At 38.8% G+C, this 143,745-nt stretch overlaps 11 protein-coding genes and 1 long non-coding RNA gene across 21 annotated transcripts in view; 5 read left to right on the top strand and 7 right to left on the bottom strand.

Moving 5' to 3' along the window:
- The first annotated feature begins 14,612 nt into the window (after positions 1–14,612).
- Positions 14,613–29,050, top strand: LOC117413903 (protein FAM110A-like). Of its 2 annotated transcripts, none has more exons than XM_059000256.1 (2): positions 14,613–14,905; positions 26,877–29,050. In XM_059000256.1, the coding sequence occupies exon 2, from the start codon at positions 27,586–27,588 to the stop codon at positions 28,738–28,740; it is 1,155 nt and encodes a 384-aa protein (XP_058856239.1). In that variant the 5' UTR covers positions 14,613–14,905; positions 26,877–27,585; the 3' UTR covers positions 28,741–29,050. The 2 variants fall into 2 exon arrangements, with proteins under 2 accessions (XP_058856239.1, XP_058856240.1); XM_059000257.1 differs by lacking the exon at positions 14,613–14,905 and adding an exon at positions 14,939–15,078.
- Positions 29,051–43,043: 13,993 nt separating this feature from the next.
- Positions 43,044–49,879, bottom strand: LOC117413806 (uncharacterized protein C1orf232-like). 2 transcript variants are annotated; one of them, XM_059000406.1, is made up of 5 exons: positions 49,381–49,879; positions 47,927–48,161; positions 46,799–46,894; positions 45,704–45,810; positions 43,044–45,388 (listed from the first exon to the last, which is right to left on the bottom strand). In XM_059000406.1, exons 2-5 carry the CDS (start codon positions 48,008–48,010, stop codon positions 45,097–45,099), a joined length of 579 nt encoding a protein of 192 aa, XP_058856389.1. In that variant the 5' UTR covers positions 48,011–48,161; positions 49,381–49,879; the 3' UTR covers positions 43,044–45,096. The 2 variants fall into 2 exon arrangements, with proteins under 2 accessions (XP_058856389.1, XP_033879031.3); XM_034023140.3 differs by lacking the exon at positions 49,381–49,879 and having other exon boundaries at positions 47,927–49,017.
- Positions 49,880–57,654: 7,775 nt separating this feature from the next.
- LOC117413195 (uncharacterized) lies at positions 57,655–70,135 on the bottom strand. 2 transcript variants are annotated; one of them, XR_009308865.1, is made up of 4 exons: positions 70,121–70,135; positions 69,719–69,808; positions 64,224–64,369; positions 57,655–60,461 (listed from the first exon to the last, which is right to left on the bottom strand). It is a non-coding gene; the product is annotated as an uncharacterized LOC117413195 (long non-coding RNA). The 2 variants fall into 2 exon arrangements; XR_009308866.1 differs by lacking the exons at positions 69,719–69,808; positions 70,121–70,135 and adding an exon at positions 66,148–66,286.
- Positions 70,136–76,308: 6,173 nt separating this feature from the next.
- On the bottom strand, positions 76,309–82,400 carry LOC117964019 (non-histone chromosomal protein HMG-17-like). Its single transcript, XM_034906181.2, has 6 exons — positions 82,244–82,400; positions 80,365–80,391; positions 80,056–80,085; positions 79,749–79,799; positions 79,227–79,307; positions 76,309–76,641 (listed from the first exon to the last, which is right to left on the bottom strand). The coding sequence occupies exons 1-6, from the start codon at positions 82,256–82,258 to the stop codon at positions 76,606–76,608; spliced, it is 240 nt and encodes a 79-aa protein (XP_034762072.1). The 5' UTR covers positions 82,259–82,400; the 3' UTR covers positions 76,309–76,605.
- LOC131701538 (uncharacterized) lies at positions 76,648–79,220 on the bottom strand. Its single transcript, XM_059000134.1, has 2 exons — positions 78,714–79,220; positions 76,648–78,542 (listed from the first exon to the last, which is right to left on the bottom strand). Exons 1-2 carry the CDS (start codon positions 78,919–78,921, stop codon positions 78,106–78,108), a joined length of 645 nt encoding a protein of 214 aa, XP_058856117.1. The 5' UTR covers positions 78,922–79,220; the 3' UTR covers positions 76,648–78,105.
- A 1,100-nt stretch (positions 82,401–83,500) lies between the features above and the next one.
- Positions 83,501–90,100, bottom strand: LOC117413949 (dehydrodolichyl diphosphate synthase complex subunit DHDDS-like). Of its 4 annotated transcripts, none has more exons than XM_059000242.1 (9): positions 89,986–90,025; positions 89,257–89,339; positions 88,305–88,421; positions 87,453–87,595; positions 86,877–86,993; positions 86,600–86,701; positions 85,955–86,069; positions 85,622–85,729; positions 84,002–85,182 (listed from the first exon to the last, which is right to left on the bottom strand). In XM_059000242.1, the coding sequence occupies exons 2-9, from the start codon at positions 89,317–89,319 to the stop codon at positions 84,931–84,933; spliced, it is 1,017 nt and encodes a 338-aa protein (XP_058856225.1). In that variant the 5' UTR covers positions 89,320–89,339; positions 89,986–90,025; the 3' UTR covers positions 84,002–84,930. The 4 variants fall into 4 exon arrangements, with proteins under 4 accessions (XP_034762571.2, XP_058856225.1, XP_058856224.1 ...); XM_059000241.1 differs by having other exon boundaries at positions 89,937–89,986; XM_059000240.1 differs by having other exon boundaries at positions 84,003–85,182; positions 89,995–90,100.
- An 8,569-nt stretch (positions 90,101–98,669) lies between these two features.
- LOC117413660 (uromodulin-like) lies at positions 98,670–104,853 on the top strand. The gene is made up of 10 exons (XM_059000490.1): positions 98,670–98,733; positions 100,127–100,879; positions 100,966–101,076; positions 101,188–101,399; positions 101,733–101,890; positions 102,555–102,800; positions 103,620–103,779; positions 104,268–104,340; positions 104,511–104,549; positions 104,786–104,853. Exons 1-10 carry the CDS (start codon positions 98,670–98,672, stop codon positions 104,851–104,853), a joined length of 1,884 nt encoding a protein of 627 aa, XP_058856473.1.
- A 6,255-nt stretch (positions 104,854–111,108) lies between these two features.
- LOC117413723 (claudin-4-like) lies at positions 111,109–113,439 on the top strand. The gene has a single exon (XM_034023013.3). The coding sequence runs from the start codon at positions 111,748–111,750 to the stop codon at positions 112,483–112,485; it is 738 nt and encodes a 245-aa protein (XP_033878904.3). The 5' UTR covers positions 111,109–111,747; the 3' UTR covers positions 112,486–113,439.
- Positions 113,440–114,714: 1,275 nt separating this feature from the next.
- On the top strand, positions 114,715–121,059 carry LOC131696771 (claudin-23-like). The gene is made up of 2 exons (XM_059000347.1): positions 114,715–114,886; positions 120,418–121,059. The coding sequence occupies exon 2, from the start codon at positions 120,445–120,447 to the stop codon at positions 121,042–121,044; it is 600 nt and encodes a 199-aa protein (XP_058856330.1). The 5' UTR covers positions 114,715–114,886; positions 120,418–120,444; the 3' UTR covers positions 121,045–121,059.
- On the top strand, positions 117,711–118,626 carry LOC117413661 (claudin-23-like). The gene has a single exon (XM_034022896.3). It carries the CDS (start codon positions 117,859–117,861, stop codon positions 118,456–118,458), a length of 600 nt encoding a protein of 199 aa, XP_033878787.2. The 5' UTR covers positions 117,711–117,858; the 3' UTR covers positions 118,459–118,626.
- An 845-nt stretch (positions 121,060–121,904) lies between the features above and the next one.
- Positions 121,905–129,192, bottom strand: LOC117413662 (cation channel sperm-associated protein 4-like). 2 transcript variants are annotated; one of them, XM_059000345.1, is made up of 10 exons: positions 128,795–129,192; positions 126,796–127,550; positions 126,568–126,669; positions 125,878–125,975; positions 125,153–125,282; positions 124,719–124,852; positions 124,125–124,299; positions 123,718–123,929; positions 122,973–123,135; positions 121,905–122,197 (listed from the first exon to the last, which is right to left on the bottom strand). In XM_059000345.1, exons 3-10 carry the CDS (start codon positions 126,634–126,636, stop codon positions 122,102–122,104), a joined length of 1,077 nt encoding a protein of 358 aa, XP_058856328.1. In that variant the 5' UTR covers positions 126,637–126,669; positions 126,796–127,550; positions 128,795–129,192; the 3' UTR covers positions 121,905–122,101. The 2 variants fall into 2 exon arrangements, with proteins under 2 accessions (XP_058856328.1, XP_058856329.1); XM_059000346.1 differs by lacking the exon at positions 125,878–125,975 and having other exon boundaries at positions 121,907–122,197; positions 126,796–129,189.
- A 492-nt stretch (positions 129,193–129,684) lies between these two features.
- Positions 129,685–143,745, bottom strand: part of LOC117413781 (connector enhancer of kinase suppressor of ras 2-like) — a 28,828-nt gene continuing 14,767 nt past the window's right edge. The window contains exons 10-22 of one of the 3 annotated variants that reach the window (XM_059000155.1): positions 143,656–143,732; positions 139,265–139,434; positions 138,912–139,090; positions 137,907–137,937; positions 137,095–137,270; positions 136,309–136,382; positions 135,589–135,660; positions 134,577–134,650; positions 132,958–133,031; positions 132,497–132,605; positions 131,912–132,090; positions 131,133–131,522; positions 129,685–130,787 (exon numbers count right to left, since the gene is read on the bottom strand). In XM_059000155.1, the coding sequence (XP_058856138.1) occupies positions 130,755–130,787; positions 131,133–131,522; positions 131,912–132,090; positions 132,497–132,605; positions 132,958–133,031; positions 134,577–134,650; positions 135,589–135,660; positions 136,309–136,382; positions 137,095–137,270; positions 137,907–137,937; positions 138,912–139,090; positions 139,265–139,434; positions 143,656–143,732 (1,638 nt within the window). In that variant the 3' untranslated portion in view covers positions 129,685–130,754. Of the gene's footprint in view, positions 131,523–131,911; positions 132,091–132,496; positions 132,606–132,957; positions 133,032–134,576; positions 134,651–135,588; positions 135,661–136,308; positions 136,383–137,094; positions 137,271–137,906; positions 137,938–138,911; positions 139,091–139,264; positions 139,435–143,655; positions 143,733–143,745 lie in introns of all 3 variants that reach the window. The other 2 variants (XM_059000154.1, XM_059000153.1) reach the window with 2 other exon arrangements.

The raw sequence follows: 143,745 nt of genomic DNA on the forward strand, positions 1-143,745 counted from the left end.
AAATGATTCATATTATATTTAGAGACTCCCTATACTCTGTGTATGCTGTGCACAGGATGACATCTATACACAGATTCTGTATGTGACATGGGCATGGATATGTTTGTCATTTTTATGGTCATTTTTACAGTGTACAATAGACCCTGAAAGTCAAACATTTACCACAGTAAAATGCTCTATAATGTAGAGTTCCCCATTCTTTCCCCATGTTTAAACAATCCCTAGTGAGCTTTACAATGATTTCATCATTCTTACCATGCTTCTCAGCTTCACACTGCCTGCCTGTGCATTACTAATGTATACTTTCACATCTACACATTACTGTTAGCTTTTACCAGGGGGCATGGTAGACTGTAGCCCCAATACCATTTTGTTGCCTTTTAAAGTTAGACATTTTAAGACACACAGCAAAATACAGGTCCATTAACTACAGTGTACTGTTATGTTATGTAATAAGTCATGTACAATAAAATGATTTTACTGCTTATACTACCGTATGGAGTTCCATCCTCACAGTCACAGAATTGTGTGCTAAGTGCATACACATTAGTAAAGGGTAACTACAGTGTAACTATGTGTAATTAATGTACCTGTATTTTGAAGTGCATTGGTATGTCTATCGTTTCAAACATAGGGTCTAATGTTTCCAAAATCAGGTGATTGCTTTACTTATGAGGAAGAACAATTTTGTTATGGGCAGCAGTGTGGAGTAGTGGTTAGGGCTCTGGACTCTTGACCGGCAGGTTGGGGGTTCAATCCCCAGTGGGGGACACTGCTGTTGTACCCTTGAGCAAGGTACTTTACCTAGATTGCTCCAGTAGAAAACCAACTGTATAAATGGGGAATTGTATGTAAAAATATTGTGTTATCTGTATAATGTGATATCTTGTAACAATTGTAAGTCGCCCTGGATAAGGGCGTCTGCTAAGAAATAAATAATAATAATAATAATAATTTTGAGTCGTCCTGATTTAATATATTGAGCAGATTTGAGTTACTAAGTAAATATATATCTTACTTGTGTGTGTTACTCCAAACTATCCTTATTCATAAGTAATTCTCTTTTCAAACTTCAGATAATCAGGCCCTTAGGGGCTCCTCAGACTGTGCTCCCCCTTCCTTTCTCATCCTTAAAGCTGTAGTCTCCCGTGACAATGCGCTTCAGTTTTACACTAAAATATAATTCCATGGTGTTTGGTTTACTACATTCTTCCACTGACCTTCTTCGGCACACTTCACTGTATCTGAAAACAGCCCCTGCTGTTTATTTACATTCCTCGAAGGCAGTTTTACTTGGAACGCAAGATTCTCCCATATCTGTGGCAATCTGCTTGTCTGCTTATAACAGTGGGAGGTTACATGTGACGCCTTCAAGCTCATACATAAAAAGAGAATCTTGTTGTCCCCCCAAATGTTTTTGTTTTGTTTTAACATTTTACAAGCAACCTTTACACTGACATGTCCATCATGGTTTTTTAAAGATTAACTAGTGTGAATTCTTAGAGGGCTATTCAATTCATCTAAATATGATCACTGTTTAAATATTAATCGGGCATTTTACTTACTTTCTAAGACATAAATACCCACACAAACTGCTATAGACACTGGTTTTCACAAAGTTTTATGGTGTAAACATAAACATGGTAGTATTTAACAGTGGCTCAAGTAGGACTAAAATAAAAATAAAAACTGTTATGTTGTGATCTCAATATAAATCATCCTGGGATCATGACATAACAATGTTGAGATCCTGAGATGTAATTTATCATGTAATCTCAACATAACATGTTTTCTCTGTCCTCAATAAGCCACAGCGGTATTCAGACCCACCGCTGTTTAGATCCATTGAATAGACCCCCCCTAGCGTCCAGAGATACTGTTTAAATGTGAATGAAAAATAAAATAAGGTAGTGGATCCTCACGATTGTGTTATCTCCATACAGGTGTAAGGCTTGTGTTTTAATTGTCGATACACAATAAGTGGATTCAGTATGCTTTATAGGGAGAGTACATGGCATCTGGACTCGGGAGGTGTACAGAGCAAAAGGGGATAGTGCAGCTGTTTAGTCTTGCTTACAGTCTCACTCCCGTTTCTCTCTTTCTCACTTCCTGTATTCCCTACATAGTCAACCACAATCAATATGCAGGAACCCTAACTGTCAAAATGCAAGAGTGCATTAATTCAAACCTGTGATTTAAAGGTGTAGACGCACTTTTCAACATTTCAAACATAGTGTAAACAGTACAAATTACATGGGACGTTTGTTGGGGAGGGCGGGGGGGGGGGGGGGGGGGGGGGGGGGTTGGGGGGTGCTTGTTGCTCCAAGGCCACATTCAAAGTTTTCTTTTAGATTCCCCCAAACCAACTTAAATCACACTATAGAAATTGCAAGACCAGGGATAAAGTACATATTTTATTTTTCTATGCTTTTTTTGCTGGAAAATAAGTAAATCAAGGAGCTTGCTTAAAAGGTGCCTTCATAAACATTTAATAACTACAGTCCCTTCACAAAGAGCCAAATATGGCCATTTGTCATGTGATCTGCAGATCCTTCGACAACAGAAAGGGATTTCCAGTCAGTCAGTGTTTGTTACATAAAAGATCTGTGGCTGGCTGGTACCGCTCTAGTCTGAAGAAATGCCAACCTTTTACTTCATTCTGGCACGGATCCCACAGCTGCCCTGCTTCAACAGACTTGACTTCAAATATTCCTTTCCAACCACGTCTGGGCTGGGAGTGTGAGAAGAACTAACTGCTCACGTTTGACTGTAAGGTGCGAAATACCGACTCCAGGATTTTTCGCCCCTTTCTTTTTACATACCACTTAAGATTCCCGTGAAGTCAAACAAGCCCTGCTAATGCCTAATATCCTTTCCTCTGTGGTCCAGCTGAACCCTGTGGCCAAAAGCCTCTTCTCAGTTCTCATTGCTGACTTGTGGAAGGATTTTTGTAGAAGCTATTAATTATTTCACTATTATGCCACTATTTTTCTTTCCTCTACAAGATAATTACAGGGTAAAAAAAAAACATGTTTTGGAGTTAATGGGGGAAATTAAGGCCTATCATTTAGAGTTCAAAAGAGGTTTTTTTGTAGTTTAAAAGATTTATTTCTGTGGTACGGGAGGTTTAACTTAAACTCGGTCCTTGAGGATTTTGAAATGCATTTGTGTCAATGGTAATGCCAAATAAATCAACTTTTGCTGTGAATACAATGTTTCTCAGTGTTTCTCACAATAGCTAAACAATATAGTCATCACTCTATGTTAGAAACCTGGTGTCCTGGTCGGTTACTGCAGTTGCCTTTTCACCACAAATTAGTTTGCCAGGCTCAGCTTTGCCCTCAGGGCTTGCAGTCCAAAAAGAACTGCCAGTAGTTTATTTGGTGGTCTCTGGATGGCAAACATACAAACGTCTTGTTGTGCTTTATGCAAAGCAGCCAGACATGCTACACACATGGTTGAAGCAAGAGACAGACGTGACTTTGAAAGCTTGTATATTTTCAATGATATGTTGGTTCAGTAAAAGATTCTTCATATCTTGATCTATACGTGTGACACAACAGTAACTTTGGAATGGAAATGATTTTCCACACATTAATAAAGGACACGCTGAGATGAATGTTATCGATTCTTTTTTAACCTTGCAAAAAGCAGAAACTGCAGCACTGGGAAAAACAACTTAGTGGAAATGTGAACGCAATATTGATCGAGTTAGAGGCAAGAGAGTATAAAACATTTTAGCTGGGGAGAAATACTTTCAACTCTGGCTTTCCCCTTCCAGCTGACAGTGCTTATAGCGTTTTAGCCGACCGCTGAGTGACAAGATGAGGAGAACACTAGATTTAGATTTTAAAATGATTTATCCTGCCATGCTGATATCCACTATCAATCTAATCAGAGTTAATCCTCTGTGAGCACCAAACTGCAAACACTGACCCTGGATTTATGAACATCCAAAGCAGTGTTTCATCAGGCTGTTATGAAGAATTAGAGGCATCAGCACAGTCCAACACAAACCCAGCATTGAAGAATGCAGTCTCCCACACGGGCTGACTTATATTACTGGAACCCGTGGTTGAAAGGGAAGGACACAATGTGACATCATTTTAGTACTAAAATAACCTCCTGATTGGTCCATCCCTGGCAGTTTCAATATAAGGTTGTGCTTTTATTAGATTGGTATCACAGTTTTGAGACATTTTAAATCATGTGAGCGTGCTAGGTTTGATAGGGAAGGTGAACCTCAGTAATTTATATGTACAGAGCCTTATTTATAAGACAATTAAGCAACATTAATGTTACAAAATGCTTGTGAATTAGAGTTTATGATAATTTCCCTGGCTGCAGTCAGGTCTGGTCCTGCCCATCACCATGGAATGTCTCTGCAATTCATTTCCATTGTGACCCAAGGCAGACTGTAACCCATGACTGGTGGATTAGCCCACTGCACCCCTAAGCCATCCAAGATGTTTCTTGCTTTATAAAATTAGCATGCTTTTTGTCTGTTCACAAAAACGAGGGCTTACCACTTTCCACTTTAATGGTGGGACCATTACGTCAAATTAAGAGGCTTGCGCGAATGGGTGTGAAAGAAATGCAATCTGAAAATGAGTCCTAATGAGATGGTTTGAGCTTCCCTTCCTTTCACACTCACACGTGCTTAGCAGAAATGACTATTGTTTTATTGATGTTGTTTAATTACCAGGGCATAAGCCTCTAGTTCTAGTGATGAGGTCCTAAATGCCCAAGTAAGGAAAGACATTTCATTTAAAATTATAAATCACACATCAGAAAACAACCAATCACAGTGAAGTATTTGCCGAAATTCCATGACATCTTATCTTGTGTACAGATGTCACCCCGTGCGTAGAACACCGCACCTAATTCCAATGTTCCAATGCTTCGCACAGTTTGAGCAGCTCAGCGTCGCTGTGTTCAATTGAAAAAGAGTGCATGCAAATGCAGTTTAGCAGGTCGGCAGGTTGATTACCTCATCAGCTGGATCATGAATGTGAGAAACAGCATCAGCTGTACGTCAGCCAGGTGCGAAGTACCTTTTCACTGGCCTGGCAGTTTCACTATTTCCATGCTAATGCAAGGCATTGTCCTCCTACACATGTCCGCCAGACTTATGGAAATGCAGAAAGGTGGGTTTAGTGCCTCTGGTTACATTCCAACACATGTCTGGCTTTAAGTGGGAGATAAACTAATTGTCTTCACATTTCGTGCCAAGGTGTGAAAGTCCTATGCATCGCTATGTTTAGGAGAGAGTGTGTGTCTTAATGACATGTTTACCTAAAGCATGGGGATGATAAAATTGCCACTTTGTCACGGATCCCTAGTGAAGTTACAGAATTTTCTGTAACCGTTCACAGCAAGGATCTTGGGAATGCCATCTCCTCCTTCCCGACAGGCAGCTGTCTTTTAGGAACTCTAGGCAGAGCTTTCCCACTCCTTCCAAGGAGGGAGAACTAACTGGAAGGGAAAATAAGCAGGTGTTTCTCTTGGGGGTGTATGTATGGCAGTTTGGACAACATAACGCAAAAACATGTGGGCTTTCACTTAGAAGAGCCACAGTGGAGTTTCATATATAGCTATGTGTGTGTGTGTGTGTGTGTGTGTGTATATATAACTGATTTAAAAGCTATGTTTAATTGTCTAACACATCCCTTATAAAAGTTTACCACAGTCTATCTGCACTGTATTTTTGCAGTTTTACCATGTTTCTCCCATAGTTTATACCATAGTTTACAATGGTTTGCCATGTTTATTAATATGCTTTATCATACTTCGCTATTCTTTACAATTCTTACCTATGTTTTACCATGATTACACTGTACTTTATTACACTTTGCTATGCTTTTGCTATGGGAAACCTTTATAAGAGCTAGCTACCATTATTAATAATGGATCTTTTAAAACCTTTTTGTGAGATTGTCCCTGAACAGCATCATGACAATGTGGCTGCAGAAAGGGAAGGGAATAAGAGCTTAAATACGGCCAAAGCGTGATAGACACAGCCTAAGAGTTAACATGACAGGATAAGGCTTCTTTATTAGTTCCTGTGGTCTCATTTATGAGACAATGAAGTATGGCATGTTTAGAAAAATAGACAGGATTCACAGCGAAGCGGCTTGCTTTGTGTTGAGAATTTGATCTTAAACAAATGGTTCTGCCTCATAGAAGACAATACCACTCCTACTTCCTGTCTAAAGGTATGCAAGGTATCTCCTCCACCTGTTATTATTTCAATATTAATATTTAGGATATTACAGGGCAGAAAGGATTTGCTGTGATGCAACAGCTTGTGAAGATTACCCTCCCTTACCTGAGACCTGTTTTAAAAAATATATCAAGCTATATATATATATATATATATATATATATATATATATATATATATATATATATATATATATACTGTATATATATATATATATATATATATATATATATATATATATATATATATATATATATATATATATATGCAAGGCACTTATTTTAGGTTGTACATTTTTCACCCATAAAAATCTTAAGTTCAAATCTCAGGCCAGAGACATGCAATACCTCTGTCCAAGTCTTTATATAGAGAGCATTAATCACTGGTTAAAGTGCAGGACTGCATTGCTGACTATAGAATTCCAGTCTCCTGGTGTCACCGTCCCATTGAGTCGATCCAAGCAGGAACGGAGGCTGACCTGTGGCTGTAGATAACAGAGCAGCCTCCTCTCTCACACAAAGGGCTCCACTCGGTCTCTTTCTGCATTGCTCCTGAAAAGAACAGGTGGGCAACGACAGGTTCAACAATGAGACTAGCGTCTCCTGCATTGTAGCAGCTGCTATGTCATAAATGAGTATCCAGACCGTGTAGCCCGGAGCCCCTGACCGGCTTAGGATCAGTGACTCCCACACCTGTCACCTTTTAAAACAAAACTTGAGCAGGTTCCCTCTCTGCTACTCCCCCCCCCCCCCCCCCACACACACACACCTTATATCCTAACCTAGCATCCATTGTTCCTACTTACTTCACTGGATTTCAAGTCTGCGATTCCTGTCTGCAACAGACTGACTCAATTCTGTACTTTAAAAAACCACTGTGCTTAAAAAAACGTTTGACAAGAAATCATTTCAATAAATGTGTCAATAACCTACATGTTTTACATAAACATATTATGCTTTTTACATGGAAGGAATGTCCTGAATATTGAGTATTCCGGATATTAGTGGAATATTAGTGATGTGAAGGTTTGATTGTGTGTCTCCCAGGACCCCCTTGTAAACAGGATGCTTCAGCTGAAGGGGCTTGATCCTGGTGAAATAAGTTTGAATAAATAAATGAAAGAGGCAGTAGCTCTAATATTATATTACCTGCTCTCAAGGCATGTACTTGCAGACTATACCCTTTTCTTTGATGTCTGCAGTTTCTATATTTGTACAGGTTTGTTCCATCAAAATGTTGTTCAGTTTCCCAACTCCAGATTCGTTGGCACTGTTTACCTAGAAAGCTGAAAGGTATCGTCTGTCAGATGAAAGAAGGAGAGTTTTTTTTTTTTTTTTTTTTAGTACTCACGAAGACCTTGAAATCCTCTGGTGTGACGATGTATGCGCGCACAGCTGCTTGTCTGTAGAACCCCATTGTCTGATACAAACAGAAACTCACCGCGTTTAAGATATGCACTGGTGTGTTCAGTGGTTGCAGTCATTCCCAAGGCACTTAAAATCACAATGGAACAGGTTCCAATATGAAACAAATACACAGTAGAATCTCACAACAAAATACTACAGCACAGTATACTCTCGCTAATCAAAACCAGTCGGAACCAGACCCAGTTTGGATTTGTGATTTGTTTGGAGTGCTGATAGCAATCTGTACCCTACTAAAAAAAAGTATGATAAACGTTTGGTGAAGACTGATGCAAGATCATGTGTTGCAGACAGACGGATGGATCCGATCAGGGCATTAGGGTCGCCATTTATAATGCACACCCTAAAAATACACCCAGTATACTGCTGTAGAGACGCTTTTCATACAATCAATGCTGGTGCTGCTATTAGTATTCATTATGAGCATGGTTCAGATTATATGTCTGTTCAAACTAGTCTACTGGATATATTTTATGCCACTGCTATAAAAGATACTGTATATTCACATAAATAATAAGTGAATCTTTCCATAGGCAAAACAGCTTCTGAAAGGAAGGAGGAAGGATGCCCAATTTGTGGGAAGCGCCAGCCAACTGTACTACCCTGTCTCCAGGATTTTCCTGTTTAAATATTTGTTTAAATAAAATACACAATGCCTTGTGTACTCAGTGACAATCTGCTGTGAATTTCAAGTGAAATTCATACACACTGTGCAGTGCACTAATTATGAATGCCTGTATAATGTGCTATTTTTGCAGTCATTTAATTATCATTTCTGGATACATTGTGGATATATATAACCAGATTAATTTAACAGTTTGCCACATTTTTCATGTTCTGATCTTTAGAGCTCTTACTATAGGTATTTATAAAAACACAAATTCAAGTTAATATACATATTTGCTCTCTTGAATGCATTTTGAATGTCAAACTAATCCTTTTGACATCCATTTGGAATGTAGTTGGAATGCAAAAATGAAACTAATCTTCAATAAAGGCTAGCTGTTAAAGTCTCATTCCAAGTGCATGTTAGCCTGCCATGTCTGTTTTAAATCACATCTCTCTATGCAAAACCAAAAGCGTCCATTCCCAGAACTAAGTGGCAATATTCATTTTAACAACTGTTATCTTGAAACTCCAAACAATGGAAACCCTGATAACACAGTTTACACATCCATGGCACTGGAGATTTACTGAAATCAACCAATTACCCACTAGTGGAAGGTAAAAAGCTGTCTTTCTCACAGGATACTTCAAACAAAACAGGACTGGGTAATGCAAAAGCGAGTGCTGGGAAATATGGCAACTGTTTGGAAGTGGAAGTGCAGGATGATCATATGAAATGCCTTGAAAATGTTGCCCATGATTTCCTACTAAATGATGCAACTCATGTTAAATTGATTTAAACGTCATACATTCAATGCTCTGTTCTTGTGTATTGGTGTCACGGTAAGAGCAAATATGTTATGGTTTGTTAATCAGGACTCTTCAGTTTTTGATATGAATGGACAGTTCTTACTACTTAACACAGTGATCAATCTCACCTCGTCCAAGGAATAAGAAACATCTGGGATTTGTTTGATCAACCCATCTGAGATAAGCCACAGTTGTATTTTTAAAAGAATTTTCCTGCACTAATAAATTTAGTCTATCTGGGATAGATAGACAGCCTGATTCACCCAGGACTGCATCAACCACCTGACTGTGAATCCCCAGTGCTGTGACTTATCCTGACAGGGGCATATGCTGGTCAAACCAACCCCTGAGACTGGCATCCAAGAGCTGGAATCGACTGCTAAAGAAACTTGAAATCATTTGAATAGCTTTTGCATGCATTCTGTATTTAATGTGCAATAAATGTTATATAAATAATAACAGATAAAACTGTGATAACCTATCAATTTCCCAAGGCAACCTGCATACATTATTCATTACTTATTTAATAAATATATCAACATGTGTAGAAGCCTAGAAGACAAGACATGACCTTTAAATAATATAAAGGCCTCAAGGCTTCAAGACCTCCTGATCGTCCTGTCAAACACATCGCCTGCAGCAGACCTTTGTTGGGATGACCCTGTCACTAAGGTCAGGAAAGAGAGATGAAACACACAACCTTCAAATGGGTACACAGGGAATAGCCCAATCTTTCACAACCAAGAGACGGCTATGCATTCATGAACATCCCGACTCCTGGAGTATGTACACATAAGCTTAACGTCACTACGGGGTCAAACTTCTACCTAAGCTTCTATTAAAAACTTGTGACCAAACTTGTACCTATGGCTGTTATTACTGTACAAGAGCTAGGGTCTTGGGTTTCCAAAATCTGTTTTGAAGCTGCTTCCTCTAAGAATGCATAAATGTTCTTAAATTAAAGTTGTGTGCTGCTTTCTTTTTGAAGTTTTTAAAGACTTCAACAAATCAAAGCCATAATCCATCCATCAAGCTAAACAAGCTTTTAATAAAAACCGATGCCCCCCCCCCCCCCCCAGCAATTATTACAGGGGAACATATTCTGGTACAAGGGTTTCACATCGTGTCACAAAACTCAAAATTATTTCATTAACCTCCCAAAACCACTGTGGAAAGTTCTCACCATTGTTTCCCCTAAGACTGTGGGGGTGATTGTGAAACGCTATACATCTTTGCCCCAGAACAGCTTATCCCCCAAAGCCACAGTTAATTCATAAAATGCATCAAGAAGTGGCCTGTAAATCATTTTTAGCCTGGTTAATAGACACCACATGGCCCACAAACAAGCCAACAAAGAAGTAAAGTGTGCTAAGGGCTTGTCATGACCTTACAAAGCCTTGGCTAATAGGTGCAATGGTCCAGAGAGGACTTCATATCTACCCTGGTTTTGTAGTAGGTGCCCCGGGTGAACATTGTGTTGAACTGGCTCTGCACAGTATAATGCATTCACAACACTCTCACAGAAGGACAGGGGAGAACTGCTGGCTGCGTTAGCTATCACATGACAGCTTTTCTTTTTTTACACACACACATTACATTGTGTGTGACTGCTTTCCATAGGTTTAATACCACACTTCTATGATTTAATAAGCTAGTGTTGTCTCCAAAATGCATGACACCTAAAACAAAAATTAAAATAAACAAGACACAACATTTAGTTTAGAACATCAATGAAACAAACAGCAAAAATTTAGAAAACGCTATTGTGAAATGCTTGCTCAAAATTGTGTTCCCATTGGGGAGGGGGAATGGATGTCAATGGGTTAACCAGACTTTCTTCAAATTGTTTTTTGAATAAGCTTTCACTTCGCTCTAAAACACTTTGCTGGACTTTCTTTTGCTACACTTTTTGTATCATGCCAGTTTTATAAGTGACTCTTCTCCAAAAAAACAAACGGCAACTAAAATACATGTCCTTGGCTTTCACTCGAGATATAAACATCTAAATATTTAATGACAGGAGAAAGTGTGTTTTGGGCTGAATTTCCCTTCTTGTTGTCAGAGAATCCCCAGGTTACCACAGGAAGAAGCTATTCTGAGCTCCTTCTACAAGGCTTTGTCCATTAGCAGCCACCATTAAATGTTCTGCATTGGGTCTGGATGCCATTATGTCTCTACCAGGCACACTGCAGATGGAGGAATGTTATCAACAAGGCAAAGGTCAGCTACAAAAAAAAAACCTGTGAACGTCAGAGACTTCCTGAATATTTCAAACATTCGCTATAGATGGGGGTCTAGCTAGGTGTATATAACAAGAAATATATATATATATATATATATTTCCCTAAATAAAAATCTGCTTTACAGCCACTGGGGTCTATTCAATTGCTCTAAACTATGGCGGTTCTAAACAGTGCCACTGAGATCATTTGAGAACCAAGGACATGAAAATCAAACCATTTAACAGTGAGTCTGTTTAAAGTATGTGTTGTGTCTTATTTAGTGGTCTTTAAGTCTGCCAATGTTTAGATTAAAAAGACTCGTCTAATATTTTCCCCATCATATAACATAAACATACAACATTAGACATTACATACAGTCGGTGTTTTTGTATTGACTTTCCTTTTATTTATTACATCATTTGCATTATACATTTTATGCCGCCACTGAATAACACTTAACTAAACGCACAAATAATCCCTGCATAAATCACAATTAAACAGCATTCATACTGCAGGCATAATATCTTTATCCTCACAATTTTCTTTACATATTTTATTCTTATGGATCACAATCCCAATGAAAGTGAAATACGGAGGATTCAATACAGCTAACAGGGCTAATAGCGTGTGGCTCCTTGGAAATCATGAGACTGTGTTATGTACAGTATCTTGTTCCCCTGTTTTGTTCGTGATCTTTCTCTGTGTGACTGGATTAAGATTGTGTATCGTTAGCAATGGCTGAACAGCTGATTAACATATCAAGATGTGTCACATGCTTGAGTTACAAACTTACATGCCAAAAAAATTAAAAAAGTATGTCAGTTAATATTCCAGTTCGAGACCCGAGACAAAAGGGTCAAGCCATCTTGTGTTACCATGATGAAGCAGACAGGTGTGTCACAATCCGGTCATCAGTTCCTGGTGACTTTAAAAAAATTTTAAGCCACCCCTGTCAACTCAATAGAGCTCCCAGAATCATGTCTAACCTCCAAGTACACGTGGTACACTGGAGTGTAACCATTAACATGTCCCCCTGCAACACTCTGCCCCTAGTGGTAGTAAGAAAGTGTTGCAGGAGACATGTTAATGGTTACACTCTGGAGTACCAGCTGTACTTATTATATGTATGGACAACGAATAGGATGTGATGACTGAAACAGAAAATAATACAATGTGTATCTACTAGCTATCTACCAATACAAAGAACACTGAAGACATTGAAAAAGACTTCTCGACTAAACTTTTGTCAAAGTAAGTTTCTTTTGGTATAACTTTTATGTGCTACCTGTATGTTTTAGAGATATTAATAAAAGAATGGGAAGAAACATGTTTCTTTGTTTTAGACTTTGGACTCATTTTCAAGTTCTACTACGAAAATATTATACCTGGCGTTCTGTTCATTTAATATCCAGCAAACATCTGCAGCCGGAAGGCGTTGGACTTTCACTCCCTCTGGACCTGGAACTTGGTTCTCAGAGTTATGAAGTGGAAAATAGGAAACAGGTGTACACTGTGGTTGCACGGTTATGGCAATGTTATCGCAACCTTTTGCACGGAAAAAAACAGCTGTGTCATTCTTGGAGGGTAGGATAGGTTATCAACTTAATTACACACCTTACAAGTGGCCAAAGCAGGATTAATCACATGTGGAAATATATATTATGTTACATGCATGTATTATGCATACATGCTAAGTTTTCTTATGTTTATGTTCTTATGTTAAAGATACAAACCAGTTTCAATGATAACACACTTCATTAATCCATCAAAACTGCCTGAGAAAACATTCTTTAAGCAAATCATGAGTCAAGGCTTGGTGAATAGCACGCACTTTGACCTTAGAGAATGTTTACAACCACATGTTTCTTTAAAAGGAACCACTATCTCACATCAGCCACATGTGCCAGGTCTGTATGGGAGGTGATGGTTTGCGATTTAAGAAGCCTGCCAAAGCAGTTTGATGTGTATATATATATACATATAGGCACTTGACCTGCACATCTTTGACCCTGATTCCCAGTTCTCAGTTGTCACAGATCACTTTACGCAGCTGGGCTCTAAAACCACATGCACGTGTTTTGGGAGAGCAGTACTGTATAGTTGATCACGGTGTCTGCATTCACATTATCTCAGAGGTTATATCTTTCACAATATCCTGCAGTCAGTCAGACTTGAATTACATAAAGCCCAGGTGGGAAACCAATATTGCATATCTCGTAATTACATATATTCAGTGCCATGTTCACTGCTCCATGTATCATTGTGTAGGGTTCATTTCTCATATATTTTCTTCACATTGAAAAGACTCTAAAGGAACATCAGTATAGAGCAAACCTCACCATTAGGGTCCCTGTGGAATCCCTTTTGAACAGGCTCTGCAGTTCCCATCCAGCTTTTACTGAAACAGCTATAAATATCATTTATTCAACAAGGAGGAGAGGGTTGTGTTATGACTGGTGTACCATCTGAGTTATTAATAAAGCATACAAAATGAAATGACTTCATATTTAAGTTTTGATATGTGATAAGTTTTTTTTATGAGGAGGCTGTGTGGTCCAGTGGTTAAAGAAACGGGCTTGTAACCAGGCGGTTCCCGGTTCAAATCCCAGCTCAGCCACTGACTCATTGTGTGACCCTGAGCAAGTCACTTAACCTCCTTGTGCTCCGTCTTTCGGGTGAGACGTTGTTGTAAGTGACTCTGCAGCTGATGCATAGTTCACACACCTTAGTCTCCTATCTTGTAAAGCGCTTTGTGATGGTGGTCCACTGTGAAAGGTGCTATATAAATATTATTATTATGACACTCATAAAACGAATGGCATAAAACGAATGGGCAACTCAGTCAGTTACTGAAGTCCAAAGGACAAACCATTTATTACGGTGATGGTAACATTTTTAAAATAAGTGTCTCCATGATTATTTCATGTGTATTATGGGAAATGTTATGACGTCATGAAAAGTATGTCATGAACTTATGCTTGTGACTTTTGAATTCCATAGGAATTTCATTTGAAATCAGTAGGAAATCATGTGTTAGCTTTCATTGGAATTACAGACACTTATTTTAAAGTGTTACTCGTGTTGATTAATGCGTCATAAAGCAGTATAAACAAGCGGCTCCATTGTACATTACAGAAACAAACCAACTAAAAAAAAGAAATGTCAAAAGTAGGACGTATTGCAAAGAAGACCGTAGCGATAAATGTGATATGCGAACCTCCATTACTGTAAGCAGAAGGTGCAGGTCGGCGGGCAAAGGTATCAACTTACATACCTGCCCACCCCCCTTAACTGTGCACCCCAGTGGGTCGTTCCTGCGTGCTTCTGCCGCTCCTCCTACGATAATGGGCATGGTTTAAACGCAGTTAGAAGAGGAGGAGACGCGGTAGCAAGCAGAGGGAGGTTGATGAGCGAAAGTACTCACCCATTGCGCGCAGTACAGTATATTGATTGATACGAGGCGGGCAGCGGCAGGCTTACAAACATCCCTGTCACCAACCCTGAGTAAGAGGGACTAGATAAGTGTCTGGCTGAGCCGAGGCAAGACGCACTCATTAAACTGGAAGAACGGAACTGGTGAGACACACGAGCGTACATGTGGAATTGGAATAGAAGCAGAGGTGAGTTGTCCGGAGCTCATCTTGCTTTCATTTGATTAGAATCAAAGCCGTGTTACTACAGTGCGTGCTTGTGTCTTTGGAAGTGAATGTGCTGCTGCAGTGTTAGTTGTAACTAGATAGATGTAATCCACTGAAGCACTGTGCAAGCGTAGCAAGGAACAAAGTCCAAACAGGTAAGTGTTTGAGTACTAATTATGTTTAATGTGTTTTTTGTTGTGACACTGTCAGTGAAACTTCAGAAAGAAGTTCGGTTAAAAGTTAGCTCAATGTTTCTGCGTTTTCTGTATGATAATCAAGCTGTGAGTAATTCTATCTGTACAAGTATTGATCTTTGAAGGATACATTTTATTATCAAATATGCAATAGTTTCACTGTTTTATCGAAATGCCCCTTGATGATCCGTTTCCAGATTTTGGGATTATCAATGTTGTTAGATTCGTGGTTTTGAATCTATTTCAGAGGATCATAAAGGTTAAACATTTGCACTTTTGTTAACCCATTAAGTACCAAATACAGAACACAAGCTGCATTTATGTAATTTGATGCATTACATTTAGATTTGACTTTTGGGTAGGTTATCATAACATAATAAAAGAAAAACTTTAAAAACAGGTTTAAAATGCTCCAAAAGGTACAAGCTTTCTGTTGCGGGTATGGTGCTCGTTTTCTCAAATTTCCTTGTTTTAAAAAAAATCGGGCTATACTGTGCTATTATATATCTGTCCTATTTACAATATCTGCATTATTTTATATATATATATATATATATATATATATATATATATATATATATATAGAACCTACAAATATATATATAGATGTTTGTAGGTTCTTCGATTTCATATAACGGAAAGGTTAGATCCTATTTTTAAACCAGAGAGGGTTTTTTTTTATATAATTATTTATGTTATGCCTATAAATTATTCTTGCTTATATCTTAATATGTTTTAGAAGCAATAGCGTGAGAACTCTGCCCATGTGACTTACAGTCACCTGAGCAGAAGCTGTCCTGTAAAAACTTCGCTGAGAGAACTGATTAATACATATCTGAAAATGCTAAATAAAGCTATTTGTTTAAAATGTGTATAAAATGTCGTCTGTTCTGTGGGTTAACATACTGTAACTACTGTATCCCGTACCAACTTCTGCACTTGGGTTATTGGGTATGCGCTTACTATACAGCTGTAATATTGTATGTCCTTGTAAAAACAATTGTGCTGGTAAACTGGCAGTGTATCTATCAGTAGGATTTCATTATGTTTCGTATGAAGTGCAGATTATTATACTTTTTTTAGTCCGGGCTACAGTTCACATCACGGTCAGAACTATAATTAATCTTATAACATGTGAACCAATTCGATCCACTGTCTTGTTGGTAGGGGTCGATTGCTATTATGGCGAATTCCACAGTGTCACTAGTCATGCTTCAGTTACACTTTGGGTAGGGGGTAGGGGTGTTTCCCCTCTAGGTCTAGATTGTGATTGTTGGGGTTGATCCGATCAGACCCACTTGTCACATGTAGGATTTAATGCTTTCCCTTGTGTCATGCGACGTTATCCTCAGAAATATTAGTAAACATGGGTAGCCTTTATGTAAATGACAATCTCCACATCCTTGTAGCGCTACCCGCTAAAGTTTAAGTATTTACTTGGTAATCATTATATGACTTTCAAAAACGTTTGCTGAGTTTTTGTCTTTTAAATCATTTTATAGGGAAAATGTTTAACCTTTAATGTTCAGCTTTGTAATTCATTAAACGTCTTGAAGATTATGATCTGTTGGATCAACACTAGTATTTCTCAGCTCTTGGAGTGGGATGCAAATGTTTCCTGTCTTAACAAAGCTGCAAGCACTGCATTTGAAAATGACATGCTCTTCTTGTCGGTATACTCATGGTCCTTTCAATAGATTTCCTGTCTATTCAGTTGTATACGGCAATCCTTTAAAATATAAATAGCATTTTAAAAAGCTGCCCCACTGAATAACATGTCAGTTATTTATAATTAAAGCACCCAATGGCAGAAAATAGTAATACTATAAGAAACTTAAAATAAAACTTCTAGTCGGGCAAAAAATTAAACATACTGGTGCTAGAGTTTAATATGAATATATGAGGTAGCGCCATAGTGCCAAATTTGCACCCTTGTTTTAGTATTACTACAGAGTGTCAGTTCATACAGTTGGATAAAAAGAAGTAAAGATTTTAAATAATGACGAGGTAGTTTATAAAATTGCTGAAATAAAATCTTACAATGTGCATACAAATGAAAGCTTTTGAATCCCACTTGGCCTCAGCCACTAAACCAGTCAGTTTATACTGATTATCTCTGTGGATTGTCTGCACGCAGTGAGACGTCTTTATACAGTATCTTCTTTTCCAAAACCCCTCCCCTTTCGAGCTGTAATCCTGTTTTTAAGATGAGCCCAGCCAGCACTAAATCAGAAGGAGTCCAGCTGCAGACTGTGTGTTTAACCAGCACTCAGCAAGCCTGCTCTTCAGGACTCAGTGAGTTTGTAGGACGAAATGGATGAAGGTTCATCTTCACTCCAGATTTCCCTCCCATGGGGCACCCCGTCTTCATTATGGAGGGGAGATTATGCTGGTCCACTATGAATGAAACCAGACATTTTTTCAGCTGTCGTTCAGAGAATGGAGCCCTGCCCAACAATCCCTACTTGACCTGCAAACAGACCTCGCATACACTGGGGCTGGTGCGCTAGTTCACTGCCTACGTTCTTAGCTATGCTGTGCAGAAACATGTCAGGGCAACCCTAAAGGCAGGAGGTCAGACTCAGACTGTTCCAGTGCAGCTCAGGAAAGCTTGCTTCAGGCTATCACAACAGCCAGGAGGCCTTCCTAATTTCAAGTGATGACAGTCATTTTCACAACAAAGGGGAATGACAAAGCAATGGTTGTCTAAAATCTACCTACTAAACTGCTAATAACAGAGGTAGTGATCAGACAGATCTCAATCAGCGCTTGAAAATCATCACTCAATGAAGGATTTTCATAATGAGATGCCGATAGATATTATTTATTAACACTAAGCCGAGCAATACAATAAACTAATGTACTATACCAGTAACATCCTTTAATTGTTTGACTAACGTCGTTTCATTGACCCCTGATTAGCTTGGACTGTCCGATTAGCACTAATCTTGGACTGTGTGTATGTGTGTGCGTGTGTATACAGTGCAGTGTATAAAATATATGTAAGTGTGTGTATCTATATATGTATGTAAATGTATAGATATTTATATCTGTAAAACAAAACTTACAGTAGTGTGGAGTTTTAGCCACACTTATGAGCAACTTTTTTTAATATAGAAACTTCCTGCATTATTATTTTTTATAACTATGCCATTTTATGAATGCAACCCTCAGAGTAGTTAAACCTTCTTTAACTTCAGTGCACTATCGGCTTGCCCTCCCGTTGCAGAGAATAGCTCTGGCTTACAAATTATAGAGGAAACGTCTGCGTTGAAATAGCCAACCCACAACACAGTGCTGAAGGTCCTTCTTTTTGTAGCGACAGCTGTTTCAGAAACATTGAAAAGAATGACTGTGGGTTTCCGGATTTAAAAAAAAAAAACCCCGCTGTAGGTGTGTGTGAGCTGAGAAATATATCAGAACTCTGCCTGGTACACAAAACATTATCACAGGTCATACTTCCTGTTCCAAATGGCTTGCCAGGACAGGAGTGTTTATTTAAAATTAAATTTAAAGCTGCAGTGTGCCCCAATCCTGTTCATCGTCCCAATCAAACAGGACGGCAGTGTGTCTAAACTCTACTTTATCACAAACCACCCAGACTAATGACTTCCCAGGGTTCCTGTTGAACACTCCCTAAAGGTAGCTTCATCCCTTCCTGCCACTTTCCCCACAATTAGATTTGAATTATAATGGCGTTAGCTTTATAGCAGATTTGAAAAGAACCAAATAACAAACTATGATATCTGTTTAATGCTAACACTACAGCTGTGGCCAAAAGTTTTACATCACTTAGCATTTTAGGATTGAGACTGTTTTTAAAACTATATGAACATAAATTCGATCTTTTACTTAACATCGTGTATTCAAAGAAACTACAAAATGGTATTGCAAAAGTCTATCGGAAGCCATAATAGTAGTACAGTATTTCATGTTAGATTGTTTGTCAGTTTTTCGTTAAGTATATGGTAAACTACAAAGCGGTATGTTATTCAATATGTTAACATAACATTATTCAACAGGTTTCATTTGACTTTATGACTTTATTAAAATGTGTTAATTCTAGGGGGTGATAGCTGGACATAAAATGCCTAAACCCATCAGTTATCACGGCCGGTTTTTTGTCAGTTAAACACTTTTCTGAAGATAATGTTTCCGGTTTATGTATTGAAACTGTCTGTACAGGTTGTTTATTTCATTGTATTAAATATATGAGAAAAAACTGCATAACAGAAATTGGGTAGGTGCTTCAAATGATAGGCGGGTTACAGCAAAGCAACATATTTCTATTTGCGGCATCTTTAATAAAATAACCTCCACTGGCTTGTTCGGCTAATTAGAAATATGCAACCGATTTCGCACAGTGAGTGCCCTACTTATTTGCCTGTGGCTCACTTTTCAATCAATGTGTTCCAGTCAGCATGATCCATTATGACATTCCCCCTGCAGGCATTCTAACAGTCTAACATGCACTTCCCCAGCATGCTGATTGACTGAGAGACCCGCTGGTGACAGTGATCAAGCTGCCTGATTAATTCACAGCCAGTAATAGCTGTCGTATCAAGACACAAATTGTAAAATTAGGATGGCACGGCCGGTGATTTTGACAGCCGATTGACACTAACGGAGGCAGAACCACATTATTTCAAATCGCAGACGTCTTTAACTTTGATGCACTACCTGTTGCTTTCTGTATTTTAAGACGCAGATCTATTCTATCTAGATCATTGCTACCATTGTCCCGTTATGCTAAAATTGATACAGTGCTGGTTACTATAAAATGTGCACTTTGAATGATGTATAATAAGATAAGCTTATTGTTAATGATCGACTATTTTGATATATGGCAAGTTTTAATGTGATAATTAATATTAATATAGAAAGATGAAGAAATATTCTAGTATACACACTAGAATGAGAAATACCCTAAATAATACATTTTTAGTAAAGCTACTCTCATATAATGAAAGTCATTTTAGGGTTTGTATGTGTTACCCTAGAAAAAAAAGGCATTATGTTTTCATTCCAGTGAATTGGACTTCCTGAATACCGCTTTACCAATCCTGCTGCATTGAACTGCTTTGTGATCAGAAGGCAGCTTTCTGCTGTTGCCTGAAACACCAGAGAGAGTGTATTACTTGGCTGCATAGTTTGCTCTCTTGTAAATTCTGACACTCCGCTCTGTTTGGGGTCAGTGAGCTGTGAGCTGTGAGTTGTCAGTGTCCTAACAAGAGAGGAGCTGCTCTTGTTTGCCTCTTGGGGTTCCATTCCAGGCACCCTGCTGAGGGTACCATGCGTCCACACAGACAGGGTTACTGTGTGGCTGGTTACTGATTCTACTGGCTGACAACAAAGTCATTGTGTATCGCTTAAGTGTAGCGGTGCAAAGATATCACCACAGAACACATTGTAGGTCTACCAGCATACAGCGCAACAAACTACAGTATTGGGATAGGTTTTCTGAGCTTTTAATCCATGACGTTATTTAATGCATCAAACAGGCTTTAAGTAAACATTTGTTTAAAAATGTATTGAATACCTCATGTGAACAATGATAATAGGTACAGTGAACCCGGTAAAAGGCAGAGATTGTAAAACATTAGGTCCACTTTAAGGAGGCAGCCGATTTTAACTTCTGCCACAGCAAATTGCAGGGTATTGTTTCAGGTGTGTATCCCTCTTGCATCATGTGACAGGCTGTGCTCTTGGTAAATAAACTTGGGAGAGCTAGATTCACTTGCATTTGATACTATGCAAAGTTTGCGCCCTTATTGAAAAAGGAAAAGCACAATGTTACTGATAAGTCAGCCCAATTAAATTGCGTGACCAAATGGCTAAACTCCAAAATCTCAATATACAGTATATATATATATATATATATATATATATATATATATATATATATATATATATATATATATATATATATATATATATATATATATATATGTATATGTATATATATGTATATATATATATATATATATGTATATATATAACATATGGTTCAATGGTCTAAGCCCCTAATTAAGCAAAGAGAAATGGTGTAGCAGAGCTCCGTGTGGCTGCTTCAGTTTGCTTGTGTTATTCGCTGCTGTCTTTATCTAGTGACCTTAAACTGACCTGCAATGGGTTGGGCAGATTTCCTTATACTGACTTTTGTAAAAGATATCATTTAAGGTTGCACGCAATCAGAAAGTAACGTGTGCTTCTCCGACCTCCCACGCATTTTTCACGTTCGAAATATATTTAGATGTGTTTGCCTTCTAAACGTCTCCCTTCGCATACTGGCTTTTTGAGGTTCGTTTATTTTTCCTTGTTAAACTCATTAATTTACAATGACAAAAGGGGGGTATTCTAGTGTTAAGTGGTCTCCTTATTTTCTGTCTCTGTAAATTCTCTCCTTTGACCTGGTTCTGCCCTTCCTATTGTAATACGTGAACATGGCCTATACATCACCAGACTAATAGTAGTCAAGTCTGAATGGGCAGAGTGTCTCCTGTTGAATGGATAGCTCCTCAGTAAACCAATGAATAGTAAGGTTTTGTTTTTGTTGGCGGCGATGGCTATAGGTATTTAAGCACAGGAGGGAATGACTGTAGTTCATGGAATGGTTTGTCAGCTAATGGATACGGTTTCACACATTGTTTATGTTTATTTCTGTCACCTTTTCTAGTGCTGTGCAAGGGTGGTGTGACCATTTATACAAACTGCAATAAACTAAACTGTACTGGTACACTTACTCACAAAGAAGCACAATATAGGGACCAACTTGTGCAAAGAAAATGTGCAACTAAATCCTTTGTTTGCTAAGACAGTGCTCTCAGTTTTAATAAGCCATGCAGGATGATCTTAACTAAACTGTTCAAATAACAACACAGCAAACGCATTAGATAGAGGTGAGATCATGAGGTTTCAGGCTTCAGGTAAGATCTAAGAGGATGGCACGTCCATCACAAAGCCACGTGGAAGAGAGTGTAGAATTTAGCACCTGATCAGGTAGCCCTCTAGGCAGAGCGTTTGGAGAGCGTTAAAATGCTGTTGTTGTTTTAAATGATAACTGAAACTTTATAATATGTCGGTATACTCAAATAGACTTGTTTGAGGTTGTGGACAATATCCCTGGCTTATATTCTTATTTTGAGATTTAACCTTCTAGTTTCAAATCTGCTTTGAATTGTTTGGTGTGTCCTACACACTGGGCTCAAATAATTGGGCGCCCTGCAGTTGCAGTCTGTAATTAACCTGGAGCACCAGATGTTTCGGAGTGTTTTACTGTGTACCTCCGGTGAAAAAAGAAAAGGACTGAAAACAAACAGCAGACACCTTTGATCACAAACGGGGCATCCATATTCCTTGAAGGCTGGCCAAAGTGCTGTTGGAAAAGCAACAAAACAAGTGTTTCCGCCTTTAAGCAATATCAAAGGGTGCTTATTTACTATAAGAAATCTCAAAGGTGAGCCACGTTGATTGATAAATATGTGTTTTACAGCTATGGTCAAAGCATCACCTAGAATTTTAGGATTGAGACATAATTTTAATATGTGTGTGTGTGTGTGTGTGTGTGTGTGTGTGTGTGTGTGTGTGTGAGTGAACATAATTTTGGTTTTGTATTCAACATCATGTAGGCAAAGAAACTACAAAATAATCTAGCAAAAGTCTACTGGAAGCCATAATAGTAGTACAGTATTTTGTGTTAGATTTCGAAAATGTCACATTTTTCAGTTTTTGTCAGTTTTTCATGTAGAAAACTACAAAGCGGTATATAACTCAATATGTTAACGTAACATTATTCAGCAGGTTTCATTCGACTTTATGAAGCAAAATTAGTTCATTCTCTAGGGTGATGCCAAACTTTTGGCCTCAGCTGTATATTCATAAGATGAACAAGGAGCCATATTTATTTAGATTTCATTTCGTCCTTGATAATGGATTAAGTTTGTTGCTTATTGCACACATTTCCATTTTCTTAGGCTTTCCCCCCCACTGGTTCTTTTTAACTTTATTTTAAAAAAGGAGCCATTTGTTGGTAGTGACACTGCAAGACAGAAACCATCTGGTTCCATTATTACAGCCTGCTCACACTGAGAGTGCCTAGCTAAGCACCCTGAGTGCAAAGCCGGCTTCAAATGAAAGACTGGGAGATGACAGGGGGTCCTGGGGTAATTGCTACTTGAAAAAGATCTCACTGTGGTTTAGTTGGGAAGGATTTGGTCCACGTTTTATTGTAGTAATAAAATGTGGTGAGTAAGCCTCTGCTAATTCCCCTCATTAGAGTCAATGGGCGCTATTGTTTGTTAAACGCATGCAACATTTCCTAGTGTTTTAATGAAGAGGGCCCCAGTGTGAAGGAAGAGTCCGCATTTCATTCCTAGATGAAGATTTCGGACTTGTATATGTTTTAAACAGCACAGTACTGTTACCTTGCTTGTTAATGCTTGTTACCTTGCAATGGCTGTAGTTGCAGGATCTTGGCTGTGGGTTGAAATGAAATTGGACATTGTGGCGGCCATCCTAGTGTTTTAAATATTTTCAACTCTGATTATCTTAAAGGTTTTTTTTCGATGGGGTGTTAGAGGTTTCCAATACAGATAAACTTAACATGCAGTGGCCAAACGGATAATGTAGTTTCGGGTCTGGTTTCACAAAACCTGATTAGCACCAATCTTGGACTACCTAACCTTGCTTTTGGTAAGGTGGCCCAAAAGTATTGTCAATCGGGGTCTGTGAAACCAGCCATTTGTGTTGCCTCCAGTTTATTTGCACAGCTCATTCATAAGGTTGAGCTCAGGACAAGATAGAACGTAATCTGCATATCACGTTATTATTATTATTATTATTATTATTTATTTATCTCTTAGCAGACGCCCTTATCCAGGGTGACTTACAATTGTTATAAGATATCACATTATTTTTACATATAATTACCCATTTATACAGTTTTTTTTTTTTTACTGGAGCAATCTAGGTAAAGTACCTTTCTCAAGGATACAGCAGCAGTGTCCCCCACCTGGGATTGAATCCACAACCCTCCGGTCAAGAGTCCAGAGCGCTAACCACTAATCCACACTGCTGCCATGTACACTTAATTATTTAGTATGGACTGCCAAAATGTATGTATCGCTACTGTAATGTGCATGTACCTTTTTTATGAGCGTTTCATCAGAGATTAATTATGAAAGTTGTACCAAAGCCGGTACAGATCGCTAATCGGCTGTGAAATGTACATTGTTATGATCTACTGTATAGATACCGGTATGTTCACTCTGAGTAGTTATTGTTAACTAGCTGTTGAAAGATCTATGCAGGTTGGAAGGAAGTGTTTCCATTGGAGCACAGAGATCAAAGACAATCCGTTTTCACAGTGTGTGTGTATATGCAGGCACATGGTGGTACCACAATCACAAAATATAAACTGTTTCAGTGACCGAGAAAACTGTCAGCAGCTATTAGCAATGGTAACAGCTTGTGAGGGTTAGAAACAAGGTTTTCTTTAAACAGTTCTGGTTTGTGCACACCCTGTAGTTCCTGAATCCACTGAGACCCTTTTCGTAGACCGCAATGTGTAAAAACTAAACTCTGCACACACCCGTAAATATTGTGTATATAATACAGTCTGGACAACTAGAAAAGATGTGGGTAATATACACTGTATTGAAAGAGAATGAGCGGGAGGGAAAGGAGGTTTGATGCTACAGTTTTATTTTGTAATATGAGGACATATCTACTTGCATGTTGTTTTGTGTACAAGCCTACTTTATTTTATATTGCCCTAATTAACATCGAAAGCCACTGCTTCTGTCTGAAAGTCAAACAGACCAAACTAATGTAAGTGCGCAGCATGAAGTGAATCCTCCAGGATGTTGGCCTTACAGGGCTTATAGAGCCTGGGTGATTATTTCCAGATGGCCCCAGTTCCGTTGCGCCTCTGTCTGGGTTCATGTGTCTGAAGCACCTGCTGACAATCTCGTTCCTGGCATGCAAATATTTCCCAGCATTCCCCCAGGACAGCTGTTTGGTTAGGACCGCTTCATGCCTCTGATCGTTAAAAGGTAGAAATGTGGATGGCTGATAAAGCTGGAGTTTTAGAGCAATGCTTTTAAGTTTACGGGGCAGTTATTGTCTAGCTATGATGGTGCAATGCTTTTTCCACTGTCTGACGCAGTTTCCCGGACACAGTAAATCTTTGACATTGTAGGGGGCGTTGGGCAGGATAGTTTCCTTTTATCAGATCCTGTGTTCAACCTTTTCCCATAACTCCATGCACAATTTGCATCCTGTTTGGACATTGGATTTAAATATATTCAGTGCATGATTGAATTCATACATACCCAGATTTTAATAAGCTTTAATAATCCCCAGTTTTGGCTTGCTATGAATGTCCAATTATGCAGTTAAACAGCTAATTGTGCAGTACTGTATATTACAAAGCATACATATTTACAGGGATGGAAACAAGACTCCTGTTGAATAGCAGTTTCACCTATTCCAGGTTTTAACATTAGCCACAGTGTGTAGGTAACAAGAGCAGGTATGTCTTATTAAACTCATTGTAAAACCAGGAATGGATCAACGGCTATGTAGTGGGAGTCTTATTTCAGTTCAGTTTAAGTTAAACAAAAGCACATGTTATAGTTTGAAACGGATGATAAGTGGGTATATTTATTCACAATCTGGCTCCCAAATACTCTGTAATGACCCATAAATATATTTCAATAAAGTATTTCTTCTTCAACCCACTTTTTTCTGATGAAAGGACCTGTGCTGTCTTGCATACTGGGCCAGTAAAAATCCTTAGAAATAAATAGATCAATTGTTTTCTCTTCTGACCTTTATCAGTATGAAGCTGGTTGGTGTCTTCACTGAGTTTGAATGAAAGCACACCTGTGCCCTTAGGTCTATCCTGACCCCGGCTGCGCGCACACATTTTTCTAGGCATGCTGCGAGCGCGGGTCTGGGCTGAGGGAGCTGGCTTGCACTGCACTGATAATCTGCTGCACAACTGTGCAGACAAAAACCCCTTTTATCTGTAAGACTATCCTATATTGTAGCGTGTTGACACATTGACACATAGTTGATTCAGGCTTAACTTTTCCAGCTATAAATATGCTTGCTGTTTTCATGCCATTATGAATAAAAACCTACAATACCAGCCCTCAACATATTTCTTACTGAAAAACTTAAATGTTTTTGTGAGTGCCCTGCCCAGTGCCAACAGTACAAACCTACAGTGCATACCAAAGGGGTGAAGAACTAGAAAGTCATATGAGACTCCAAGGATGAAGCGAAATATTCCCAAGCTTTTTACAGAAATCGTCAACTTCGTATTTTGGCTAGTACTCTTATAAGCAGTCGCTAAAGAACAGTACTGTATAAATCACTTATAAACCAAGGATATCTTATTTAATAAAGAGCCACACATTTATCCTGTGTTAGATGACATCTAAAGCTGAGAGGAATTGAACAGCACTTGTATTTAAAGCAGGGATCCAGTAGTATAACCTAAAACATGCCTGCATGCACACAGATTTTTAAATAGTATTGATATCCTTAATTGTAATTCAGGAGTTTCTTTTATGGCGTTGACAATATAAAAGGTTTTGGACTGGTGTCTAACCTGGGTACCTGCCAAGTTTGAAGAGCCATTGTTTTCTGCAAGTGGCCTCTGTGTGAGCTCCTTGTCTCATATGCCACTGCTTTCAGAGTCTGTCAGAGGCTTCCTTTGTACTAACTATGGTATCTGTTTGGGTTATTTACAGGAGGATGACTGAGGCAGCGTCACGCATGGACAAGACTCCTCTTTGGAAAAGCGTTCTTTCCAGGACAGGCCTGTGAAGCCTGTTTTGTCTGTCACTTTTCCAGTGGAGAAAATTATAAATCAATTGCCAACAAAGTTTGACAACAAATACTCCAGAGACCACAGTCTGGACTGAAGAAAATACATATCCACCGAACATTGTACTCTGAAGAGCTTTCTGCTATTTCTGTCATTGTTTGTGTTGTTTTTCTGTGGGAAGCAGGCTGCTAATTTAGGAACAATCTTGGAAGAAAGAAAAAAGGACTGCAATTATCGGAGTGCCTCTATAACTACTGAATATAGATATCAATTTGTTTAGCAGCTCAAGAGCCCAACAAAGAAACTAGTTTTAGAAAACCCACTGTGATATTGTGGCTGTGTGAATTGCTACTCTTCTAATGCCGCATTTCCTAGATTTTGACTCTGGGGACACTTAGGGCTGTGCTCTTAGAGAGAGAGAGAGAAACAAGGGAAAAAAAGGAAAGCCTGACTTGCAGAGTGAAAAGGACCTTTCTTTTAGACAGTCATAGCATAACCCTGGGACAGATTTTAGACTGATGGTTCTTTAATACAGGACACACAGACTGCAAACTTTGCCTGTCTCTTACTTTGTCGCTGGATTGGACCTAGACCATCCTTTGCTTTGATGTCTTTACCTAGAGCGGCTGAAAATGAAGCCACTCACGCCAATTGGTTCCCCGTCTCCACTGCGGCTTCTGAACAAGGGCCCCGAGTACCTGCGCAGGCAGATGGACAGCGGCAGCAGGGGGCGTTCGGTGAGCGCCGTGGAGCAACTGGAGGCTGACAAGGCCAAGTACGTGAAAAGCCAGCAGGTGATCAACACCAAGCAGGAGCCAGTGCTTGTGCCTTGTGCTACTCCCCCACCGCAGCCGAGAAGACCCTTCACAGTGCCACATGCCACAACCCCTCTGCAGCCCAGGAAGTTCAGCGCTCCCTGTGCCAGTCCCTCATCCCTGCCCAGGAGATCCTTTATCCTCTGTGATGACGATGTCTTCAAAGACCTGGATGCCAAGAAGGAGAACCGCAGCTTGTTGGTGCACAAGAATATCAGGAACATCCAGGTCACCCCTTCGGTCCAAAGCCCCCCGGTTCTACGTAGAGGCACTGGCAAGAGAATGCTGAGGCCAGACTCCCTGATCATCTACAGGCAGAAACGGGAGTGCAATACCTCCAGCAGGGATACCAAAGGGAACAGCTTTGTCAAGCGCTTGTTTCAGGGCTCCATGAGGGAGAAGCACACCCCTGAGAAGCTCATCATCAGCGAAGAGAAGTCCCCCTCGAAAGAGGAGGATTCTCGGATGTCTTGGGCCAACGAAAAGGAGAGCCCCAAGAGTGACCAAAGTGAAAGGGAACTCTTTGTAGCCCCTAGCACCCCGCAGACCTCGGAGAAGAGAGACAAAGAGACAACCGACACTGGCGATGAGTCCACCAACCCAGCCACTTTAAGGAAAACAGGGCTTCAGCGATCCAAGTCGGAGTTGTGGTTGCGGTACTCGTTGGACTTGTCTGAGAAAGAGCATTTCTTCAGCTACTGCGGGCTGGACCTGGAGATAGTGGACAGAATAGGGCTGGAGAACTTCTACACGGCCAGCTCGGATACCGTGTCTCTGCTGCTGCGGAGCGCCAGCATGGGCGGCTCGGAACCCAGCGAGTTCTCCCGCCGTAGCGGGGAGGGGCTGTTTGAGGAGGAAGTAACCGAGCAGAGCCCTACCGGAGTATCTGTGATCGAGCGGAACGCCCGGGTTATCAAGTGGCTTTATGGGTGCAGGAACGCCAAAGACACTCCCAAAGAATCCACAGTGTAACAGGACGGCAAGCTGGGACTTTGAAAATGCTGTTATACTTTGAAACTAATATTTTAGATTCCTTGACAAAACATGACGACCATGTGCTGGTATATTTTATTTATTTTTAATGTGTACCGATGCGCAATTTCTTCATCTCATCTAAGCCTTACGGAAAAAGAAAGTGTAAATAATGTATTTATGTTTTGTTGATTGAAACGTAGACATCAGAATGCCCAGCAATTTAATCTCCAAATTTGAAATGTTCATAATTTGAAAGCAGGCTGTAACTGATGGAAACAACAAAATAAAATCCAAACTATTTTAATAACCACTATAAATGTCTCCTGATTATTAAATGTCATTTTGTTCATGATGACACATTAATAAGATATTTTTTATGGACAGTTTCATCACTTATTCTTTAGTCTTTTTTGTGTGTGTATTTGCCTTCCAGGCAGTAGCATTTCCAGTAAGATTTTTAAAGTTTGTTGTCTCAAAGCCTCCCCTTCATATTAATTCCTTAACAGAGTTTGGTTTTAGATTCAATATTTGCAACAACAAAAAAGGACCATCATAAACCTCACACCCAAATCACGCATACATTTTTGTTGCTGCATTATTGTTTAGTCTCCTTAAACGAGGCTTACTCTTGACAGTGTTCAGCAGTATTTTGAGCATGTTGACAGTAGTGCTATTAAATTGTAAATATTTCTTTTTCTAAATCTAAAGGTTTAATTTTTTAAAAGAAGATATGTGTACATATATATATACTGTATATCTCTGTCATAAAGTTTGTTTTTAAAAATACATGTGTGAATTTAATGTTGTATTATTACAGTATCTCAAAGTTCTAATAAAACCATTCAACATTTTGCTTTGGTTTCTGCTTGACACTTGACTACATTGTTTAGGGGTCTTTAATTGATGAGCCACTTATATCTATTACTAGGTATTTTACAACAGTTGAACCATAGCTGGGAGAATATCTTAGTTGAAATGCAAACCTATGTTGTTTAAACCACAGTGGGCTAAATTCTCAAAACAAGTCTCAATGTATCCATCAAATGTTTTCTATTGTCATTTGCATCATTCATCAACACCCACTGTTATTCTCATTAAGTCCCCATTCAAGCTGTGATGTCCTGCCTTGGTTTGTAAAACAAGGTTTACATGTGTTTCTCTTGTTTTCCTGAACCGGGTTCACAAACAACACCTGGAAGCAACAGCGCAGGGTTTCTGGTTGCTAAGGTAACATGTACAGTAGTTGACCCAGTACGACCGTGGGTGGGCAAAAAGAGGACTAGAAAGCCGTCGCCCAAAAACGGGTGCAAAATGTTCTTGTACGTGTGGATAGTTGTGTCTACCTCATTCCACAGCATTTCTTTATGATTCAGTGTATAACCATTCCTTATACTGATGGCAGTTCATCCCAGAACACCAGTTGTGGTTTTAGGGCTGTATGGGAATACAGTATTGCAAGGGTGCTGCACAGTTTTACAGTAGTTCATTATTATCACAGGATTATAACTGCCACGTCCAAGAATGAGTCCTGCTTCAATATCCAGGTCCTGGAATGGGACAGATAGCTACGAGATTGAAGTAACATGCTGGACAGGACGACAAGCAGATAATCCTCACCTTTAAGATAAGGAATACAAACATAAAACAGATCCAAAAGTGTTCAGTTTGTTTAAAGCCTCATCCACACCCAGGCTAGGTGGCACAGTTATGTTGTATATCTATAGAACAACTTACCACATTTTTTTTAGGACATTCATTTACACAAGTTACTGACAGTATCGGAATCTGGAGGTATAAGGAAATGTCTTCATCTGTCTTTAAGTACAGTACATATGTACTGAATTTCACACATTTTTACATACACTTGTGATGTCACTCTTATTTTTTTACAGATTCTTGCTCATTTTAAGTTAAATTTTCCTACGTCTCCATTGTTTTTTAATGTGAGCGCCCTCCTTAAACAATGCAATTTAAAATATGTATCACATCACCTAACGCTAAACAGCATAATAAAGACTAAAGTAGTTTAAAGATGGTACTCACATTTAAAAACGGATGCAGAGCAAATTAAAATATGCAAAATTGCACACATAGTATTGGATTTCAAAAAAATAAAAGAATACTGCAATAAACAAGTTCACTTCTGTATAGAGAATTTCCGTATAGTGTTATAAAATCCATTGTCTTGCCCCCCCCCCCCCCCCCCAATGTAGAAATTTTCTTTACCTACAAGCATTGGATGACTTGAGGTTAATGACATCTCTTTGCATTTTTATTATTCTCTGATAATGGACTCCAAGCCATCTATTAAATGTGTTTGTTTGTAAAATACATCTGTATTGTCGTGCCACCTTCGAACCGTTCAAATGAGAGACAAATAACAGATGTTCAGGGCTGGTTGACATTCTGGAGAATGTTGACTCACAGACAGCTGTAAATTAGCGTGATATGATTCTGTCAGGTGAATTACAGAGTCAGAAATGGGAGGTGGGGGGGAGAGGGGGGGGTAAAGAGAGAGTAGCAAGAGAAAAACACTTTAACAAGATATGTGTGCTGTGCGGTCCAGACTGAGAACCCCACCGTCGCTCCCTTATAATACAAACCAGGTAGCTTATCAATGTTCGCAATGCCCATGACAAAACAAAAAATGAATCCATAAGGCATTATGGAGAAAGTTCAAAACTATTGGAAAGACATTTACAATACAATTATAAAGGCTGCTACTTACACAGTCATGTTTTTTTTGGATGTCACATTTAACCATAAATACTGTGGGGCAGTTACTTGACAGAAGGCTTATGACTGCAGTTACTGTAAGTACACTATCCTCGAGCATGTATTAGGTTGTGGATTCCAAGCACTGTGGAGATATGAGCTTCTGTTCAAACGTTGCTTGAAACAACATCCTAGGCTTCAAAATATAATGGAACTTGTCCCAAGAACCAGATTCAAGGCTTAACACTAACAAAATTCCACATATATTGTTGCTCATTTCGATTACATGTATTCCATTATTGGAAGAACGTAGGTACTGTAGACTAGCAATTTACAATCTTGCTTTAGCTATTACACTACAATGTATACACACAATATTTATTATCAAACACAATACCTAAAGGAACAAGTCTTAATGAATCACCGGTGTTGGGTTTCCATCGCTCCATAAAACTCAATACGCTTCATTTGAGACCTGGAGTCAGTGCGGTTTATACTGAAACAACAAACAACAGAGAGCCTGGTGATCCGGGGTTCCAATTCCAGCTCATGACATCATTCTGTGACCTTGGGGGCAAGTAACTTAACATGCTTGGGCCTTCCCCCTGCCGTGAACTTGCAAAGAAGCTAATTACACTGGAGCAGGGAAATGCTTTGAAAATACGTCCTGTTGTCTCTTAGTTTGGCTGTGTAATAACAGACCAAGTTTTATAAGATGGGAATTTTTTGCCTACGAGTGATGACCAAAAATGATTTATTTTGGTATGGCAGCAGTTTCACCTATCATAGGGTATATTTGCAGAAATGAACTTGCCTGTTGCCACATTGTGTCTTCATATTGATCATTGTTTAATGTTAGTGCCATCTTTTATAGTACCCCTATTAAAGTTGACCGTAATAAGAGCATAGCAAAGTGTAATAAAGCATAGTGAAAGCATGGTAAGGCATAGGTAGGCATTGTAAAGCCCAGCAAGGTATGGCAAATATAAAATATGATATTGTTTAAAAATTACACTTATAGGCCCTTGTCCTTGCTACTACTACTCCTGGGAAGACTGAGATGGTGCTGGCGGATCTCAGTACCAGTGTCCTTAGATATGTATTTAATTTGCCACCATCTATATCGACCCATTGGTCTCGGTTACAAAGTGGGAAAAGAAGAGAACGGAAGAAAAAAAAGAAAGGGAAAGTCAAGAAAGAGAAATGGAAGCAAGCCTGTTGCTGGCTTTATGGGTGTGTTGTGCTTTTGTTTCTCACTCATTCTCCTCCCCTCCCATGGGAACAGTAACTCTACACCCAGAGGTTCGGATTGATATCCCATCATAACAAGAAACAGCTTGACGCTCCGGCAGATCTAATGGCCAGATTGACCATAGATCTGTGGGAGCTGAATTTCCGAGTGGCCTTTCGCACAGAGGGGTAGCGGGTGAGTGCCTGAGACACTTATCTTCGGGATCCTGGCTTCTGATTAATCTCTCCCTTTAATGTGGACGGGTTCTCTCGGAGGAACAGTGGGAGTCAGATTCAGGTTATCACAAGGAGAGTTCCCGTAGTCAGGTTATTTCCTTTTATCTTCTTTGACGACGTGGTCCACTTTATACATTCTTCAACCTTAGACTGGATTGGAAACGATGTAGAAACTTTTAGAAGAAGCAACTCCCACAGAAGTGGCTCTTGGCTTAACATGTTCATCGTTTAAACAAAGGGGCGTGGATATTTCATTCTTCTGTTCCATACAGTCCCTGTCTGAATCCGATACTCCCCCATTTAATGAAAGAAAATCATGCAATGGTCAGCTCAATTTGAATTGATAATTTTGTGTATTTGTTTTTTCGCAGCTGTGTGTGAAAAGATCTGTGCGCCGAAAAAAAAAAAAATGACATCTTCAGGAAAATCGACACTCAAAAAAAAAAGGCATGTGATATATTAACAGTTATTGCATAAGCCATTTTTCAGCGTAATGCAATGGAATGCTTTATCATGTATCAAGCAACACCATTGACACATTGTTAAAACAGATGTTTTCCATATAAACTTGATCATTTAAACCCCAACAGTTTCTCAGGGGATTACTTCAGATATAGACCCTTTGATCTTAATAAGGGAATGAGCTGAGTGTGTCATTAACAAGCTGAAAGGCATACACACACACAGGTGTCATTTAATCATAACTCTACAGTAAATCCCATTGACAGTTGGGGCAAAATGAAACCACAGACATTTTTCAAATGTTATCAAACTAATTGGGTTCCTTTTCCTATACTGTTTCGTCATGTGAATGGCACTGAAAGCACGAAAAGCAATTAAAAGTTTAAGGCTGTGAAAATTGTACATCTGGTGTGATTAGCAAACCCAAACACGACCTTCAAATTGTTCACAGGATTCCTACGCATGTTGAGGGCTGTTTCCAAACACACAGCATGACCCAAAGACATGCACAACCCCGACCTGATTCACAAACATTTGCTTTCTGCTCAAGCCCTTTCAATTTAAAGAACAGAGAGCTCATGAAACAATCTTACCTGATGTGCATTCCCATCCCTTTGTGATCTGACAGTTACCTACATAAAAGATGCACACATTATGGGTAATGTGTATTTGATTTATAATGCTATTGTTTTCATACCGATAAGTGAACAAAAAGATTGCAGAATGCCTTTTGCACGTTTTCAAATGCTGTTCATCTCTGGCATGAAGGAAGACTGGAGTGATTGATAAATATTTGTAAATTATTTCTGAAGACTACTTGAGAGTAATGACGAGGCTACGATGGAGTATACATTCTACGGCTAAACCACACCAGTGACCAGATACTCTGGGCATGTGAGTGAGTGAGTGAGACCACCAGGCCAGCCAAAAGGATTTGGGTTATTTCTCACTGCAATTGTTTTGAGAAAAAAACTCCAATTCCCATGGTGCATCCCACTGGGATGCTGGACCACAAATCTCATAAACGTGTGACAGCCTGCACTGCAGTTCATCTCTGTTAAGAAACCACACACTCAAGCTTCCCTTGGCCTGGGCAGCGTCTGTGTGACATGTCTTCAGACAGACACTGTTCCCAACTGTCTCTAATTCCTGTATATTTGCATAGTAGTTACTTAGTAAATACATGTGTACTTCCACATAATTGCAATGCTATTATACATAGTTACAATGTGTAAATCTTGTTGCACGATATAATCCTATCCCAAGCCCTAACCCTAACCCTAATCCCTAACCCTAACTATTTTCTCATACAATTGTGTACTTACATATCTGGTGCAAAAAGATGTATACATGAAGTACATTGTAACTATACATAATATAATTGTAAAGTGTAAGTACACATGTATGTACATAGTAATGTAAAGTGTTACCCTTTAGTCCTTGCACTGCACAGCCTTGCACATCAATACTGTAGCTCCCTGGAAATCACTTCCAGCTATTTCTGTGAGACACATCTTGGCTATCAGGCTGTCTGGAATCATTTCGGCAAAGGTTATCTGCCTGGCTTAAGCCTGCTTGTTATGACCCAGCATTCCCAGCGCAATCACGAGTACTAATTGGTTGATGCAGTGGAGTTTCTCAGCTGTCACTGGTTTCTAGTGTTTTGATAAATATATAACACTCCCAGAGTCTGACTGCCAGATTTATATCCCAGCTCCATAAATAGACTGCTGAGTTTATTGCACAGGCACCTTATATAACTAAGAGTGGAGAGGCAGTTAATATGAATGTGAATTATGTATGTGTCAGTCTGTTTCCGGGGTTAATTCAAGATCTGTAGCTAAGTGTATGATCATTTAATACAATTTCAGATAAAACAGGGAAATGACATGACAGTGAAAGTATAAGCGAGGTGCACACCCAGGTATTATAACCATTGATGCGTTTAATGTTTTATGAATGCAGACTATAGCATCTCTAGCTAAATACTGCTTAAATGTGTGTTATTTGTTTTAAACCCAACAAGTCATACTGTCCCCTATAACTTCAATGAGATTGCATACAATATCCACACGTTTTCTTACTGCAGCCAGTGAATCCTCATTAAACACCCCCCTCTCAATACACTGACTCTAATCCCTGGTGATGAGGGATGCTGTGGAATTCTTAATAAGATTTCTCCTTGCTGCCTATAAACAGACTGTAATATTGCTCATTATTAACGACTAATGACAAGTTGTTGAGTTAAGCTTTTCAGTCACTCTAAAAAGGTAGAGATGTGTTTCAATGACATATTAGACAGTACTGGGATACTTGTTGAAGGATAATGTCTAATAATCAATGGCAGGAAGTGTATAATAAAGCTGTTTAATTCCATTGAGCAGTTTGGTTATTTGGCTAGCCCTATTAGTGCAATAGGTACAGAACTCCAAGTATTCCCTATGGATCCCTCAGAACTTTCGTACTGCCAGCTCCAGGTCGATTACTGACATAGTGCAGGTTGGTTACTTTGTGGACTTTTTAATTCCATAATAATAAATGTATGTATGTATAATATACAGTATATATATATATATATATTGTAAAAGGACTGCACTCACTTGGGTTCGTTGCCCCTTTAAAAATACGACCCAGGACACTCAAATGGATTTTTTCAGCGCGGTTGCGCTATTATTTTAATAAACACAAAAAATAAACAAAATACAAACAAACACCTAACTCCCACCGGAGCGCTAACTAAACAGGTTTTTCCCTCAATACCTTGCAGGACGGCTAAGCCGTTTACCTGCTAGTAAAAACCACAACCATACAGGTTTAACACCGCACTTACGAGTGCTCGGAAGCAGAGCACCTTCCTTCTGCCTCCTTCTACTCAGCAGCCCTGAGCAGACTGCTTGCTCTCCTTTTAAACCCCGCACCTGGACCTAATTTCCAATAGCGCCCAGGTGCGGATGATAATTAATAATAAAACAATTAAACAATTAAACAAAACAATAAGACAATTAACAAAACTGATTAACTGAAAAAGCAGAAACAATCAAACAAAAAGGTGCATTTCTTTCGCAGGGAGGTTTTAACCCCCTCCCTGCTGTCTCTCACAACCCTCTATCTCACTATATATATATATATATATATATATGCATGGTTGTTTTGCATAGACCATTTGTGTTATTTTTTTAATATGACAGGATGTGTGTTTGTAGGGGGTTGTCTCGCATCATTGCAACTTTGAGCTGAGCAGAACTAACTCCTCAACAGCTGTGGAAACAGTAACTGGATACATACTGAGGGATAAATGGCCGCTAGTGATAGCAGAGTCCCAGCCCCAACCCCCACACCTCCCCCCTCCCTGCCTCTCTTCCTAATACACCTCTTGGTTACAGGTCCCCTGCTGCTCCCACTTCATCATGTGCCCCCTCCAGGAAAACGGGGGACCGGGGATCAAAACCTGGCATCCGATTGGCTTATCTTCCCAGTACAATCAGGCCCTTTTGTGTGCTATTGATGCTCCTTTTATCTTCTCTCCTACACTGCACCAAGCTTGACACTCCAAAGTAAGTGCTTGTTCATCATGATGAATTAGGGTTAAAGTCTTGGTTTGATATAAATGCATTCACTTCCATCTGAATTCAATTTAAATTCAATTGGAAAGACATTAGTGTCTGTAATTCAAATTAAATGACATGTCATCAAGCATGTGGTTTACTGTTAAATTAAAATAGAGTAAACAATACTTATCCCTAACTCTAACATGAATTAATAACTAATAGGCTTTATTTTATATCACCAATACAAGTGAGTATTGAATCAATATTAGGAAATATGTTAGTTCATAATTAATTACATATTAATTATTGACAATTACTTGCATTATAAGGTGTAGCTGCCATTATGTGTTGGTTCATAGGCAGACCTAAAGGCCTGAAACTTTTTATAAAGTGTATATAATTCTTTACTACTGTGACTTTTCAGAAATTCATTCCTTTTGTTTGTGGATCTCCCCATTCCCTCTCTGAATCAACCCCATCACCTTTAACTTGAAGCACGCAGTCATAAATGAACTATGCAAAAGTCTGATATAATGTTCCAGCTATGCTGAAGACATTCAACAACATTTTTTGTCTAACCTTTTGCCAATGTTGAAACTATTCTAGAATACCCACATGTCTTTACTACAGGAGAATTTCCTTCCTGTGTTTCTCTCATGCACAACAAAAGCTTTTGAACACAAATTTTTTGTCAGCTGTTAAGCAAGGCGGCAAAACACAGGCATTTATTTTCTATGCATTAATGGTGAGTGGAGTGGGGATCTTTCCCAGCCTTTAAAGAGGTGTACAGCGTTGAAAGTGAATATGTTTAAAAGCTGAAGACACACAGCATTGTAAAGCATTATTGTAGAGCATTATTTCACTCAACCATCCTCATTCCCGGAATAACTACAGCACTCAATGAACATTCATGAAGAATCCTCTCTTTAGTCAACATTCCCACACATAAGCCTTTTTTGGTAAATGCTACTATTTAACTACTCCATCCATTGTAATATACATTGCATTGTTCTCTTACTAGCCTTATAGATCCCACCTTCATGTCAAACACACAGTTCATATGGACAGTGCAGTCGATTGTGAACTCTCATTACCAGCTGAACAATAGTTGACCACTATATCTGGTAAAAATGAACAATCATTTGAGCTCATTTTAAACAAAGATTAAATCTAGCCTTTACCTGCTATTAACATTCCTTACCTGCATTCCACTTTTATAAGTGGGGTCTTTATATTTATTTTGTTGGTCTTGAAAGGAGACCCATTTGCTTTTAATTCGATTTTAAAGGCAAGCCTTTTGCAATAAGCCGCCTCTTCGAATGAGTTTAAAGGAGATTATCTGTTCAGGAAGACCGCAGCAAGATGAGAGAAGAAGGGGGCATTGTGAAGAGGAAGGGGCTTTGGGCAGATTGGTGGAGGGATTACCCGTCACAGCCCCAGGAAGATTCAGACACGGGTCGGATGGTTTCCCTAGCACTTAAAGATTATTATCCCCAAGTCAAACATCTAGACGTCAGCTCATGATCTGTTTCTTCAGGTAGCTAAAGCCTCAAAAAGTTACAAGAGCCATGAGTACTTGTATCATATCGTAAAGAAAGCGATTAAAGTCAGAGCATGAATGTAACCAGGTATGTTAGTATAAAACACAGGGGAGATTACCTTTTAGTCAAGCAACCAGAAAAGGAGAAGTTCAATATTATTATCACTGACATCCACCCCCCACCACGGCGGTAAATTCAAAATTAGAGCTATCGGTAACATGGCAAAGTTGTATCCACTGTACATACAGTTAAAATGTAAATTTGACAGTCTCTGCTTGAGAGAGGCCCAGGATTGAGAAGTGCGTGCATTGATTGTGAGGCGGAAGTGACTCTAGCAACTGCCAGTGCCCCTGAACTTTCAGGGACACTAAATTGTCAAGTACCACCAAAACAAAGCTCTTACCTAAGCACTATTAAATCACTTTAATTAGGATGCTTTCAGGGTTGCAGGATGAAGCATCCCTGGGCTCTCTGAGGGCCTCACGTCATTTCTTTGGCCATTCAGTCCACATTTAAACAAGCTGCACAGTTATTTGGCTAGCAAAGTTATAAACTAAGCCAAATCTAATATAGCTTTGGCACCAGAACTAAAATTCTGGGGGATGATGGTGCCAAATGGCATGTGAAAAGATTGCAGTCTATTAACACTGTAACCTTGTGATGTCTTCTACAATGTTCCAAGTTAATATTCCTTAAGCCAAGTGATAAAGAACATGCCTTCCATTCTTCTATTGGCTTCTACAGTTCAGTTGGAGATTGTGAGTCAGGCGTTTCCAACTAAGGAATTCTCTCCCTGCACACCTCAGGAGCTCGGAGTGTCTTTAGCAGTGTTTTAACCAGGACTGAAATGTGAAAACTCACTGGTTTGAGAAGGTCTGTTTAGATTAGATTGTATCCCGCTGTTGAGTCCTGCTTATTCACAAAAGGTGCTGGATTATCTTTCATCTTCATCTTCAACTGGCTGAACTGAAGACTGAAGTCCTCTCTATTCATCACACAGGGAATCTTCCCCACATTGCCACAGGTGCGCACCTCCTCCAGTCTCTGAGTATCCCCTTATGCGGACGCAGAGTGACAGACGAGGTCACATTTCGGCAGTCTGCATGTATCTAGGCAGCTGCTTCTCCAATTGTGGGGAGACTTGTGAAGGCCTTTCTTCTTTAGTACAATTTATTAAATGTATCATAATCTGGGGGTACACAGAACCTCTTATTTAGCGAAGATTAAACATTTATACACTTTTCAGTCCAAAATGTTGTATCATCTATTGAATAAGAGAGTTCCCTTTCCATTGCCGATATATAGAAGGTGTATCAATGATACAGCCCCCAACTGATTCAATTTCAGTTCTTTATTATATAGCCAGTATTAGAGCCCACTGAGATCTCCTTTGCAAGGGGCCCTGTTCAAATTACAGTTGCAATGACATTATTTTTCTGGTTAAAATGTTTAACTAACCATGGCTAGTGGAGCTCCGGATATTGACAAGCAAGTTATTCTGAGCACTATAATTGCCATCATTTTCATTTGCTATAATTACTGAGAATGCACACTATAATATATAGTACTGTGTATATGACTGTTGACATATTGCTGTTTCATGTCTATTCGCTTAGAAATGTATGAGAAATGACAGACTTTTGTAACAGGGAGGCGGCTGGGAGTGAACCAGTGACCCCGCACACTGCAAACGAGTGTCTTAACCACGTGCAAAAAAGAGCCAGGCTCCTCTGCATTTGTGGTTATTCTGAAGAGGACGCATTTTTAAAAAAATGCCTGTCTTTAATGCTGTCCAAAATAGCTATTTCGGTGTAATTAAACTATTTCAGTTCAGGAGATGTCAACGAGGATGTAATCTATACCTCGCAGTTATTCTTGACATCTTGTTAAACGTGAGCCATGAAATGCTGCTGCGTTCACAGAGAGGGTAACGAGACTAGCAGTGGAGCTGTGTATTATCTTGCAAGCATTCGATTAGGAGGAGAGTCGTGAGGGCTTGCACATGCCATATGGTGTTCATAGAGGTCTGAGGGGCTCGGGCTGTTGCAGCCAGGATAATCTGCTACGTCTCACCCTGCCCACGACACCCAGCACTGTTTCACTGTTTGAGTAGGACATAGTTGTGAAAGGGTTACGTTTTTTGACAAGCCGTTAATATCACATAGCATGGCACTAACAAGAAAAACATTTTTCAAAACTAGACATGGTCCAGGAAGTCAAACAGAATATTAATTATTAAACACATAATCTTTACTAAACACATCATCTATAAGATTGTTTATTTTAGTTTTGAATGGCGCTAACTTGACCTACTAAATGACCCTGCTTTTAACTTCCTGAGCACAATGCTACTGTTTTATACCTGTCACAGGTGGCCATGGAAGATCTTTGCCATGCTCCTCAGGTTATTCTCTCATGGTATGGTGGATGGGTCCTCTTAAAAGAAGCCATCACCATCAGGTTGCAAGTACAGCATTCTGGAATTATCAAGGGACCCAGGGTATACCAGGGGAACATGCCCCACACCAGGGCTATGCCAAATCCAATCGGGGAGTCCTAATAACGTGGCCAGGGAGTGTACAAGTTAGGGGTAAATGTGTGTGTGTGTGCGTGATTAACTCACTAAGCCAAGACAGCTTTGAACACACCTTTACTCTGAGGTTCTTTAGCCATGGCTATTACTGTCTGAAAACACCCATCAAAAAGATCTCGTGGTCAGCACCTGACAATGACACGTCACTCCTATGAGGAACCAATGCTACGTTGCAAATACCAAATGGGATTGCAGTTTGCTTAGTCATGCTTGACTGACCAGTTAGCTCCCCCAGTGAATCTATACCTACATTTACCACCGTTATACCAAATCGAAAGGTGTGTCTATTTTTTTTTTCCATGCGGGTATGTTTCTAATTAGTTTCCCTTAGAGTTTAGACTCCACAGCAAACACATGCCCAAAAGGCATAACTAAACATATGGGAAATGCTAATGAATGGCTGATAAATCGCTAAGGTTTTAGTGAGGGGAAAGGGAATTCAAACCCCCAACATAACCCTTAGAAATGCTTTACATGATGCTGATGTCATTGCAGAAAACCTACCTGATTTACTGCTACGAACTGTGTTATTACAGGAAGTTTGTATTTACATTTACAATCACTGTGTAAATGAATATCTGAAATCCCTAACGGCTTCACCAGCCCAGCTTAGTAATGGCCCTTGGAAAGACTTTTTGCTGGCGGAAACGCTTGTGTTTGGTAATAAAACAGGTAATTAAGTCTTAGCTGGTGAAATCGGAAAGCCCCTTTAAGATCGCGGTCTGATATCTGTTATATATGAGCCCTCCTTATCAACGAGTTCTGCTGTAGTGTTTCTTAGTGGACGCCCCTCTTGTTAATCAGTGTAGTACTCTAATTAAGAGACAGGTAGTCTGTCCTTGTCAGCTAGCAGCACGCACACTCCAGCTTGTTTATTTGTGCTAGGCAGTCCTGCTTCAGATAGGGGAGACCCTTACTGTAATCTGCTACTGGCTGGGTGGTCCTGAGGTAGCTAAATCCTAGTGCTAATTAATCCTAGTGCACGGAAGGACATTATTTTATTTATATATTTGTCAAACATAGGCCCGCTTTGCCAAATTGTGTTTTCTTAAAGGAAAGAAAATACAATTCTAAAATTAAATAAACAACGTTATATTACTTCCAAGGCCTTAAATGAATTGTTTCTTGTTCCTGTTTGGGAAGTTTATTGCATGCATTTGTTTTGTTGTTGACGGTTTGGAGAAAAACGTTACCTTATAGGTAAATGTTATTGGATTCTGTAGTCTAGGGTGCAGATGGGATCCTAATACTTGTTGCACAGGAAATGAATTGTGATGGCAGGAGGAAGTGGCCTAGCATGAAAACAAGGTCTGGAAAACAAAACACTGAGACGACGGTTTGGAAGAGTTTTGGTTATTACTCCTGTCGACACACTGGTATTGTGTTGTGTTTTAAACTCATTTAAAAGCCAATTTACTTTTGTTGGGAGTTGGTGAATGTCGCCATCTGCTGGCAGTCTCATGCCAGGGTTTAAAATAAAACTTAGAATAAATAGCAGCCGTAAATGTAAACCTAATTTTTTTTAAATGTTCAATGAACTCCTACGTTAACAAAACTTAGAAACAAATCATTTCAAATGTTTGAATTGTGATCAACTCCTTAGTCAAGCAGGCACACATTTTGGCGCATGTCTTCGTCAGGAGTTTGATGAAAACGTTGTCATGACCTGGGGTATATTATCACATGCTTACCCAGTCTTTAACTCCTATTTTTTGAAAGGCCTTTTAGTTTCACAAAATTAGAACCAAGCCAGTAAGGATCATTATTCAAGGTCTCATGTTATTCTAGTTTGGAATGAAGTTTGTGAAAAAGAATATGTGAGTATTAATATTATCTTAAATGCAGGATAGTCGTGCAATACTTTAAACGAGCCATTGAGACTTTACATCGATGTGTCTAAAAGGGGTTTTTCAACATTAATGCAATAAGTTGTATTGCATTTAAAGAAACTCTTCCATGTTCCATCTTCCATGTTCACGTTTGTTTATTAATAAATAAGACTTTACAGAGATGCATTAACAGACATTAAGAATCGTCCTCTTTATCTCAGGGATTTCAAAAATGAATGAATTAATACACGAATGTAATGATTGGTCCTGTAATAATAATAATAATAATAATAATAATAATAATAATAATAATAATAATAATAATAATAATAATAATAATAAAGAACTACAGGTTTGATGACAAAACACTGCAAAAGAACGCCAAAACAGTGAACACATACAATAGAGTCCTCTCAAAGAATAACACACTAATTTATAATCTAATTTATCATACAAAATACATCAGTTAGTGGATATGAAGTGTAAAACTGAATAAGATATTTAATAGCCATCGATTACAGTGATTGACCTTTAAAAAGCTTACTAAGGTATAACAGGGTAAAAGAATAGTGAGGTACAGTAAAGTGAGAGGATGGTAAAGCACTGGCAAGCATCTCCAAATAAGCATGTGAAAGCAGTGTGAAAAACAATGACACAGTGATGCAACAAGGATTGCTGATAACCATGGATTTGAGTTACCGAGTTTAACATAAACATGCATTGATGGATTAATTGCCCTGGGGTTTTATAGGGAGCCCCACGTATGTATTATATTACCAGCACAGGCATGTTCAGTTGTATCGGGAGGCTTTCTTTGAAGAGGCAACAAATACTTTATTGAGTAATATGCATTAATTATTATGGTCTTTAACCTGTCCAATTTTCCATTATACCTCCAGTAAGCATAGTAAAATGCAAGATTAAGTGGAAATATGCTATAGTAAATTTGTATAGGCTAATTACTTTGAAGAGCCTTGGAGTTTGTATCCAGCAATAGTGTTTCTGCATGGATGGTATATACAGTGCCATACTGCAGTGTAGCTTTCAAGTTTTTAGTAATTGTGGCTTTTATTTATTTTGTGACAGTCTCTAGTACAGATCAGAGTGTGTAATAACATTGTTTGCAAACATATTCAAAAAAAACAAACACAGTAATGCTCATAAACTGGATACACTTCAAAATACAGGTGCATTCTCCTAATGTAATAATGATTTACTACCTGTCTCTGTACTGAGCCCTGTGATTATGGATGAAGCACCTTATATTAACAAAGATAAACTTACTTTCCTGATCATAACTTCTTGCTGTACATACATGTAATAAATAATATGGTACGCACAGTGCAGCTGCAGTGTACTGAATGCACCTGTATTTTGAAGTGCATCTGCTAACTATACCAGCACAGAGGAAAATAGAATTCTTCAGTGAGCTTCAGCACATAACTGAAACCTTCACGAGCAGGAAACTAATAAATACATTGAGTTATTGTTCAGCCACTAGCTGAGCAGCTGCAGAAGTTTTATTGCTGTAATAAGGCTGTTTAATAATTACAGAATGAATATGCGCAGGTGCTGCTGTAAAACAATAGTCCTGCTGTTTGAAAATAAAACTGCACATTAAGTTTATAATTAACCGTGAGATGATGCCTACGTTTGTATGACTACCAGGGCTTCTTCAAACTAAATTTATAAAAAGGAAAGGAATTTTGAATGTTAACAGATGGCAGCAGGTAGCTTTGCAAAAACTGCTGGGGCCGATGCTTGTGTGGAGGTGTGGGGTCCGACCACAGTAAAAACTTGAACCCTGCTAAATTCAGTCAAATGTTACCCTGTTTAACTTAACTTTTCTACATGTTGTTACTAATGCGTGTAATTAGCGCTATAATGCCTTATTAATATATCATTAAATAATCTACAGTATAGAGCATCTATAAAGTGTTAAAGTGACCAAATATTGTGGGTGGATAAAAATTCTAGAAATGATACTGCTTAGTTATTTTCCTAAATAACGCAGCACCCTCCTTGAGAGAATGGGGGCAGTTTAAGACCCTCATTTGCCCACACTGAACTGTCCAGACCCCTAGACCCCCTTTCTGGAGACTATTCAAAAGACCTTCCCCTCACCCAAGTAAAGTGTGCATGGAGCTAGCAAACCAATCCACAAGCGAAAGCCACTCTCCCCTAGACGATCACACGGGCTAGTTAGTCTTGGCAATGCTTTTGCTTTTCAGCTCTGCCAGCTTGCTGGTCATGAAGCTCCACTTGAAGGTGGTCTCCTCGGGGCCTCCCAGGGTGGTGTAGCTGGTCTCCTCCTCGCGGCCCCCTTCCTGGGCCTGCCTTCCCTCCTCTGCAGCAGCCTCGTTCTCCTGCAGCTCTGCCTCGCCGCCCTCTTTCATCGCGGAGGCCTGCTGCCACTTCACTGCAAAGCTGTCCCAGAATCCCGTGGCTCTCTTCTCCTGGCGAGGTTCCTCTGGTTTAACTGCCAGTGGGCTGGAAAAGAGTTTGACCCACCCGTCAGAGTTCATCCAAAACTATAAAAACACTATGATATGTAGTAAGACTGTTATCTTGCTTTATGGCCTTCTCAGTAAAAACTAAGAAGTGACAGTAATAAAAAAAAGCAATCTTCAATATTAAGGGTGCCCCTGAATTCAGTAATTGAGACAGCCTTCAGCAGTACTAAATGTATCAAGCCAATATTTAAAACACAACTTGCAGTAAGCCACCAAACCCTTGGAAAACTTGCATGGCACCCCAATGCATTTTTGATTTCGATCTGGCTGTCTGTGTGTTGGGGTCACTCACTGATCAGCAGCAGGGGTGTTGCTCTCTGAGGCCAGCAGCTGATGTTCATCATCCTTGTTAAACACAGAGGCCATGCTCTTCCAGCCCTTCACTCCAGCTCCCTGCATCTGAGTGGCAAGCAGATCACAGTCACACTAATGTTATTTCCGCCAGCAGCAAAATGGTGACATTTTGTTTTGGAGTCAAACAGTCCAGTAACAATGGTTTGAGTAGTAGATACCACTGCAATGACGGATTAAGGTCATACATATTTATCTGTCTCACCCCCTGGAATAAATAGTTCACGTTGATTTATTTTCACTACTGTTTGATTACATGCTTTAGGTTTACTTCTGATCACTTCCTGCACCAGTACTTCTAGCAAATGAACCAAACAAAATGGTTCAGATTAAGTCTAACACTAATACATGGAACACTTAGTGGTATATGTTTAAAACTGCCATGATACAGAATTATTATGATGATGACGATGATGATGATGATGATGATTATTACAAACTTGGGACAATCTTTTTACGCAATAAAGACATCTAGAATTCTAGTTTCTTTTCCTGTCCTGTTGAATTCCCGTCCTCACAGCTAGGGGGTGCTCTTGACATTTATAAATAATTAGCTTCACTGACCCTCCTAATATGCTGAGAATTATTTGGGTCTTTGCTTGTATTTTATACTTCAATTTACAAAATGCATTGTCTTTTATCACAGGAATTCCTTGTGTTTTTTTTGTGCGTCCTTACTGTACCTTTAAGTTTTATGGAATTGCATCATAGAACCAAGAGATAACTCTGTTGCCATAGCAGCTAACAGCCCCAGTTTAATGCAGCTTAAAAGTTGGAAAAGTCTTGTTTTTTATCAGCAATTGAAAGAATAAATCAATAAATCACTTATGCAGAGATTCAGATTGCAAAGCGAGAGACAAAATGGCAGCCGTTTGATTTTTTTAGTTTTTGTTCTCTCAAGACAGGTTACTGATACCATTCCAGCTGTGTGGCTGGCGAATGCTGTCACGTGATCACTTAAAACCAATCAGAGAGCTGTTTTTTTGTCCAACTCGTTTTCTAATATTTAATATATTTATATATCACAATTTCTTACTTTCTTGGCCAGTTGAGCGACAGAACTTGGGCCCTCCTCGGTTTGGGTTTGGGTTTGGGTTTGGGTCGGTGTCGCTGTGGTTTCTTCCTCGTTGTTCTGAAAATAAAAGCAGGTTGTGAATGGTGATGGATATCAGCTTGGCTGTATCCCAATTCCTGTTAGTGTAATTGGCACCGTGCATTGGAATTGGAGAATTCCACTCAGCCCTCTCATTGTCAACCCCAGTTCAATACAAGAAGCATCCATGTGCCCAACCACACAATAACACAAGCAAACAGTGGCAGGCTGTTAGCTGTTTTTAAAATGAAAACTCAATGGTAACTCATAGCGCTGGAAAGTTTATCAGAGGGCTGTGTGACTGACGCTTTGAGACCCCGAACCCCTGGTGATGCAGACTGTACTCATCTGAGACGTACAAAGAGTCTTTGCTCTGCAGAATCTGCTAGGGGAGTAAAAAGGAACATATCGGATTACCTTACTTAATTAATTACACGCTGAGTCCTTTTACCAGCCATGCATTATTGCTGTCTGTCACTGCCTGGCAAGGAAAAGATAATTGGAATGGTTTCATTTCCTTTGCTTGTAAGAGAAACAGTATTTAATTTAAAATAAAAGACATGAAATGTATGATGCATGCAATTATTTCCTGGAGATTAAATGACGGATTTTGGAAAGCAAATCTCTCAAAAGAGAATAAACCAAGGAGCAGAGTCCAAATAATCTTGTGAAAAGCTGACTTGTGTAAGTTTGTTCTGTGGTTTTTGAAGATCGTGTTGAGAAGAGTTGTTTAAACCGAGACTTTACTCACCTTTTTATTTTATTTTCTGATCAAATTTTCTAAAATTGTTGAATCTGCTGTTTCCAATTAAGAAATGCATTTTAAAAACTCTCTCTGGTGGTTAAATACTTGTGTGACCGCCATTTTGTACATGTATACTAAACTATGTAAATGTAAATAATAAATGAATAATAACGAAAGCCCTATGAGTGGTAAAGTATATGAGGAATAATCAAACAACTGATTACTTTTTTGTTTAACTGTAACTTTTGAAACACATTTATGCTGGCTTACATTATTGTTAGTTATAACAAATTCAAATTTAAAAAAAATGCACGCTCCTTCTCTACCTGTTCAACAGAATCTTCCTCCTGGTCCGCATTGAAGGTCTTCAGCACTTTGCTCTTGTAGGTTTTCCAGAGTGCCGGATTCATGATTAGCTCTGATGTTGAAAACTCAACACTTCTGAAACACCATCAAGTTGAAGGTTTCTAGCACTAGCGGGAACTCGCTCCGTTTTTTCAGCTCTAAAGCATTTGGACACTTCAGACGTCAACGTCAGAGGATCAGAAGCAGCTAGAAACACTAAAATAAGAAGGCAAAGTTATTCTGAGACTTTTACTAGATTTCGGAGTTTCATTTTTCTCTATAAACCCGGAGAGCGCTTTCAATCACCAGATTCTTTTTTCAAAGACTAGCAAACCGCTGCATGTTAGCCATCTGACAGAGTGGTACCTGCCCAAGTATGCTCCACTATTGGTTACCTGGCAATGGAATCGATTCCCCTCATTAAAATTTTAGCATTCTTCCTCAGTCTCAGTGTCCATTGTCAGTGTGACAAGCAAACCTATCTTGTAACTCTATCTCCAATTGCCAGGCTGCAGCGAGGCCAGCCAGTATGAAACGTGTTGAACTCAAAGGGGTAGTAATAACCAAGGCATAAACACATTGTCACTACTTCTTTGTTTGACTGTTGGTCTTTTTGTTTTGCTGCAGCAATACAGGTCTTTTATTTTAAGTGGCAAGGCGAATTTCCATAGAGCAATAAAACAATTACTGAATGAGGTCACAACTGGTTTGGATGAGTCTCAAACTTAATAGTCAAAGTCTTTCCCATACACTGGAAGAAATTAATTTCGTAGTAAAATATGAGCATTACATTATTGGAAGGCTTCTGCTTCTTCTGTTCTGGGCTTCTCAGTGAAGTTGAATGGGACATGTACTAATGTCAAAAGTACAGTGTATCTACACTTTAAATTGTATTGTATCCAATAAAAAAAATCTTTGTGTTATTTTGTTTTCACCATTAGAATCTTCACTGTAAACTTACCTTTATAAACAGATCAATCTGGAGCTAAATGCATCAAGAACATGCCTGCTTTCCAGAGCATCTACACAGAAACTCAACGTGCTTTTCACATTGGTGTCCTAAACTTCTCTTACAATTTAATAAAACAAGCAAAGTATCTCTGTGTTGGGTGTCGTTTGTGCACATGTGAAGCTCAAGTTCAGTTTTATTTTTTTAGTTCCCCCCCCCCCCATGAAACATAATATATTTAAATGAGAAGACATTGAGATTGTCAAACTTTTCTCGGACAGGTGAAAAAGAAGAGTGCATTTTCTTTCTGGGTATCCCGTTCCAACGATGGGGGGTCTAAGCACAGTCTAAATCATCAACGTAGCACTTTACACACACAAATTAAAAACACTCACACGTACAGCAGCGATTCTACATAGATTTTACAAACACCCTCCTATCCACCAAAACACCGCTACAAAGAGCTGGTTTAAAAAAGTTACATACTCTGATTTTATTCGTGTTACCAAAACAAAGACAAAAATCATCTGCTACAAACTTCTTTGTTTCTACGGCTCTTGATTACTGGCAGTTTTGCCGGTTAGACGTGTTGGTTCTTGTGCACACAAAGGGGATTTGTAGTTCAATCACATGAACAGTAGCCCTTTTTGGACACGCCCCCTGTATAGATTAATTGAACAGGTCCAGAAGGCTCCATAGTTTTTTTTTTCCCTCAAATTTCCTTTCATGGTGTTCTACACACATCCCGTTATTCTGTTACAGTGTATTGTTTGGGAATGACCAAGGGAAAAGGTTTCCCATAGCAGTGTATCACAGCAACGAGGTCTAAAATAACCTCCTTGCCTAAATTATTCGTACAGAGCCAGACACTATGAAACTTTGATTAGCTCTAAGCTACATATTGACTTTCCCCCTACTGGAAAAGGACACGGTTTGGAGTGAACCGTGTAGTGGATCAAGGACAATTCCACTCTGAACCTGGTACAATTAAATTATTAGCAACTTAGTGCCTGGACAGTGCTTTAATACTGACCATCCGAATAAATCGTTTAAAACACGGGGTCTCTCACTGCTTCAGATAACGCACAGTACGAGGCTGTAACTTTAATTAAAGAGAAACGACCACATTCAGTGGGGTTGGACTCTTTACACTGTCTTTCCGAAGCCATTAATTTGGTCTTTACGTGCTTGCCCGTGCCTAATTTGAACCCAGATATTAATGAGACCTGGAGGCTGTTCCTGTCGTACTTCTTGAATTAACGCTGGAGTTACACTCTTCTTCATCCATAATTGATTTTGGGACCCGTGTTGTTATTCAATACAGAGGATAATAAACCAGGGTTTTTTTTTTTTATCCCTAGCAGGTTTCAAAGAACTGAAAACCAAAGGGTTACTTGTTAATGCTGACTGGTTTCATTCTGAACTCAGGAGGCTGTGGACTGTTTCAGTCTATGAGAGGAGGGCCTCGTTATTATGAGTGGTCTTGAAATAGGTTTCTGGGTCAAGCACTCAGTGGCCTTTACTATTCAGTCGGGCTGTTTGAAGATACTGTATGAATACATTACTTTTATTCATGCACATTCAAATTAGCTTGAATTGAGGCTCAAGAAATGCATTTATAAAGCAAAATGATAGATGTATTGATCTTACTGAAAGAGAATATACCGACTCTGAATTATATGCAAAAAAAAATAAATCATGCAATAAAAAAATGACAACATGGGAAAGCATATAATTGTCATTTATAGGACTTGAAATAAGACTTTCTTCAATACAGGATAGTTGAAAGCTTTTGTGTCGGGAAATGCATTTCTCAGGGAAAGAAGTGCCACGTTTTGCTCAGTGGGACTGAGCAAATAAACAGAGGCTTAGTTACAGACTTTTTCCACAAGAGGGAGTATGAGGTCCTATTTTGTAGGCCGATACACTGCAAACTCAAACCGTGAGGTGTTTCACAAAGCTCATCAAATACATTATTCCATCTTCCGTTGATACACTGTAATCTCTGTAATTACCACAAGGGGGCACCATATTACATGCAACACAAGGCCAAACAGCAGGTCAAGAACTAAGTTTGCAATAATGTACCCCCCTTCAGCATTGCTGCTTTTTCAGCAATGTGGCCAAAAAACTTGAAATAATGAAACAAGCACAGATTCTTAAAGTAACAAAAGCATGTGCAGTTCTACTTTGCTTTTAGATCAGGCCTTGCAAAATGATCTCGTAATAACGCACAGTAAAATTCAAGCAGACAATCACAAACACTGTTAAGTAATTACCGTCACAGGACCTGGTTCAGTGTTTTATCTTTCAACTAAAAAGAACAAAGAACAGAAATGCTCAGACAACAGAAAAAGAGATCTAATTAAAACGGGTTTGGAGCCGCGGAGCCAAAGCATCATTTTGAACAATTTACAACTTGCTGTTGGAACGTTGTTCCCACTGGCTCCTTTTTAGTCATAACATGTTTTTTTTTTTAAAAAAAAAAAGAACTAAACTGTTTTAGGATGCTGTATGTCTAAAATGAGTCCGATTGATGAGAGAGAGAGCAAATGTGTGCAGCAAAGTTGAAAGGTCACATTGTCACATCATTTGAATGGAATAAGGATGTATGTTCAAAACCTGGCAGTTTTTTTTTTTTTTTTTTTTTTTTCAAGAAAGCTACAGCCATGTAAATTCCGGTAAAGACAGATCTAGAGAACTATATAGACTGCTACTGTTATTACAACCTAGAGATGTATGTATTCTGATAGGGCACATTGCACTGCCCCCTGCTGCTTTACAGCATGCACATGGCGCAGTATATGTGACTGAACTCCCTGTAGCAGCTGGATTTAAAGTTCCGGCCAGCACTGGTTTCTTCTGGTCAGAACTGCTTGCTGTGCTTCTTTCTAAATGTTTGTGCTGCTTCAAGGGACTGTAGTATTATACTGGTGCAAGAAAAAAACGAAATGTTTAAGTTCCTTTACACTAAAACATTGTTGTTGTCTGTATTTGAACCTTGATGATATAATTGTTGTAAATTAGTAGTGGGATATTTTTGTGGCAGGTTACATAAGTGAGTCGTTTTTTTTTGTTTTTTTTTAGGGAAGGTTTTATTGCAGTGTCAGTGAACTGTTGAAGTATTTCCAACCTTTCCAAACCTGAGCTTTGAGGGTAAGATAGAAATAAGCTTTGCCATGCGATGGCAACAAGCTAATTTAAGACAACCATTCAGTCGAGGGAGGCTAGTTTGACTGACGCTGACCGCTCTAAGGAATGGCTGTACTGACAACGCTGGCCACTTGTGAATGTATTACTGGTGTGATCGGTATCCTGTTGCATTTTTTCAAGGGCACTTGACCTGGCTGTCATATTTTTGGTATGTGTTCAGATTCCAACCTCTATAGGTTAAAACGTCATGTGTGGGAGTCTCTCATTGAATAAGAGATGTCATCTTGTGCATATTTTCTTAAAGGTACCAGGTATGTGTGTGTGTGTGTGTTTATTTATTTATTGTTAGATTTTGTAACTTTGAAATTAGGTGTGGTGTTCTATGCACGGGATCACACGTGTTTACAGGTGTACTGTAATCTTGGCAAATACTTCACCGTGATTGGTTGATTTTTGATACGTGATTTATAATGGCAGGTACAGTGGTTTATGTTTCTGCTGTCTTAATGTCTTCCCTGTTATTAAAAACACAACACTATCAAGTGATTTTAAAGAAAAAAATAAACCAGTTAAAGGCACCGGAGACAGGTAAAAAGTACCAGAATGTATTGCAATGTGAGTTGAAAAGCCTGAACTGTTCCAAACTGTCCCGGTGACCCTTTGTGAAGTTTGTTTACCCAAACGCAGGTTAACAGGAACCCCAGTGAAAGTGAATGGCAGAGAGAGTACACTTGTCATATAATAATTGATAACCAGGCAATAAAAATAATAGATCCAGCTTTAGGTCATTTTACAACCACTTAAGTGTAACTGAACAGTGTGTGTTCTTGCGAAAAGCAATATATATATATATATATATATATATATATATATATATATATATATATATATATATAGCTTGCATAGCTTGCGTCGTTGCATTTCAAATACAATTTGAACATGTTTACCACAGCTGCTTATCAGTCCTTCTGACAGGTCGTTCATCTCATTCTTAGCTGAAGTTAGAAGTATATAACTCTAAACTGACTGGTGATTTTAATATTAGCTTCTAAATAGATTTCATGTTATATTGTAATCTATTTATAAACTAATAAAAAAAAAAGTATAATAAAATGAAACCTGATCTCACTGGTTGCAAAATGCCTTTAAATAAATGTAACCCCATTTAAATGATATGATCGACTTGAGTTTTTAACTGGCCTTTGCCTTGAAGTTTATTAATAGATCACATCTGTTAACATGTTAGTAATCTAGCTGTTAGCAGTTAACAAACTGTAAAGTGTCTCTTGTAATAAAGAGCTGACCAAGTTATAGTCTGTTTAGTTTATTTTTCCATACCTTATTTTTTTATTTTGTGATAAATCTGTGTTGTGGTGCTTTAACTATGAGTGCAGGAGTTGCCGTTCTAGTTGCCTTCCATAAACCAATTCCAGCCAATTGTCTTTACATTAGTATGCGCCAGCACTATTCTAGTGCACTGCAAAACTAACCTTGATCCAAAGTAACTGACCTCTAGGTGGCGCTGGGTCTTACTTTTATTAAGGCGCTTATCTAGCCTAGTTTATGGTATGTTTATGGCAAGCAACTCTAATTGAAGGGCAGATCCTGAATTCAGATGGAAACACTTTAACACAGAACATATTTGAGTAATTGCAATAAGAATGTTTGTTTGAATGACAGTAAGAAAAAATTAACATTAAATTCAATCTGAAGTGCTTACTGTTGAAGCAACTAGCTGATTAAGACATTTTCAATGTTCACTTTCAGATTGGAAACATGCAAAAAACTGAGTGAATCTGGATTCATTCTCAATGATCTGGTATTGCTTCTCATTCACTTTGAAACAGAGTGAATCTGGATTCATTCTCAATGATCTGGTATTGCTTCTCGTTCACTTTGAAACACAGCGAATCTGGATTCATTCTCAATGATCTGGTATTGCTTCTTGTTCACTTTGAAACAGAACGAATCTGGATTCATTCTCAGTGATCTGGTATTGCTTCTAGTTCACTTTGAAACAGAGTGAATCTGGATTCATTCTCAATGATCTGGTATTGCTTCTTGTTCACTTTGAAAGAGAACGAATCTGGATTCATTCTCAATGATCTGGTATTGCTTCTCGTTCACTTTGAAACAGAGCAAATCTGGATTCATTCTCAATGATCTGGTATTGCTTCTCGTTCACTTTGAAACAGAGTGAATCTGGATTCATTCTCAATGATCTGGTATTGCTTCTCGTTCACTTTGAAACAGAGTGAATCTGGATTCATTCTCAGTGATCTGGTATTGCTTCTTGTTCACTTTGTTGTTTGTTTTGCACGGGGCACATTAGAATGTGTTCAAGATCACGCTGCTGAACAGCTGAATATTTTGGCAACATTGCTCAAGGTAGCTCATCCCTGTCCTAGTTTTAGTGCCATGGCTTTCAATGAGTTGAAGCTGGTGCACAGAATGGCATGCATCACAATGTGGCTGTCCCTATGTACCAGGACCCAAGTTTTGTAGTAACAGTGTTATTGCAAACGGTATGACAAAAATGCTAAGGACATTTATATGTACATTATACTGTTTTTCAAGGTGATTCTGAAGGATTATGCATCAGTTATACAGTTTTTATGAAGGTGTTATGCAACATACAGTCCAATTTAAAAAAGAAAAGCAACACCAAAGATTCCAGTGTTGAGTAAGCTGATCCTTGGAGTGACACTCGCTGAAACGTTTCTAGTCATCCACCCCATGAGAAGTAAAGTAGAAATGCTATGGCCAAAGCCATGTGCAACATACTAAGCAATTAATCTGGTTCTAGCTGGCAGTCACTAACTTGGCTTTGAAGTTATTCCCTAAATGCAGGAAGCCACAGAACCACAGTCTGTCTTTTTATAGTTTAATTTACTTTCTGAACACACAGAATGATCCGTCAAGAGTGGACTGATCTTCGAGTGTCTCCGACAATCAACGTCTGGTTTTATAGGTTTATATGTATTCGAAAATAAAATTTGTCACAAAATAAAAACAGTTAATCACAACAAAATATATAGTATACGTGCTGCAGGAAAACTCAAAAACTCAAAAGTGTTTCCCGTGTTAAGAATCATTAGTAAATAAAAACAATTTAACCTGAAGACAGGCATTTATGATTTACAAATGCAAAAATAAATGCAATAGATTAAATAGCAATCGTGATTAAATAAATAGAACAATACTTTAATTGAGCTTCTTTTAATATTTCTGACATTTGTATCATTTTAGATTGATTGCTTGTATATCATATCACTATGTAACACAATTTTTGTTCCTGGGTAGTAAGCGTTATTTCCTAATTGCTTATGCCTCAAAAGTATAGAAAATGGCTATTATTCCCCACAAACTTTTTGTGACCAGGACAGTGATATTTTGAAATTTACCTATTTCCAATGAGAAAACGGGCGAATTTGTGTCTTTTCGTTCACATAAAGTCAGAAAAAAACAACATATGAATCCAAATTAACATGTATTTATACTAAAGTAATACAAAAATGACTGCAAAAGATTTAGAAGTGAGTAGTTTTTCGAGATTTACGATTATACTGTAAATCACTTTCACGAATCAGCCCCCAAATGTAGTCTCCCATCATGTTCTCGTTATACTGTCCTTGGTAGCGGCGTTCAAAGTCCAGTATATCCTGGTGGAAGCGCTCGCCTTGCTCCTCTGAGTACGCTCCCATGTTCTCCTTGAATTTATCAAGATGAGCATCAAGGATATGGACTTTCAGGGACATCCCATTGTGCCGTAGTTCTTCACCAGAGTCTCAACCAGCTCCACATAGTTTTCGGCCTTGTGATTGCCCAGGAAGCCCTGAACCACTACGACAAAGCTGTTCCAAGCCGCTTTCTCCTTACTAGTGAGCTTCTTGGGGAATTCATTGCATTCCAGGATCTTCTTTATCTGTGGTCCGACGAAGACACCGGCTTTGACCTTTACCTCAGACAGCTTAGGGAAGAAGTCTTGAAGGTACTTGAAGGCTGCCAGCTCCTTATCTAGAGCTCTGACAAATTGTTTCATAAGGCCTAATTTGATGTGCAGTGGTGGCATCAGCACCTTCCGGGGGTCCACCAGTGGCTCCCACTTGACGTTGTTCCTCCCCACAGAGAACTCGGTCCGCTGTGGCCAGTCCCGCCTGTGGTAGTGCGCCTTGGTGTCCCTGCTGTCCCAAAGGCAAAGATAGCAGGGAAACTTGGTAAAACCGCCTTGGAGACCCATCAGGAATGCCACCATTTTGAAGTCTCCTATGTCCTTGATGCCATCTCAGAAAAATGCAGATATGTATCCACTTAGGCAGCTGGAACTAAACTCAACTGGTGGGCTTAAGGCCCCTGTATTTATACTACTATTTATATTACTGGAAAGTTCTAGAAGTTACTCCAAGTTTACTCAGCACTGAATCTATCTAGAATGTTCTGGAAAATAGGTAAATTTCAAAATATCACTGTCCTGGTCACAAAAGCAAAGTTTGTGGGGAATAATAGCCATTTTCTATACTTTTGAGGCATAAGCAATTAGGAAATAACACTTACTACCCAGGAACCAAAAAAAAAAAAAAGTAATTTGTTACACGGTGTAATGAATTGCATAGCCCTGCCTGACATTTTCAGCTGGTGTAATCTCCATCAATAGGTGTCCGGAGCACCTCAACAGCCACCTACAAAAGGACATTACACCACGAGTCTGTGATCTATTGCATGTTAAAGAAAAAATGTAGGTTTACAGAAACTCAACATCTTCCCTTTGATGTGGTAAAATAAGTAACAAACTACAAATGACATGTCGGGACAGAAGGAAGGAGATAAGCTGCTTTAGCAAATCTAGATGATTTAGAGGGGAAAAACTGAATTTGTTTAAGAGTAGCGATTAGCAGAGAGATCAGGAGTGGATAATAGCTCCCACTCTTTTTTTAATATAGCTTGTCCAACAGGTTCTGCTATGTGGGGACTCAAGCAGGAGCTGGCAGCATTTGTTTCATCACCCAATATATCCTGAAGCTACTGCAATGGAATTGCTGACTTTGAAGTTCTTTGTAAATCTATCTTACAAAGCTTCAATTGAAAATGTAGTCAAGTCAAGTCATGCATGTTCTGAGCTGACGCACCTTCAAATATAATAAAGTCATGCATGTTCTGAGCTGAAGCACCTTCAAATATAACACATGCATGTAGGTTCTGAGCTGAAGGACCTTCAAATATAACACATGCATGTATGTTCTGAGCTGAAGCACCTTCAAATACAACAAAAGGGTGAGTTCAACAGGGAGACCGTCTTGATGGACACGTTGGTCAATGCATTGAGGGACAAGCAAGCTGAATAGGAACCCACTATCATGCCCCTTGTGAAGTCACTGAGATCCTTCTGCTTTCCCATGATTGTGTCTGAATAGTTGCACATAACTCTCCAACAGCTTATATAGGTCTAGTAAGCAGACTAGATCATCTTCCAATTTTAGTTGATGTGCCTTACCTAATGTTTATTTTGCTGAATAAGTACTTCATACTTGGTATTAAAATATAAATCCAACAGATTCCAGCCATAGATTTTTTTAGGTTAAGAATCATAAATAACAGACCACACACCAGTTTGTGTTTAGAGATGCTTATTTATGTATTTTAACATTTAGCAGCAATACAAAAGGCAAATTTGTCACATTGTGTCCAGTAAGAAGAACAGGCTCAAAGTGTTTGTCTCTTTCACACATATAGGTAGAAAAATAATGGCTTGAAAGGTATATCAAGGATTATTCTTTCTATAATTATTATGTAATAATTCACTTATTTATTATTTCATATAAATGGGAATTTCTTTCTTTAAAAGCTTTTACATATTAATGTTTCTCATTTTTATCATTGATAAATTATCCATAAATTCATACATTCAATTATAAATTCTGTAAGAAAACAGGACAAAATAAAGACAAATGTTTCAACTTCATTAGACTATTTAAGTTTCATCAACTCCATTGTATCACAATGAAACAGGGTTCAATTTGTCTAAAGGCACTTTAAAAGAGGTTACAGTAATACTTACAGCAGGTTATATAGTAATATACATGTAATACCAGTTATATATACATATATATATATATATATATATATATATATATATATATATATATATATATATATAACTAAAATGAAAACCACATGTTAATATTCTAGTTGTAGCATGTTCAAATAAATCAAAGTGTCAAAGCACTAACCCACGAGAATGTTTATAAAACACTTCAAAAGCACATTCCTTAACAAAACATTCTTTAAAGCAGTCCTTAAGTTTGAGCAGGGCCCTAACTGCTGTCATTTTCATGGGAAAATTTCACAAGGAAAAAATAAAATTCACAGTATAATATATAAACCTATAGGATACGTCACCCGTACATTTTAAACTAGACCTGTAGGGAATTTAACATTATGCTCATATTATGAAGGCATGTTATCCTTTCCAAATAAACAAAAAAAAAAACCACACACACCTTTAAAATACGATAACGAAGAACAGCATCCCGTTCCATGCCTGCGTCACAGCTATGGCTTATATAACACATGTGCCAATACAGATCATCCTCTGGCGTCCGTGTTTCTGGGTCTCTATTGAAGCGTTCCCCTCTCTATCTGATGCCTGGGGAGGCTGATCTGTAACCAGGTCAGGCAGACTGCATGCAAGAGGCCGGCACGTGTCCCTATACTGGATTCTGCTTGTCACACCGAATCACGTCTGCTACAAAAACATGCACTCTCCCAGATGGAAAAACAGGACGCATCATCCAGCCTGAGGCACCAGATGATCCTCACTGAAGCCCTTTAGGTTTTGCCTGTTTTTATAGACCAGCGTGTTTTAGAACAGTCATGTATTTTATCTGTAAAGCAGCTTTAAAATTAAACACCTGCAATATATAGCGTGCACTTAAAAAGGCTTGGCACCTATAGTTCCCAAGTTAAAATAACTAGCTTTTGCCTTAGCAATTCAAGTATATAGTATATAAAGTAACCAACATTACAGTATCTCCTTGATCACAGTTTGTCAAACTCCTACCATATTGTTATCAAATGTAGTATTTAAAACTGGAACTCAGTCCTAGTTAAACGGCTAAGGCTGGCCTACTTTTTGATGGGGAGGATGGTGAAAGCATTGCAAAGTGTAGCAAAGCATACTGTAGCAATACGCAATGGTAAGTCACAGAAAAGCATGGTGCAGCACATCACAAGCCATAGTACTCCTCGGAAAAAGCTAAATGTAAATTGCAAATCTGGGTACAGCCTGCTCTGGTAAGACCTGTTTTAGCTTCATAACAATCTCTGCCCCTCCAGATAAATGCTGTCAGGGAAACGGTAAGAAGAAACCTGACCTTGCTGACGGGGACATTTGTGAACCGAGGCAAAGAAAAACTAAAATCTGGAGTCCTTAGGAGGGAGAGGGCAGGAAAATGGAAGTAGGAAACAGAAGGCTGCATTAAACGCACAGGCCTCAAAACTGACGCGCAAATGTGTTATTTAGAAATCCATAAACATGCAAATAAATGGCTTACTCATTAGTATCTTCCATTACTGGTACAAAGCCACCATTCATTTTTATAGTTTCTTAGCACAACATATGAAGCTTAAAATATGATTACTAAGAAAAACATTCATAAGAAGGATAAAAGTGCTTGGTAACCATTGATAAGATTTGACTCCAATCTACAAAGTTAAAACCCCATTAACATGCATATTTTTCAGTATTTGTGTCTATTGTAACTGAGCTCCTTTAGTACAATATTATCAGTGGAATTACACTGTTTTTTTTTTTTCTGTGGTCCACTCTCCCTGGCTGCTTTACAGTGCTGGCAACCGCCTGTATGCTATTTGTAACTCATGTCCATGCAACACATGACATTCATTATCAAATATTACATGAATGTGCGCTACACTCCAACCGGGATCACAGCACCCTGCGTGACAATACTTGTTGGAGGGTAGTTATTAAATCTTAATCAAACATGACAATGATATCCCGAAAACCATCCCTTTTTGCTGCATTCCCCATTCTATATATCCAAAAACCTATTCAAAGTTAAAAACAACCATCTGACGAAGAATTCAAAGGCTATCCATTTGCAAAGCATTGACCATTTCTGACAGAAACCTGTACGCTATATGCTTGTCAGATGTGTCCCTTGGGTGATCCTGACCATGATTGGCATTCAAACTCTCCCTCTTCTCCTTATGGCTGGCCTCTCCCTCTCTCTCCCCCAGGCCTGCCTGGTTCAGGGTGCTGGTATGGATCTGGCCTGTGCTGTCATTTTCCGTGTGCTGTAGTAGGACAAGCCCAGTCCCACTATGGCTAACAGCATGGCGATGTGATTCACCATCCGGTCTTTTGGCTGTGTCTGGACCTCACCAGCCACCTGCCTCTGCAAAAAACAACAGATGAATCAATAAATAAATGAGGCAGGGACGTTTAGCAATGCTGCACACAGGCTTCAGCGTACAATGCTTCTCATATCACCTATGGGCTTCAGTGCACGGCTCAACGCTAACATGGTTCTCCACGGCATGTGAGTCTTTAGGGAATGTTTTTTGCTGGAATAGTTAGCAAGCACGGTAATTAATTATCTAAACAGAGACAAGAAGCATAGTCACGGTACAGCACACAATGGTACTATGTTAAGGCATGTAAATGCACAGTATAAGCAGGTCAAACTGCAAAATTACTGCGATGAAGTCAAATGGATATGTGAAAAAGATATCTATCATTGACATGTCTGGGGGTTTAAAAAAAACACATTGGCAGTGAAATGGTTAATTTCTACTGGACACCATCAGTAACGGAACGCTATTGAGAGAATTATACAGTAGAATTATACAGTAGAACGCAGCAGTGTAGAGGAACTTTAAACACCCTGTCTGAAAGCGAGTGGCATGTATCATTAATATGGCCGTTGCCAAAGCAGCAACTTTATTAAATATCTGTCACGAGAGGGTTTTGGTTGCACGTTACCCACTATCTTTTATAAAGGAGAGGCAATGGCAAGTAAAGCATTACTAACCATTCTGAACCAGCTTCTCACATCTGACAGTCTACAAAGAGAGCAGCTGCTACTGCCTCTGGTTATTTACTTCCGTTATGAAACTGCTCGTATAACTCGGGCACCGGCTTACTGCAGACAGATCCGCCCTCTGGAGGAAAGAGATGAGATCATGAATCTCTTCATTTGTATTAACTCTAAATAAATACATAATAAAACTACAGATGTCAGTTTCTGAAATTCTTAAGAGAATAACAGCATCTGCTCCCATGAAACGAAAACAACGGGGGGAACAAAATAAAAGCTTTTTTTCATAAACTATAAAGCTTCTGGTTCAGCGACTTCCTGTCAGTTTCAATCTGTGTCAGACACAGAGCGGTTAACTGCTGCATCAAATATTAAAAAGGAAATTAAGGCTCTCGATGAGCACGCGGAAGTCCTTTCAAATGAATGCGTTAGGTTATTAAAACTGAAGAAGTTACAGCTTGCTAACGTTTGGTTACTCTATGGGGCAGGGATGGTTTTACTGTGATCTTGATTGGAAATACTAAAAGAAATTCAGTGACAAACATTTCAACTATAGGTTTCTTTCAATGGCTTGAAGTCGATGCATGTATTCAGGTTCTTTTAGTATTTATAAATTCAGCACTATTGAATAGTTATGGATGTGAGCTTCATGAGGCAAACCATTGAGGTGTGCTGGAAACCCTGCAATAGCTCAAACTGCTTTGCAATGGACGTCTCATTCTCATGCCTGCTAAACTGGCTGGCTAGTGACTCCAGGGTAATATCCCACCATAAACACAGGGCTTTATTTAAAACCTTATTGGAAACAGTTCTAGCACTAGGTCCTGTGCCAATTCAATCAACATGGAGTTGGAAACAAATAACGTGTCAGCTTGTGCGTGGCTCACTCAATAGTCTTTAAATCTATATCAGTAAAACACTACTTATTCGAAATCCCAAGGATAGTCTGCAATGAGAAAACAAATACCTATTCAAGACACAGCACTAAGCATAAACACATAGAATCTGTTTCATCTTTACTATCCAGTAATACTGAATATAACGTTATGCAAGATATTTAACAGTAAACCACGAAAGACAAATCACAAAGACACTTAACCTTGAACTGTTTTATACCTTACTTTAGGAATTTAGCAATATCTTCAGCAATTTCATATGTATAAAATCTTGGATCCTGGCCCATGTCTCTCAGCTGGTTAGGCACAACTTAAATGCTTTTTTTTTTAACAAGGTATATAAACTTTAACTGATACCGAACAGCATTGATTCAGCATGCTACTTTACATCTGCTGTTACATTTGGGTAAAGATCCTAAAGAGGCTGAGTGTAAATGTGGAGCCACGCTGCTAAATTCTATCACATGGACCTGGCTTTTAACATCTCAGTTCAGGGTGTCAACACTAAATATCAAGCATTGTACAACAGGGGCTCTGGAAAGGTTTGTTTTACATCGTGAAATTATGCTCAAAAGTGATTAATAGTCACAGTAATTATGCCTTAGCCATTGAAGGGGGAAGGTTTTGGCTTTCGTCTGCCTTTTGCTCCTCTAACTAAAGCTGTTTACGGCCAGTGATTACTCACGAACAAGGTGAGGAATTAAATGCTCTTCTGCATGTGGGTACAGAGTTTGGTGCTCTAGATATTAGCTGGAGGGGTGAATGCCACTGGGTTATGTGCTGTCGATATTACAGATACAGTGGAACTGCAGAGAGAAGTGAGCTAGCGTTCACTCACTCACACTGTGCAATGGAAGAGAGCTGCTTTGTGACTGTGACTACAAGGATGTCATAATATCAATACAAATATTTTACAAATACAAAATTTTACAAATACAAAATACGTGGCATACTGTACAGACGTATGTATGGCTGTCTCCACTATATAATCTCCATTCTGGTTCTCATTTTAAGCAATGAAAGACCTTGCGTGCAGTCCAACGTGAGCTTATCAAAACAGTGTCCCTGTCTATCACAAAGCCTTTCCGGGTCATCTTCTGCACTCATTCTTATAATAATAAATTATTTTCTGGAGGCGCGGATCTCAATTCAATTAAACATATCCATCTACTACAGGTTTGTGAAAGCAGGGAGGTATCTTCGTTAATTAGACTGACATTTGGCCAGTATTAATGCAACTTGAATAAGTTAACAGTTGTTGAAGCAGAAGGCTTGCTAAGGGGTTATAGTTCAAAATTATTTTATGTTTTATGCCCCAAGCAGAGCACTTTCTTGTTAAACGATTGCATGTGCTGCTCACTAATAAAATGTTTTCTTTGGGGGGTTCTGCCAAACCCCCAAAGAAAACATCTTTTTCAAATTCCTTGTTTGCTGTTTTAGACTCCAAGTACTGGAGATAGCAATATACACTGTGTCAGCTGAATGCAAAAGACCGCTTGAATATACAGCTTGTGGTTAGTCTAAAGAACTAGAGAGACTGCACCACTGCATGCTGTATAATGTGATTACATATTCAAATCTGATATTAAAGGTTATTAAATATTAACATTATTGAAGTTGTTGAAAAATTCAAAGGGACCAAAAAAACAAAAATCTTATCGACGGTCGATAACAAGTACTTACCTTTCATCAAAAACCATTAACAACTCATTGAATAAGAAAACACTTCTGTTGCAAATGTTTTACACACGACGCAGAATTAGGATATTGAAGATTTTACAGCTGCTACCAGCAAGCATGATCGCATGGTTCTGCTTACAGAGCTCACTACTGGGGTTCGGAATAGCAAACTCTATTGTTATTCATGCCCATTATTAATAACAGATAGTTTATGTTGTTAAGTATTACTTTTATAAAGAGTCATGCTCTCTTATTCAATATACAGCATCTTCGTATATTGTTCAATTTTCTATTTCATGTTTAATCATGCTGCACTCAACAACATGGGTTCACATGGGTGTTTTTTATTGAACCATTATAACCATAGGGGTTCCAACTGTGAACCATCCAGTTGATTTTATATAGAACTTTGTGCTATAGAACTCTCCACAGTTCCAGAATACAAGAATGGTTCTTTATAGAATCAAAATAAGGGTTCCAAAATAAAGGTTGTTTTCTGTAGCCTCGCTCCTCAGTAACAATAGGGATTGGTAATATCACAGACCTGGAGGAGTCTGAAGTATCCCGGAGTCAGTCTACCCAGTCCGATGAGCATGTCTGCGGTGATCAGTGTATCCCGTGGCTAATGAGCATCCCTCAACATTAGCATCAAAGAAACTCCCTCAGCTCCTCTTCAACAGTGTCTTCAGCCTAATGAGAATTACAGCAGACAAAGAGTTAATGCTGCGCTCCGATTCATCGACCTCACAGAAAACCTTCTTGTTTGGTTTACATCACAGCCTCCAAACCTTTACATTGATTTGACTGCAAGGTAAGATTGCCCTGCGATGGTTGTGTAGGAATCCCTGTATCCACAACATTGCATTGCATTTCAATCTGGGACCTCATGGTTTAAAACACAAAGGTCACATTGTTATTCTTTTGCAGTGGGATTAATAAAGGATAAGAAATGTGCTTTTAGTTTCAAATATATATATTCTCCACTTAAGGTTTATGAACAATTGTGAGGCAAGGAATATTATTATTATTATTATTATTATTATTATTATTATTATTATTATTAATAATAATAATTTGCTTTGTGCTTTTTCCTTTATGGAGAGTAAGATTATTAATGTATTTAATTTCATACATTGTTATAAAATATATAATGAGAAACACTCGCCTTGAAACAGAGCACCCAGCTCTGTTTGTTTTGAAAACTTCTGGGAGCGATTCATTTAAAAATAACCAGCTGGTATTGATTGAAAATCAAATATTAAAAATACTTTGCTGAAAAAATATATATACTTGGCTGCCATATGTCAGATTTAAGCTGAATTATTGAAATTTGCCTTTCGGCTGCACTCGACATTAAATGAGAATGCAATATATTCTCTCTCTACAGCAAGGTTCAAATAAGGCTTAATGTGATCGGACACAAATTGCTATTTTGCACAAAATCTGGCTTTTGTGCTACTTAAGGAATTCATTCTGTGAAGCAAATTGCCTCGATCTAAAAACACACACAAAAACAGTAGTGATAGTGCGTCAACCAAATTCCCTGATTAATAACTATTTATAAGAAATACTTTGAATAGAAATCCGTCACACATGTTACACACTAGTATGTATTTTAAAAATGTATTAAAATTGTATTTTTATTTCAGATTCATCTTTACAGCAAGAGCAATATACTAAATCGTTTCCTGTTACACAATACTAAAATATGGTTCTGCCAAAACCTTGTAATCCTACATTTATATTCAGCACAGTATTTAGTCATTTGTATAGCTATTCCAAGTCAGATCAAGCAGTGCTGTACCATATAGCACATTTAGAAAAGAAAAGAGAATTCCTGGACATTCCATAGAGAACCATTTGGTTCCTTAGTTCTATATAAAACAGAAGGGTTCCAAAATAGAACAGTTAAGGATTCGAAATTTTAAAAAATCAGTTTCTGAACCTCTGTAATGATTGTCTGTATCACAGCTTTGGTTCCATATTGAACCCATTCTATACAGTATACCTTAGTAGAGAATAATGGTTCTCCTTTTGGTTCCAGAGAGTTTCTATATACAGTTGTGGCTGCTAATTTTGGAAAACACACAATTAGCAAACGATAACTAAACAAATTCAGATGTCCCAAACACATTTAAGTCACAGATTTAGCTTAGTTCTGTAGCAAAAACTCAGCTGCGGTTATATATTTTCAGGAGTTCTATTTAAAAAAAAACACATGATCAAAAGCCTCGCTAAGAAATTCTGTGCTTTAAAAATAAACAGCTTTTATCTGAAGTGTGATCAGATACTTAGGAAAAAAAAAAAATTATATCTGCACATTATCCGGAATCTGTTTGACTGTTTTACAAAGTAGATAAAATCCATTCCTGACACACTCCCCAAATGTGTTGGGTGTTAACAGACAGCAAGTACATCAGAGCTGAAGCCCAGTTAAACTAAAGACCTGGAAAAATGCAGAATCTCACCTTTGCAGGTACTAATCCATTCAGCGGAAACACTGCCCACCTCCCGCCTAGCAAGACTAATGACTGACAGAGAGAGTAGCTTTAGCTCCCTTTTATATAGCCCGAGCTCACCCAACCAGATTGAGGCGCTCACATACAGTACAGAACACACAGAAACAGCTGTCCACACGCATCACTCTCAGCACAGCACTTCCACTGCACCCTCTTCAGAAACATGTCCGAGTGATTTACACACAGAAAAAACTATTCCAATGCCAATCTACGTGTATCACCTCCGGTTTATGGACTGTACATTACCAACCTCTGTGTGCAAGACAGAAAAAAAAAACATATGTGCTTCAATACCCTTTACAGTTATTGTTGGCAGATGAGTTTACAGTATGTAAGACAGTCTGGGTGGGATGTGATATGGGATTCCTGTGATATCCTGACATTTATGGGGGTTCGGGGAAACATTTTTCAGTGAGGTTAAGCCGCATTTATTGGATTTCAGCCAGGATAGCAGCAATAAAACCGTCACTGTTTCATGCCCGCTGAGTCTTAAATGATTAGGTTTAGCATTCTTCAAACCATCTTTGAATCTGTCTACAGCATAGTTTCGGTTCTGTGTCAGTGCTTTCCAGTTGTTTCACAGAGTACAGGTAAACGACTCAATGCTGTGCTTTACACTTTCATACAGGGTATGGTGCGGTGTTAAAAATTTCATTAGCACTGAACGACCGATTAAATACTTTAGCCCAAGAACAGCTCTGCTGGGAGTTGCTAATTGCTGGCTGACTGGTTTGACTGCTACGTTGCTCAGACAATTTGGATGCCACCCAGAGAAGGCAAATGAATGCTTTACAACATGGCAGTACTCACAGATCTTTAAAGAGCAGGACCCTCACTGAAACAAGGTCAGCGCTGGGCTTTGTTTGAGGAGTTCATCAATGAGTCAGTCAGCAGTGGTACCACAAATGCCTATTCATGAAACATGCTCCATACAACTTCAAACACTCAAGCATACGTTTGAAGGTAATGATGGAAGGTCCCAACTCAATTTACTTTGCCTGAAAAAACATTCTAGTACAATATAAACGTCTGCTTTAAACAGAGAAAATGAGACGAATCTACTTATTTGATTAGATTAAATCTCAATTAATCAACCATCCTCCAATCAGTGTCGGACAAGACTCTCTACCTGTGAGAGACCTGCCCCCAATAAACAGACTGAAGCCAGTAGCGCCTGCACAACACCCCACAATTACTGCAGTCTCTCCATCTGCATAGAGAAGGCAACCGAAAAGGTTTGAATATCAGATTTGCATTATTTTGCATTCTGCAATTCAAGCTGTTGCTTTTTATGTTATTTATTTTTTTGCATTTCCTTTCTGTTTTACGGTGTTTGCAATCCTTTTGTGGTTCCGTCTCTTCTGGATTTCTCATCCGTTATCATCTGCCTTTACGTTGAGCAGCTTTGAGCTTCTGGAGAAACCTGTGTGCTGGGGCTGAACAGCCTTCTTCAGCACTTAGGCTTCTCCACACAAGCTCAAAGCCAGGTTGACCCCCCCCCCCCCCCCATAGACATCGGACTCTACAAATATCTTCATTGCTTACTTGTGGTTATTGCTTGCTGTTTTTATTTAGGTCATATTTAGGTCATACTATATACGGATGGACACTCACCGGGTCACAGAAGGGATGTCAAACTCATTTCCCAAAAGCAGGATTGTCTATTCAGCAGGTATCACAAGCTCTTAAGATGCCTAAATAAATTCAGTTCTAGTTTAGACGCACACAGCAAAACTCACAGTTAATGAACATTGATAATTAATGATAAGGTGTCATGCAGTTGTCAGCTATAGTTACCTGATCCTGAGAAGTGCCAGTGGCGTGTTCCCATCCAGTTGAATAAGCGCCCAGTACAAACTCATACTGACAGGAATGAACCAGCGAGTACACAAGTCTGGTTTTCTTTATTCCTTTCAAAGAGGCAGTTTGATCTTAATAATTCCAGTAGTCAGAACTTATACAGCCATCTTCGTGAGGGAGATAACCACAACACTTCATGTAGGTTTGTGTAGTTTTTGTACATTTTGGAGGGGCAAGTATCTTTACAGATTTGTAGCCTTGGTTTGGTCGAAGCAATGACTATTCAGAGGTTTGCCAAGCTCGTTAATGCTTTGCACACTGTATCAAATCCTACAAGTAGTTTTGCTGTGACAGAATTATAATATAAAGTGGTTAAGGAGCCAGTCTGGTCTTTCCAGTATCAGCAGCTCTATTCAGACAGAGTGTTCAAACAGTGAGAGGTGGTGCTCCAGGCAGGTGCAGAAGTATTTTAATCAAGTATATTGAAAACAACTTTACATGAGAATACTTGTTTGTGATGCAAACCAGAGATTTGAGGTCTAATTGCTGCCAACTAAGGACTTGTTTTTAATATGTGTGCAAGGATGACAAAAAAAAATTGATTTTGTATTTTATTTTAATTTTTTTTATAAAATATAAAATTTGCTATGGCTAAAAGTTTTGCATCACTAAGAGAATTTTAAAATTGAGACCTAATAAAAAATTAAATAAGACTTCTGTATATGAACATAATTTAGATATTTTATTTAACATCGTGTAATCAAGCACACTTTTTTTTTTTTTTAAATTCTTTTTCATAAGTTGTCTACCACCATGCAGGGGGGCCCACTTATACTTGAAAAGGGCATGGGGCTGGCTCACATAACAAACGGACTTCATTATAAACCGGGCTTCTAGTTTGCGCGTTTTATTTTTGATCACGTGGTGTCCATTTAAACATATTTTGAGCCGATTCGCTGTCTTAATCAAACACTAAATTACCAAAGGAAGTTGTTTCTTTGTACCCTCGTGTCTTGATTGAGTTCACAAACGCCGTGCATTGATCTCCCCTGATTCTGTTTGAGTCTGCATTTCGATCTGGCCGAATTCGGCGTATTAATTTCCACTGCGTTAGTTTCTAATAGTGCGTCGCTAATTTAAACAATCTGGCATTCAGTTAAGGCTTAAAAACTATTAATTAAGGTTTAAAGGGAGGGACAGAGATGGAAACTAAAAACCCCAAACTAGAAGCCCTGATTATAAACAAACGTCACAAAGTATTTTACTACATCCGATAAAACGATTTAATCTCGTTACAGTCCTTAACCCCAAACTGAAACTTTGCCAAATACACAACAAAAAAAACGCACCGTCTGCCGAGAAAAGGTGCACGGTCCCCTCATAAATAATTTCAAACGCAGTGTTTTTATATGGATAAAGGAGAGTTAAAACAATACTGTCTGTTAATATTACAAAATAATAATAATAATAATAATAATAATAATAATAATAATAATACTGATGCTAAGTACATTGCTACGATACACAGGTTTCGTGGAAATGAGATGCACATCCAATTAACACGCATGCCTGTACTACTAATAATCATTCGCAACTCACAAAATACGTATTTGTAATATAATTCTATAGGAAAGATTAACCAAAAAGCATCCACGGTAATACAGCTTTACCATGGCAAACCGTAGAGGAACGCACATTTGAAAGAGTGTCCAAAACTTACCCAGGCTGCAGGGTGTTCCTCGTTTGGCAACTGAAGGGTCAATGCTGAAGGGCCGCATATATATAGGGAGAGGGCTCTCGGTGTTTTCTTCTGGGGGAGAAGGGGGGGGGGGGGGTCATTGAGTTCTAGTTAAAGCAAGCGCGTGTTTAACCATTTAAGTGTGGAATCTGAATTCTGTACTCAAACCTATCCAAGATATATGATTTTTGTATTTGTTAATTTTATGCAAACATAACTTAAATCTGCAATATCTGTCGATGCCGTGTTAAAATGTACACTGTACTGTATGTATATGACTACGTATCGGTACGGGGATACATTCCTCACACACACTTTCACTCTCCATTGTGTCTTTCTCCGCTGTCAAACAACTAATGTAAGCAATTGTAAAGAAGAACGCACCTTATCACACTTGGTATTTCTATTCCCAGTTGCCATGGGTTTCCATATAAATATGAGATTGGTGGCTTTGCTCGATCTGCTCTCTGTACAGATTGTTTTTCAACTTTCTTCTCAAGGGCGGCGGTGGGGGAGGGTGGGTTATTGGGGTTGGTCTGCTTGTGGATTCAGATAAGCAATGCTTTATATTGAGGAAACAAACGTATGCTTGGAAAATGTCTTAAACATTATGATTCTTACAACATGTTTGGTTTATACAGCTGGTGCTCTCACAGAAGAAAAAATGCAAATTTCATGCAAATATGTTCAAAAATGCGCATACATCAGAAACAAACGATTATATTTAGAACTCATTATATATCTTTTTTTTTTTTCAATATACGAAAACGGTTCTAAACAGAACCTTAACACAACAAAGGTGCCAAAGGAATTCCGAAGGACCCATATGGTTCTATATAGAACGCAAGTGTTCCCATCGCTCCCACGTGAATACCCACAGTGTTTGAACTGGAGCTCCAGCTGTCAAACCAGTTTAAAGACATGTCAAACATTCAATAGCCATAAATCACAAGGTGTTGTTTTGAGAAACCTAAACATTGCCATTTTACAATTCATATTTTGTGTTTTAGTCGTGGTCTTAAAAGCCGGTGTGTTTCAATTAAATACTATATATACTTTGAAACGCCGTGGCAACAGTTTGAAGTGGATGATTGACATAAACACGGTGTTTTTTACATACAGTAAATGCAACAAAAAAGTCGAAATCGATGGTTCGTTAGAAAGTGAGCTGCAAGTAATGCACTTTTGTTTTATTTTAACGCACTCAAAAGTAAGGATAAGAAAATCTGTCTACGAAATAAAACGATTCTTAGATTACATTAAGTGTATAACAACTATAAATAATAGCTTAAACTTTACTGCAGAAAACACACATGCATGTCACTAGCATTATCGTACATGCAGAATGATTTGTGCAGGTAAAGTAAACAACATGTTTTTTTTTTTACCATATTAAGAGATATATACCATAAAACTTCAAATAATTGCCGGGTCTGCAAATATTGTGAAGTTTTACGGTAGTCCTGATTTATATAAAAAATAATAATACAAAAAAAAAGCAAACCTTTTTTTTTCATCCGGTCATCAGTTGTTGATCTATATTGCATCTTAATCGGAGTATTTCCTAACCGCTGTACTTCTCCATTAATCGAAGTTAGGACACTTTTTTCTAGCGCAGCAGCCGCGTCATTTTTCAGCAGTGCGATGCAGTGTTCTGCACAGGGAATATCCGTAATGTACGTGTCTATTAAACTTTCATTTTTTTTTAGACAATGGGTTCTTTCAAAAATCTTACTGGAGCCCCTTAGCTGATGAAACGGGGTAGGGGCCGGTGGTGGGGCGCTGTGCTGCTTTACAAGGCGAGTCTTGTTATGAGTGAATTATCACAGTTATTAAATTAAAGGAAAAAGGTACATATTAACGCAGCATTTAAGTGGCTTGTATTTCTATACACAGGGGGTGGACACACACACACAGCTACATGTCATTAGGGTGAACAGTTAATATGCATTGATTGACATGTTGAGTACAATCAAGGTGTTTTCATTGTAATGAACGGCTATTCCTCTGAGATTGAATTCAGAGAAATTGTGATCAGAAATACACAGCAACCTTTGTTCTGCAGAATGAGGCATTGTTTTCAGACTGGAAGTAATTGGTAGCGTCTTGGGCAGAGAAGCACCTACCAACCAAGCACCCACTTCCATCAGCTGTCTGCCTCTTGTGCCTAGGATGCAACTGGGCAACAGGGAGATGCACCTTTTATATAGCAAATGAATCGGTCATGTGAGGACAGACAAGGTGTACAATATCAGTGTGGTGCCTAATGGAGGGTATCTGTAAGGTCCTGGCATGCCTCTAGTGAATGTAGACCCAGTTTATCAGATTCGTAAGAAAGTCTTTCAATGAATACACCTGTGAAAGTTTACCAATTATACCGCACTTAGCCTAACTTTTTGTATGTTTTCACTATGCTAATCGAAACTTTGCTATGCCTTTATCGTGTTATACCATAGTGGAAATAGCCGGTTCAAAAACCTTGTTCTATTGCTTATACTTAGTATCAGACTAAAGAAATACCACAGACGTGAATTTGGACATAAACAAAATAAGTGATTGTTAAATTCTACCTGTAGTGAGCTTACTGAAGCCAAACGTACTTTGCTAAATAAATGCGTTTTGCAAAATAACATATATTCAATTCTAAAATCTATCCAGAAATGACCTCACAAAGACTGGAATGAAAGCAAAATGCCAGCGAAGGATTCAATCTTTTTCTCTTTCTTGTGAGGTTGTGGATCAGACACTGTGCGAAAACTTGTTACCAAACTGCTTGCTTCGTTCAATCATACCATATAACAATGATCCTGCAGCGCCCGCAAGCGATGAAAATATGTATCACAGTTATTAAATAAAATAGCTGTACAGCTATGGCCAAAAGTTTTGCAACACCTAGAATTTTAAGATTTAGGCTAGATATAATAATAATAAAAAAAAAAAAAAAAAAAAAAAAAAAAGATATCAATATAATGTCTATATTTTATTTAAAACAATAGGAAACTATACAACGATATCGCAAGCCATAATAGTAGCACAGTATTTCGTGTTAGATTTTGAAATGTCACATACTGTATATGGAAAACTACAAAGCGATGTCATTTAAAATGTAAACGTAACATTATTCAGCAGGTTTCGTTCCAGTTTATGAAGCAAAAGTAGTTAATTCTGTAGGGTGATGCAAAACTTTTGGCCATAGCTGTACATTGTTCAGGAAGACTAAGAATTACATTTATTATTTTAGGTAGAAGGTAAAAGCTCTGACTACCATTAGAGGTTATAGTTATAGGAGGCTGTGTGGTCCAGTGGTTAAAGAAAAGGGCTTGTAACCAGAAGGTCCCCGGTTCAAATCCTACCTCAGCCACTGTTTCATTGTGTGACCCTAAGCAAGTCACTTAACCTCCTTATGCTCCGCCTTTCAGGTGAGACGTAATTGTAAGTGACTCTGCAGCTGATGCATAGTTCACACACCCTAGTCTCTGTAAGTTGCCTTGGATAAAGGCGTCTGCTAAATAAACAAATAATAATAATAATATAGTTGACCTGGTTTCAATGTTATTGAAAGCTACACTGTATTCACAAACACGTTAAGGCAGATTTAACTGACCCGATCATTTTACACTAAACTGTCCTTAACAATACCATGTGTTCTTGTAAGGTGCCTTTCCTGTAAAATCATCTCATGGTGTTTACATACAAACCCCCGCAGAGCAGAAAGTCCAGTCCAATCTTGGATCTAGATTTAAGGATGTGAACTGGTCATGCATCGCGACTGTCCCACAGCCTTAAGTGTAAGGGCTGAAGCGCCACCACTATACGATGCCATTCCGAGGGTAGGCTACATTGGGGCGGTATACGACAAAAAAAACTACAAGGAACAAAAGTGGTAATCAAGTATGAAATAATCAGGGGCTACGGCCAGTAAGAAAGTTATAAGCAATACTGTAAATACATAAATATTTGCGACCAAAATGTTTGGAGAATCACAGCCATAAAACCTATTTTGCTCCAGAAATGTTAGCGACCTGTTGCAACATAAGAAGTATGTATTGTTAGTGGAATTTTATTTTGTGCCAGAAATGTTTGCGTTTTTTTTTTCATACGCGAAAAGCGCATAATAAAAGGATCGCAAACATGTATAGCTTTACAGTACATTTTTTTTTTCAGGAAGCCAATGTATGTTGAACACTATTTTCTTACTTTTTTGTTGTCATCAGCAGACCCCACCATGCCTGGTATTGCAGCTGTACACAGAAACGGATACGTTCTGGGGCTTGCTATGGCTTGATAGCAAGGCGCTCTGGTGAACTCAGCACTTATGCTCTTAGACTTTAAGACCATCGACGTGGATTTGATATTGTTATATTAAACTATCTAAAACATCTAAATAAAGATCAAATGATATTCCTGGGTTCTTTGTCAGATATATAGCCCTGCACTATGGTATTTTCATAATACTTCCCTTCCTGGCTATGCCCTTGACTGGTCAAACTAGGAGTCATCACTGGGGGGTAATAATTGGTAGAGAAACATAAAAGCCACATCTTCATGGCTCAATAGTGAGTTCTTTAAATGTTCTAATAAATGGCAATGGTGGCTGCTATGTCCATGTCACTTCTGTTGTCATAGTTTGGGAGGTTTGCCCATTGCAGTACCATGAAAAAGTCTACAGCATGCAGTATACCATCCCATATTAAATGGCCATGCAATTTCACCAAACCAGAAAGTTCCCAAGACAGCTTTCAGGTCATTATTAGTACTGTAAGTATACTCAATTAAACATGGGGCATATGACTTCGTAGCAAATGCCCAAGCAGTTCTAAACCGTTTTTTTTAAAAGATATACAGAAGAATATCACCACCCTTCAACAACCAAACCAGCTATTAGGGATCCTCGTTTACTGTATTTTGTAAGGTGGATATATACAGCTCATTAAAATATACCAGTCTCCACTAGCCCAACCAATCAGAGGTAGGACTTTTATAAACTAATATATGGATCATTATGTGGGAGATAGACACAAACGTGTGACTGGGAGTTTTAATGAAGTTAAAAATCTTTGCATGCACTTGAACATGTGATGTTAGATCTAGTAGCAACTGATATGGTACTTGAAAGAACTGGCATAACTTCATTGCAAAAAGATGATATTGATCTGTGCCTATAAAAGCATGGCTGTGCCCCTACTGGACCGATTTCAAACCCGGGCTAAGATTCCATTCATTTATCTAACCTCATGGTTCTCAAAATTGTGGTTGGGACCACATCACTGTGCTAAAGTTTTTAACATTCATAACCAATCATTGATAGATGAAATAGTAGTCATAGCAGTCCAGAGATGATAGACAAAGAGATGCGATATATTTTATTGGACTAACTCAACCATAATTAATTCAAGACCTCAAAGTGTTCTTCTTCAGGTGAAAATCCATCATGAGAAGCTGTTAAGGTTTTATAAATAAAATGTATATGTAACCTGTGTATATGGACAAATTAAATGCTAAAATACTGAATGTGAAATAAATTAGCCTGAAGACTGGTTCACACTTATGCTATGCAATAGCTGGTTGTCTCCCAGGGGTGGTTGCCAGATTAGACAAGAAATCGCCATGAGCAGTGGCCGTACAATATAAATATGAACCAGCCTTTACACAACTGCATATAAATAGACAGCTGGTTCTGCAGACCCTGATTACAACTAAATTACCCAAATTGGAAATTGATACAAACAAATCCATTATGAGCAGCTTCTCCAAAATGTGGGGATTAAAGGGTAGAACACTCTGGAGTAACACAGTGCAGCAAAAATCTAAATATTTAATCAAATCTGTTTCTAAGCCAAGATTTGTGGGCCTAAACACTTGCAATATATAAGTAAGTGTTACAGAACCCCTGCAGCGTTTACAAGAAAGTTTACTTTCTTTTGCAGTTTTCCATATTGTCCATCACAGTATTTTTATAGATATATATATATATATATATATATATATATATATATATATAAAAATATATATGCCCAATAGTTTTGATTTTTTATACGTTTAAAAATATAATGCTGCGATATGGACAACATGGGAACAGCAAAAGTAATGCATTTTCTTGTAAACGTTGCAGGTGTTTAAGCAGCCCTACGCTACGAATTATGTGGGACACAAAGTCCATCAACAAATGCTTGAATTCCAGATGTTCAAGCCAAACATATTTTTTTATTAATGCAAACTCCTTAAATTTCAGAAGAACATGACTTGAAGTTTCAATTTTTTTTTTTTTTTTTAAGCATTCCAAAAGCAAATCAGTGTATTACATCTTTAAAAGGTGGGAAAGTCACAATTTAAAATGTTATTAAGGCTGAACATTTTAGCCTATCCTGACTTTACTAGATTACCTTCATTCAAGTATTAATTTTACAAGGGCCTTATTTCTTTATTTTATTCATCTGTATTTGTTTTACAAAAATCTGTGAAAAATAAATACACAATAAAAAGGGTACCCCAAAACATCTACCTATATAAAAAGTTAATAGTTTAGCTGCCTTAATGTAAAAAAAAAAAAAATAGAGATATATATGATAACATTCCACAGTTTTTTTTAAACTTTAATAAAAAGGGAACAATCGTATTTTAACATGGTCCGGACGGAAATGGTTTTCCAATGGCATAGAAGAAAAGAAAAAAAAAAAAAAAAAACACACTAGATGTTTTAAGCTAATGAAAAACTCTACAAAATAATAAAGTTTCAAAACAAAAGTGAAGGCTAACAATGGAACTAACAGCAATTTTTTTTTTTTTTTTTATAAAACTTGATAAAAAAAGTTATTTCAATCTGTACAGCCACAGAGAGTACATAGAATTATCAAAAGTTCACACGCAGTTTACTTGGCATCACCAGATGCATCATTCTTCTGTGCCTGAAAAGGAGACAAACGACATTTAATAAAAGTAAAAAATCAACAATTTAGCGTATATCTATCTTATATATTACAAATAAATAAAACAGGGATTAAATCACTATGTAACACAATTTTTGTTCCTGGGTAGTAAGTATTATTTCCTAATTGCTTATGCCTCAAAAGTATAGAAAATGGCTATTATTCCCCACAAACTTTGCTTTTGTGACCAGGACAGTGATATTTTGAAATTTACCTATTTCCAATGAGAAAACGGGCGAATTTGTGTCTTCGTTCACATAAAGTCAGAAAAAAACAACATGAATTCAAATTAGTGCAGCAGTGTGGAGTAGTGGTTAGGGCTCTGGACTCTTGACCGGAGGGTCGTGGGTTCAAATCCCGGTGGGGACACTGCTGCTGTACCCTTGAGCAAGGTACTTTACCTAGATTGCTCCAGTAAAAACCAACTGTATAAATGGGTAATTGTATGTAAAAATAATGTGATATCTTGTAACAATTGTAAGTCGCCCTGGATAAGGGCGTCAGCTAAGAAATAAATAATAATAATAATAATAATAATAAATTAACATATATTTATACTAAAGTAATACAAAAATGACTACAAAAGATTTAGAAGCGAGTAGTTTTTCGAGATTTACGATTATACTGTAAATCACTTTCACGAATCAGCCCCCAAATGTAGTCTCCCATCATGTTCTCGTTATACTGTCCTTGGTAGCGGCGTTCAAAGTCCAGTATATCCTGGTGGAAGCGCTCGCCTTGCTCCTCCGAGTACGCTCCCATGTTCTCCTTGAATTTATCAAGATGAGCATCAAGGATATGGACTTTCAGGGACATCCTACAGCCCATTGTGCCGTAGTTCTTCACCAGAGTCTCAACCAGCTCCACATAGTTTTCGGCCTTGTGATTGCCCAGGAAGCCCCGAACCACTGTGACAAAGCTGTTTCAAGCTGCTTTCTCCTTACTAGTGAGCTTCTTGGAGAATTCACTGCACTCCAGGATCTTCTTTATCTGTTCGACGAAGACACCGGGTTTGACCTTTGCCTCAGACAGCTTAGGGAAGAAGTCTTGAAGGTACTTGAAGGCTGCCGACTCCTTATCTAGAGCTCTGACAAATTGTTTCATAAGGCCCAATTTGATGTGCAGTGGTGGCATCAGCACCTTCCGGGGGTCCCAGCCATACTCATCATACTTCAAGGCGTCCAGCAAGGTCTTGATGCTGTTGTAATCCTCTTTGAGGTGCACCGAGTGAGCCAGGGGAAGAAACGGGTACTTGTTACCATTATGGAGCAGCACGGCTTTGAGGCTCCTGGATGAGCTGTCAATGAAGAGGCGCCACTCATTCTGGTTACAGGCGATTCCGATTGCCTCGAACAGACTGGTCACATTGTGGCAGAAGCAGAGCCCATCTTGACAGGTGAAGAAGCTGGAAAAAGGTTGGCGACGCTACCTCTGATCTGCGACTTACACACTTTCATCCAACAAGTTCCACTGCTTGAGCCTAGACGTCAAAAGCTCGGCATTGGACTTGGCGAGACCAAGATCTCTAATCAAGTCGTTGAGGTCTTTTTGGTTGGGGTAGTATGGGTTTCTCTCCTCAGCTCCACCTCTGAAATTGTCATCTGGATCTACAACGTCTTCCTCGCTCTCTGACTTGCTGCTCTCTTCTAAAGACGGCTGCTCCCTCTCCGGAGGAGTGGGTACGGGGAGCTCATGGCAGTGTGGCACCGGGGCGATGGATGAAGGAAGGTCCGGATACGTGATAGCAGGTGCATTCTTGCCAGTCCGACGTTTGGAAGGGTCCACCATGCAGAAGTAGCAGTTGCTTGAGTGGTCAGTGGGTTTCCGCCAAATTCTTGGGATAGCGAACGTCATGGCTCTCTTTTCCCCTCTGTACCATCCTACAAAAATACATTTATTTCACCCATGACTAATGTGTAAGAGATTCTCGCATATATATTTTTTCAATAACATTGAAAATTGTAAAACATTTTAAAATTAAAAACTTTTACAATTTTAAAAATTAACAAAATTTATAACATAAAATTCCGAGCAACAATTGTCCATCTTACCTTCCAGAGTTTTTTTGCAGTGCTCGCAGGTGAAATGAGGTGCCCAGGGTTTGTCTTGATCCCCGACAGGCATGCCGAAATATGCCTTGTAGGCCTCACACATCTTAGCAGATGCTTCCACTGAATACTTTTTCGCTCTTGTCTTGATAAATTGGCCGCAGACATAGCAAAATGCGTCTGCCGGATGCTTGCAGCCTCTTGATGCCATCTCAGAAAAATGCAGATATGTATCTACTTAGGCAGCTTGAACTAAACTGAACTGGTGGGCTTAAGTCCCCTGTATTTATACTACTATTTATATTACTGGAAAGTTCTAGAAGTTACTCAGCACTGAATCTATCTGGATTGTTCTGGAAAATAGGTAAATTTCAAAATATCACTGTCCTGGTCACAAAAGCAAAGTTTAACTAATGGTTGTATTTTTTTTTTTTTTTTTTTTTAAATAATTTATGTTGATGGTACAAAAAAGTGAAACAACTTCAGTGTTTAAATTGAGTTAATATGAATACACACCTGGTCTGATTTGGCATCACCATTCTCAGCAGGGTTGTTTCCAGCTTCAGCCTTGCTCTTCTTTGCAACTTTACCCGTCTTCTGTTCGGGGAAACATTTTAAAGGAAATTAAACTAACCAAGCATTTATTAACTTTGTTTGCACTGTTTTTATGCATATCCTAAAATCTATCCAGGATAAGTACTCCTCCCCCTTGCCCAATACAACCCAATGACTAGCTATCGTGATGTAACAACGTCTGTTTTTAACAGGTTACTTCCTAATGTTTGCTTTAAACTTTTCTGGGAGACAGCCTGGAGAACACATTCAGACAGCATAGGGATTAGCTAGGCTCATGCAGGGTTTGTAATCAGGGTCCAATTCAATTAACACTTTTTAGCCACACAACTATCACGCTTATATTTCCCACCCACCTTAACCATGGTTGCTGGATCACCAAGAGTGTACAGCATTAGTCAAAAACGAAAAGATTACATGTAAGCAGACTTTTTTTTAATTTTTTTTAAATATCCTGTACCATACCTTGGGTGCAGCCTTTTTTACTTTTGGTTCAGGTTTAGGAGCAGATGGTTTCTGAAAACAAACAAACTCATTTTTAAAATATATATAAATGTAAATGTGTAATGCAACTGTCAGCAGATTTACAAGGAAAATAAATAATTATATTACCGGTATGTTTTAGGGTTAGACAGATGTAAAAAAAATAAAAGCACTTAAAATTGACTTGTAAATACTGTATTAGTTTCACATTCTGTATAATGATGTTCAGATTTAAAAAGATAAAATTTGTAAAAGCAACTACAAAAAGAACAAAGAGGGCAATACTTACTTCAGATAACCTTTTAGACCGCCTTTCTGGCTGTATGAAAAAAAAGATTTTAAAAAAGTCAGTAAAATCTACATTTAATAACAGCTCGGGTAACAGATTATATATATGAGATAGATCTATAACTAACTAAATAATCTAACAGTCCACCTGTGCTTAGAAAAGTGTTTTTGACAAGGGCAGACAGGAATGTTCTGAACATATAAACCACTCAAATGTATTTAAAAACCATGCAACAATATTATACAGCAAAGAAAGCATTAATGGGTCTATATTAAATGCAAAGGGAACTTTAGAATCAGGAACACAAACCTCTATCTTGGCCTTTGTAGTTTCTGCCTGAAATGCAAAAAAACAATTGTTACAAAAATGAATAAACAACAACAACAACAACAACAACAATGCCACACAATATATTCCGGTGTAGGACATTTTAGAAGCACATGCTAGAACACTATTCCTTTAAGGTGGAAATCTGTAGTCACCCGTTTTGAGAGTAGCCATCTTGGTCACAGAAGCACTTAAGTATCCATACTGTCAGAGACCAACAAATGTATGACTGCATTTCCTGTCTGAGAACACCATCTCTGGAAACCAGAGGTTAAATGTTACCCCGTTTTTAATCTCAAAGGAGATTTAGTTTATTTTAAACTAGTATCTACATAGAATTATACTTAGTAAAACGCCACACTGGTGCACATCTTATAACTTAAAATATTAAAGCTTTTTTTTTTTTTCTTAGCATATGTATTGTTTGAATCTAACCACAAAGACTTTATTCTATGGGGTTTTATGGGAATTTAATCTTTTGTCTCTCAAACTTGTAACTGATTTACAACGCAGTACTGTAGTTGAATAAAAAAATGTTGTAACAATAAGGCCGGTTTATTGAGAATCGTCAATATACTAAACCCCAGACTCAGTTTCCCGCCTTAATTAAGGGTGAATTTATTTTAACAAATTAACGACTGATCACATGATCCGATTTTGAGCGCTCTCGGTAACGAAGGCTCTCCCATGATATTTTTGGCGGCTGCTTTGACAGTTGCAATTCTCCCGCCCATATTTAAATTCAAATACAGGCTCGAGCGCTGCGCGCCTACTGGTCTGTTAGTGCGCGCACACACACACACACACAACAGAAATAAAACGACACTGAACAGAACACATCTAAATACAAGTCGCCGATTATATATATTTTTTTTAAAGCTTAATTTTTAGCAAAATTGTAAAGTATGTATAGCATTTGTTTTGTTATAGAATGTTTGTAGAGTAAAACGAGGAAACCGCCCACTTTTCTTCATAAACAACATCGTCATATATTAATTTTAAATCGACTACTTTATTTGAAAACACACACAGGTAATTAAACAAAAAATACGACAAAAGCAAACATGTTTTTCTGTAACAAACATTAAAAACTATATTTCCCGCTTAAATCTAAAATGTAACTATTACTCTTTTATTGTTATCATTACCTTTAAAAACGCACTTGTTTAAACATTTCATCCGCGACAAAATACAGTCACCAAAACCTATTTCAGAGCGAAAAAGATGGTTGAGATCGAAACAACAATAACAAAGATGGCAGCTGAAAAGGACTGAACGGCCAGCGACATGCAAGCTTCAAACAGGAAAAGCAGAGGGCAAAATGGTTTTTAAACTTTTTAAGACACCTCGGGGCTTGAAAAATACAGCCAATTAAATTTTAGCAATTGTAAAATAAAAATAAAAAGTCACAACCTTAGAAGTATTTGTATTTCTTGTAATAAATAATAATAAGGATTTGTGTGTGAAGATTGTACACATCCAACACTGTAAAAACCCGCGCATTAACTACATTATAACAACATAACAAGGTTTAAAGTAAGACCCGTTCCGAATTAAATATAAAATTTAAAATACGCAGTTCCTAAAATTTTCCAAGTCACAGCGCGCGAACCGGGGCAACTAAAGATTAAAATGTAGATAACGCGTAGGTACAAGAATATACACAACATCCAATATTTGCAAAACTATTGCAATTATATGTGCAGTTTTTATGTATATTTCCAAAGATATCAAACAATATTAATGAAGTGTTAAGATAACAATATTGTACAGAAATATTAACAGTAGCGCTATATATATATATATATATATATATATATATACGCGCTCACAAACATACAGTATATACAACTATACTCACCTTTCTCTTGGGCATCGTAAACGGTTTCTATAGGGATCTTGGACAAGAAAATGAAAACTAACGCAGATGCGCTTGCTGTAAAGCGGGTAAATGTGAAATAATGGTTGTTGTATCTTTTATAGTTTTTTTTATACAGAACTATAAGATGGAAACCGGATTGAACCTGATTTTACATTTCGCAAACAGACATTGGCTACAGACTACATCACATGATAGGGGGTGTAACATCGGATTTAAAGAGACACCGCTCATTATTTTGAAAATATGCAAAACAGGGCTATGTTCAGTTTTTGTTGAACACAAACGCAAACTATATATATATATATATATTATATATTAATGTAATACTTATTTTAAAAAAACAAATGTGGGTAGCGCGTTTGACTGAGCAGTATTTATGGTAACTTACAAGATATGAAATGTAGCCTGGCGGTAGGATTAATAATCAGTCCTTCCCGTGACAGACATGGCCGCCTGGATTACGCTGTCGCTGACACATGTTGCTGTTCTTTATCAAGTTTTGAATATGGGATATTTTTGGATCACCACTGTTATTGAATGTAGTAATATATTCTCTAGTTGTGTGTGTGTATATATATATATATATATATATATATATATATATATATATATATATATATATATATATATATATATATATATATTATATATATATATATATATATATAATAAATTAGCAAACTGACTTTTGCGTTATTCCATCTTTTTGTATGATGTTGAATTGTACAAAATTTAAACAATCTAGACATCTTAAAATTACAACACATACATTACTTGATAGCACACAACTGCAACACGCCCACTGACTGTACTTTACGTTCAGAAAATGCGTCATCACAACCTCGAGCCAAACTGCCACCCTGTTACCACATTGTGTGGTCATCAATAGAACCCTCCCCAATGTTGCCCCGAATACTATTTGACTGCAATGCAGTATAGTGTCAATCTTGTTTTCTATATAGAGCAACATTACTTACATTTTTTAATATGCTTGCATCAACAGCAAAACACCAAAAAAAAACTTACATTTACAGCAATCATTTAATTGATTAGCACCATATACGGTAACGTTTCAGTATGCTTTCCAGTCAAAATAGTACAATGGAGAAGGCTAAACCCATGGCTGAAACCCAATTAATCCAGATAATTAACATACAAAAAAACAAATAACCTTTTTTTTTTTTTTACTAAATCCCATGACAATATTTCAATTTTAATTGTTGCATATTACCACTTCTGTTAATTTTAAATATACCAATATAAAAAATGCAATCATTTAAAAGTGATGAAAAAAAAGTGAATTAATTTACTTACGCACTTGAAAGCTGCAGGAATATGACTCCTAAAAGTTTGGGATAACATTCACTTTCTTAACAAATGTATTAAACATCACTCGAAAAACAGATGACAAGGACTAGTGTTGGCTTTGAGCTAATGCAGGATACTCCACGGTACGTCTAAACGGTGAAATATATGTGGGTGCTAAATATCATGAAATGAAATCATTCCTTCATTTCACATAGTGGATTTACTAAACCTTCCTTTACAATGAAGCAAAGTTGCTATTGTGTAGATTATTAATGCATGGCTCGCAAGCATTGCATCTGTGTGAAATTAAACAAAAACCTTGGCAGCTGAAAGTGTACATAACCAAAAAAACGCAATAGTGCGATTTTATTGAGACTTTGCAAAATGAACAGGCAACCTAAAGCATAAGTGCAGGGCAAAGAGCACAATCTGAAGAAGCTGCCATGTCCCCCACCCAGTAACACCAGATTCTATTTCTGAGTCTGCTGGCTTGCCAAAAAAATCAAGTTACATGCCACACACGCTTCACTAACGCAGAGTACGTTTTAACGTACACTATAGAAATATGTATATCAGCTAAATTATAATCCTCACACAGACTCCAACACAAACATTCACTTCAGCAAGCATTTTGCTTTCTCTTAAGACAACATTCAACAGCCTACAGGAAATCCAAGACTTCAAAGTAAAGTCAGGACTCCACTATATGCTTGTCACTCGGGGACACACACACAAACACCTGCTCAACATGGTAATCAGTTACCTTTGTCCACAAAATGCTTTTTAGTCCACCTTGTAGAATTATATTGTTTTTTTTTTATTGTTTAAAGCGTGAATCAATGTCTTCTTCACTCAACATTTTACAGGGATGACAAAAGAAAAAATGAAAAAATGGTTTCCAAAAAGCTGCAAGTTATCCAAATACAGCAGTACTTCACAGAAATGTACAGGGGCAGACGACAAACTCAAGACAGAAGCCTCAGCTGCTAGGTGTTGGTGCAGCCTTCGAATTTCAAGATTTGAGGCAAAAAAAAAATTAAAATAATAATAATTAATCTGAATAGGAAGGAAGATTAATAATATTTTATGAAAACCATTTTAACAGGACAGCATGCATGCTTTCATAGAAATTTGGACCTGAAAGGGCACATTATTCGTTTTGACGCAGCACAACCGTTACTTCGACCGGTAAATGAAAACCAGTTCCACATAAAAAAAAATATGTACATATACACATTTATAGCATTTTAAATGTTTTCTATCGTGACAACCAAGTAAATCATTTGTCTCAAATTCCCCATAGGGGTCAAATTGCTTGGTTAAATAAAAATGGACATTTCAATTGCGTTGAATCAGGGCTATGCCTTTGCAGATGCTATAGAGCCCTTGTTTAAGTCAGTAAAGAAACGGTCTCTTTTCTCTTGCAGGGCGGTTAGGAAGCTGTGGACTCTCCCCTCCCGCTCAGCAGTGTATTTCTGCACAGCCTCCTGTCTGAGCAGTGGGTCCAGTGGCTTCCCCGGCCCAGTCTGTTGCAACAGTTCAGCTGCACAACAACGATCTGCTTCCAGCTGCTGAAGGACCCTGGCCTCTGCATGTAGATCTCTGGCTTTCTGAAAAAGAAATGCAAACAAAAATTTACATTTGTCCCGCCCTTATTAAAACACTAGTAAATACTGTGGTTTATGCATGTATAAAACACTATGAAGTTTAAACTAGACAATCAGATTACTCGACTCTTCACACACTGAACTTCTTTCATACTGCTATTTTAAATGCAAGGTACTGTCATCAATCATCAATTTGCATGCAGTTTGAAAGTTTGCAAAGCATTTTACAGCAGATTTGTTTATCAAGTACAACCTCGTCTGAGCTGTGCAACTAGAGTTCAACAATTCTGTAAACGGACCACTTAAGCCTGAGTATCTATCCATCCTATAGTAACTTCTGTTTATATTCCCCTTCATAAAATGGTTTGGAAATGCCCAGCATCTTGATTTGTTGCAAGCAGTCCAATGCCACGTGGTTGACAGAGTACTGCCAATGCATCACCTGTAGGGCGTGGTGGTTCAGTTGATATTGCAGGATAGCTTCACAAAGGTTCCAGAAAGAATACTCTGGCCACAGGATGGACTGAAACACTAAACACGAGTAGGTGGTCTGGAAGGAGAAAATGAAAGACATTCAACAGGAAGATCATGAGGCATTGGGCCAGAACTCGAGACTAAAATATTTAGCTTTAAAGGGTCAACACCACCCACCACCCCCCCCCCCCCCACCCCACCCCACCCCACACAGACACACACACACACACACACACACACACACTGTGTTGTAATGATAAGGCAGGTGGAAATCCAAAAAGGTATAGTCAAGATCTCTCACCTGCCAGAGAAGGAAGTCACTGAGTCGGACTTCCCCAGAAGTTCTGATTAGCAGATCAGGGTCAGGGGAGTTGCTGGTGTAGAGACACTCATCCAGCAGAAACTCAGATACATCACTGAAACAGAGCAGAACACTCCTTAATCACCAAGCATGTTGTTTGATAATGTATTAAAACCCCCGTAATATCCAATATGCAAGCTGAAAACTATTTCAATCACAATGTAGACTTAAAAGTTGTGCCACTGGTTTTACACAAACCTTGAATTCATAGGTCATACAGCCACATTACTTAACAACAACTGGTAGCTATTTTTGACTTCAATAGCTATTGTCAGCAATCTATTTAACCTTTGCATTCCTGTTCCAAAAAATAACCCTTGAACTTAAATATAGAGCAGATGACACAAAAAAAAAATTACAAACACAATTGTCAAAAGTAGCTGTCAACTTAAACTGTAAATGTTCTGTTCTATTTTTTTTTTTTCCTTAAGAAATATTTCATCTAGAATTTGCAGGGCAGGTTACAGAACAGTGTCCACACTGTCCAGACATTGATTGTGCGCACAACAGGAAGTACATAGGAAAGACACTGAATTGAAATCAATAGTACAGGTGGTCCAACAAGTGCACCTCCCCTCAGTATACCTCGGCTTGATCAGTCCTTGCTCTACGCCCCAGGCCGCCTCCTTCACTGCATTGGTAATCTCATGTCTGGAGGTGTAGGCAAAGCATACATTCAGAAAGCACCTGGAAGAGGAGGAGGGGAACACAGTCAGACACCCTGCACAAGCCCTTGCAGTTTCTATAGGCTTGAAACTAGCATCCTTTTTGAAAATCCAATACATATTGGCATGCACATCCCTGCTAAGGCTATACATACAAAACCTTGTTGTTTGATTTGGATTTCGCACTTCAGGCTTACTTGTTGTGATTCTTGGTTGCCAGCACGGCTTGTGCAATCAGTTTCTGGATATCCAGGGGAAGGAGGGTCAAGTCTCCCAGCACTCGGATACACACCCCGTGTTTCTCCAGGTCCTCTCTGGGCAGAAGAGAATACAAAAAAAGATTACTGAACGAAGGAGGACAAGCACAAGAACATCGTGTGTTGATCAAGTGTCAAAACAGCCATGGTGCTTAGTGTGATATCAACTGTCATCGACACAATTCAGACATCTGTCGTATACCTCAGAAGCCCTTTACTGTTGTTTCTTTGCTGGATGACAATGGGACCTTAAATAACAAAAAGAAAAAGTACAATTGTCTTGTGAACTATGCAATCCCAGGTCCATTATCACAGACATCTACTCAATGCAAAAAATAAAAGGGTCAAAAGGTGTGCGCAGAAATTTAGAAACCTGATACTGAATAAAGGGGTCCTGGGCAAAACCAGGTGTGTGGAGTAGTATAGATCTGATATTGACATGCTGATACAACCATTTTCTTTCTTCGTATTTAATGCATTTTATACACCAGCAGTGATTTGATGGAAGGCTCTTACTGTTCGTCCAGAAGCCTGCTGAATTTCTGCCTTGCCAGCTCCATCAGCCCATCTACCTCGTCCTTCGCACGCTTGAAATTCTCAATACTGAAGGCATAGACCGTGACCTCCCTGATTTCCAGATTCAAACACCAACGTAGCGTCTTCAAGATGAGAAAAGAGAAACACTGTTTTAACACTGTGTCCTCTATAAACATCAGACATCACCAGAAAAACTGTATAAACACACTGCATTTGGGGGGACATCTTTTGACAGTTTTTGAAGAGGTATTTAATAAGCAAGCAGTATGACTGTGGTAAGACAGTCAACAACTGTCCCTCCTCCCAAACTGTAAAGAGTTTTAGGCCCATATGTGTGTCATTTGACACTGTGCTTTATTAAAAAAAAAAAAAAAAAAGTGTGCAACAGTTTTCTTTAACTTTTGTTTGCTTTTTTAGATTCAATGTTATGTACAGTTCTGTTTTGACAACTCCGTTGAGACTGATAGAAAGAAATACATACATACATATTCTGATTGTGACTTTTGTCAATGGTGAGAGCCTACTAGCACTGCCTTTAGCTGTGAACAGAGTGGGGTTGCCAATTTCTCCCCAATGCTGCATGATGCATGATGGAATTAAACCCATAATGCATTCAAACCTGGGTTAAAAGACCAGTGATATAAATAAGAATCCTATTGCATAGCAGTGTCACCCATTCCAGGTTTTTATACAAGCTTGATTAGCCACAATGTCTAGGTAACAAGCTCTGGTGTGTTCTATTAAAAACCAGGACTGACTCAAACTGCTATGTAATGGGAGACTTATTTCCATGCTTGAAGGCTGAAGCACAAACATATTACACAACAGTACCTCTGCCAGTTTGTCAAAGCCCTGCGTGTGCCCCTGCTGTCTCTCCACGTGCAGTTTCCTGGCGTATCGACGGTTTCCATCCATAATGAAGGCGACATGTTTCGGCATGGGTCCAGCCTGGAGAACAGGGGTATGATCGATGAACACACCAGAGCCCTCCACAGCAAGCACGTGTAGCTACAGGGATCACTGCTTTCAAAGCTGAGATTTTTTTCTTTCATCAGGTGAAATATTGTGAAGAAACATTTACATATATGAACACAAATAACACTCCCAAACAGATTTTTGGTGCAGTTACTGGGGTACATATTGACACCAAATGCTTGTTCAGTTGCAACCTTGTTTCAATCAGCTTTAGCCTGTATCAGTCTCAAACAGGTTCACTGTATACATCACAAACACCCTCGCTTTTTAAAGCTTCTTGGTAGAAGCACATTACCACAATGTGTACAGAAAATATTTCAGCCTTTTTAAGCAGCTTTATAGTATTATACATAATACATGGCCAGCCTAAAGCAAAGGCCAGGATATTGAATAACTGAAACTTCATAGGTCCTGATTCACAAATATTTTACTTCAATGCAAGGAAAAACAAACTAGTGACATGACTTAGGTAAGAGTTGAAACTCTTCAAAAAACTTGGTATTAATTTCAGATGGGGATTGAAGGTAGTTTTGCACAACAGGGTAACATTATTCAATATAAAATTAGTTTAAAAAAAAAAATTAAAAACGACCCTACTTAGAGGTCAATGTGATCAACTGATATCCCGTCAGGACAATTCACTGCTGGATTTTATTGGAGCATTTAAAAGAATTGAGGAATAACCCTAAATTGCATCCCATCCCAGGTTATCTCCCCTAAAAACAGGTGAATGATGTCATGCAGGGATGATGTTAAATGCACCCATATATGTTAATCAAACCATTCTCTTAATATCAGACAGGATTACCTTTAAAATATTTGCAGAAAGTCGCTCAATGAGAGTCAGCTCCCCTTTACGAATCCAGGACATTTTCTGTGTTGTTGGTGTCTCTACAGCAAAAATACAACCCTTTTAATACCTAGCGCAACAGTTTGTTAGCAAACAGTGAGAATGTGTAGGGGTGCTGTTGGGCTACCCCAGACATCTCATACACATGCGTACTTGTAACAAATTTACAGCATCTGCTTGAACAGAAAACCCTGTAATCCTAAGTGAACCCTGGAAACTCAAAAACAATGAGGGGATTACAAGGTATGGAACACTGAAGTGCGATTTCCACATTGTTTTGTGAAGGGGTAACTTGGTGTTTGAAGATTTCTGTGGTTGAAAGCGCTACACTACAGTAAGAAGTCGATATTTGATGATTCCCAACACAGTCATCTATGTATGTGTGTATATATATATATATATATATATATATATATATATATATATATATATATATATATATATATATCACGTTTAACAATTCTAATTTGAATTTTAAAAAAAGATAGATATCAGTTATAATCTATTTTCATTGCTGCACTGTCGCTTTAAATTTAGAGTTCATTCATGCAATATCGGTGCCGTTTTTATTTTATTGGCGAAACAGCTTGGTGCATTAGTCCAGCAATTAAAAGCGCTCTCAATCATATACTTATTACATGTATTCCCAAATCTACAGCATTCATAACAACGGCACTTCCAACTCACATCGCTTACCTTAATGATGACGTCCACTTCCGCATTTAGCGCACAGTGCATCGTAATTTGACCTCACTGTGTTTGACGTACCCAAGGACCCATTTGACGCACGACGTTAACTGGAAGGTTGAGGTGTTCCTGTGGAAATGGGGATAAACACTAGAGGGCACTATCGAACAGATTGTTAAAAACCAGATTATTGCTTAAGTACAAAGTACTATGACGCACACATCGAGAAAACAAATAATGTAAGCAATGACATCATAAATTAAACAAAATATTACATATGCAGCATTTTTTTGTTTTTTGTGATTCACTGAAACACGATGCACAAATGGATATTCTGATGTGATTGAGTTGGATTTGAGTCACCAAAGCCACAGTTCACAAGGAAAATCACATTAATGGAAAACAACAACAACAACAACAAGAAAGAAAGCCAGTTATTTATTTAGGGATAGTCAAGATATTTACAAGCAACCAGTCTGTGTATGGAAAAACACAATTGCCTTCTAATGATCTTTATTGTGTATAGAATATACATGACTGGATTCTAGCTTCACTGTAGCTCAGGACAAAATCACAATGCCATAGATTACATTTTTTACAGACTGGTTTTGAACCTTGAGGCCTTCAGTAAAATGCCTCGTTTTCAATGCCTTGCGCTACAGGTGTCACTGCCCGCAGCTAGCTGCCTGAATCAAATGCTTTTTTCCAAAACTCGGAAATTTTTGCCGTGCGTCAAAGCTCACTGGGAGATTTTGGGATCATATCAGGGCTGATGCTGAGGTTCTCATCACCTGTTACATTCTCAAAGCCCAAACAATTTTGACTTGATATTGTCCTTCAGAATATTGATTTAGTCTTAGTTAGAGCATTAACACGCCCATCTTATCAAAACCAAGGTGGTGCCAACCAATGTCACAAGACTGGAACATAGGATGCTGCAATCCCATCATATCTCTAACCAGCAACTGGCACAGCATACTGTACACAAACCCTCCCTCCAGCCTCTACTGGGACAGCTCTAGGATACAGGGTGCCTAATACCTGATGAAGACTTGTTGTATTTTACAGTACCAGCAGTGTCCCAACTTATTTTTTTTATTGGTTGGCCATTGTTAAGAGAAAGGCTGTTTGGGTCAGTATAACATAATATGCCAGTAACTGTGGACTAGCTGCCAACTGAAACTGCCTGCCAGATGGGTCAGGTCTCCATAGGAAGGACATGGGTTTGGACACCGCTGGTATCTGACTAGGACTAACCAGTGCTAAGCAATTGTTGGGATTTTCAACAGACCTGCTGACCTGAATATTATGGAGTTATGATGACTGTTATGTCCAATATATTTCAGATCTCATTTCATTCCAATCAGAAAAAAATATCAGTTTCATCTGCCTTATGAACTATTTTATAAACACAACAACGCACATAAGTGCAATCCCTCACACTGCATCTGAACCATCGGTAGTTTGAGTTAAACCTGTGACTTCTCTTGTGTTATTGCTAACGGAAGAAATGATTTGGACATTCTGTGTGTTCTGATTGGCTACTGACACTCCAATTGCACATGGTTAAAACAATGGTTCAGATCTCATTTCATGAGGAAAATTCTAGTGGTGAAATAATAAAGAGCCCCAAGTGGCTGCGCCTTGGGTCTCACAATTCATCAGTACAACCCACACCTTCACATGTGTCATTACTTACTTCTAATAGAATCTTTCATGATGATAATATAACTTTCCACAATGCTGCATGTATGTCACCAAAGATATGTGAGTATATCTATCAAAGAGATGTGTGAGTATATCTATCAAAGAGATGTGCGAGTCATATCTATCAAAGAGATGTGTGAGTATATCTATCAAAGAGATGTGTGAGTATATCTATCAAAGAGATGTGCGAGTATATCTATCAAAGAGATGCGTGAGTATATCTATCAAAGAGATGTGCGAGTATATCTATCAAAGAGATGCGTGAGTATATCTATCAAAGAGATGTGTGAGTATATCTATCAAAGAGATGTGTGAGTATATCTATCAAAGAGATGTGTGAGTATATCTATCAAAGAGATGTGTGAGTATATCTATCAAAGAGATGTGTGAGTATATCTATCAAAGAGATGTGTGAGTATATCTATCAAAGAGATGTGTGAGTATATCTATCAAAGAGATGTGTGAGTATATCTATCAAAGAGATGTGTGAGTATATCTATCAAAGAGATGTGTGAGTATATCAAAGAGATGTGTGAGTATATCTATCAAAGAGATGTGTGAGTATATCTATCAAAGAGATGTGTGAGTATATCTATCAAAGAGATGTGCGAGTATATCTATCAAAGAGATGTGTGAGTATATCTATCAAAGAGATGTGTGAGTATATCTATCAAAGAGATGTGTGAGTATATCTATCAAAGAGATGTGCGAGTATATCTATCAAAGAGATGTGTGAGTATATCTATCAAAGAGATGTGCGAGTATATCTATCAAAGAGATGTGTGAGTATATCTATCAAAGAGATGTGCGAGTATATCTATCAAAGAGATGTGTGAGTATATCTATCAAAGAGATGTGTGAGTATATCTATCAAAGAGATGTGCGAGTATATCTATCAAAGAGATGTGCGAGTATATCTATCAAAGAGATGTGCGAGTATATCTATCAAAGAGATGTGTGAGTATATCTATCAAAGAGATGTGCGAGTATATCTATCAAAGAGATGTGCGAGTATATCTATCAAAGAGATGTGCGAGTATATCTATCAAAGAGATGTGTGAGTATATCTATCAAAGAGATGTGCGAGTATATCTATCAAAGAGATGTGTGAGTATATCTATCAAAGAGATGTGTGAGTATATCTATCAAAGAGATGTGTGAGTATATCTATCAAAGAGATGTGCGAGTATATCTATCAAAGAGATGTGTGAGTATATCTATCAAAGAGATGTGCGAGTATATCTATCAAAGAGATGTGTGAGTATATCTATCAAAGAGATGTGTGAGTATATCTATCAAAGAGATGTGTGAGTATATCTATCAAAGAGATGTGCGAGTATATCTATCAAAGAGATGTGTGAGTATATCTATCAAAGAGATGTGCGAGTATATCTATCAAAGAGATGTGCGAGTATATCTATCAAAGAGATGTGCGAGTATATCTATCAAAGAGATGTGTGAGTATATCTATCAAAGAGATGTGTGAGTATATCTATCAAAGAGATGTGCGAGTATATCTATCAAAGAGATGTGTGAGTATATCTATCAAAGAGATGTGCAAGTATATCTATCAAAGAGATGTGTGAGTATATCTATCAAAGAGATGTGTGAGTATATCTATCAAAGAGATGTGCGAGTATATCTATCAAAGAGATGTGTGAGTATATCTATCAAAGAGATGTGTGAGTATATCTATCAAAGAGATGTGCGAGTATATCTATCAAAGAGATGTGCGAGTATATCTATCAAAGAGATGTGCAAGTATATCTATCAAAGAGATGTGCGAGTATATCTATCAAAGAGATGTGTGAGTATATCTATCAAAGAGATGTGTGAGTATATCTATCAAAGAGATGTGCGAGTATATCTATCAAAGAGATGTGTGAGTATATCTATCAAAGAGATGTGTGAGTATATCTATCAAAGAGATGTGTGAGTATATCTATCAAAGAAATGTGCGAGTATATCTATCAAAGAGATGTGCGAGTATATCTATCAAAGAGATGTGCGAGTATATCTATCAAAGAGATGTGCGAGTATATCTATCAAAGAGATGTGCGAGTATATCTATCAAAGAGATGTGTGAGTATATCTATCAAAGAGATGTGCGAGTATATCTATCAAAGAGATGTGTGAGTATATCTATCAAAGAGATGTGTGAGTATATCTATCAAAGAGATGTGTGAGTATATCTATCAAAGAGATGTGCGAGTATATCTATCAAAGAGATGTGTGAGTATATCTATCAAAGAGATGTGCGAGTATATCTATCAAAGAGATGTGCGAGTATATCTATCAAAGAGATGTGTGAGTATATCTATCAAAGAGATGTGTGAGTATATCTATCAAAGAGATGTGTGAGTATATCTATCAAAGAGATGTGTGAGTATATCTATCAAAGAGATGTGTGAGTATATCTATCAAAGAGATGTGCGAGTATATCTATCAAAGAGATGTGTGAGTATATCTATCAAAGAGATGTGCGAGTATATCTATCAAAGAGATGTGTGAGTATATCTATCAAAGAGATGTGCGAGTATATCTATCAAAGAGATGTGCGAGTATATCTATCAAAGAGATGTGCGAGTATATCTATCAAAGAGATGTGTGAGTATATCTATCAAAGAGATGTGTGAGTATATCTATCAAAGAGATGTGCGAGTATATCTATCAAAGAGATGTGTGAGTATATCTATCAAAGAGATGTGCGAGTATATCTATCAAAGAGATGTGCGAGTATATCTATCAAAGAGATGTGTGAGTATATCTATCAAAGAGATGTGTGAGTATATCTATCAAAGAGATGTGTGAGTATATCTATCAAAGAGATGTGTGAGTATATCTATCAAAGAGATGTGTGAGTATATCTATCAAAGAGATGTGTGAGTATATCTATCAAAGAGATGTGTGAGTATATCTATCAAAGAGATGTGTGAGTATATCTATCAAAGAGATGTGCGAGTATATCTATCAAAGAGATGTGCGAGTATATCTATCAAAGAGATGTGCGAGTATATCTATCAAAGAGATGTGCGAGTATATCTATCAAAGAGATGTGTGAGTATATCTATCAAAGAGATGTGCGAGTATATCTATCAAAGAGATGTGCGAGTATATCTATCAAAGAGATGTGCGAGTATATCTATCAAAGAGATGTGTGAGTATATCTATCAAAGAGATGTGCGAGTATATCTATCAAAGAGATGTGTGAGTATATCTATCAAAGAGATGTGTGAGTATATCTATCAAAGAGATGTGTGAGTATATCTATCAAAGAGATGTGCGAGTATATCTATCAAAGAGATGTGTGAGTATATCTATCAAAGAGATGTGCGAGTATATCTATCAAAGAGATGTGTGAGTATATCTATCAAAGAGATGTGTGAGTATATCTATCAAAGAGATGTGTGAGTATATCTATCAAAGAGATGTGCGAGTATATCTATCAAAGAGATGTGTGAGTATATCTATCAAAGAGATGTGCGAGTATATCTATCAAAGAGATGTGCGAGTATATCTATCAAAGAGATGTGCGAGTATATCTATCAAAGAGATGTGTGAGTATATCTATCAAAGAGATGTGTGAGTATATCTATCAAAGAGATGTGCGAGTATATCTATCAAAGAGATGTGTGAGTATATCTATCAAAGAGATGTGCAAGTATATCTATCAAAGAGATGTGTGAGTATATCTATCAAAGAGATGTGTGAGTATATCTATCAAAGAGATGTGCGAGTATATCTATCAAAGAGATGTGTGAGTATATCTATCAAAGAGATGTGTGAGTATATCTATCAAAGAGATGTGCGAGTATATCTATCAAAGAGATGTGCGAGTATATCTATCAAAGAGATGTGCAAGTATATCTATCAAAGAGATGTGCGAGTATATCTATCAAAGAGATGTGTGAGTATATCTATCAAAGAGATGTGTGAGTATATCTATCAAAGAGATGTGCGAGTATATCTATCAAAGAGATGTGTGAGTATATCTATCAAAGAGATGTGTGAGTATATCTATCAAAGAGATGTGTGAGTATATCTATCAAAGAAATGTGCGAGTATATCTATCAAAGAGATGTGCGAGTATATCTATCAAAGAGATGTGCGAGTATATCTATCAAAGAGATGTGCGAGTATATCTATCAAAGAGATGTGCGAGTATATCTATCAAAGAGATGTGTGAGTATATCTATCAAAGAGATGTGCGAGTATATCTATCAAAGAGATGTGTGAGTATATCTATCAAAGAGATGTGTGAGTATATCTATCAAAGAGATGTGTGAGTATATCTATCAAAGAGATGTGCGAGTATATCTATCAAAGAGATGTGTGAGTATATCTATCAAAGAGATGTGCGAGTATATCTATCAAAGAGATGTGCGAGTATATCTATCAAAGAGATGTGTGAGTATATCTATCAAAGAGATGTGTGAGTATATCTATCAAAGAGATGTGTGAGTATATCTATCAAAGAGATGTGTGAGTATATCTATCAAAGAGATGTGTGAGTATATCTATCAAAGAGATGTGCGAGTATATCTATCAAAGAGATGTGTGAGTATATCTATCAAAGAGATGTGCGAGTATATCTATCAAAGAGATGTGTGAGTATATCTATCAAAGAGATGTGCGAGTATATCTATCAAAGAGATGTGCGAGTATATCTATCAAAGAGATGTGCGAGTATATCTATCAAAGAGATGTGTGAGTATATCTATCAAAGAGATGTGTGAGTATATCTATCAAAGAGATGTGCGAGTATATCTATCAAAGAGATGTGTGAGTATATCTATCAAAGAGATGTGCGAGTATATCTATCAAAGAGATGTGCGAGTATATCTATCAAAGAGATGTGTGAGTATATCTATCAAAGAGATGTGTGAGTATATCTATCAAAGAGATGTGTGAGTATATCTATCAAAGAGATGTGTGAGTATATCTATCAAAGAGATGTGTGAGTATATCTATCAAAGAGATGTGTGAGTATATCTATCAAAGAGATGTGTGAGTATATCTATCAAAGAGATGTGTGAGTATATCTATCAAAGAGATGTGCGAGTATATCTATCAAAGAGATGTGCGAGTATATCTATCAAAGAGATGTGTGAGTATATTTATCAAAGAGATGTGCGAGTATATCTATCAAAGAGATGTGCGAGTATATCTATCAAAGAGATGTGTGAGTATATCTATCAAAGAGATGTGCGAGTATATCTATCAAAGAGATGTGCGAGTATATCTATCAAAGAGATGTGCGAGTATATCTATCAAAGAGATGTGCGAGTATATCTATCAAAGAGATGTGCGAGTATATCTATCAAAGAGATGTGCAAGTATATCTATCAAAGAGATGTGTGAGTATATCTATCAAAGAGATGTGTGAGTATATCTATCAAAGAGATGTGTGAGTATATCTATCAAAGAGATGTGTGAGTATACCTATCAAAGAGATGTGCGAGTATATCTATCAAAGAGATGTGTGAGTATATCTATCAAAGAGATGTGCGAGTATATCTATCAAAGAGATGTGCGAGTATATCTATCAAAGAGATGTGTGAGTATATCTATCAAAGAGATGTGTGAGTATATCTATCAAAGAGATGTGTGAGTATATCTATCAAAGAGATGTGTGAGTATATCTATCAAAGAGATGTGCGAGTATATCTATCAAAGAGACGTGTGAGTATACAGGAGGCTCTGTGTTCCAGTGGTTAAAGAAAAGGGCTTGTAACCAGGAGGTCCCCGGTTCAAATCCCACCTCAGCCACTGACTCATTGTGTGACCCTGAGCAAGTCACTTCACCTCCTTGTGCTCCGTCATTCGGGTGAGACGTAATTGTAAGTGACTCTGCAGCTGATGCATAGTTCACACACCCTAGTCTCTGTAAGTCGCCTTGGATAAAGGCGTCTGCTAAATAAACAAATAAATAAATATATCTATCAAAGAGATGTGTGAGTATATCTATCAAAGAGATCACATTTGTTTTGTAAGCAAACTGAACCCCAGCTCCTATATTTCTGTTGCAAAAGGTTTGTTCAAGCAGAGTACATCATATTCCATGGATTAAAATAATAACAAAACTAATGACTGCTTTACTGCATACAGGGAATACATGCACCTGTTTGGTGTGTTTAAACATCAGGCATGATTACAAAACAGATTATTTGATTAATGTGTTTATTCCAGTTGATTATTAATTACAAACAGACGTTCCTCTGGCGATATAAACCCAAAATCCACCAGCTTTTCAATGCAGTTACATCATTTAACTGGTAAGTGGGACTCTTTACTAAAAAGATTTTGAAATGTACAGTTTAATATGCTTTTGTCATGCCTATAACCTTGTTTTCTTACTTCTACCATATATATCTGTGGTTTGTATCTGTGCTTTACAATGATTTCACCAGGCTTGCACTCTGTGTTTCTAACCATTTATCAGGGTCGTGTCTAAATATCTGTAAGTTTCTTTTTAGTACTTCTGAATATCTTATGATGGAGTGTTTAATATATTACAGAACACCAGAGAGTAACTGAATGAAACGTGAATAAAATATCCCAAAAGAAGGTGTTTGTAATGGTTTTTGTGCTATTTTCAGTATTTTATTCTGCAAAAATCAACCAATTATATAGTTTTGTTAAGTAAATGCAACAAAATGACATTGTAGGCAATGAGGTCAAGTCCCTGTATTTAACAGTGTCTAGTTGTTCTTCTGTTAAAATATTAATCCCCCAAACTCTAGAGTCTCAATTAATCTAATAAGTGATCTGCATGTTCCTTTGGGACTTTTTCATGATAAACGTTTCAGTATTATTGTACAAATAGGTCCCACATTAATATAAACTGTATTTATGTACTGTTGAGGACACTAGAATTATCTTTGATGCCGTCATTTTGGACATTACATCATTTTTTTTTGTTTCCATTTTTTAGGCTTAAAAAAATCTGTTCTAATTCACATTAACTAAAAAGAAAAATGATGGAGATGAGAATCGTAATCATTCTCCTTCTAATACCTTGCATCAGTGTGTCTGGTACAGGTAAGTCTCTGCCTACAAATATTATTTCAGTACTAATTTCAGCTTACATTTGAATACATACTAAAGTATTTGTTCTAAAATCAACACTTTGTTGTTTGATGGTGTTTTATGTTGTGTTGAATTTAAATCAAGGGTCGTAATGTTTAAACTTTACAATACATTAATAAGACCTCATCTGGAATACTGTGTTCAGTTCTGGTCACCTCGCCACAAAAATGATATTGCTGCTCTAGAAAGAGTGCAAAGAAGAGCGACCAGAATTATTCCGGGTTTAAAAGGCATGTCGTATGCAGACAGGCTAAAAGACTTGAATCTATTCAGTCTTGAACAAAGAAGACTATGCAGCGATCTGATTCAAGCATTCAAAATTCAAAAATGTATTGACAATGTTGACCCAAGGGACTTTTTCGACCTGAAAAAAGAAACAAGAACCAGGGGTCACAAATGGAGATTAGATAAAGGGGCATTCAGAACAGAAAATAGGAGGCACTTTTTTACACAGGAAATTGTGAGGGTCTGGAACCAACTCCCCTGTAATGTTGTTGAAGCTGACACCCTGGGATCCTTCAAGAAGCTGCTTGATGAGATTCTGGGATCAATAAGCTACTAACAACCAAGCGAGCATGATGGACCGAATGGCCTCCTCTCATTCGTAAACTTAGATTTTTCACCTTTACAAACATATTTACCATCCTTCTGAATGTTTCTGAGTTTTAGCTGTTGTATTTTTCTCTGTTAGAGAACAGTGGCGTAGTATCCCGCCCCTTTGTATATATTTGTTTATTATTAGTAGTGGTTATTGTTATGATTTATGTATATATGACGGAAAAAAAACTGTTTATTTGTGTTTTATTATTGTGTGGCAGGACGAGCAAGGTGCCGTCTGCCATGTTATTGTTTAGATTTTAAATACCTTGTGGGAATGCGTGACTGATCAGCTACTAAGTATATAATTGGCGGACAGTCACGCATCCGTACTAAACCCATGCAAAAGGTTACCGAAGGATAATACAATAATTGATAGCTAGTTGACCCCTCGGTCACCAATATAAAAGACCCGAAGGTTGGCTGCTCGGAGGATAGTGTTCGTAAGTGGAGACCGAGAGTGGTGACAGGAGATAAAAAGAGAAACATAACTGCCACTCGGGTTGGAAGCACCAGAACAATATTTGTTATTGTTTATTTGTTTGGCCAACGTGCCTTTTGTTTTGTTTAAATCTTGTATTTGTTATTTAATAAAAGCACTGACCGCCGTAACGTCTCAGTTTTGCCCTGCCATTACTTGTTTTTGGTTTGTGTTTCTGGTCTGACGTCACCCTCCAGCCATCCTGTTCACAAGAATCCCCTGGCATTATCTGAGCCACTGCACATTCTTTTGTTCTTGTCTTGGTAGGAACGTTCACCAGTTGTTCTGATTGCCCTGAAAACACAGTCTGCCAGCTGTCTTCCCAATCAGAGGAGTGCATCTGCGCAGAGGGATTTGTGGGAGACAGCATTTCCTGCTACAACTCAACAGCGTGCAGTGAAACCATGGACTGCTGTCCTTGGGGCTTCCAGTGGTCCAGTGAACTGGGCTGCACTGATATCGATGAATGTGCATTCGACAGTGACCTCAACACCTGCCAACCAAAGTCTAGTTGTGAAAACACTATTGGATCCTTCCACTGTCTGTTGGATAGAGCTAATCGACCTGGTTCTCGCTCTGTATCGTTCAGCTGTTTAAATCAGCCATGTCCATCAGGCCAGGACTGTATTACAGCTGGTGGTAAGCAGCGCTGCGATGATCCTTGCAAATACCACGCTGTACTGGATGAACCATGGCGTTCCACTGATTTTAAAATATCTTCGTCATTAAATTCAAAATGTGACCAAGATCTAAATGGATGGTATCGTTTTTTTGAGAAGGGGAGTGCAAGAATGCCAGAAACATGTGTTCCTATGTACAGCTGTGGAACTCACGCCCCAATGTGGATCAATGGGGGACACCCTCTGGAGAACGATGGAATAGTTAGTCGCCAATCCTGCGCTCACTGGGAGTCAAGCTGCTGTCGTTATCAAACCACAGTTCACATCAAAGCATGTCCAGGCAACTACCACGTTTACAAATTTCAAAGCACACCTGCCTGCCAACTAGTTTACTGCAGAGGTACAGTATTTGATATTGCTGATATAACGCACTGCTTACAAAAGTAAAGTAAGGTTTTATGCAACATTCTCCGTTCATCGTTTTAGATGTTAATTCCACTCTGTGCTCGGAGAGCTGTTCTAAAGAAGAAGAATGCGTCATGAGCGATGGAGTTAACTGGAAATGTGCATGTCAAAAGAATCTGAACTACAGCACTGGTGAGTCTTAAAGCTATCTGAGCTGAGGTGTTCCAGATGTGTTATTGCAAAAGGATGAAGAAACGTCACAATTCTGACATGCATTAAATACAATATACATTCTTTTCACAGAAATGTCCAGCCTGACACCAGAACTTGTATGTGGGTCTAACCTAATAAAGACTGGGCTGAGCAAGTGCCATATGGAGTCAGTAGGCCTGAACAGCTCATCTGTACACCTACTAAACAGCAGCTGCCAAGGCTTCGAAGACAGAAAAGAAAACATAACCATGGTGATGGCTGTGATGGGTCGTAGGGAAGGAGAATGTGGCACAACCATAACGGTGAGTCTGTATGTAACCCATTGTGACTTTGCGCGCCCACATGCACAATGTTTGCATTCCTATATTTGTAGGGACTCATTGACTCACTATATTTATTTACAATTTCTAACTCCAGTCAGACAAAACTCCACACGCATAGTGAAAGTTGACAACAAACTAAATATTTTGGCACTTTTTTTTTTTAAGGCATAATTAGTTCTTAAAGGTGTTTTACAAAGGTGGTGACATCCCCACAATGTCGTTTTTTCACGAGTTGCTATCTTTGTGGGGACATTGATAGTAATACCTGTCCACGCACACAAGCATTCACTGACATCATCTTCTCTTTAACAGACAAACGGGACTCACGTGACTTACACAAACACCCTTCATGCTGCACACACTGTGGTTGGAAATGTGATTTTCAACCCGAAAGCTGATGTCCAGTTTGCCTGTTCGTACCCACTGGATATGCAGACAAGCCTTCATATTGCTATAAACCCCATCGTAAGGTAAGGCTGTTTCGCGACTCTTCAGATTAACTAAGTCTTTTTTTGTATGTTTTCATTTTAGCTTCAGTCCTAAGAATAACCTTACCAGGTCTCAGTCTGATGCCTTAAACCAAGGGGATACTAGTCTACTTGTTGCTATGTAGAATTCAATCTGTTGCTTCTACATTGTCGGTTCAAATTTCAGGGGACACTGTTCTACAGTAAAATTGTAGATATAATGTTGATGGACAACACAGAGAAGACAATACATAGATGATTGTCATATCAAAAAGTTTATTCGTGTTTTTTAGTGTCCACACAATTTACCAGCATTTTTTTTCAATATAATAAAATAAACGTTATTTTTAAATATGGCATATATTAAAGCATATGGGAAGAGGCAGGGTGATAAATGACAAGAGGGGGTGAGGACAATTTTCATCTTTCCAGTCCAAGAATGTTCAAGAGATGCAAACTGAGTAGACGTCTAGTAGCGGGTATTATGTTTTAAAATGAAAATGTTTCATTTTCTTTCAAAAATTCCCATTTGAGCCCTGTATAAGAAATGGAAGTGCATGAGAGGTAAAGTTTTTTTTTTTTTTTTTTTGTTCATGTTGATTGTTTCGTTGAAGAATTATTCTCCTCATTTAAAACGATGACTAACGAGCTGTTGTTCTGTCCGCAGTACTGTGAAAATAGCCATTACAGGATTGGGGATTTCCACCGCTAAGATGTCTCTTTACCAAACCCCAAACTACAGCGAGCCCTACACTTCTGAGAGAGTTAGTCTGCCCATTGAGTCCACTCTGTATGTGGGTGTCTTTGTGGAGGACATTGAGGGTGACAGATTTGCTGTTGTTTTGGAGAGCTGCTATGCAACTCCTTCTCCGGATCCTTCTGACCCTGTTCAGTTCTTCATGATTCAAAACAGGTCAGTCTCCTTACTCCTCCCAAACCTGCTCTTCTAGCCAAACTATCGGTATTCCTGATTAACAGATTGAAGGAAAACATCTGTCACCGAGAGGAAACCCCAGCAGAGTCTGTAGCAGACCAGCAATGGCAACATTGGAGCCTGATCTGGTAGCACAGTGGTTCACACTGGTGGTATATTGTACTACAGATCTGCAATAGAATACCATTGTGTAATGGTCAAGCCATTGGAATACCATTGTGACATAAAATTATATACGGAAATGTAACCACAGTGGGAGCATTCTACATTGGATTACTACCCTATCATTGCCCCTTAGTAACCGCTGAAGATATTTTGTTATGTCAACGCATGTTGGGTGACTAATTAAGTGAACTCGACCACCCTTCTAACACGCTGCTAACATGATCACTATGACATTTTGCGTGTTGTGAATAGCAAACACATTCAACCTCCAGGAGCTGCTGTTCAGATCAAGTTGCCTGTCATAGATATATGGATGTTACACAGGCTAGATCACCCACAATGTCTTTCTAGAAGTGAGAGAAAGTGCCACCTAGTGTTCTGCCACTTTGGATCAAGTTTCCTTTTGCTTTGCTGGAAATATACTGCTGTGCACTAGGTGGCGCTTACTAATATAAAGAGACTTTAGTTGATCTAGCCTGCACTGCACATGTCTGTAGCAGACAACTAAACTGAAGAGCAGCTCCTGAACAGCTGCTGCAGCATACGGCTTCTAGTCAACATAAGAAATACAAATGTGGTATTTCTTGAATGCACTGGATAGCTGAATACTTTGACCTGGCTTTTATTTTTCAGATGTCCAAACAACCAAGGCTTCATTACTGTACAAGAAAACGGCGTGTCCCTTAACAGCGCTTTTTCAGTCGAGCTGTTTAAATTTGTGGGGAACTTTGACAGCGTGTATCTGCATTGTGGAGTGCAAGTGTGTGACAAGACGGCTGAAACCTGCACTCCGGTAAGCAAAAGACTGTATGAAAAACTTTAACAAATGAACAGACAGGTTTTTGTTTCTGTATCCAAGACTGCACAAATGGCTGATGTTTATCCTTCTCGTGCATGCATTTATAAAAGCAAAACAAAAATATGTTTTTATTGGTTATATGTGATACTAGGAGCCATAGGAACCACCCACATTTTTTTTTTAAACGTTAATACTTTTTATTTATGTTGCATAGTTTATGCAGGACTTTTGTCTTTGACTATATATATATAGCCCATTATTTCTGCCATAGTAATTGTGCACTATCATAGCTGCCCACTCTGGTCTCGTTTCATTTCTGAACCCCTTTCAAACTCATGGAACCAGTGCAGCCTTGGCTATCCACAGTGTCCATACACCCTACTGACAGTGTGATAGGCGTTTTTCATTTTAATCCTAGCCTTTGTTTCAATGTACACCCCTCGGGTGAAAGACAACCCTCTAAATACAGATCCTTCTTACAGTCCTGCCCAGCAAGAAGATCAGCATTTGTCAAGAGTGAGGAAGTCTTGACAATTGGACCTATCACATGTGCAGGTATGTATACTGCATGTATGATTCCTGTGACCTGATGAAGCACACAGCATTGTCGAATAAAGCTTGCCTTCATTAAAGGGTCTCGCACAGATCATATTTATCTTACCTGAATTCTGCTCCCCTGGTTAACTGCACTAACTGTTACTCTTTTTGTTTTTTTTTTCTTACAGGGTGTCGGCTGCCTCCAGGGAGTTCCTCTGCCAGCACAGGTACACTCCTGGAGGCTTGTTTGTAGTGCTTTGGCATCACTTCAATATTAGCACACCTTCTGTGTGTATTTCCCATTACGAATTGCACACTTTATATGAAAGTGTGCGCTACATATCGTTGGTGATTTAATTTTGTTATCCAAACCAACACCCATACTCTTAGTTTGTAATGTATGAGTAGTAGGGATACAACACCCATTTATGATTACTAATCCGTTTGTTAAAACTCTTTTCAGGACTTGCAGGAGCTTGGATGATCATCGGCGGCCTCATTTCTGTCATTCTTCACCTGCATTTGCTTTAAGACACATTTTTGTGAATGATAAAATCATAAATGACTGATTTTCAATTAAGAACACATAGCTTTTTTTTATTTCATATCCAATGACTAAATATCTAAATATTTTGTTTAAATGTGTAAAATGATGAAGTAGGATGGAGAAGCCCTGTCTACTTTTGTACTTCTATTTTACAATTCCTGTAGTTAGGTTTAAAAGCGTAATTCATGGCCCTGGAGCAAGGGGGCAGTCTTTTACCACCAAACACAGTGAAAAGGTGGCAATGGGTTTCATTTAAAGCTGTCACCTATAACTTCAGAATTTTACGGTAAAATCATAAGAAACAAAATGTTTGAGTCCAAAACACTTTCACAGCTACTGAAACATTTTCTTCTGCTTTGGTGGTGATCGCTCCATTTTTCACTTGTATTTTTTCCAATCTGAAATTCTTTTGGTACGAAATGTTTCCTCTGCCACCAAGAAACATATTGATTGGTCAACAGTGCTAGCATTCAACAAAAGGCTCACTATTTAATAAGGTAGCTACATATAAACTGCTGTATTTTGAAGCAATCATTGTAATGCTTTGGAAGTAAAACTGCTGAGGGGGGGTCTGGTTAGAGAACATACAAAATACTTAAATGAATCCCTAAAAAAATCACTAAACTGTTTTACACAAACTGTTTTGCTGCTGTTGGAAAATTGATGCAGACCTCATACTTCTGCCTTAAAGTCAAAATTCAACCACACAAATACAGCACACTCACGGCATCAATGAAATCACACCACACCACCTTCTTCATAACTGGCACACACATACTGATGGCAACATCTGTAGAGATGCACAACACCATGTTGTCCAAAGTGTCAACCAGTCCTGGCTTCCTTGGTTCTGCGTTGATCTTTAAAGAAAGATAGATTTGCGCTGGTGTTTCTCTGTCTCTGTGGTGTCGGTGGCTTGTTGTTGATGCAGCTTCATTCCACCTATGTTACGATGTTGAAGGCCAGAAGTTGTGAGATGGTCAGAGAAGCAGGTCTATGTGGCTTCTCTTTAACTTAATGCTCTTTGATGCTTGGGCCATCTAGGATCGCACTGACAAGAGCCATCAAAGACACAGGTACAGATTGCTTCTGACAGTCTGCAGGAAATCTTCAGTCGAAAGACTGTTGAAGTTTGAAGACATCTCTACGGGTAATTTTGGCTGCTCTTGCCAGATGAAGTGCCTCTGAGCCACGAGCTTATCTTATTGCACCTCCAATGTCACAAGCAAATAATAGCAGGACATCCCTGCCTTGATTGTGAGCTCTCAGATCTGGAAACTCTGCTAGTATTTGGTTCTTCAGTGTTGTAGTGTGCACGTGTCCTTCCTTGACACCAAGTTCATGCAGCCTGGATTATATCAGTCATTTATATCAGGGTTGTAAGTCAGGTGACATACTTATGTGATGCTTTCAGATTATAGATCAAATGTCTTGTACAGAATTGTACACAAACACCATGATAAGCACCTGTTGCATCTACTTACAGACTCATTTATCACCATCAAGTGACAGGAATAACATTATCCAACTTTAAGTTATCTAAAGCAAGCAATGTGTGTAATTAAAAAGGCTGATTCAATTGTATATGTAATGTATCCTGGAATATTTACGCCAAAAACGCCCAAAAAAGTGCAGTGCAGTGATGCAGTGAATGGTGACTATTAAAATGTTGCATAATACCTTTTTAAAATCACATTTACAAAAGAATGTACATTAAAAAATATATCTTCCTTTGAAGTATTAAGTGAGCACTTGATATACATTGATGAATTCAATATAAACAGGACTGGTGGGAATCAGTGACAGAATCTTGGTAGAATCATGTTATTATTATTATTATTATTTATTTCCTAGCAGACGCCCTTATCCAGGGCGACTTACAATTGTTACAAGATATCACATTATACATTATTTCACATTATTTTTACATACAATTACCCATTTATACAGTTAGGTTTTTACTGGAGCAATCTAGGTAAAGTACCTTGCTCAAGGGTACAACAGCAGTGTCCCCCACTGGGGATTGAACCCACAACCCTCCGGTCAGGAGGCCAGAGCCCTAACCACTACTCCACACTGCTGTTCCCGCTGTGTCCTGCTTTCCTTAGCAACAGTGGTCATGACAACAGGACAGACGAGAGAAGTAGCTGCAGGGAAGTTAAGTGTTCCTGCACCATGAAATAAGGCTGCCATCTTTAACATTGGTTAAAACTGGACTGGGAAATGGGTCTAATTTTGCTAGTTTTAATCCTACGTTTACATTAAAATATAGTAAAACTGTTCATGTCCTGAACTAAAGACTCTCACCTGTGAGTAACACAGGGGGTTTATAGAAGCGTACAGTCAAATACGTCCCCATTGTTCATTTGATATTTAAATGGAATCCCTGACTTTCTGTAATATATAAAAGCTGCATCTCCCTCCCTGTCTGAAGATCTGACAGACTTTGATAGAGAGTCTCGGATGGCAGGTGTTTACATACCCAAACAGATTGCTCATGAGCACGGCTGTAACTAGCTACAAGGACACAGAGGCCGTGTCCTGGGTTGTTTTTTAGCATCATCAATGCTGGTGCTTGTGTAAAAATTCTGGTAAAGTACAAAATACTCCTTCATTTTCTCTGTTGGTTTGCCGTGTAACATAGATTTGGATTTGGTTGAATAGTAAATACCAAGCAGTCATATAAATACTGCAGCTATAGCTTGAAACCTGAGTGTGACCTCGGTAGAATGTCAGCTCTTGTTATGGCCTTACTCGTGAGCGACAATCACTTTCTTGGTCATTCTGGAGTGCAGAGTCCTCTGAAGGATCTGAATGCAGTATTCACTGAAGAACCATTTCCGATTATACTGATGTCCAGGCTGGCTATGGTGACCCTTAAGTCTTTGACAATATTAGAACAGGTGGTTCTCATACTTGTCCAATCCCTTTATATTGTATGCCACAGGATGTGATTTGTGGGAAGACCAATTTTAAAAAGTCACAGTAAACTCACTTTCAAAAAGAATCTCGCTGTGTCACGATATGTTGTCCTGACCTCTGGAGGTGTAATTGTGTCTAACAGGTAGATAGAAATACTTAAAGAAACTTAATACATTCAATGGCAAACATTCTGACTAGAAGTCTTGGCCAATCAGGAGAAACTCTTTGAGCATGTGACTTATCGATTATGTGACTATGCAAAGCGACAACTTCCACTAGATAGCATACTCTGGGCAGCTGCTAAAATAAATAATTGTGTTGATCTGTACAATGTGACAATATGATTAGAAAAGAACACCATATTCCGATTGTGTATTTGAATATTATCTGTAACTTAGGCAGGAGTTAGCTGATACACTAGCTTGCGATGGGGTTGAATTATTCAACAGATAGGGCTCGCTCTCACCCCATTACCTTTTAAAGGGGCTAGACATTACCTGAAGGATGCAATCTCTGAGTAACTAATACACTAGCATCCCAGCTGTATGCAAATGACAACTGCAGACTGTAGTTGCTTTGATGTCTGATAAAGATACATAGTCATGATTAAATTATACACACACACACAAAAAAACACGTAGTGTAGACATGAAACAGGAAAAATATTATACTCTGGGGGTTGGACTCAGTCTTTGAATATGTTTATAATGTAAATGAGTTCCAATTAATCTGTTTTATATGGATAATGTGCAATTTAGTTCATTATAATCAGGCAATTTGCAATAGGAACTAAAAGACTTTGAAAATGGGTTTTTAAAGCATTTCAGTTTCCATTGGATACAAAGGAACTAAGATTAGAACACTAGTCCTTTATTGTGATGTTGCTGCTAATTTGTTTAGTCTAGATTATTTATTGAACAGAAAAGGATTCTCGCTACTCTTCTTATCGTCAATGATCTTGTCAATGACAGTCATCGAGACAGAAGGATCAACACCACTGTTGCTGAGATGTTTTGTTCCTCTCTCTTCCTGGAGACAGTGGATTTATCCTTGAAGAGATGCTTGGGGGGGGTGGGGGGGTGGGGGGGTGGGAGAGTAAGTGCCACGTAATTAAACTGGACATCGGAATTCAGCCCCATTTCTACTGTGGAAGAGACCAGGGTTATGGCTTTATGTTCTGAAGCCAATAAGCAAAAAGCAGACTGAGTGTGAGAGAAAACTATTAACTGGAAAGAAAATCACAATGAATGGGAGTAAAAACATGATTGAAGATGTTTTTATTTTTAGCAAGTAATTGAACGTTTTAAATTGAGCTGTTGTACCACCCTAAATGGATCCCTTGCCACCCATTGAAACTGACTATTTTGCTCAAATAATATTGAACTTGTTGCAGTGCTGAAGTAGTTGATAATTGGGGTATGCGTGGCATTACTTGAATATATATGAGGCTGTGAGTCCTAAAAGCAGGGCTGTACCCACTTGTGGAGGTGTTTGCTGTTTTGAAGGAAATATTCCTCCTTTCATATCAAACGGCAGTCTTTGGTTAATCATATCAGGATACAAATGTTCTTTTGAATTTGGATTTGGGGGCCTGCATATGAATAAGCACTTAGGCCCTTTTTTGTTTAATAGTTTTTGTAGACCACAAACCATCTCTGACAGTTTGTAGGGCTAAAGGCTTATCTTTTAAAAAATTTAATAATGTCAAAAGACAAGAAAATAATGAACGGCGCTATTGCAGCAAGGAAAACAAAAGCTGCCCTTGACGCTAGGTTGCATGGGTAAAGAGCCGCTACTTGAAGTTCTGCTCCCTGATTGGTTGTTTCTGAACTTGCTAGTTGTCTAAAGGTCCTGTTGAAAAAATGAGGAGGAAATTTAAAGCTGCAGTCTATACAGAATGAGTTCATACATGATATTATATGTATACTGTATATAAATGCAAATATAAAACGACAACATATTGTTTACCAATGAATTAGTTTAATTATTCTTTTGTGCACTTTACATTATTAGAAAACAAATCTGATAATATTATCTATCAAACTAATGTTTTTCTCAAATGAAATACTAGCCAACTAACCAGTGTATGTGCACGGCACAATAAGATAATTTAACCATGCAAACATATTTATTCAATTAAGCTTTTAATTATGTGAACACCTGCCATCCGAGAATCAGTCAGAGATTCTATTTAAAAATAGCAATGGGGACATATTTGATTATCAGCTTGTATAAGCCACCTTCATTCACAGGTGAGAATCTTTAATTCAGTACAGGTGACCATGTGCAGGCTTTAGTATATGTCAATGTAAATATTAGATAAGGTTTAAGACTGGCAAAACGAGACTCATGTCCCAGTCCAGTTTAACCAATGGAAATGGTGGCAGCCCTGTTTCATGGCACAGTAACCCTAATTGTGCCTCCCTGCAGCTACTTCACTCCTCTGTCTTGTTGTCATGACCACTGTTGCTAAGGAAAATGGAAACACGATTCTACCAAACCACGGATTCTCATCAGTCCTGTTTCTGTTGAATTCATCGATGTATATTAAGTGTGCACTCAATACTTCAAAGGACAATGTAACAGCATGTTTTTATGTAGATTATTTTGTAAATGTGACTTTTAAAAATGTATTTATGCAGCGCATGCATTTTTAAAGACTTTGTTTTTTAATAGTCAACATTCATTTCAATTTATCATCCTGCTGGATGTTTTTTCAAATTTTTACAAACATTATTCATGTGTCTGTGCAGACCTATTAATTTTGAATAGATTCATCTCAATATGTTAATATTGTTATTTCTAAACTGACAGGCAATTAATAACAATAAAAAAATAACTAACTCATAGCACAATTCAGGAAAAAAAATACACTTTATTATTCGGACAAAATGTCAATAAAAATATCTGTAAAACGAATACAAAACAAACATAATTTGCTTCTAGAAAACTATTTTACAAATTTTGAAAGCAAACAAGCAAACAAGCAAACAGACAAGATGACAAGATATTACTGGTTTATTACTGAGCCACCAAAATGACAATCTGACCATTTCCTTCACCCTATAGAGGCTCCTGATACAGATTAATGCAGGAAAACACCATTGCTGTAACTGGCTTGGGGTTAATGAACCCATCTACACACAACTCTCTCTGTCTCCATCTCTCCATCTCTCTCTGTCTCTGTCTCTGTCTCTCTCTCGCTCTGTCTGTCTCTCTCTCTCTCTCTCTCTCTCTCTCTCTCTCTCTCTCTCTCTCTCTCTCTCTCTGTAGCTCGCTGTCTAGCCAGTCTTCCAAGCTCAGATCAATCATTTTAAACACCTGACACACTGTAATTGTCACTGTGGACTGCATAGCCTGGAGGCTATTAAACTAGACATCTTCTGCAGCACTAGCACTGGGAAACAACAGGCGTCTAAATGGAACGCATGTCTCTTTTATTCAAGCCGGTGGACAATAGACAGGACTGCACTGTATTTTACATGAATCATTAGGAGCCTTGAGATGCATGGCATCTATTCAGAACCAGTGACTGAAAACTGAATTGTCTTTGCTAGTGGATATTTTATTCGGTGACTTTTTTTTTTAACCCAGGGAATGTGATATCAAGTCTGGTTACCAGAGCGGTATCAGTTTTATTACCGTTTTATCTTCTCAGAAGTCCGAACAACACAAGTTTATAATTTCAGCAACCTGTATTTTACATTGATGCTTAAAAGACTTGAAACTGGGTGAGATATATTATATATTGCATTTGCAGACAGAAACCATGTTTGCTGCTTATTTGTGTTTAGCCACACACACATATAAATTACTCTTATATTTGTCATTTAATAATTCATTGGCTCCGGTCAACCTGGCAGACTGAGCAATTTATACTGGTGTAGTGTTTCAATAGCTTTCCATGTGAGCTGACAGCGGAGAGGGACAGAGAGACGGTTGAACAGGCAGCTGGAATGGAAGGAAAGGAGGGAAGTGGAGACTTTCCAGCATTTGTTCGCCAAAACCAACAAAAAGCTATGGCAAGCACTGGTCTGCAGTTGATCGGCTTTACTGGCGCAGTGACCGGTTGGGTGGTGGGCATCGCGGCCACTGCCTTGCCCCAGTGGAAGGTTACAGCCTTCATCGGCAACAACATCCTGACATCGGAGGTCATTTGGGAAGGGATCTGGATGAACTGTATTTACCAGACCACAGGACACATGCAGTGCAAGACCTACGACTCCATGCTGGCTCTCCCAGCCGACATCCAAGCGGCCCGGGCCCTCATGTGCTTTGCTATCTTCCTGGGCATGCTTTCCATCCTGTTGACCTGCTGTGGTTTGAAGTGCACCACATGCGCCAGGGATGACCAGTACACCAAGACAAGCATCGCCCTGACTGGGGGCATCCTATTCATAGCCACCGGCCTCTGCATCCTCATCCCAGTCTCCTGGACTGCCCACACCATCATCAGTGACTTCTACAACCCCCTGGTGCCCACTGCCCACAAGAAGGAGCTCGGACAAGCCATCTATCTGGGCTGGGCAGCTGCCGTCGTCCTGATCCTGGGAGGTGCCCTCCTCAGCAGCAACTGTCCTCAAAGTGAACGGGACTACAGGAGGGGCTATGGCAGAAACCTCATGCCCAACAAAGCAACGGCTCCCCCTAAGCCAACTTCTGGAGGCAGCCTGCCCATGAAGGAGTATGTCTAATGGGAGAACCTTCCGCTTGAACCCAGAAGGGGAGTGAGAGACGTGCAGAAAACATGCCTGACTTAATATTCATTCAAAATGAAAATGAACATTTGAATGTTCTTTAAATTTGAATTACAAAAGGAAAAACAAATTGTAGCACTAAAACGAACGTGGTAACCCATCAAATTACCTATGAAACAAAGGAGAGAAATGCTCTGCTGTACAGTAGAAAGTATGTTATCTATTTTATATGTCGTTAATACGTGGGTTTTCGTTGATACAGCAATTTATAAATATACGAAAGAATACCAACAGCGCCTTTTTTTTGCCACAGAACACATTTCAGTGTTTGTACGAATATTCAAACAAAGGTGTGTAGCTTTACCGTTTTTGCAGAGCTCTTGCTAAATTTAGTTGAAATGGTTTTTAATATTCTATGTGTGCTATAACTTCCAGTTTCTCATAATTTTCTGCACCTCTTTATTGGTGGTCGTATTTTGTATCATATCTCTGAACTTGTAATAAGGTTTGAGTTTTGTTTCTAACAATATCTGTATCCTAATCCTACCACCGCAAAAAAACAAAACAACATGCTGCTGAGGTTTGTTATTTGCAGTAATTGGTAGAAATGATTTCTCTTAATAAGCTACGGTATCAAGTTTTATAACAAAGTAAAACTATGAGAAAGTAGACAAACTTTTTTTTTTTAAAAAAAAAGGATTTTCTAATGTCTTCACTGGTTTTCAGTTGAGTTTTTGTTGTTGAAACAGTTATGTGCTTGACTTGACACTCTCCCCATTGGGCCAGATGTTTGTGCTTTTGTGTTTGCTGTCCAAGAAGGCTGTCCAAAGAATACAAAATTATATTAAAAAAAAAATACAGCTCAAAGAACAATACGATGGAACAATATTATTCTACTTTCACTTTTTTATGATGTCAGTAATCATTGTAAATGTTTCTTTTTGCAATTACTCAAATATATACTGTATATATATATATATATATATATATATATATATATATATATATATATATATATATATATATATATATATTTATAAGTTCTTTGACTGGAAGCTCTGCAGATGCTCTTCAGTTCTAGTTGTCTGCTATAGGACATGTAACGTAGACTAGCTCAGCCAAAGTGTCTTTCTATTAGTAAGTGGCTGTACCATCTGATGCACTGCAGTGTATTGCCAGCAAAACAAAAGGAAACTTGATCCAAAGTGGCAGTACACTAGATGGCGCTGGCTCTTACATAAAAAGACATTTAGGCTAATCTAGCCAATGTTTTTTTTTTTCTGATTGAATAGCATCCACAATTAGCAGCCAATAATTAATAAAGGCATTCAAATAGCATTTGTCACTGAATGTTTTACTTTTCTTTTAGTATTCTATGTGATAAAAAGCAACAACATTTCTCAGGCTATACTGTTGCCAAGCAAAGAATGGCTTTGTTGAATGTGAAAGTGACCTCAGCTGTGCAATACCATCCAAAACCTGAACACCTACAGGTCAGAGTCAACTATAAACTGCTTTAGCCTAAGGTGCGGTCATAACTTGTAAACTGCAACAAGCAATCAGTTCTGTAGTGTTGTCGGTGGTCCTGTGTGTCTGACCAATGGCCTTATTAATAATTAACCCTTTAATGGCAATGTCTAAACCATAAGCACTGCCTGTCTGTCTAGCTTTATGAAAGCTTTAAATAGCATTTCATTTACTTTTTCACCTTTCCCTTGTCTCTTGATTAAAAGCTACCTGGCTATTTTTACAATGTTTAAAATCATATTATGTGTGTTCTGTATGATTCTAGATTTTTTTTTTTTTCTGCTTACAATATTAAATGCCATTCATACGACTGAAAGATAAAATGAGGCGGGGAAGCATATTAGCGTTGCACGATGCATGTACATAAGTCCTTTTACACTGAAGCCAACACTAATATGCTTCTCCAAGATCAGCCTTGGAGTTTTTCAGATGCTGTTTTTGCTGGAATAGTTAATAAGCATGGCAGATAATGATATAAGCAGAGCCGACAGCATAGAATCACCCAGCACACACATGTAAAAAAAATATAATTAAATATTAGGAAAACGTAAAGTACATTTGAGGAAACTTGAATGGAGGTGATCTGCCTTTGTGCCTGTGCTTCCTTGGATTTCCCTTCTCATCAATTAACTACTGTTCACAGGGCTGACCTCGCTACCCTTTGGATGAAAGCATGTCATTACTTCACAGCTTCTACCTCTAATGAGAAGGTTACATGCTTTCTGATTACACTGCTAGCTGAGTGTGGAGGGGAGGTTGTCAGTGTGTCAGCCAGCCTCTTTATCTCGACTGTGTCTTGAATGGCTGGAGCTGCAAAGGAAGCGTTCAGTTGTTGCCCAGCATCTTACTGCGTCTGGCACTGCTGAGCAGGGTGAGTGCACTTTTATCATTCTGATTGCGATCAATGAACTGGGGACCGAGACGCTGTCGTGTGTGTGTGCGTGTCATCGAATTGATTTCAGATTAACAAGGTACTCACTAAAGGCAGCAACAGGAACGGGAGGTAGATTAAAGACCATGTAGAATCATTAGTGGTAATAATGTGCATCTTGAAAAACGTCTTTCAAGCTGTCTTGTCTTTCTATTTCTAATGCTGAATCAGCGAGCACCAGAACAGCATTGCTCAGATAAACAGCAACGCCTCCATACAGCCACACTGCACATACTGTTCAAGCGACTTGCAGACGGTATAAGTAGTCTCCAGTATGGTCTATATAAATACAGCTAACGTTATTTATTTAGTTATATTCATACATAGGGTTTTTGGTTTTAGTTTGTAACCAAAAGTCCCATATATGCCTCAACCCATCAAAAACGGTCGATACTCTTTCTGGACGGTATGAAAAAATAAAAGTTCCAATTCATCGATTTATGGTCATGTACTCTGAGAAAGAATGATATCTAATTCTATCTGACACGATTAATATCTCTTAGAAATACAGTAGAATGTGTTTTGGGACCCAATATATGTATGTAGGTCATAGTCTATGTTTAAAAATAGCGTACAGGAAAAATCACATTGACACTATAAAAAGCATGCCGTGTGATACAGATTGTTCACAATATAACAGAAACAGGTTCATTACAAATGTCAAGAATTCTCTTAAAGAGACAGTAGCGTTCCAATACATTTTCATATTTTTTTTTTTTTACTTAGGCTGTTTATCATGTTTGCTATCATTCTGAGTTTCTTAAATAACCTGGTTTTACTTTTGGATGGCATCGCTTTTACCTTAATTCACTGGCTGCTCTTCAATTGTAATTGCCTGAAGCAACATAGGCTAGATCGGTCAAAGTGTCTGGATATAAATAAGCTGCAGGACCATCTAGAACTCAGCAATACAAAAGGAATTAGCTGAAGCCCATCAGTACTGAAACTGCAACAGGGAGATGCAGCTTTTCTGTATCACAGAGCACATGTGGGATTTCATCGGCATAAACAATCATATGAGGAACACACCATATATGCAATGTGCTACGTGTCACAGGTGAGGCCGGTGGATTTGTACAGCACAGCCAATTCAACGAATGATTTCTTGTTAGCGCTTGTTTTTAACTCAGAAAAGAAAGAACACTAACGGTGCTGGCTTTGTTTTAGCAAACATTTCAACGTTGCACAAAGACAGCTTTTCGAAGACGCGTCCTTCACAGGAAAATCATTTTCTCTATTGGAAGTGCTTCTTAGGAAACAGAACAGTAACTGGCAAAAGTGTGCAGGCGGTAGAACTGACAGAGCACAGCAAAGAAACTGATGCCTGTAAGGTTATCTGTTATTTTTTCATTCCAACAGTGGAACATGAGCTGGGATACACTAAACTCATCAATGATTTTAAAAAGGAAGCTTTTCAGGATAGGCTAACACAGCAACTGTAGCTTGTTGCCATAACGATACCTTCCTTTCTTGTGGAATAATGATTTAGCCCTAGTTGTAATATCGCAGAGAGTAGCGTTGTTGGGTGTGAGAGGCTGAAATAGTTGTTTTTCTCCTCTGGGCTCCTTGGAAGCAAATACAAATTAACATTACACACACACACACACACACACACACACACACACACACACACACACACACACACGCACACATTCTTGCTATTACAAAATGACACGTTTGTATAAATTATGTTTCTAGGATTATACCCATATGCAATCTCAAAGGTCTTTATAGCCACATACACAAAGCTTGACTCAAATAATGTTTTTTTCAAAGTCTGTTATTATATATAAAATATGATATTCATGAAACTTTAAACCGACAATTACATAAGTATTTATAATTAAAAAACAGACCTTAAAATAACTCACCAGGTAAAGCTCTGAGAATAGGTCCTATACAATCTAAATAAAAGAGAGACTTAAACTTTAAATTCTTTCACGTTTGTAAAGATTATACAGTAGAATACGTGGTTACAAATTCTACCTGTGAGTGCACTAATGAATTAATAGGGAAACTTACAGGTAATATATCAATTAATGTTTAACTTCTCCCCCTGGAGAAATCTCATTTACATGTTCAAAGACCTCATTAACATTCAAAGGAACACAATGTAGGAAACATTTTAAATAGCACGCATTCGTCAGAACCCCACACACCAAGGTGAACTTAAGGTTTCAAGAATATCAGACACTGAAGTTGAACTATATTCACAGCTGTAGCAGCCCCTCAGCACCAACTATTTCAGACAAATTACCTACGGAACAATTGGGCTGATATTGGAAATGGATTCATATTGGAATTCACCTTACATCAAGCTTACAGAGAAGAAACTGAAACTGTATTGACTAGCTTTGCATTCTTACTATCATCGTGAGCTGCAGAAACGTTTGCCAGAAAATTGAAAATAATTCTTCACGGGAATCCTGCAACCAGAAACCGACTAAAGTCTATATTTCAGAACGCTTTTAGGAATCATCACAAGTTCTGGAACTGAGAGCGTATCAGCTGCACTGCACTGAGATAATATAGTGGACCATTTATATCAACTACCTCTAAGATACATCACACAGAACCAGAATCTAATTCTTAAAAAAGACTGGTATCTACTGGACTAAGAACCAGATCAATTTAATGGAAACTATGGAATTTTTATTTAATTAAAACTATACCAATTAAATTTTACAAAGCTTAGGTAAGTTGACAACAGACAAAACATTACAACTGTTATTAACCAACTGGTTAACCAAAGGGTTACTGCAGAGTCGTCTTAGCATTCTTAATTTAATATCTTGAATAACCACTGGCAGTCAAAGAGGTTTATATTCATCTAATTGATTTGGTTCCAACACTGGACTTTCAAGTTCTTCTGGCACCAGTGACAAAAGAACCCCCCAGCCCCGAGGACAACCATGGTGACCTGTTCCATGATAATTGGGCTCATCTTTACCCCGGTTGGGTGGGTCCTGCTTCTGGCTGCCACGGTAACCCCACAGTGGAGAGAATTTCCCCAGAGACCCGGCTACTCCCTGGACCTCTTCTTCTACGACGGTCTGTGGGAGACCTGCAGGGAAGTGACAACCCTCAACACCCCTGAGTGCAAACCTCTCCCGGAGGAGATAGCAGTGTCGTGGTGGATTCAGCTCCAGAGGGCTACCGCAATCATCTCTGTGGTCATGGGAGCCCTGAGTTACCTTGCAGCCCACCTGGGGGTTCGCTGGTGGGGTGATGCCCCTAATCATAACCTCATTGGCACTGCGGGGGTATTGATATCCTTCTGGGGAGTGATCTACGTCTGCATAGTGTCCTGCAGGGCTTACCAAATCCTGGCAGCAGTCAGAGACTCAAGCGTTGACGTCCAGGACAAGTTTAGAGTAGGAACGTGCCTGTATCTTGGCTGGTTAGGGGGGTCCATACAAGTAGCGTCAGGGGTCGTACTCATGTGTAATTTCAGCTGCCAGGGGAAGTGTTTCATCAGACAAGACACCGGGCCCTATGAAGCTGATTACTAGAAGAGACGGTGAAGAAGTCATCGCTGTCTGATTGAGTACGTCTGCCTTGATTTGAATGTAATCTTCCGCTTCCTGGGTCACATCACAAGCCTCTCTGTTGACTTTATCAATGCGAATAAAAATCCAATCAATTGGCGAAGCTTTTAATAGGGCGGGGTGAGGTAGTTAAAGGAGTATTGCACCTGCCTAGGGTTTTAAAAGTTTTTTTTTTTTTTTTTTTCCAAAACTGCATTATTTTTGTAGAACAACATCCCAAAACAAATGTATGTGTTTTGGCCTTTTCAAGACTAGACTATTTTCAGTCTTTTTTTCCCTTTCCATTCCTTGAGATATGTTACTATATTGATTAGATTAGATATTGCACACACTTTTGCACATAGTAAACATCATTCAGAATGTACTTGCTTTAAAGACTTTCTATTTCAGTAGGCTCATACCATGAATAAAAACACAATTACTTCAGTCCTTGTCTACTTTTTATTATTGCTTGTCTTTGGTGACATATACCTGCATCTTTAGGTTACACTTTTATAAAACACACAGGTTGATTCTGTCATGTAACACAGAACAGTCGTGTAACAGTTGAGAACATTCAAATGATAATGTCATAAATAAATAAATCCTACTGGGCACATTTAAAAATGCAGTCACAAATACTGTACTTCTTTATCATTGTTTCATTCCCCTAAACACTCTTTATTTATACACTAGCAGCAGATCGTTACGGAATCCTATGGATTCCAATGGAATGTTGCTTATTATTTCACTTGAATTCTATTTTGTGTTCCTTTATTAATATGTAGCCATTTTTTATCATCAGAACTAGAAAAAGAATGACCAGTAACTTCCAAACAAGAGTTACTCCTAGACTAGTTAAGTTCATATTCATTTGATGCAATTGTTTTAAAGTGGTACTGTTATTTGCTGTGTAAACTGATTTATTTATAGTTTAACATACCCGTAATGCATTCATAAAGAGTGCTATATAGCCTAGGTTCGTGCCTAGCATCAAATTATGGAAGCCTAGGGGTGTACTATTTATCCATTGTTGGTTTCATATTGAAACTATAAAAAAGGGTGAGGTGTTGGAGGGAGGGATGGAGGGGGGTTTCATCTGTCAAAATGCCTTCTAATTTAAATAAATTCAGCCATCTCTTATTCCATTGTTCATCATTCTTAATAGCCCTAGTTGCTAAGGCAACCCTGGAATTATTTATGTGCTTCTGACTGAAGAAATGTGACCCTTCAGACCTTTTGTGAGGTCTCCTGTAAGCTTTCACACCTACAGACCTCATTTCTCCTTGTTAAATTGCTTCTTTAAAAAAAAACAACAAAAGAATGTGTGACTCTTTGTTACATTGACAGGCACATATGTGAAGGCTGTGCAACACTAATAAGCTTCCCCACCTAGTTTCAGAAAAATCAGCTTTGAGCAGTCTTTGTTGTAAAAGTTAATAAGTGTGGCAGAAACAAACTCGATTGAATTATATAGAACACACATAACATAATGTAACATGCCTGTTATGAAAATGGGGTCCCCGAGTGGATCACCTGGTAAAGGCACGATCCTGTGTTATGCAGGGTGAGTCACACAGCCAGGGAAGTGCAGGTCTTCAATGGGGATTCCACAGGGAGAGCATCACATTGGCTCTGCAGCTCCCATCAGGGATAGTTTCTTCTCACTGCACTACAGCAGAACTTACTGCCTAGGAGCCTGGAGAGCTCAAGCAGACACCTGCAGGACTGGCCTTGGTCCCTCCAGAGGTCAGTAAGTCGCCTGCATCTGCACTTGAGCTCCTAGGTGTAAAGAGCCAATTGGCTTGCTCATGGGATGGGAGGACACCCACTGACCAGTTCTCATGATCTGTTGTGGGAGGCAGTGTAATTGGACATTCTAAATTGTGTAGAGTATTAAAAAGTGCCTTAACCAACGCTCCCTCCTTTGATTCTCTCTTTCAGGATCATTATCTGCAGAGTGACCCCAGAATGCGTACCCCCGCACCCATGATCGCTGGGATAGTCTGCACTCCGATTGGGATGATATTCGTGTTCACAGCGTTAATCACCCCGCAGTGGAGGGAGGGACACATCCAGTTGGGCAAGAGTCCCTCTATTAAACACGACGGTCTTTGGGAATCGTGCATAAAGGTAGTGGCATCGGATTTCAAGCACTGCTGGCCCGTGTCCGGGGCTTACCAGCAGGACCCCAGCGTCCTCGGGGCACGCGGACTCATGCTGAGCTCGCTTTCCCTCTGCGGGGTTGGGATAGTGCTGGCCAGCATCGGGATCCGCTGTTGGATGGACTTCCCCCTCCGCAACGTGGCAGGAGCCAGCGGGATCATCATCATTCTCTCCGGCTGCCTGAGCCTCACCGCTCTGGGGCTCTACATCAGCAAAATGCAGGTGCTGGGGACAGACTTGGACACACGCTACAGAGGCGGGAGCTCCCTGTATTTCGGCTGGATTGGGAGTAGCATTGAAATCCTGGGTGGGATGGCTCTGTCACTTAGCTTCAGCCTTCCAAAATGTAATATATGCATAGGATCTCGGAACAAAGACAAGAACAGCTACAAAGTAAATTCTTAGATGAGCTTTACTGGAGAAGCCCTCTATCAAGAAGTGTCAATGTTAGCTGCATACATGCCTCAGCCAAGGGGATACTGTAGTTTTGTCTCAATGCCCGTTGAATCCTTGGTTTCTCGTAAGTGGTAGTTTGTGTAAAGCAGAACCAGGCAAGACTGTCAGAACTGCTCTCTTGGAAGAGCTTAGAGGTAAATCACTCACTACAGTAGATTCTCTTTATTTGGAGTTTTTCAAGCAATGAAGAACAAAGTACGAACAAGCCTAGTAAATGCCTGTTGTATTGTATGAGATTTGTCATGTACTGAAAGAATACTGATGTTGTTTACAGGTGTTTCTTATATCAACTATGTTGCACATTAGTGAAGTGCTGAATAAAGTTATATATAAAATGTGATGGCTCTTGTGGTTTAAATGTGTCAAACACTGATTCTAATGGATGTCAAAAAAACTACTATAAACAATCTGAAGCTCTAATGAAGCCATCACAACGGGCACAACATGGGTTCAAACACTGTAATCGTCTCATTAATGACACAGATTATCCACACGACTTCCTCTCCCTCTGTTTGTCATACCATATGGGGTAACTTCCAAGCCCATTCTCTCTGAGCTCCACACTCTGACTGAGGGCCACCATGCCTAATGGGCCAGCACAAACTGTATGTGGACAACAGGGCCTAGTGGTTGCTAAGGCAACCGAGCGCCACTGTTTACATTATTCCTGGGGTTACAATATTGTTATTCAGGGAAGAAACAGGTAATGATTAACCGATTAATAAAAAAGTACTACAAATACAATAATACTGAAATATTGTGTGTGTGGGGGGGGGGGGGGGGGGTTCAAATATATCTCTTTCAACCTGAATTTTTTTTTTTTTTAGAAAGACCGAAATTGGGTGGGGGTGTCCTGAGGGTCATAGTTCATTTCAGTGTTAAAAAAAAAAAAACAGAAAATAATTTCTATTCTGAACAGGTTGTAAAGCGCTAGATGTTAGGGACGTTCCTTTGACATCAGGATGGTATGAGAAGAATGGAGCCTGCTGTGTCGGCGTGGGCACAACTACATTGACATCCGTTTCACTTTCATCACAGACTGGAGGACTGTGCCCTTCTGGTAGAGACTCGGAGACGCTCCCCCAGAGTCGATCATATTGGCCTGAAGTTAAAACACATTTAAAAGGAGTGCAGTCAGAGTCAAGCCATCATTCAGACTCTTATTACAAACTCATAAACCTACAACAGCAACTGGGATCGCATTGCTCTTGAGAAAATATCATTGATACAAAGACAGGGAAACTGTTCACCTGGTGTTTTGGTGAGTGCTTGCCTTCATGTCTTGCATCTCTTTAAAAGTGCTCAAAATATTTACTAAATATGGTCTCAATATGAGCCTACTGGTATCACAAACCCCATTAGCTCTAACTTTATACCCAGTTTCCATTATTTAGATCTGAATTTGGGCATCAGCGAGTTACCTCTGAACCCTCGGTGAAGTTCACTCACTCACCAGTGTTTCTAAGTCCTGTGCTTTGAACCCTTGTAAGCACCATGTGTAAAAGGGTAAAAAACATCAATGTCTGAGTTTAAGCTATGAGTGTGAATGTTAGTTATTTTTGTGCAAATATGTCATTGTTGAATTGCTGTATCTGTGTATTCAAAATATTAACCCTGACAATAAACCCTACCCTGTGCGTTGTCCACATGTTTACTACAGAATTCCGATAGGAGTGAAATCACGCTGCTAAAATCAAGCTATGAACCTCAAGGGGATGGGGGCCATTGGAACCTGTGTTGGAGGCAGTCCAAACAGACTGAATTGAAAAATACGTAAACTGTGGCTGCCTGGCGCACTGGGGAGCAATGGCTCGATCTTAGATTGGATAAGAAGCGGCGAGCGTTTCTTTGCATGTCTTCACAGCTCCTTGTTTTACCTTCTCCAGCATCATGAGCGTGGAGAGCATGTCCCCGGTCTTCCCAGAAGCGATTTCGTTCATCAGGAGGTTCTCGTTGAGCATCGGCACCTGCTTGTTGCGCATGATGACCTCCTGCTCCTGCTCTCGGTTGAACAGGATCCCGCGGACCTCTTCAGCAATGCTGGAACGACAGCAGAAACCATCACAGCACTGTACTTACAGGGTGCTGATGTTAACTGCCTCCCGCGCATCCAAAGACTGAACATCCACACAAGGCAGATGTGGCATTTTAGGTATAGAAGTCAAGCAGAACACAAAGGTAAAACTTATAAGAAACACTGGTCTTCAGACTCCAAGCAGTGGGATCATGTTCAGATCATCACTGTTTTAATTATACAATGGCATTGATCACCCTTCCATTCATTTGAACGGGTTATTCTCTTCAGACCTTTTCCTAGTCATGGTTTAATCCCAATATGGCACTCCTGGGTGTGTGTGTCATTGTGGGATATTGCCACTTCCAGGGTTGGAGATATGCCACAGCTACACCCTGTCATGCTATACTGCTTCAATATACACTGTGCACGTAAGAGGTTAAAGAATATGGGGCACAAAGCAGCACTGTCTTTATCGATCACATCCACAACAGGTGGATTATCCATAACTTCAAAAGGTCAAGTAGTCAACCCTTTTACCATTTTGCTTCTGAATCCCAAGTGGCTTACTGTAGGTAAAAAAACAACCACATCAAAAGTAACTGTACCCATTGAGCTCCTGTCGGATTATCCTGTAGTCCTTCCTGTTCTTTTGTATGGCCTCCAGCACGACGCAGAACTGCTCGAATGACACAATGGTGAGGTTCTCCAGGGAGCTGATCCTGTGGGGCTTCTGCCGACGGGTCATAGTGGTCTCCCTTATCACCTGCTCCAAATGCACCACTTCCAGATCTTTCACAAGGTCTTCTTCAGGTTTCTCCTACATGGTAAAGCGGGGATAGATTCAGAGTCAGAGGTTTGCAAATAACCTTGTGCTTAGCAGACACAATGATGGTCATATGCAACTAGGCTGTTCAGCATAACTGAGGCATCTTCCATTGTCACCACAATCTCAACCTCAATCCAACCGAGCATGTTTGGAATGAACTTCCACAATGCGTTTACAAGCACTCACTGTTGAGGCTTGTGCTGCTCCCTTGTCGTCTGTCACATCTTCATACTCTGTCATTGCCAGCTCCAGATTCGTTGTCACCACGGCAACCAGCAGGTTGGCAAAGATAAATGCCCCACCAGTCAGAAAGACAAAGAAATAGATAGCAGCCCCATACTTCAGACCGTCACCTTCGGCTCTATAAATAGAAAAGAAAGGGCTTGTTCATTCTTGGGGGGAAACAAAAACATGAACTTTCTGTTGGGATTCATGCAATTAAAAAGGAACTTCACAATGCACTATTGCATATTCAATCCCAGTAATGAGAAACCGTGCGCTTTTCTGTCATTCCCAATTCAGCACCAGCCTTTTCAGAAGCCCACTAACACACTTCAATGCGTGGTTTGCATTGATACAACCAACTTCCCATCTGTTTGAAGCCACTCAGTACAGCCCATGCCTTCTTGTCTTAATACTTACTTAACTTACATACTGAATTAGAGTTAGAAGGTAACTAGGAATATGAATCAATTACACAAGGGAATGTTCATCCTATTGTGATAACTAAACTGTTTCCCGTTGCCTGGTTTAAAAAGGTACTCAATCTGTAATCCGTACTGAAAATCTTTATAGATTGTCATCCAGCCATCTTGAGTGATGCAGATGAAGAGGGAATACATGGCTGTGGCCAGGTCTCCGAAGGACTGTGGGACATCAGCTCCGAACAACGTCACACCAAACACAGCAAACACCTGTGGAGATCAACAAATACCAGGACCAGAGCTTTGGTAATAGACATTATGTTCTTATGAATCAGTGTCGTCCATGCCTCCCTTGGTGGCCCTACACCCATTGACTGTAATATGGCAGGTCTTTCTAATGAATTAATGAATTGTCCAAACCCAGTGATTGATGTATGGTGGGACGTACCCTTGCGCTGTGCATGTGCCAGCTTTCAGAAGATGTCGTTTTTGGCTATTCGGTGCAAGGTAGTGGGTACTGTGGCAATGAGGGGACGCAGGCAGATGAAGGATTTGTGTGGCACTCCTTACCAGCATGAAAATGACCAGGAGCAGGAAGATGTTAGCCATGTCTGGGATGGACTGTAAGATGACCTGGACCATCATAGCGATGCCACGCAGGGCAGTGAGGCCCCGTATGCTGCGGATCACTCTCAGCACCCTGCAAACCAATCACAAGGTGTGTCAACAAACACACTGGAATCCCACTGACCAATCACAAGGTGTCTCAATAATCACATTGGAATCCCAGTGACCAATCACAAGGTGTCTCAACAAACACATTGGAATCCCACTGACCAATCGCAAGGTGTCTCAACAAACACATTGGAATCCCAGTGTGTCCCCAGTGTGTGGCTCGGCTCAGCTCAGATAATTCTCTATTAGCTCACAGATCCACATACACACTAATTTAACTTTCTAAGGAAACACATGTCCCACCCCCAGTTGTTGGGAGTACCATGACCTGCACCACCAGCATCGACATAACCTCACAGTAATGAAGGAGACCAATACAATCAGGCAAAACACCACTAAAACAGTGAAATAAATCCACACTGGTGAAGTTTGTCTAATTGTCTAGTTGTTTACAGCTTTGCCTTTTGTGTGGGGATTGTGTGGAACGAAAGCCAGAAGACACTACGGCCCTCCAGGAGTTTGAGACTCCTGTTTTAAATGGCTGCTTCAACTCTGCTTTAGCTTTGTCTTAAATATGTAAAGTATCTGTTTTTTTAAACTCCCCGACCTTCATTCCTCACCTAAGAATCCTCAACACCTTACTGCTCATAAAGACCTGCACAGCAGGCCCCAGAACCAGGGACAGGACAATAAGGAAGTCCAGGATGTTCCAGCCATCCTAAAAACAGAAGGGGACTGTTTTGGCTGTAGAAAAGATTGATGTTAAACCTTACGACTGGATTAAAGAAAAGATGACCCTTATAAAAGTTTACCACGGTATTTCTACGCTGTACTTTTCCCATAGTTTACCCTGGTGTGCCATGTTTTTTAATATGCTTTACCATGCCTCTCTGTGCTTTAGAATGCTTACCTAAGCTTTACCACACTTTCACTGTGCTTTATTACACTTTGCTGTGCTTTTACTGTGGGAAACTTTCATAAGGGGAATGTCAAACCACAAAACAGGGGAGAATAAGGGCATCTTAATAAATAATGTGTTTCTCATCAAGTGCAATGCTGAATGTATAAAGGGAACTCTGTTCTTATTTATTCAGAACCAGCAGCTCCTGAACTTAAAAATCAACGAAACACAGTACAGAATTTGAGTAATTGTAATAAAACAATGACAAGCATTAAAAATAAGGGGACAGTGAAAACGTACTCTCTAACGGTTAGATTTCTCATGGAAAAAATGATAATTAAAGACGAGAGCTAATATTTCCAAATGTTGTATACATATTGTATTGCCTTCCCTCGTAGCAAATTCTTACCTTCCAGAAGATATAAAACCCATAGTACCATTTCACAAGAATCTCCCAGATAAACACTGTGAGGACCATGTGTTCGAACACACTGAACACGGTATCATATGTCTGGAAAAGATTAAGATCAAAGGGATAAACCACACTGATTGTGGAGAAGGGGAGGCACCACAACAGGAAACTAGAAACAAATCAATACACTCAAAAGAAATAAAAGAGAGTGCTGTTTTCTCATACCTCAGCAATGGATGGGTTGGTCTAGCAGGCGATCATAATGGAGTTCCCGATAATCAAACCCAAGATACACATCTTATAAACCATGTGATCTATAAGCGATCCGACAAGCACGTGGGACACATACTTCTCCACCTGCTGGTCATCCTAGAATACATAAATCAATAAGGAAATAAACCAGCCAGGGCTTGGACAACAAATTAGACACACTCGGAGCACTGTCAGCGAGGTGCACTGTCAATGGCATTCAGGACAGCCCTGAATTCGATTGAGCCAACAGCGGTGGGTTGGCAATTCAAAGCCCTCGACTGGAAAGCTACGGTGCGACAGAATTTAGTTCTCAAGCTCCTCCCCTTTGGGACTTTTTGGGTTCTGTTTGGAATCCAATCAATATTTTGAAATCTTTAAAATATATGCATTTGATTTGCCTTTTACTAGTGAGATCTTTTTAGTCTGTTATTGTAAAGCATTCTGGGATGCTTGGACAAGAAGGACGCTATATAAATGGAATTGGTAGGGTATTGTAGGGGACAAATCTGGAAACAGGAGCCAGCTGCCTCTTGAGACCCCTGTGAACTGACTGCTGAACAATCACGTACTTGTTATAGTCTATGATATATACAGAACTTCCTATTTATCCTTATTGCTGTCCTGTGGATCTTAACTCTCACCTTAACCTGCAGGACTTCTTTAAAGTCAATGACTTCAATCTCGGGTTCATCCTTAGCCGCTGAACTTTTCCTGCGCTTCTCGCAATTCTACTTTACAGAAACAAAACACAGTAAAAGGAAACAGCCCCACTGCTTCGAGGGGAGAGCACGGCATGCTGGGTAAGGCAGAACGGTTCACACTAGTGCCAGTTCTGAAAGTTAGACCGTTAGAGTAAATCTGACCTACAATAGTGGAAGTGATTTTATATTTGAATTGTATTAAACGAAAAACACAAAAAAATAAATCAAGCCCAGAACAAAGATATATTCAGCACAAGAAATGAAGGTACTGGTAGACTTGCTTGTGCAAATATGTGAACAATACAAAAAGAAAACTCATTTTAGCTTCAAAACTGACAAACCAAAATGATAAAGGGTTTACAATTATAATTTGTTTATCAGTATGCTCATCTTCATTATTATTATTATGAGACCAATGGTGTGACTTTTATATATTTTAATAAAGATATTAATTTCCCAATGAAGATTGGTAATTGTTTGTTTATTTAGCAGACGCCTTTATCCAAGGCGACTTACAGAGACTAGGGGACTAGGTGTGAACTATGCATCAGCTGCAGAGTCACTTACAACAACGTCTCACCCGAAAGACGGAGCACAAGGAGGTTAAGTGACTTGCTCAGGGTCACACAGTGAGTCAGTGGCTGAGGTGGGATTTGAACTGGGGACCTCCTGGTTACAAGCCCTTTTCTTTAACCACTGGACCACACAGCCTCCTACACAGCCTCCTAATGGTACAGTTAGACGGTCAGAGACCTTCAGACTTATCAGCTATGCTAGGGCTGGAGCCTTACTCAAAAACAATTCAAAATGGCATTATATATAATTATATATGATTTTTTCATATTGTAGCTGCACACTGCTGATCAGGGAACAAAGCAGATTACAACGTAGATTCGGTTTGAGATGCAGGGAAATGGTGAAATAGTACCGCCTGGTGGTGAGTTGGCGAACTACAGACGACTGGTTAATATAAAAAAAAAAGTTAAGTACGGTATGTTGTTGAATTCTTTGCACTTGTCCACTAGTTTTTAATTATTCCGTCTTCAATAGAAACTAAACTAATATAGAATAAATATTACCTAGAATTATGCCTAAAGTATGTATTTACTGGTTTGTCTAACTAACATGAAGCTACAGACAATACTTCTGTATCCATTACCTCCTGGTTCTAATCGCAGAACACAATTAGCTTTAAACGAGTTTCTTTTGTTTTTCAGTTGCACATTTATTAAATGGGCCAGCGATAAGGATGAACGAAAAATCTAACTTACCTTTCCCGTAAATGCGGTTGTGTTTTCCATTCTTCGTGCCTTTAGACAAATACCTTTTCTAGGTCTAGGTTATTTTCACTCGGTGCCATGTGGCGCTTCACCTCTCTACTCCACGTTTACACAATTTGTTTTGCTTTATGACGTTTGTCATGTGCACTATTCTGTAAATTCAAGAACGTTCGTCGCACATGACGTCACTTAGTATGCCCGCTCTATCATAATTGGAAAATGTTACTTCCTGTTGAAATAAAACGCTGGGGTCATTCACACATACAGTGGCTACCACACAATGATAAATAAGGCACATAAGGAAAGGTGTTGTTAATTAATATGTAGCTTCAATAAATTTGTAGAGTGGGTGGGGCCAGCCATTATCACATGATTACAATGGAATGTTTAGCAGTTCAGTGCCTGCCTGCCATTATAGGATCATCTGGTAAGCTCAAAGCCAAGAAAGACAAATGTATTATAAAGAAGTCCAAAAGTTTCTGACTGTAAAATATTACAAACATTCCATAAACATGCAATAATCTGGATTTTTTTGTATATTAACTACTCTATTCAAAAAATTCAATTCAAGCCAGGAATTGCACAAACAAGTGATGCACTTGGAAACGGTTCACTACTGCATCTAATTGATTATTTGTTTTAATTTATAATGAAACTGGCAGAAATTTGCACTACAACCATTTGTCTGCTCATTACCAATGACGTTTTAAATGAATACCAAATGAAGCACTAAAACAACCACTGAAAGTGGAGGAATAATGCTGAAAAACTCAAAATATCTTGGGGTGCATTGTGACAAACTTCGCAGCGTTATGGACAACATAACAGTTAAAGCCCTCTTCTGAGTACAAGAGATCATATTTTGAAATAGAAAAAACATACCAATTTACTAAAATGTTTATTTTTACATTTTGTTCACTGTATGACAGTAATTACAGTACATGTACAGTACAGTACATATTGTAATCATGAATTAGACCATCATTTAACCTCAGCAAACCTTAGCTATATACAATCATTTGTTTACAATTTATACAGAAACTAAACCACACCCTCGACTCATTGTATAGTTATTCAATATGTAGGCACTTTGGGGACAGATTTTTCGAAAAGTGAAATAGGTTAAAATGCTCTTCGTTTTGTTGTGCCAACCTAAAAAAACGGACTCCCTTTTTATCCACTGCTGTCACTGCTGCTTGGTATCCTTGTTCTCTCAACATGACGCGTTCTTCCTCGTTCTTGAAAGAACAGGCATGTAGGATTGCAACCTTTCAACTTTGTTTGACCACCTGTCCCTTTGAGTAAAGGGAGAGCTGGGGCAAAATCTTTTTATTTGTTTGTTTTGTAAGATCCTAAATACAGACAATATCCATCGTGCAAGGATTCAAACCCGACAGATACAGTTAGATACAGTAACATGAATGAAACTACCAGTCCCAATAACTCCAAACATAATCACATCGTAACACCAATCCCTTCTACTGCATTTAATGAGAGTGTTCACGCTGTCAAAGACAGGCGGTATTAAGTCGGATTCCAGTTCTTCTTTAGTTGAGGCATGTTCTGGGTTGGTTTGTTTTAATAAGAGTGACGCTCCGCTGTGGTGAGCAGGGCTGCTATGAGACTGATTTCTATCTGATGCACTTCCTTCAGGATTCTGAACTCTCCTTCAGCACTCCTGATGAGAATTCCAGCAGCTCTTACTGGATAACCATCACGTATATAAAACCCTCGACACAGGTTTATAACAATAGACAATGTCAATGTACAGCAAAGGGATTTGAAATTGGCAGGGTTTTTTTTTCTTGAATCAGCATAACCGGCTGAAAACTATCAGTTCTGATCATGACTGGCCAGTGCTGGTCATTGCGTCAATTTTCATCTAGGCTGCTATCTGCATTTTGTACTGTTTTGTAAAAGCTGACCTTGTGTTTTTTTGACCTACAGATTGTCAGTGTGCACTGACCACAGGCTCCTCATTTGTCTGAAAGTAAAAAAACGCTATTAACAACAAAACAAAATAATGATTAAAATCACACTACTCACTTTGGTATGTTTACTGGTTGTGGTTTTACTATCGGATCATGGTAATGGCATTTTGGAGTAAATGGTTTTGAGACTTTAGCCCATAATGCTGAGCATGATACCCAGCCAGGCAAAATCCTTGCTTAAGGTGGTAATACTAAACATATATATATATATATATATATATACACACATACACTTCATTAGTCTCCATATCAGTTGCTGTGAATGTTATAGGCTGAATTGCCTATATGAAGAAATAATCCTCTGAAGAGACACTGACCGTCGCATGGCTACTGCTTACTGTGGCATTGCCGTGAGCCGTTCTTTCAAGTGAGTCACATGGCTTCGCTTCAGAGATCATCGCTTGCGGGGAACACTCTAGTCCTGGGCTTGGCGGTTGATCATCCACCAGCGACTCTCCCCGTTCTATTCTATAACCTGCCAGACTGTCCACCTCAGGCACCCTGAGTTCAGAGTCAGTGGCTGGGCTTGGCAACTCTTCATCCATGCCTGATTCACTGCTGCACAGCGAGGCAGGCTGGTCACCTTGAAACAACGTCTTCGCCTTGGTCAGTTTCGCAATTTCATTGCAGAGGTCTTCGTTTTTGACTTTCCACTCTTTGAATTTCTGTGACGTCAGTTCTGGGTCGTCCAGGATTGCGTTGATGACGTGAAGCTCCGCCTCTTTTGCCTAACGCAAATAAAATAATTCATATTGCTGTAAAAGCAACATCATTCTGCAACACAGGCTATTAGCTATATGCAATGTGTAGTTACACACACATACTCAAAAGAGCAACTTCATACAAGTATGGAATATGTTCTATCCCCACTCCAACTGCGATTTTCCCTTTGGTAACTTTAATGACAAAATTGACCATTGCACACCCCTAGTGGTCATTTCTAAAACCACCCAACTTCAGAAATTCAGCTTTTCCCATGGTTGAAAAGAGGCATTCGTTTGTAAGCTTAGCAGAAAAAGAGCGCACACGTATCAGGGTGTTAAACAGGTATGAAATGTGAGCAGTAGAAAGCCTAACCCTTAGAGCAGTGTGGAGAGAACGCTCTTCTGTAGCTTACTTTGAGTGTGCTCTTGAGCGCTCGGAGTCTCAGCGCTTTCTCGTTGATCACCGGGTTCTTGTTCCTCTTGATGAAGGATTTCCTGAAGTGATCCATGGTGGACAGCTGCTGGCTGCCAATGAGGGAGACCCCTCCCTCTTTGATGCGATCGTACAGATTGTCCATGTCATCCTTAACCCCTAACAAAACAATGCAGAAATCAAAACTGAAACATGTCAAACAAGGCTGCACTTGAGAAGCTCTGTGCGTCCTTTAACTCAACTATATATTCATACAACAAGTGACGAGAGTAATATGCACCCTAACCACAAGACATGCACCTTTCTGGCACCTTTCTGGCACCTTGAATAGAGTGGATCACAGTTTCTTTTTATGACATGCATTTGAAAAAAAAATGATTAATTGAATCTTAACTGGAACAAAGACCTGGACTGGAATGGATCTCAAGGACCAGAGTGTGGAACCACAGGAGAAGAAGTTTGAATTAAGACTTGAAATGCACAAGTGAATAGTTGAGGCAAAGGGATGCAGTGTACTCGGTTTTGAACGCATAGTCCCTGTCCTTGGGTGTGTATTGCTCATTACCTGTCTGGGTCTTCTCTGCTGTCGAGGTGGCTCCTCCACTCTGGGGTATATTTTCTTTATTCCCTTTTTTGCCTTTTGATATCGTCTGCACCCCGTCACTTTGTCGTTTCTGTGGAAGGGAATCGCAAACCAAACCATTTCAATCTCTGATTTATTTTTTTTAAATTTTTTTTACTGTGGGCCTTATTCACAAAGCAATTTTATTTAAATACATCAAAACTGTATTTAACTCATCATATCATAGAAGTTTAAAAAAAAAGTCAAAAGCAACCTTGGCCAGATTCTCAAAGCTTAGAACTGTTACATATCTCTATGACAGGCGACTAGAGCTGAAAAAACAGCTCTTGAACACAGGTATACAATTAGGTATAAGAAAATGAAAGCAGAGCTATTAAAAAAAAACATTTGAAAGACAGCAAGAAGGGGATGGTTATAAAAAACGAGGCACTTTCGCTACTCACTGTGTAAGCCTTGTGTCTGGGAGCTCGTGGGGAGTTCGAGTCCTCGTCTTCAGGTTCAGTCTCGCTGTAACAGTCTGCACAGGTGGATAGGAAGAGCCAGAAAGCTCAATCATTATTAACATAAACACACTTTATCTGACTGGTCACTTATTCAACAGCTATCGCTCACTCTTCAGGAACTGTTCTCCCCTCCACAGCTGATCATCACTGCATGTAAATGCCAATTTCACCAGCAGGTGGAATACTGCACATGGAAATAAGCTGCCATGATTATAAGCGTGCAAATACTGGGTCCTTAGTTTAGTAACTTATGTGAACATTTTGACCCTTTGATTTCCAGAGTTGTTCGTTAACCCATGCAGAATGACAGGGTGGGAAACTGTTCTTCGTTCCTCTGAAATCCTACATTGCAGTTTCCTGCAAAATTTGCTTTGAGTATCAGAAACTAAACGTGCAAAACATTTTGTTTCCTCTCCACTTCATGAAAAATAACACTTGCAAAAACCTGATGCATGTAGTGAATGGCATTTAAAACACATCACAGTGATTCAAACAGAACTCCCTACCCAATGTCATCAGCAATACATTATTAACAAGCTCTTTATGGCTTCAGTGTGAGCGGATCTCTATTATTCTAGGGAAAGTTTAATTGGGGCTTTTTGAGATAAATTAAAAATACAACATGCAACTGCGAATACAATGTGTGAAATGCGTTTCCTGGTTCCAGCTATCTGCCTGTTTTGACTGCTGTGCTGCAGGTACCCATCATATCATTACATTGAGCTCTCAAGTTGCATGCAAAGCGACGTTGCACACTATATAACCATAGTTTTGTTTCGTTTAATATCCCTTTCTCGATTTCTGCCGGGGGTCGGTTTGGGGTTTGGGGTACAGACTGTATCATGCACATATTTAGAAGTGGACTCTTGGCCGTACTACAGTGTCATTCTCCAGTAGGATTCTGGGAAGCAGAAGCAATGGCCCTGACTGATGGCAGCAAGCAGGGACTGTTAGGGGCTGTGCATAATAGAACCAGACACAAAAGCTGACACCAGCAATTGAAAGCTCAAGTGAGTACACCAGGTTGCCATGACAACTCCTTATCTGAAAGGGATGGTGCGCTCAATGGGCACTGCATTAAAAATCAATAGCGACCCTGGCACAGAGTGTGTGGACTGTGTAGGCTTGCATCAACCAACACACCATGGAGAAGAAGCAAGGCTAATGAAAGCAGAGACATAAAGTGCCCTGACTTCAGAGTGTTTTAAATACTACTCTTGTATGCTCAATAACACACAGAACACGATTATTTAAGGAAATGACTTTGTGTTGTATTTCATTGTACAAAGTGTACATCAAACAGTCCTATCTACAACGGAGCCTGTGGATATCCTATACATGTTACAGACACCTATACTGTGAGCTAGGATCATCCACTGCATTAGCTTCCACGAACCTGAAGAGCAGATCGCTGTTGTCTCTAAAGCTAGTGTATAGTATATACATATTCTGCTGATAACAGTGGACAAGATATAAACTAATAATAAATGACAGCCAGGGGGGAAACATAATGCTGGCACTGCTGGGGGGATATTCATATGAATGGGCAGCCACTCTACCTTCCTCTTTCTTTGGGAAGTTCTTGCTGTACTGCTTGTGTTTTAGTATACCGGCTATCAAGCAATTGATCCACCTTGGGGGGGCAAAGAAAAAAAAAGTGCAGTTACAGAAATGCAGCCTTTCGAAGCAGAAGAGGATGTAAAACACATCAGAAGCACAAAAAAGCATTGAAGCGAAAACAGCAACACACAACATAGCATCTCAAAACAAAGAAATTCAATATTCCTGAAAAATACAGATGGTCTTGAGGTTAGCTTTCATTCATAACTCCCAATAATGACACCTGAGGCCTCTAAAGCAAAACAACACCCACATTCGATACCCTGCAGCTCCTTCTAGCAAGAGTGGTGTGTCATCCCTGGAAATATACCCTCAGTAAAGATACCCTCAGTAAATATACCTTCAGTAAATGTAGTTTATGTTTTTTAAATTGAATTCTAGGCTTTGTAGTTCCAAACCTGAGGTTTAGTTTCATCACTCCGAGGAACCATGTAAACCAGTATAGACAGCACACGCCACCTTTACCCTCTCTGTAACTGTATCCTCATCCTGATAAAGTACAGCACCAGTAGACTCTGCATATATCCTGCCTGGTGTCGGGTGAGCAAAATAAGTGCCTACTCATCTCAATGACGAAGGCTGAAATGCTGAAACCACGCTGTCAATTCTTTTTACTATACATGGATGGAGATTAGAGATTACACAACTATGTGCATGCTCATCTGTTTCTATTTGTGAACTTGCAGCACCTCGGTCCTGACCTGAACACCCCTTAGTCAGTCCTGGGCCTCTCTGTCAGCTGTGCTGTGTGATCTGATCTGGATCCTAACCTAGGCCTTCAAAGTGAGTGAGTCTGCTGCTCCAGTCCAGCACCCTGAACATACCCATTTGAAATGCTGTTTAGGAAACTGGGTTTTCAAGTGTTCGATTGAATGAAAGTATTGGGTAGGAACAGTATGTTAAAAGGTTGAATGATGCTGCTTTTACAGTACAGTAGGTCCCCGTACTTACTTGCTCATGTCTGTAACGTTGTCCGCAGCAAAGAAAAATGTCCGAAACCTCTCGTGGCAGACTTTAAACACACTGTAAAACAGAATCACAGAAAGGTACACCACTAAAATACAGTGTATACAATCGTCTGCCTTTTGAATCATTCTCAACTGTAAGGAGACATAAACTCTTTGAAACAGTTTTCACGTATTGAAGCCCATGTTGAAAATATCATGCATATGTCTCCCCAGTAATTTCATATCAGTACAGAGGAAATTCTTAATTAATAACAACAAATGACAGGCAACTTTTATTTCTGGAAACCAGCTGAAGATTAAATATAAAAAACTGGACAAACTACCAACTACCTTAAAAAAACTGGACAGAGAACTAGCTGATTAAGTAAGTGTAAACCATGGAATAATTTAGTAAACAGCAACCCAAGAATAGTATTTTCAGTATAACAACTCTGCTGCTTTAAACACTGAGCCCTATTCGCAAAACACTTATAAGGAATGTTCTTAAACAGTGTTTTGAAAATAAGAATAATCTTCTGTCTTCTAATCAAGCTTGATTAAATTAGTGAATAAGGGTTTTACATAAAACAGTCCTTAGCAAAACCATCTTTAACAAAAACATTCCTTAAAAAATTTTAGTTTTATGAATAGGGCCCCACTGATCAAACACCATCTGCTGTTGTAAAGACGTGATTATAGACCAGCACTCCAGTTAAAGACTTACTATTTCCTCTTGTGATCGCCAGCACTTTCAATATTGTATGAAGAGACATTAATGAAACCCTCCGCCTTCTCTTCCTGCAAAAAAAAAATCAAATAAAAAGATATTATGAAGTGAGTCTAGTGGCAACTGACTTTCTGATTTTCTAATTTGAAAGATAAAACTCTTTAACCTTTCAGAAAAATGTCAGGTTTTGAATATATTATATCTACACAGACACTCCATTTCAGAAGAAATGTTAAACTCAGTCAACCTGTCCCACACTTTGTAAAGCAGGATGGCACAGAAATGTAGCTGTCAACTATTTAGCAAAGCATGGGGGACGGACCAACATGGAGGAGAGAACTGCTTTTATATCTTTAGGTAACCCCACAGTTATCACAGACAGTACTGTAGGTTCAAACAGACCGCTGCCTTCATAAGACAGTAATCCAAATAAAACAAAATAAGAGACTGGATAGGGATGGAGGGAACTGTTCCCTCAACCCCAAAAGGGTGGTCCTTCTCGCACAGGCAACGTGGGGAAGGTCACATGACCACAGCTTGTCCCTGCTCTGTAGATACATTAAGAGGGTTATTCTCAGTTTCCAGTGCGGCTACTCCATTCAAACCTGGTGCAGACACATTCAGGGGCTCCTCATAACTGTAAGGCAGTTTGGGCAGAGTTGAGCAACACGAACAGAGCACCAAGCTGCACGGTGACACAGGGAATACTCCAAAGGGAAGTGGAGCTGTGTAAAGGGAGTCAGTGAAGGCCCATGCTGAACACGGTTGAAAGGTCACACTCACATGCTGGCTGTTGTACCAGTACAGCGAGGGTCCCTTCAGCACAAACCAGAAGCGCTGCCACTTCTGTGTGACAAAGACGCTGCTCTCTTTCTTCTTGTTCCAGAGCCAGCCCTCGCAGTCAGCCTTGCCCAGCTCCCGACACGAGATACGTCTGCGACTGGCGGTACTGCGGACCCCTGGAAACATTGACAGCACCACAGTGAGACTCACCGAGTGCACAGAGAACACAGACCCCTGGAAACACTGACAGCACCACAGTGAGACTCACCCAGAGAAGGGCACAGCGTGTGTATGAGGAGGTGGCCAGGGGAGACAGCTACAGCTACAGCTATTATATGACAAGTGCTTTGGTCTTGTTTTAAGGTCATGGTTTTTAACCAAGTCAGTTAAGCATCTGACTTTAAGCAAATCAATTATTCAGCGACAGGCTGCTGTTGCTTTGTTGTCAACGGGCTGTTTATGAAGCTTGTTTAAACAGACTGTGCCATGTGGTTTTATCACAGGATTTTCAATCATGATGTCAGAGAGATTGCACTGGTCATATAATATTGCAGTAATCTAAGAAATCAATACCTACACATTTGCATCATGTTATACGATAACTGTTGATTTTCTTGTGTCTAAAAGTTTCATATTCATTGGAGAACAACATGTCAGAAGGGATCTACAGTCATCACAGAATAAGGCATGTGGTATCTATGTTTAGATGATACAAACATGCAAATATGCAATATTTATAACCACTGCTGAATGCATGCATGCTGTGCATGAACATGGAAGGGTAAAGTGGAGATATGGGTTGTGTCCCTCACCTTTTGTATTTGACTTTCTGGAAGCTCTCTCCTGCAAAAAGAGGAGAAGGTTTTTAATTAGTTTTGCATATTAAGTGTGATGTACAATCCAGCACCAAATATCGTACAGGACCACTGTATTGACAGCCTACAGCTATGGTCACAAGTTATGCATCACTTAGAATTTTAGGATTGAGACATAATAAAAAAAAAACCTATATGAACAGAATCGAGATCTTTTATTTAACATCATGTAATCAAAGAAACTACAAAATGATTTTGTAAAAGTCTACCGGAAGCCATAATAGTAGTGCAGTATTTCATGTTAGATTTTGAAATGTACAATTCTTCAGTTTGTCAGGTTTCATTCAACTTTATGAAGGAAATGAGTTAATTCTATAGGGTGATGCAAAACGTTTTGGCATAGCTGTGTGCACAATGTTTCAAATCCACCCTGTTGCAATACTGTGATCTGCGAATGATTCTGCCGAAGGTATTTTTCAAGATCTTCTGTAAAGGCCTACATGGAAGGACAATATTCATATTTCAAATTCACAGAAAGGATCCTTCTATAAACAGCTGAATATAGTCACCTCTATGTCTTAAAAAAAGGTTTTACTCTTACTCTGACAGTAAGAAATACTGGTATGAATATTTCTGATTCCAAAAATTAATTAAAATATTTTTCTTATAGAACAGATTCTGAACTAGAACAAAAAAAAAAAAACAGTCAATGGAACTGGTAATATTAAAGAACAATCAGAAAAAACTCCATGCAGCTATTGAGGATGGAGAAGCAGGGGTTGAAACTTGCACTAGCCTGGCACCCAGTCCTGGGTATGATGTTAATGAAAGCGTTCCTCCCTTAGAGCTGCATGAACAACTCCTGTTAGTAAAACTACTGACTCAGGTGACTTACTCAAGCTGTGCAATCAGAGAGATTTACCAGGGCTCTGATTCTTCAAACCCAGGTCTGGGTGTAGGGCTAGTGCGAGTTTCAAGCCCTGAAGAAGCCCTCTCACTTACCTCCTGTGTTTGTGCTGCCATCTCAGAATCACTGCCCTGCTGCTCAAAGCTGTGCCTGCGCTGCCAGGAGTAGCGTTTCAGTTCGAGGGTCCCGGGAAGGAACGAGGGGTCACTGGGAGCCCCAGCACTCTCCGGACTGATCCCAGGACTGTGGACACTGCCTTCCCGCCCAGGGCTTTCTAGTGTTAACAAAGCACAACACATCTCATTACCATTACATTGCCTGTCTGTCTTCTAGTTTAAATGCACAGTGTTTGCACTGGGGTAAAGCTTAAAGAATCGAGTCCTTACTCTGAACAAACATGGGTGCTGGTGGCGTCAATTTATTACACTGTGCCAGGAGTGTCTCTTACCAGGTGTGGTCAGGGATGGAGGGGTCTGGTCCCCCTTGCTCAGTAGCTCCCCCTCCTGGTCGGAATTGTACCAGGTGGACTGGCTCAGGGAGTACCCGCTATCGCCCCCAGCCTCAGACACCTCCGATCCCCCTCCCAGACTCTTCTCTTCTGAATTCTCGCCTTTATTCCTTGGAAGAAAAAGTGTTCAGTATTTATTTTTTCCTTGAAATTAAATAACTGAAAAAAATGCAATCAAATAAAATATGGTACAAGTATTGCATGGATGAAAAGCGACCATAACCGGTCCCATGCCCCATGATATCTATACAAATAGTAACAAACAAAGTACAGAGTCAGGTGGTGTTGTATCCTTTATATGGGTGCTGAGAATAAAACTTCAAACTTTGTCAACTTGTTGCTAAAAAAATTAGTTTACCTGTCATTTTTACTATAAAATATTGGTTGGTTCCAAATGAAAAAACGCTATAACTTCAAGCAGTAGATTAGAATACATTTTCTTTTGCAAAAGTGTTTGTTAGAACAGGACATGCTGATGAAATGTTGTTTCTTTCCTGTAGGATACCAAAGACTAATCACCAATCAATAAAATATTCTTCCCTTACACCCTTCAGGAATATTGCTACATTATCAGCTCTGTAGGGCGTTCCTGTTAAATGTTAATCTCGCCCTATTCACCAAACTTTGTGTGACTTATTTAAAATTATATATATATATATATATATATATATATATATATATATATATATATATATATATATACAGACGTGCTCAAATTTGTTGGTACCCCTCCACAAAAAACGAAGAATGCACAATTTTCTCTGAAATAACTTGAAACTGACAAAAGTAATTGGCATCCACCATTGTTTATTCCATATTTAATAGAAATCAGACTTTGCTTTTGATTTTTTATTCAACATAATATTGTAAATAATAAAACAAATGAAAATGGCATGGACAAAAATGATGGGACCGCTAACCTAATATTTTGTTGCACAACCTTTAGAGGCAATCACTGCAATCAAACGTTTTCTGTAGCTCTCAATGAGACTTCTGCACCTGTTAACAGGTAGTTTGGCCCACTCTTCCTGAGCAAACTGCTCCAGCTGTCTCAGGTTTGATGGGTGCCTTCTCCAGACTGCAAGTTTCAGCTCTTTCCATAGATGTTCGATAGGATTCAGATCAGGACTCATAGAAGGCCACTTCAGAATAGTCCAATGTTTTGTTCTTATCCATTCTTGGGTGCTTTTAGCTGTGTGTTTTGGGTCATTATCCTGTTGGAGGACCCATGACCTGCGACTGAGACAGAGCTTTCTGACACTGGGCAGTACGTTTCGATCCAGAATGCCTTGATAGTCTTGAGATTTCATTGTGCCCTGCAAAGATTCAAGGCACCCTGTGCCAGGCGCAGCAAAGCAGCCCCAAAACATAACCGAGCCTCCATATTTCACTGTAGGTATGGTGTTCTTTTCTTTGAAAGCTTCATTTTTCCGTCTGTGAACATAGAGCTGATGTGACTTGCCAGAAAGCTCCAGTTTTGACTCATCTGTCCAAAGGACATTCTCCCAGAAGGATTGTGGCTTGTCAATATGCATATTAGCAAATTCAAGTCTGGCTTTTTTATGTTTTTCTTTCAAAAGTGGAGTCCTCCTGGGTCTTCTTCCATGGAGCCCACTTTCGCTCAAAAAGCGACGGATGGTGCGATCAGAAACTGACGTACCTTCACCTTGGAGTTCAGCTTGTATCTCTTTGGCAGTTATCCTTGGTTCTTTTTCTACCATTCGTACTATCCTTCTGTTCAATCTGGGGTCGATTTTCCTCTTGCGGCCGCGCCCAGGGAGGTTGGCTACAGTTTCATGGACCTTAAACTGTTGTCACAGGAACATCAAGCTGCTTGGAGATGGTCTTGTAGCCTTTACCTTTACCATGCTTGTCTATTATTTTCTTTCTGATCTCCTCAGACAACTCTCTCCTTTGCTTTCTCTGGTCCATGTTCAGTGTGGTGCACACAATGATACCAAACAGCACAGTGACTACTTTTCTCCATTTAAATAGGCTGAATGACTGATTACAAGATTGGAGACATATGTGATACTAATTAAAGAAACTAATTAGTTTGAAATATCACTATAATCCAATAATTTATTATCTTTTCTAAGGGGTACCAACAAATGTGTCCAGGCCATTTTGGAATATCTTTGTAGAATAAGCAATAATTGATCTCTTTTCACAGCTTCTTTGCTTTATTCTATGACATACCTAAGGCATGCAAGTATACATGATAAAATAGCTTTTAATGTCATCACTTTTCAGGAGGAATGAAGCATTATTTCAATGAGCTGTAAGGGTACCAACAAATTTGAGCACGTCTGTATATATATATAGTACTGTGCAAAAGTTTTAGGCAGGTGTGAAAAAATGCTGTAAAGTAAGAATGCTTTCAAAAATAGACATGTTAATAGATTATATTTATCAATTAACTAAATGCAAAGTGAGTGAACAGAAGAAAAAACTAAATCAAATCCATATTTGGTGTGACCACCCTTTGCCTTCAAAACAGCATCAATTCTTCTAGGTACATTTGCACAAAGTCAGGGATTTTGTAGGCATATAGTCATGTGTAATTATACCAAGCAGGTGCTAATGATCATCAATTCAATATGTAGGTTGAAACACAATCATTAACTGAAACAGAAACAGCTGTGTAGGAGGAATAAAACTGGGTGAGGAACAGCCAAACTCAGCTAACAAGGTGAGGTTGCTGAAGACAGTTTACTGTCAAAAGTCATACACCATGGCAAGACTGAGCACAGCAACAAGACACAAGGTAGTTATACTGCATCAGCAAGGTCTCTCCCAGGCAGAAATTTCAAGGCAGACAGGGGTTTCCAGATGTGCTGTCCAAGCTCTTTTGAAGAAGCACAAAGAAACGGGCAACATTGAGGACCGTAGACGCAGTGGTCGGCCAAGGAAACTTACTGCAGCAGATGAAAGACACATCATGCTTACTTCCCTTCGCAATCGGAAGATGTCCAGCAGTGCCATCAGCTCAGAATTGGCAGAAAACAGTGGGACCCTGGTACACCCATCTACTGTCCGGAGAAGTCTGGTCAGAAGTGGCCTTCATGGAAGACTTGCGGCCAAAAAGCCATACCTCCGACGTGGAAACAAGGCCAAGCGACTCAACTATGCACGAAAACACAGGAACTGGGTTGCAGAAAAATGGCAGCAGGTGCTCTGGACTGATGAGTCAAAATTTGAAATATTTGGCTGTAGCAGAAGGCAGTTTGTTCGCCGAAGGGCTGGAGAGCGGTACACGAATGAGTGTCTGCAGGCAACAGTGCAGCATGGTGGAGGTTCCTTGCAAGTTTGGGGCTGCATTTCTGCAAATGGAGTTGGGGATTTGGTCAGAATTAATGGTCTCCTCAATGCTGAGAAGTACAGGCAGATACTTATCCATCATGCAATACCATCAGGGAGGCATCTGATTGGCCCCAAATTTATTCTGCAGCATGACAACGACCCCCAACATACAGCGAAAGTCATTAAGAACTATCTTCAGCGTAAAGAAGAACAAGGAGTCCTGGAAGTGATGGTATGGCCCCCACAGAGCCCTGATCTCAACATCATCGAGTCTGTCTGGGATTACATGAAGAGAGAGAAGCAACTGAGGCTGCCTAAATCCACAGAAGAACTGTGGTTAGTTCTCCAAGATGTTTGGGCCAACCTACCTGCCGAGTTCCTTCAAAAACTGTGTGCAAGTGTACCTAGTAGAATTGATGCTGTTTTGAAGGCAAAGGGTGGTCACACCAAGTATTGATTTGATGTGCAGCAGTGTGGAGTAGTGGTTAGGACACTGGACTCTTGACCGGAGGGTTGTGGGTTCAATCCCCAGTGGGGGACACTGCTGTTGTACCCTTGAGCAAGGTACTTTACCTAGATTGCTCCAGTAAAAACCCAACTGTATAAATGGGCAATTGTATGTAAAAAAAAAAAAAAAAAAGTGATAACTGTATAATGTGAAATAATGTGATATCTTGTAACAATTGTAAGTCGCCCTGGATAAGGGCGTCTGCTAAGAAATTAATAATAATAATAATGATGTAGATTTTTCTTCTGTTCACTCACTTTGCATTTTGTTAATTGATAAATATAAACTATTAACATGTCTATTTTTGAAAGCATTCTTACTTTACAGCATTTTTTCACACCTGCCTAAAACTTTTGCACAGTACTGTATATATATATATATATATATATATATATATATATATATATATATATATATATATTGCTGTATTACAAAAAGTTTGATACGCATGCAACAGTTCAAGACAGAAAGCATTTATTGAAGTTTTAGTATCAAAAACTTAAGAAGTAGGATGACTTACTTGGAAAGCTGGGAAAAAGACCTTATAGAAGCAGTAACCCTGTTGAATACTGTGGGAGACTCGGGACCTCCAGGGACCTACAGAAAAACA

This window comes from Acipenser ruthenus, chromosome 25, assembly GCF_902713425.1.
Source record: "Acipenser ruthenus chromosome 25, fAciRut3.2 maternal haplotype, whole genome shotgun sequence".
NCBI classification, from domain to species: domain Eukaryota; kingdom Metazoa; phylum Chordata; class Actinopteri; order Acipenseriformes; family Acipenseridae; genus Acipenser; species Acipenser ruthenus.

Bases quoted from the DNA above. Each gene is read 5' to 3' on its own strand.
- LOC117413903 (XM_059000256.1), top strand. From the start codon at position 27,586: ATGAAGCCACTCACGCCAATTGGTTCCCCGTCTCCACTGCGGCTTCTG.
- LOC117413806 (XM_059000406.1), bottom strand. From the start codon at position 48,010: ATGAATCCGGCACTCTGGAAAACCTACAAGAGCAAAGTGCTGAAGACC. The intron at 45,811-46,798 runs GTAAGAAATTGT...CTTGCCACTCAG, and splicing joins TCGCTCAACTGGCCAAGAAA to ATGCAGGGAGCTGGAGTGAA. The intron at 45,389-45,703 runs GTGAGTGACCCC...ACTCTTTTCCAG, and splicing joins AACACCCCTGCTGCTGATCA to CCCACTGGCAGTTAAACCAG.
- LOC131701538 (XM_059000134.1), bottom strand. From the start codon at position 78,921: ATGGCATCAAGAGGCTGCAAGCATCCGGCAGACGCATTTTGCTATGTC. The intron at 78,543-78,713 runs GTAAGATGGACA...GTATTTTTGTAG, and splicing joins CTGCAAAAAAACTCTGGAAG to GATGGTACAGAGGGGAAAAG.
- LOC117964019 (XM_034906181.2), bottom strand. The intron at 80,086-80,364 runs GTTTGTGTTCCT...TTTTTCATACAG, and splicing joins CTACAAAGGCCAAGATAGAG to CCAGAAAGGCGGTCTAAAAG. The intron at 79,308-79,748 runs GTATGGTACAGG...TTCCCCGAACAG, and splicing joins TAAAAAAGGCTGCACCCAAG to AAGACGGGTAAAGTTGCAAA.
- LOC117413949 (XM_059000242.1), bottom strand. From the start codon at position 89,319: ATGTCCTGGATTCGTAAAGGGGAGCTGACTCTCATTGAGCGACTTTCT. The intron at 86,994-87,452 runs GTAAGAGCCTTC...TCTTCTGCCCAG, and splicing joins AGCAGGCTTCTGGACGAACA to AGAGGACCTGGAGAAACACG. The intron at 86,702-86,876 runs GTAAGCCTGAAG...CTCCTCTTCCAG, and splicing joins GCAACCAAGAATCACAACAA to GTGCTTTCTGAATGTATGCT.
- LOC117413660 (XM_059000490.1), top strand. From the start codon at position 98,670: ATGATGGAGATGAGAATCGTAATCATTCTCCTTCTAATACCTTGCATC. The intron at 98,734-100,126 runs GTAAGTCTCTGC...TTGTCTTGGTAG, and splicing joins CATCAGTGTGTCTGGTACAG to GAACGTTCACCAGTTGTTCT. The intron at 101,077-101,187 runs GTGAGTCTTAAA...TTCTTTTCACAG, and splicing joins GAATCTGAACTACAGCACTG to AAATGTCCAGCCTGACACCA.
- LOC117413723 (XM_034023013.3), top strand. From the start codon at position 111,748: ATGGAAGGAAAGGAGGGAAGTGGAGACTTTCCAGCATTTGTTCGCCAA.
- LOC117413661 (XM_034022896.3), top strand. From the start codon at position 117,859: ATGGTGACCTGTTCCATGATAATTGGGCTCATCTTTACCCCGGTTGGG.
- LOC131696771 (XM_059000347.1), top strand. From the start codon at position 120,445: ATGCGTACCCCCGCACCCATGATCGCTGGGATAGTCTGCACTCCGATT.
- LOC117413662 (XM_059000345.1), bottom strand. From the start codon at position 126,636: ATGGTCCTCACAGTGTTTATCTGGGAGATTCTTGTGAAATGGTACTAT. The intron at 124,853-125,152 runs GTAAGGAGTGCC...TGATCTCCACAG, and splicing joins TCCTGGTCATTTTCATGCTG to GTGTTTGCTGTGTTTGGTGT. The intron at 123,930-124,124 runs GTGAGTGCTTGT...TTTACCATGTAG, and splicing joins GAGCAGCACAAGCCTCAACA to GAGAAACCTGAAGAAGACCT.